This window comes from Rhipicephalus sanguineus, chromosome 1 (assembly GCF_013339695.2).
Source record: "Rhipicephalus sanguineus isolate Rsan-2018 chromosome 1, BIME_Rsan_1.4, whole genome shotgun sequence".
Lineage (NCBI taxonomy): Eukaryota > Metazoa > Arthropoda > Arachnida > Ixodida > Ixodidae > Rhipicephalus > Rhipicephalus sanguineus.
This window is the reverse complement of record NC_051176.1, coordinates 123,293,059-123,437,237: the sequence shown is the minus strand read 5'-3', so window position 1 is coordinate 123,437,237 and position 144,179 is coordinate 123,293,059. Positions and strand designations below refer to the sequence as shown.

General features: G+C 47.1%; 1 protein-coding gene and 2 non-coding genes across 3 annotated transcripts; all 3 read left to right on the top strand.

Annotated features, from left to right (window-relative positions):
* The first annotated feature begins 4,664 nt into the window (after positions 1–4,664).
* Positions 4,665–4,736, top strand: Trnae-cuc (transfer RNA glutamic acid (anticodon CUC)). Its single transcript has one exon. It is a non-coding gene; the product is annotated as a tRNA-Glu (tRNA).
* Positions 4,737–4,742: 6 nt separating this feature from the next.
* On the top strand, positions 4,743–4,814 carry Trnaq-cug (transfer RNA glutamine (anticodon CUG)). The gene has a single exon. It is a non-coding gene; the product is annotated as a tRNA-Gln (tRNA).
* Positions 4,815–23,565: 18,751 nt separating this feature from the next.
* LOC119397217 (locomotion-related protein Hikaru genki) lies at positions 23,566–80,943 on the top strand. Its single transcript, XM_037664656.2, has 9 exons — positions 23,566–23,824; positions 32,052–32,336; positions 48,221–48,478; positions 57,987–58,143; positions 59,283–59,431; positions 60,361–60,540; positions 64,652–64,825; positions 71,071–71,241; positions 76,583–80,943. Exons 1-9 carry the CDS (start codon positions 23,740–23,742, stop codon positions 76,783–76,785), a joined length of 1,662 nt encoding a protein of 553 aa, XP_037520584.1. The 5' UTR covers positions 23,566–23,739; the 3' UTR covers positions 76,786–80,943.
* The last annotated feature ends 63,236 nt before the right edge of the window (positions 80,944–144,179 follow it).

Genomic DNA, 144,179 nt, shown 5'->3' with positions numbered 1-144,179 from the left:
AAATCAACTGGACGGAAGCGCTTTCACTGTCGAGAAGATATTGGGACCATGGGGCTGCCCATCACAGTTCCGAAAGGCAACGACAGCGCTGTTGCGTTTTCTCAAGGATACCGGACTGATTCCCCGTTTGTGATGTCAAACGCGGAACTGTTACGTCGGCTGAAAGAGTGACTTTTCTCTCCTCCTCTCTAACTTTCCTTCCCCCTCCCCTCTTCCCCAGTGAAGGGTAGTCTACCGGGCTCAGTCCTGGTTGACCTCCCCGCCTTTTACAGCGAAAGCTGTTATGAGATCATTTCACCGGCCGTTTTTGGCGCCGTAGTTGTCCGCCGCCGCCGCCGGTGTCCGTAACCAGTATCGCTCGAAATAAGAAAAAAAAACTAAATAAGAAAAAAATTCCAGGATGGAACGAGGTTCGAACCTGGGCCCTCTGCGTGAGAGCCCAGTATTCAACCTCTGAGCTATGCCGGTGCTTGAAACTGCTTTGCAAAAAGGTCCTATACAGGCTTCATGTCGGGAAGGAACCACATTAGCATATGCAATATAGCGTGGTAGAAGAGTAAAATAAGCACCAAGTGTCGCACAACGCGAATTCTGTAACCAGGCGTCACACAATGCGAATTGTGCAACGAGTAGGTTGTTGAATGCTTCCAACCCATTACAAAGGACTCTGCCATAATTCTTCATCGTCATCAGGCACAGCATCAACAAAGTGCGCATAATGCTTTACATGGGTTTAGCAGGTACCAACGCTCTCCGTAGAATGACGAAAAATGGCACAGTGCCTGCTGCCCTACTTCTCAAAAATTACAATGATTTATAGCGTAGTGGGTTCCTCGCAAGTGCACTTGTATTGGTTGCCAAGGAAGCCCATAAGCGCATGATCCACTTCCTCGGGGTCTCAGTAAAATTACAATGATTTATAGCGTAGTGGGTTCCTCGCAAGTGCACTTGTATTGGTTGTCAAGGAAGCCCATAAGCGCATGATCCATTTCCTCCGGGTATCAGTAAAGTTCTTCGACCCCCCCGTCTCTCTCCCACGTCAACGTATGTTATACAGCATGACGGGAGAGGGAAATAGCGACCGGGCGTCACCCAATGCAAATTACATAACTGGTGGGCCGTTTAAAGATTCCAACCCATTACAAAGGGCTGAGCCATAATTCTTCATCGTCATCAGTCGTCGCGTCAACAAAGTGCACATAATGCCTTACAGACGTGTAGCTGGTGCTTCGCTTCTCCGCCGAATGACGAATAATGGCTTAGTAGGTGCTTCGCAACTTCACAAAAATTGTGATTTATGACGTAGTGGGTACCTTTCTAGTGTACTTGTATTGTAGCCCCAAGAGAGCTTAACGAGCTCTAGAAACGCCGCTCTTCCAGCTTTCGCTGTGACTGTGCTGCGGTTTCAGCGCAGGCCTGGCGTTTTTTCTTATTCTCTCTCTCTGTAAACGTAAAGTGTAAAGTGACGCATCTGCCACATCCGCAATCGCTTCTGAGAATAATTGGAAGGCTGCATTAACTATGATCCTGGATACATAAAAAAGCATTGAGACTACGAACGCGGAAGTTAAAAAAAACTGACGATGAAGAAAGTGATTACCTGCACCCTGAAATAACGAAGTGGAACTGGTAATCGTGTGCCCATAAACACAATTTCGCAAACATTTTTCATGCGGGATTGTTTTCATACACTTATGACATAAGTGAATTGATTAAGTTTCATCTTTAACTACAATGAACACGTGATATCTCAAAAGAGATATCACGTACGCATGGGCCACGTACGCGTGGGCCACGTGAATTACAAGAAAAAAAAAAAAAACTTTGCGCAGCTTGCACTGAGTTGAGCAAGGCTGGGGCACAGCAGTGATGGTCTGCCCTCGGCTGATCCCAGCTTGACTCGGCACACGTGCATTCACACGCCCATGCACGAAGTGTTCGCGTGATCACAATGTAAGTTACGAGTATTGGCTAGGTATCGATTGGGTTCGATTGGGTATCACTTGGCAGTTACAGCATCAAGTAGCTTAATTAATTAAAATCTCTTTTTTGTCTGCTTCGTTGTATTTCTTTCTCTCTCTCTCTTTCTCGATCTTTCTATCTTTTTTTTTCTATTTCTCGCTTCCTCTCTCTCTCTATTTCTTTCTTTCTCTCTTGATCTGTCTTTTTTCCACGTCTTTTTTGTGTCTGTTTTTCCTATCTCTCTCTCTGTCTATCTCTTTTCTCTCTATTTGTCTCTTTCTGTTTCTTTCTATTCATTTCTTTTTATCTATTTCTTTCTTTCTTTCTCTCTCTCAACCCGTTCTCTCGCCCATCCGAGTTATTGCGTCCCACACCGGACAAATCGGCGCAGCGGGAGAGCGTGCGCCGGGCGCACGTGTTCGGGGAGCGAAGCAGAACACGAAGAAGGTGACGAAGAAAGCACGCACCGGCATGATGATGATCGTTTCTTGTTTAAATCGTGAAACGGACAAACGGAGATCTTGACAGTTTTGTTGTAACAGAAATACCAGGCACCATAGACTTTAGAGCACAAATGCGTAGCAATTGAAATGGAAGCTATGAATTCGGGAAATAAAATCTATTTTCAAAGCCATTGAACTCAAACCCGCATGTTTTGTAACATGCGCGTACAAACATGCACCAGGAAGATTTGTTTCTCGTGCTTCGAATAGCCATTTTTTCAGATATCATGCCGTGTCGCGTTGGTGTCACTTCGCACGGTAAGGGACTCGTTAAACAAGACGGCGGAGGAATCTGTGAACGCACTTGTGGAGCAACGCGTTAGCAGCCTCCTCCAACGTGTACGCAGTGAACACGAAGAAACGACCAGGCTTGATTACCGCGGGCGTTCTCCTCAATGGACAATGGGCGCCAGCATACAGCGCACCCCGTAATGTGCGCCTTATAGGTTCTCAGTTGACAGGTACTGCCACATCTGCCATATCCGTTTCCAACCCAGCGACTAGTGTTCTGGACATAAGGCAAAAAAAAAAAAAAAAGCGGTGCAGAAAACCGAGCAAAGCCGAAATCAGAATCGAAACCACTTTTGCAGCTTCTCTCAGAAGCGAGCAATATCTTTTGTAATGAAGGTCCGTCCTCAGCCGCATTTTCTTATGCACGGCGCCTCAGAGTAACGGCGTCGTCCACGAGAAAACTCGCGCGCTCGGTACGCTCAAGTACGCGGAATTACTTTTAGGAGTTATCTTCGCACAATTCAAATAATTTAAATCGTGCGAGCTAATTTATGTTCTTTTGAAACAATATGAAAATGTAGCCTTTGTAATCGGAAGTTTGCTCGCAACGCGACAATTTATTTATGTCCAGTACACTGGACACTAGGATGCAATTGGCGCGCATCGTGCTAAACACGGAGGAAAAAAAAAGGAAACTAGGAAGGAGCGACACGTGGCAAACTCGAAGCCCAGCTATTAAAAATGCGAAGGGAGCATGCCAGGAATAGGCTTCCAAAGCAACGCCGAGCGGCGCCACTGCTCTTATCTCAACTAAAGTCCCTCTATAGGGACCTTAATCGCAACTGGGGGCATCCATGGCGACAACACCGCCGCCCCCGTTTCCGCGCACGCGCAGAGCTCTCGGATTCCATCTGTGGTGCGTCACAATGAAACTATTGCTGACTAGCAGTGCTCTGGGCCGAATGAGGAGCGCATGCGCGCACGTCTCTTTGGCGCCGCCGCTGGCCAATCCGGCGACAAACGCCTTCGCGGGCAGCGTCTGCCCCCAGTAACGCATAGCTCAGCCGCGCGGGCGCCGCACCCAAACTTGATAGGGAGCCTTCATGTGCGCGCCTCCGTGCCTCCATCTAAAGACGGAGGCATGGAGGCGCGCACGTGAAGGCTCCCTAACTTGAGATTGTGTTCTCTATAGTGCCAAGAGCATGGACCACGAGAAGGGAGCGGCCTCGATGGAGGTTGTCTTGTGGATGCTGGGTGCGCGCTCGCTCGTGATTTATTTTCTTCCATGAGCCCAGCAACAAAGAAATCTTTCTTTTTTCTTTTTCTTTGGTCAAAACAAACCGTTGTGTTTTCTAAGACAATTAACCTTATGACAAGACCAAAAGCAACAGTCTTTTAAGGAAAAAGAAGCGTAATGTGTGTATCCATAAGTCAAGCAAATAAATCGTAGTGTCCAGTATACTGGACATGGTTCTCCCGCAAAAACTATTGTACTTAATGTCTCCCTAATTTTTTTGCATGCTTCTCAACAGCCTCTTAACTAGACAAGAACGTCAAAATTTTTTTCTACCCTACAAAAAACTCTGGGTGGTAAGGGATATATAGTCCCGACTTCGCTCCAAGTGACTCACTTGGGGCGGTATGCTGAGACTACCACTTTCGGCAACACTGTCCCTTTTGCGAGGTTTCACAAGATCAGCGCCGTACTCGTGCAGCCACCTTTGCGTCGCAGCGGTTTTGCGCCAGTCTTGTTTAGGACTGCGGGCAGGGAACATCGCTCGTCCATGCCGACGTATCTTAGACGTATCCGGCCAGAACGGCTCAAGGAGGGGGCAAGGGAGAGCAGACGCCCCCCCCCCCCCCCAATTTTATGCTACCTCCTCCCCTTGGGAGACAATATGGCACACAGTGTGTTCCACGTGTATGAACGACGCCACTTTTAGCCCATATGTCCAAACGCCGCTCACCTCCGGCGTGGTCTAGTGGCTAGGATACCTGGCTCTCACACAGGAGGCCCGGGTTCGATTCCCGGCGTCGGAAGAGTGTGGTCTCATGGTGTAACGGTTAGCACTCTGGACTCTGAATCCAGCGATCCGAGTTCAAATCTCGGTGAGACCTGCTTTATTTTTTCTCTCATAAGCATGGCAATATAGTACGAATTATGTTTTAATGTTCGTTTTTCTTTTAATCAACAACGAGTTCATAGACACGTCCGCTTCTTTTGTTGTTTTTTTGTTTCTACGGGTGGTGCCCATCGCATATGTGAGGTTTTTACCCCAAATTCGTTTTTATGCGGCATCGCTACCAGGGTGATAACTAAATGAAGCAGCAACGGCAAATTAGAGCAAGAGATCAAAAAGCGATTGGCGACAATTTCACAATGAGGAAACTCGAATATTAACAGACGGGCGGCTATAGTCGTAGAGGGCACTCCGCGCACAGTGCTCTCCCCTTCCATTTCCGAAACTTCTGTGTACCATAGGGTGGAAAGGAAGGAATAAACTTTTTTTTTGAGAGAGAGGGAGAGAGTCGACGGCAGAGTCGTCCGAGGTGGGCGGCACCCCTAGTACAAGATGCCATGGGCCTGAGCCGACAACTTGGCCCTGTTCACAAGACATTGCAATAACTGCGTTAAAATAAACGATGCGCTACGACACCCGTACAAGTACCCGACTACGAAACCCCTCTGCTAACCTCCGCTCAGAAAAAAAAAAAATTACACCACTTGAGTGTCAATGGCATGTAGAACTTCGCTCACGCGCACTTTGCGGACATTTCGAGGTGACGTAAATATTTCTTTACCTTTCGAATAACCACTCGGTGCTGCGTATGACGTGACTGCTGTGTCTACAGCCATATACAATAAACATATACAATCGAAAAAGATTGGTTGTGCCAGCAACTCGTAAAAGCAGAAAACAGGTTTTCCTCGTGTGGCAAAGTGATGTGGCAGTAACGCGAGCTTGAGCAGACAAAACACAAGGACACACGTTTGTCCTCGCGTGTATCATTCTTCATGCGTCTGTTCTCGTTACTGTCACATGGTGGTGCAACTATCACCCCTCCCACCCCCCGCCTTCCCCCAACCCTAACACAGAGCAAACATAGCCAATACACAGCGCGTAATTTCCCCGCCTTCTTGCCCCTATCGAAAGAACTCATTTGTGGGTGCCCCCCAGTCCTGGCGCCACCACTGCATCAGTTGTCTATGTCTTGAGGTCTCGCGAATGTATCGGTGTCGGCGCCCGAAAGTTACCGTCTCAGAATAAGGCCATTGTGTGAACCTACAGAAGTGGCTCTTGGGAGGCCATGGTGTTTCAGCTTTTATTATGAGGCCAAGCAGGACGTTCGTTCTTGACTACGGTGCAGTGAATAAATATTTTTATGATACTGGCCTCTATGAACTCCGGGACAGACGTTGGGGCATGCGGAAAAGATCATTTCCACGCTTCTTAATATGCTTCGAACTAGAAGAAAGGAAATCGCTCGAGGGGCTCGTTTTTAACAGGCAAAACAGCGAAAGCGGGACCGTGCAAAAGTGGTGAATGCGTCGAAAGACCGTAAGTCCGGCGAAGAACGTCGCCGTCTGCAGTCGCTCACTGCGGAGAAACGAGCGCAGAGGCGTATACAGCAGAAAGAGGAATACAGCTTCGCTGGCATTCCGTCCTCATACGAATGTTGCGGCCCCACAAATTTTTTAATTGAGATAGCCATTATATATGGACACTCTCGGCGGGTTTTTGCCGTCGCCGTCATTTTCCGTATAAATTCCAAATCGATAACATCGCCCCACGCATCGTATCTTCTACGCGTGAGTAGAAGCACGCAAGCGCTGGGGACGAACGCGACTGATGCAGAGATGAAACGAGCCGGCCATCTCGGTCGCACGAGGGGTGCATGTGATAACATCGCCCAGCGTGGGAGGCCGGCAGTCTATGGGTCTTCAAGCAGAGAGGAAACGCCCCGGCAGCCTTAAAGGGGCCTTGCAACAGTTTTCAAGTAGTCAAGGAAGGACTTCACTAAAAGAGCTTATTCGCGAATCGACTACCGCAAAAATTTTTAGAATCCTTCCCGTGTGAGCGGAGTGACACAGGTTTGTCACACGCTGTAATTGCTTTCTCTCTTCTCTCGTCCCCACGAAAGCGCTCGAAGCTAAGCTGGGAGGGTTGGCACGACGCGCGCCTCGTGACCTCGAACACTTTTTCTTTTTTTTCTTTTCTTCGAACGCGTGGCGTACTTTTAGTGCGAACGCGCGCGGCGCGGGCAGTGACGGCCTCCCGCGGCGGCCGCAGTAACTACCAAGCGTGCCATCCAATGGCGAGGAACTTGAGTCAGTGACGCAGTGACTTTGAGTCAATAGCATCACTTGTCGAGAGGAGAGGAAGCGATTTGTAGCTGACAGCGAACTTATTGTAAATCCCAGGCCGCGTGCTGCGCTATAATGTTTGGCTCGCGTGTTCTCGGGAGCCTCGATTACCGATCGGCAGAGTTTTCTGACCATGCTGAGAAAGTGTTGCAGGGCCCCTTTAAAGTGGGGAGGGGTGCTGGCTGCGTTGCTCTAGATGAGCAACTACGAACTTTGCTCATAAGGGCGCAGTCGCGAGCGCTGACCCGCGCGCGCTTACCTCAACAGACATCAGGAGACGGCTCGTAAACTTGATCCTCAACGCTTACTTCGCGTTTAGAAGACTGGTAGCACGAAACCCGGTTCAGCCCCTGGAGCGGCCGTATTCTCTTAAACCAGCACTTTGTTGAGTTACGCGAGATCAGATCCACAAGAGTTAGGTGCTAGCCTTACTTCGTGTAACATTCCTATTTGCTGCTATCGCATTCATTGCGTCGCCCTTGCAGCGAGACTATTTTATTTCTTTGTCCACTTTCATATCGCTTCATTTTTTAGTTACTCCACTGTTATAAGACTACCAGTTATTTTTCTTATGCTTCCCTTGGTTTCTTTATCGGCTGGCTTCACGCAGTCAGCATGCTTGTTTCGTAATCCATAAAAAATCAAGTCTGAGTGTGACTAGAGCATCCTTCGTACTTCAACTATAGCTGTAATAGACACCGCGAATTAAAAACTACTGAGCGAACCGGACATTTTTAAATGTAGGAGCCTAGGAGGCAATTTTGGCATTCGTGACAACGATCGTATTGCCGACATCGCTTTTAGCACTGGGACAACATTAGTGCTGAACCGCCGCATGTGAGTGACGAGATATAATGTTGGGTTTATGCTATAGATCCTTAGACGAACGCACGGTGTCGCATGCGTGAGGCAACAGAGCCCCGATGGTGAACGAGCCGTTCGGAAATGAAGCGCGGCGCCGCGGTGTACTTGTCCGTCATCGCTAAGCATTCGAGGAGGAGAAAGCAGCTGCAGCTGTGTCGACAGTGCAGACTCTGAGCACCAATGAGAATGACGAGCGCGAACTGGTGGATGGAAACGCGAATGGCCGCTGGCGAACCATTCTGCTCGCGGATGATGCTTATCGCCCGCGAGCTAAGTTTTCGGAGAAGCGGCCCCCGAGGACCTAATCGTCGCTCATATAGACAAGGCATCGCCGGCAGAGTGGTCGCAGGTGCACGCTATCGCCGTCTTTATGTGCGTGAGCGAGCGCAAGAACCTGCCAGTTTTACTTACATTTACGTTCTTTTTTTCGCGTGCCGCCTATATAGCAATTAACCGTGCTATTGTTCAGTCTGCACCAGAACCGAAACACACGCGTCTGCTGTAAACGACTCAAATGAAAAGCAAGAGTTCCTAGAGATAGACAAAATGGTTGGAAGAGAAGTTATGCGCAATGTCGGTGTTTCTAGTTATGGACGACCAACCGGTCGTGCACTTTTGCGGCTCTCGTGTTGAATGAGTCGAGTCTCTGAGCCTCTCCCTTTAATTGAGCGTTGCCATGGCACTAACGTTACCATTAGTTCACGGTGCTCGCCAAATTCGCAGTCGTTGCCGCGACACCGGGCATATTGCAGCGCAAGTATAAATGTCGAAGCATTTGCCGAACTAAATACCGAAGTTCAGGAATAGCGCACTGCGCACCGCAAGGACGATGTTTCACGGCGCATGACCACGGCACCACTGGGAAGAAAGTATGCCACCATGGGTATCATTTGCATGTATCTACGTGCGGGTGCGTAAATTTTCAATGTCTGTACTGCTACACATGAACTGCTGTGGAGAGAATGATGTAAGGAGCACCACGGCTACTCCATTTCTCTATGCTGTGAAGCCAAAAAAAAAAAAAAAATCACAGCATATCCACGGGGTGAATGATGATGAGTGGGGCGAAGCTCCGGAGGGAATCATCGGTAAACCGTGAAACTCTTCCGTGAAATTCGCCCAGTACATCATATAAAGAGTGTGAAACACCGTGTATATATTAAACATCAAACTTTTATTGTACTGTTGGTTTACGTGGTCACTTCATTATCACCGCTTTGTGATCGGTGAAATGCAGTCCGCTCCCGAGCGAAAGAGAAAGCGCGCCAAGAGCGAGCGCCTTGTCTGCCTCCATCCGGCGACTCCGAGCGAAAGAGAAAGCGCGCCAAGAGCGAGCGCCTTTTACGATCGCAGGCATCGAATGACATGCGCCATGGATGGAAGGATGGATGAATGCTATGAGCGTCCCCTTTATAACGGGGCGGTGCCAAGTGCGCCACCAGGCTCGACAAAAAAAAGAACCCTTTACTCTTCTTTTTCTTAGTGTTGACCTAGTGTCCTTTACTTCAGTTAAAACTACCTTACTCCAGAAAAAAAAAAAAACTTTTTTCAGCTCCGTTCTCTGCCCTTTACGGCAGAATGTCCTTATTTTTTTTTCCAATATTTATTTTTGTCCCTTCTCTCTAATTTTCTGCCACCAATACTCTAACCGTCTCTTACTTATTTCAATCGCGGGTGTGTTGAGCTTTCCATTGTCTCTAAAACCCAAGGCGTCATGTAGGCTCGTGCCCAAACGTACACCTGGGTGGATGTCTCCACATTCAATCAGAACATGCTCCGCCGTTTCCTTATCTTCCCCGCAGCACGTGCATTGTTCTTCTTCTTTACTGAATCTCGCTTTATAACTACCCGTTCTAGGGCAACCCGATCTCGCTTCAAACGGTAAAGCGCTTCCCCTTGAATTATCGTAAAATGCCTCCCTCCTTATTTCATTTTTGCCCTTTCGGTAGTTACTCAAAACCGGCTTTTTTCTCCATAGCTGCCGTCCAGTAAATTCTCTCCGCCTCTGACTTTTCGCTTAACGCTCTTTGTTGACATACTGCTTACACTACCAGCCGTATATTTACTAGTGAGCCTCCTAGTTCTTTTTCTACACTCTGTGTCCACGCTCTTCCTATACAAATAACGGAACACCTTCTCTGCCCATCTACTCTCCTTCATATTCCTCAGCCTTTCTTCGAATCTTATTTTGCTCTGAGCCTCCCTCGCCTCAAAACCTGCCCATCCCATATCGCCTTTACAGCCTCATTTGTCGTCTTCCCGTGAGCACCCAACGCGAGGCGTCCCTCAGTCCTTTGATTTATATCCATTCCCGATTGCACCTCTGCCCTCATGCACACCACTGAGTTCCCAAAAGTAAGCCCCGGAACCATTACACCTTTCCACAGACCTCGAAGCACCTCGTACCTATTGTATCCCCACAACGCTCTGTGCTTCATTATTGCAGCATTCCTCTTTCCTTTTGCTGCCGAGGCTTTCTCCTGTACCTCCATGTACTTGTCACCCTCATTTATCCATACTCCGAGGTACTTGTATTCGCTCACCCTCGGTATTTCTTGGCCCTGTATTGACACCGCCTGATCACAAGGGTCATTGAATACCACCAATCCACATTTTGTTACACTAAATCCCAGTCCTAGAGCTTCCCCTTCCCTTCCGAATATATCCGCCAGCTGCTGTATATCCTCTCGACTGTCAGCAAATAAGACAATATCGTCAGCATAAAATAATCCTGGAAGCTTCTACTCAATCATCACGCCGCCCTGTTTGTGTGACAGATTAATACCAAAGTTTTATAAAACGGCATCGCGACTTCTTCTCTCACGAGAGACTGGTGTAATTAGCGAGTAGGAATGCCCAGAAAAGGATGACACATGAGCGTTCGGCGGGACGCGTTTTTGTACCGGCCGAAAGAGTTGGTGGTGCGCCGGCTGCCAGGTTGTGTCATGTCAAGCCCCGCTGTTCTCGTTGCGCTGTTTCACTGTCTCCGTGTTGCGCCTCATGAATGATGATGCTCTAAAAAAAAAAAAAAAAAAACCCGCTACTTGCTCTACAGCCTTGTACAACTGCTCGGTAACCGACTCAAGGCGAAATGCGGCACCGTACGTAGACGGGCGCAACTCCCTCTGGAATTAGCCTGGCGGCAAGCGTGCACCTTCCTATCCTCATTTGATCCTACAAAAATAACTTGACAGCTTCTCGAGGGACTTCCTGTGGGCTGTTTGGCCCTAAATTACTCTTTATTTCCAAAAACTTTCAAGCAAGGCGATCAAACTCTACAGCGCTGAATCTCTATTAAAAAGTTTTTTTAGAACAATTTCAAAACACACTTTACAACTTCAATGAATCGAACGAAACAGGGGGACGCACATCTCTTGCAAGCTCTGAAATCTTTGTTCGCGTTTTTCTCAAAATAAGAATTTGCTCCAAGTCATGTGACGCCAACTTTCATAACTTTTTTCTCAGTGTGTACTTCAAACTTGAAATTTTGTATAATAAGTTTACAACATATGTATATCTATGCAGTGAACTAGAATAAAAGAAATAGATGGAATATGTTTAATTTCACAGCTAATTTTGCAAACAAGTTCAGTGTAAATTGGCTCTTTTTCCCCGTCTTTTCGGTTTTTTTTAAAACATTACTTCCTTGATATTTGCTGCATAATATTTATCCTAGTTCACTGCATAGCTCCAACCTTTAGTTACACAAATGTCAAAACTTTACTGACCTAAGCCACCCAATAGTCACTTATCACGGCTGGCGTGACTACCACTTTTAATGCAATTTTTGACAAAGATCACCTCCGGAAAAAGTAAATAATCAGTATTTTGAACTATAAATGGCTGGGTATGTTAAATAAGACATGATTGTTTTGAAGAAAAGTTATATATATATATATATATATATATATATATATATATATATATATATATATATGTATATATATATATATAGCAAAAGGAAGGTGTTTGACGCACAAGTGAAACGAAGCTTTATTTGACGTTTCGGCCGTGGGCCCGGCCTTCGTCAGGCCCACGCCGGCCCACGGCCGAAACGTCAAATAAAGCTTCTTTTCACTTGTGCGTCAAACACCTTGACCTTGCTTTTGCTATTACTCCCGGATCCGGCTACACCTTTCCTCGAAATATATATATATATATATATATATATATATATATATATATATATATATATATTTTTTTTTCAGAACGTCTGTGCGACCCGAAGGTCGCGAGTTCGATGCCGGCCGTGGTGTCGCATTTCGATATAGGTGAAATGCTACAAGCACCTATAGTGGGCGATGTAAGTGAACGTTAAAGAACACCAGAGTGTCGAAATTTCCGGAGCCCTCCACTACGACGTACCTCAATCATAACGTGGTTTTGGCACAAACTAGACATTATTTTTACTATTATTAAGCCCAGTTCACGCGCTATAGCATACAGTGTGCTGAGATGCCGTATCACGATTTTCGCATTTTGTTCAAAGCGCTGGAGAATACGAATATATAGTGTACTTATAAGTAAATTAAAAACGTGTTGCTTATGGCAGTAGGTTACATTCCAATGGTATTTTTCATCTATGTGGACTTCCAGGATTTGTTTACCAGAGCTGTTATTCTGCGACACAATTGGAGTGATGATTTCAAAGTGCCGTATTTCGCTCGTCGGTTGCTGAGAGAAAAGAAGCGTTTTAATGTGCCCTGGTCTTCTACCAAATATAGTAATTATAACTGTTGGGGTTTAACGTCTCAAAACCAACCACGATATGACTATGAGAGACGCCGTAGTGCAGGGCTCCGGAAATTTTGATTACCTGGGGTTCTTTAAAGGGACAGTAAAGGCAAATAACAATTTATTTCAGCGTGAAAGCTCAATGTATGACAACGTTCAAAACTGAATATTATCAACAGCAGTGTCCTACTTACCGAGAAATTAAGCTAAATGTATCACACGATGAGCGCCACGAGCGGGACATTTTGGAAATGATCCCGATGACGTGAGAGAGTCTGCTTCGAGCCAGACTTCATTTGCTACGCAGTGATCACTTAGACTTTCTACAAAGAGTCTCTTATCTGAGAAAAAAAAAAGTGCTTATCTTTTTCTAAAGCTTCAGTTGTGTTTTTAATGACGCCTCATAACGTGCGGTACTTGCTAGCGTTGTGAATACCAGGATGGGAGCGTCGATTTATATTAATTGTGAAAACATCTGTTGATTATATATATATATATATATATATATATATATATATATATATATATATATATAAACTATTCGATTAGGTGCGATCTGCTTCGGACGATATTCGGTTCGTATTTGATACGGCCTCAAAAACGGCTGTTCGCACACCCCAATTTATGCGCAATTGAAATGTGAAATAGCTTATGTTGTACGTAGAACTGGACTACGCCAGACATTAAAGACGGTGGTCTGATGTTTAAGGCCATTTAAATTGGCGCCCTCGGAGCCGCGTCAGGAACCGAGCTGCGGATATCGCGTGCGGCAACGTGCTCGTGCACGGATATTCCGGTTCAAGTAAGGTAACTTAATTCCTTGAGGTTAAATTCGGAGGTAGTCGCATTCGCGGCTTCAGTATGTAATTATTCTCTGCCTCTACGTCCCTTACCAGTGCAGAAAGCTTCGTGTGTGCACTGCCGCTTTAGTGCTTTCAAATTGAAATTGAAATTGAAATTCTTAATTTGCACACGTAGCACATAGAAGTTATCGAAACTGGTTGGACCCATAGCCGAAGGCTTATTGCGTCGCCTAGCTTCCTCCAATTCCTCATATCCTTCTCTTTCTTCTCTGTCTTCCACATTTAATGACATCAAACCTCCCATCGCTTTCTAGCTCATTTTTTCTCGCCTTTCCGTTATATATATATATATATATATATATATATATATATATATATATATATATATATATATATATATATATATATATATATATATATATATATATATATAACGGTTTAGGCACATTGTACACCCAGAAGCACAAGTGACGCATGTTTGCAACGTTTTAAAGGGGAAATGACTGGTTGGCTCGGGAATTTCATATTTAGAAACACCGCCACGCTTCAAAGTCGTAAAAGGGATAAAAGGAAACTCTGCAAACGTTGGAAGACGCGGAGGCAAGCGACGCGTCCGAAAAGCCGTGCCGGTCGGCACGCCGGCGGCGTGCTTGAAATGCTACCGAGGCCGGATTCACGCAGCCGCGGGCAAAAGGCCCCGTCCCGTCACTGTCACGGCGTCCCTCATGACGCAGCGTTTTCTCGCCGCTTTCTCTTCGAAAAATAGGGCGCCCGCTGTCGACATCAAGAGCATCAGCCGACGTCAACGGTGTGCCATTTTTAGAGAAACAGAACAGGCGAGGAAACGCCATCACATGACGGTTGCCGTGTGGGCGGCTGGGTGAGGCGTTTTACGGCAGTGTGAATACGGCCGTATAGACCCCGCGATTTCAAATGAGCCTCGGCTCGAAGCTCTGTTTCCACTCCATAATGACGATTTTGATGATGATCTTTATTGGCAGACCATTTGAAACGGAGCGGAGAGAAGTAGCCACCTAGCCTGTTTTTTTTTTTTACGATCACGTGTTATTTTATTTAATGTAGTGTAATATTATGGCTATTTCTCTGAGATCTTTTTGCTTCAAAGCTTTCATTTTTATTTCTCACAGTTCCTATACTCCTGTAGTGACTCTGATTCGTCAATTTCTGCCCTGCTATTTCTTTTTTCACCGATACGAAATGCTTCTTTGTCACTTCATTTGCCGACCGGTAAATACTCACATCTTAACTGAGTTGGGCTATATATACATTTATGCCCTCTTCCCTTAATCCTGTCTTTGTCTACTGTGTCTACTTCCTCTTCCCGAAAGAGAGTGCGTTCTGGCCTTCTAGGTGGCGGCACTGCGTTAACCTGTTGCCTCACTATATATATATATATATATATATATATATATATATATATATTGCATTCACACACTTTTGGACAGCATCAAGCGCAAGTTGCCCGAGTAATGCAACGCGTAACGCGTCTGGCGGACGTCTGCAATCTGCACGACATAACTCCACCTCGCACCGGCAAGGGAAAGCTGAGAAAAGTTCATATGATCGCTTTGTTTTTAACTTCCTTCGTGTTGATACCGTTGAGGTGAAGAGAAGGCGAGGAAGAAACACATGGAAAGACCACGGAGTTAGCCAGTTCTCGGACTTGCTGGCTACCCTGTGCTGGATAATAATAATAGTGATAATATATGGGGTTTTACGTGCCAAAACCACGATGTGATTATGAGGCACGCTGTGGCGGTGGGCTTCGGAAAATTTGACCATGTAGTGTTCTTTAACGAGCACTGACATCGCACAGTACACGGGACTTTAGCATTTCGCTCCCATCGAAATGCGACCGCCGAGACCGGGATCGAACCCGCGACCTTCAGGTCAGCAGCCGAGTACCGTAACCGCTACACCACCGCGGCGGACTCTGTGCTGGAGAGAGGGGGTAAGCAGAATGAAAGAGAGGGGAAAGGAGACGCTATAGTAAAAAAAAAAAACGAAAAAAGAAACAGTTAAGTAGAGGAATGGAGAATACGACGCTGCTAAAAAGTGTGTCTCTAAGACCGGCTGTCCGTAAAAAGGGCAACAACGCTTTCTATGGTGAGGACGGTCTCAAATTCCAATATTATTTCCTCCGACAGAACGTGGTTGTCTAGTATTACGCATTCTAAAGCTGTTTTCTGGGCTTACTGAAATGGGGGCACTCACAGAGAAGGCGGGCAATCGTTTCCTTGCCGTTACAATCATCGCGTGTAGTGTTGTTGGCCATTCCAATCCTAAATGATAATAATAATATCTGGGGTTTAACGTCCCCAAAACCACGATATGATTATGAGAGACGCCGTAGTGGAGTGCTCCGGAAATTTCGACCACCTGAGGTTATTTAACGTGCACCTAAATCTAAGTACACGGGCCTCAAACATTTTCGCCTCCATCGAAAATGCAGCCGCCGCGGCCGGGATTCGATCCCGCGACCTTCGGGTCAGCAGTCGAACGCCAGAACCACTAGATCACCGTGGCGGTGCTCTGATCCGAAATGAGTAGGCATGCGTGAAAGCCATGCCAGAGTCCTTGGTCACGCCAGGCCACAGGCGGCAGAGGAGCGTCTCCTCAGCTAGCTCGGCTCCTCGGCTCGCCTGCTCGGTTGCTCGGTTGCTCGCCTGCTCTTGGGGACCAGGGACTTTCCTCTGGTCGGATTCCATTGCTCCCCAAGAGTTGCCAGTGGATCTTTTCTTGCGTAACGGCATCGCTTCTGTTCCTGTGGCTCTCGTCCCTACCAATGACGGCGTCATTCGAATGAAGAACCCGAAAGCGATCCAGACGGAATTGCGGTCGGTGACGGCCCATTTCCAGAGCATCACAGAGGTCCGTCAGTTCGGCAGAGGGGGTATAATCTGCTTTTCCCCAGACCAGTCCTGTGTGCAAGACCTTCTAAAGTGTTCGATGTTCGCATCCACTTCGGTGAGCGCATTCATTCCTCCACATTTAGCATGCACCAAAGGTCTAGTCCGTGGCGTAGACGTGAACATGACACCATCTGAAATACTAGAATTGTTCTCTCCAGCAGGTGTTATTTCGGTTTATCGGTGTGGACGTGTGGTAGACAAGAACAAAGTACCAACCGAGACTGTCATAGTAACATTTGCAGGGACAGTTCGGGCCATCAGAAATTAAGGCATGGCCTCTAATTTACAAGGTAGAACCCCTTTCCCCTCGCCCTCTCCAATGTCTAAAGTGTTGGCGTTATGGGCACACCATAAGAGGTTGTAGGTCTAATGTCAGGTGTCGAGTATGTGGGGAGGATCACAATTCTAGTGACTGTCAAGTAAGGAAGAAAAGTGTTGCCTTTGTAACGAAGCTCATGCTGCAGACTGTGCAAGCTGTGCCGCAAAGGCTCGTGAGCTGCAAATTCTCGAAATAGCAGAACGGAGACGTTGCTCTCGCAGAGAAGCAATAGCTGAATTACAGACGAGATCACAAGGTTACGCTGGTGTTACTCGCTCGCCATATGCCATCAATGGAAGGGTCTCTATCCGCTGCTATTGCTGAAGCGATCGACAAGGCAATGGAAAAAGCGATGGACACGCCTTGCTGGGAAACTTTGCGAGTCTCTGGCACAAATCATCACTAACCAGATGGCACAGATAGTTAGCACAGCAGAAAAATGTTAACTTAACACCTCAAAACAGTGACACTTCACGACCATCAAAGGAGGAGGTGTCGGTTATCTCATCTCAGGATACTCGTCTGCAGGTACATCCGCCGTTGCCAGACAGTATCAAGGTGAAGATACTTAGATGACGTGCAGGACTCAGATGAGATGGAGATGGATCCACGATCGTTAAAACGCTCAAGATCCCCTTTGACTAAAAAAGGTACTTCGCCAACCCACTCAAAGACCAAGAAGTACCAGAAGGATAGCCTGACTAAAAGCGCTTCTTAAAAGAAAGCATTTTAAGCAAGGCAGTTACAGAGTCTATTTTATCAAAACCTTAGGTTCACTCAAAATTCTTCACTGGAATTGCCGATCAATTCACTCAGCAGTAACTGATTTGGTGTACTTGGCATCGAAATTCACTCCAGATATTATTGCACTACAAGAAACCTGGCTTTCAATGCATCAGCCTTTTCAATTAAGTAGATTCAGATCTTTCCGGCTAGACCGACCATCGAAAGGCGGAGGTCTAGCGTTCTTTATCCAATAATAGAATAAGCCTCAAGGCAAAAATTGCATATAAGCATATGACACCTGACAGCGAAATTTTTGCATTAGAAATAACTTTGCCAGGCTGCCTGCCTTTCTTGTTGATAAATGCATACTTGCCTTAATTCTGGAACGCCTACTTTTATGCGTGCGCGATCCCGTTCAGCCTGGATTTTAAGCTTTGTAAGTTCGTCTCTCACTAGTTTGTCCATGGGCAGCCATGGACTGTGCCACCAACAGCGATCATTTGCCAGTAATATTTGAGATTGCTTGTCCAGTAACTTCATCCTGTTCTCAGACTCGACTATTTATAAATTACGGCAAATTTAAAAAAGATCTAGAAAATGCGTTGACCACACATTCGGATGAGCGAGACGATATAAAAGCTATGAGGCTAAGTGCATTAATTAAAAGGGACGTACAAAAAAGCAGAATTGGGTTGTTGAGTCTGCAAAGTCCATTTCCGGTAGTCCTTGGTGGAATTCAGATTGTACACGAGATTACCATCGACGACAGGCAGCTTGGAAGAAGCTTATGTATAACCAGGCCCCCCAAATGGTCCGATTACAAATTTTACGCTGCAATATTTAAACGCACAGGTTTCTTTAGCTAAAGAAGCATACGATAGGAAACACTATGATTACCTATCGAATCCTAAGAACAAAAAATCGCTGTTTAGGTTTATGAGATCAAGAAAAATTTTACCATCACCAAGTAATATAGACTGTGAAATTATGTCATCAGATGAAATTAAGAAATCTTTGGAAGGCATAGCTAAAGGCCTGGAATGTAGATTTACATCAACTAAGTTATACAATTTGCAAGTACCAGCGCTAACGGTGGATTTTACTAAAGTTTCATAGGAAGAATTAGGTCTAGTGATTCAAGATTTACCCTCGTCAGCTCCAGGTCCGGACGGAATTACGGTTGATATGATAAAGATATTATTCAAATTATCACCGTGTGACCTCATCAATACAATAAATTATTCGTTAAAAAATGCCTGGATTCCATATGATTGGAAATTAGCTAAAATAATTCCGGTACAAAAAAGACAAGGATTAGGCTATACCATAGAAAACATTCGACCTATTTCTCTTACTTCTAATATGGTAAAACTCATAGAGAGGGTGCTCCATAATAGAATTTCAATCTGGATGGCGGCATAATTTATTGTTAAATCCAAATCAAATTGGCTTCAGAGCAGACTGTTCTATATGGTGTGCACACGCCGATTTAGAAAGCCGTATTCAACTTGCTCGGAAAAGAAGGCAACACGCAGCTTTGGTGACGTTAGATGTCGCCAAAGCGTATGATAGTGTGGAGCATTCAGTTTTATTGGACCACTTACAGAGGCGTAATTTCCCTCAATATATCATTGCGTGGTTGGGCGAATTTTTGAGGGCAAGAGAATTTTATTGTTATAAGGACGGCTGTGCATCATTAAAGTTCAAACAGACTCGCGGAGTCCCCCAAGGAGCAGTGTTGTCTCCAGTATTATTTAATGTAATAATGAGCTCAATCCCCAATTGCCAGGATGTGCAGGTATATGTTTATGCCGACGATATTGCATTCTTCGCGGCTGATAGTGATATTTATTCTCTATATCAGGAATTACAGAGATATATGAGTATGCTAGAGGTATGGCTACAGACAATTTGCATGTCCTTAAATGTAAATAAAAGCGCATTGTTGATATTTCCAATCGCAGATCCAATTTCAATTTCAATATTCTATAAACAAGAGCCTATTCCGCAGGTTGAGTCGCTAAAATATTTGGGAATCATTTATAATGGGACACTAAACTGGACTCCACACATAGAGAGTATCGTACCTAAGGCACAACGTGCCTTAGGCATACTACGTAGACTGAGCAGCAGACGATATGGACTACGTAGGGACACACTTTTGATGGTCTATAAAATGTACATGCGCCCAATATTAGAATTTGGGTGTGTCTTGTTCTCGGGTGGCCCTGCGTACAAACTTAAGCCTCTGGTTATGCTGGAGCGAGAAGCCTTGCGATTGTGTCTGGGACTCCCTGGGTTTGTAGCAATCAACGTTCTGTATCAGGAAGCGCGCTTGCCAACATTGCCTTGCCGATTCCGAATCCTGACGGTGCAGACATTTTTAAAATTTTATAGCTTTCCGTTAAGACGATCCGAATATGCTTTTATAAATGAGCCAGACTCCTTTTTTCTTGCTCATTGGCCACGTTTTCGTACACCACAGATTATTTTTGTTCAGAAGCAGCTAGACGGATGAACGTGAAGATTCGAGATGTGCCTGCAGCAAATGTGTCCAATCAAAATCTTAAGATAGAATTCGATGAGATTTTCCCCTCTAAGCCTAAATTTCAATCATACAGGGTGTTAAATACTCGGCTGCAAGATTATCTCACACACGCGAAAACAAAAAATATAGTAGCCACAGATGCTTCAGTAATTGACGAAAAGGCAGGCGTAGGTATTTACTCCCCTTCGCTTGGCTGGTCATTTTCATTAAGACTGCCGGACTTCACCCCTGTGTTTGAAGCGGAACTCTCGGCAATTATACTGGCGCTGCGAAAACTAGATTTGAACGACCATTGCGCAATAATAATAACAGATTCCCTGTCAGTATGTACATCTCTAACAATGTCATCAAAATCAATTGCCTTAAAAACGCTCCTTACGCTAGTGCCTCCACAATTGAAAATTTTGAAATTATTATGGGTACCTGGCCATTGTGGATTAGAAATAAATGAAATGGCCGACACACTAGCGAGAGCGGCATTGAACGGTCCAATAATTTCGGTCCTCCCTGAAGTAGCCAGCATAACTGCGATTAGGTATAGGAAATTTTCCCTTCGAGCAGACGCCATAGAATCAATAACTTCATGGACAGAATTTAGACATCTAAAATTTCCATGGAAAATTCAGTGGTGTCAAACTAGACAATTAGAAGTATTATTAACTAGATTACGATGCCGAGTGCCCCCGTTGAATCTATATGCACACAGGGCTGGTCTGGTGATATCTCCCCTCTGTCACTTTTGTTCAGAAATCGAATCGATAGAGCATTATTTTTTATCTTGTCGCCGCTATATATTGCAAAGAAAAAGACTTCTTGAAACTCATTGTGCTAAGCTGGGGATAATTTTAACAATAGACGCTATTCTCACCTTCGGTGCTTCGGATTTGGGCGTCAGCCACAGGAATGTTTTTGATGCCGTAATTGCTTTCCTTCAGGAAACAAAACGAATGTGTTTTTAAGTTCTTAAATGCAAACCTGTTCCGATAATAGCAATGAATCAATAAGAAAAAAAATCAATAAAAAAGAAGACGTTCGGTACCACAGTAATTTCATTATTCTAATTTCTAGTTAGGATGAGAAGTCTGGGCTGAATGTAGAAATAATTATTGCACTAGTTCTTTTTTATGTGTGCTTGTCTTTTGTGTTAACTTAGTAGTTTTAAATCTTGATATCTACAATTCTTGGCCAATCCCCCAGAGTGGGTATGAGCCATGCGTAGAGGATCATCATCATCATCATCATCATCATCAGCATCCACACTGGGGAGACAAGCGTTGGTGAATTCCGTCGAGTTCAACAGCGCAAGTATGAGTTCACTATGAATGACGCCTTCTAGCTGCGGTGGTTCGGATAACGGTATAGCTGTAGAGTGGACACCATCATGGACAGATTGTGAGGCCTCATCTGTACGGTCGTTACCACAGATACCGCAGTGGCGCGGTATCCACTAATACACTATGTAGCGTTTTTTCTCGATTGCGTGGCGATGAAGAAGTCTTATGTTAGCAACTAATTCTTCATTAGGTCCATGACAAAATGGCAACGTAAGACATTGAAAAGCTGTCTTGGAGTCAGAGAAGATTTACCATGCATCTCACGGTTCTTCGACTACGTGCAGCACGGAGGGCGGCGAGTTCTGCAGCCGTGGATGATGCGAAATTGTTATGTCTCAGATTTTATGGTGAAGGACTTCGTGGGTACAGTGAAACCCACGTTCATCTAATTCGCAAAAATACGGGAATTAAGTTCGCTATATCGTATAATTCGATATAAAGATTTAAATAATTTACCGTATTATCAATGCGAATCTCGGTGCGCAAGTTTGCTTCACGGTACCGTTTCACACTATTGCAAAGAACGCGGCTTCACGGCCAGTATGCGCGAATATTTTTTTTTAAGTTTTTATATTTCTTTTTTCCACATTCGAACGGGTTGATTATCGCCAGCGGATAATCCGATTTATCTGAGTTTGAAATAGTCGGGTTTTACTGTATAACCACTTCTCCTGTTGAGCTTGCAGAGAAAACAGAACCATTGCATTTTTGTAAATTGTTTTATGTCAATGTCAACAAATTTAATCCTATTCAATTCAATTCAACCCCCCCCCCCCCCACACCTCCCCATCCCCTCTGGCTACGCCCTTGAGCAAAAATAAACGCACCTGTTGGTAGTCCTTGTAAACGTGAAGAGGTCCACTGTCTATCTCATCCAAGAACAGTAGTGTGGCTTGTTGCAAGGGCTAAATATGAGAACTGGGTTTTCGTTTCGATTCCAGGAATGGTTAGGAGGGTTTAGAGGGGATACAGGCACCAAAATGGTAACGGTGTTCTTGCTGCAGGCGTGAAGTAAAAGCTTCAACGTAGGTTACACTAGGCTTATGAGAAACCATGAGTACGTATTCCTGTGCCTTTTCCTCAGCCGCAATCTTGTTTGTATAGTAAAGTAGCCTGCATCGTCTTTTTTTTCTTTGATGCTGTCCTCGCGAAGCTGTCTATGTTGCCGGCTTCGTCAGAATTAGAATCGGATTCAAGGACTCAAGCTGGCCGCTATCCGCTTAGCCATCTACAGTTAGCATTGGAGCTCACCCACTGACGTTTCGGCCGCATAAGCGGCCCTGATATACGGATAATACAAACACGCGCCGATGTCGATTCTCATCTATGACAACGAAGTGTGTATCGCTGTTAAAAAAGTAAACAGTGTTGTTAGTAGCTTGTAAGAGAATTAAAAAAAAGTTCAGAGCCCTTCCACTACTGCGAAGATGAGAGCTAGCGAAGCCAGCGGCTGCGGCTTCACGTCGTTTTCGCGCCCATTCGCGCTTCTGTGTGAACGGCCATAGAGCTCCTTCAGTCACCTCTCTTCTTCCTCCGGGTGAACGAACCGCGCCCTCCCTTCATAGCGATTACAAATGACAACTGCTGATAACGGGGCTAGCGTGATCTCCACGTCGCGAGACAAAGGGGCACAGCGATTGGTGGAAAGAGCCACCGAGTATCGCCGCACTTGTGAATGAGGCATCGGCAGTGGCGTAGGGGCGAGGGGCACTGAAAATTGTTCTGCACGTCATTTTTCTGCGAACGTGATATCGTTCTATGCGTCGTTTTGTCCGCGGACGCGATCGGCCACCTCCTAGCCATGTAACAGCTTCGCTGAAAAAGCGCTTATGCAAGGTGAAATTAAAAATGAAAACAAAAACATGACAGCAAGAAATCCTACGTTCAACTTTTACCAACGCCAGGCGTCGAATTCAGGCCACTCGGAAGCCCGGTGCCCCACAGCGTATCAACGGGCGCGATCTAATCAAGCGATAAGCTAAATAACTGATGACGGAAGTTAATGGTGTACGTACCCTTCTCGAACGAGCCACGCTCGCACTTTCCCTTTCGCGTTTATATATACTTACTGCAACAAGTGTCGCACGCATCGAGTCTGATTAATCCTGAAACGTGAACAGTTGCGACAGGCTGGTCATATATACGCACGTGAACGTGCTGCGCACGCAGAAGAAGCGGGGGCGTGCTGGCATTAGCTGCGGCGCACGTTCGACGCCGAGGTTCGAGCCTCGATCCGTGCCCAGGGAAGAGTGCACGGCCGAGCCCGGCGGCAGCACGGAGCGCGAGCGAGCAACTATGGCCGCGCTCCACAGCGCTCGGTCGATCTGGGGATGCTGCAATCGATTCGGGCAGCGCGACGTCCGCGCCGGCGGAATGCAGAAGCGGCCGCGGTAAACAACCAAGGGCCGGCCCGAAAATGGTTCATGCGTTGCACGCCTCCGTGAGGTTCTTGGTGCTCTTTGGCGCGGCGTGTTTCCACCCGGCGCAAGTGACACCCAAGGGTAAGAAGGCAACCCCCTCGCTCCTGCGTGGCCGCTTTATTACCTCAAAACTGGGCCACTCTGGCCGCGCTCTCGCGCGGGGAAAATCAGACCTTATAGTGGACGGCTTCAATCTCGCTCTCTACTTTTTTTCCCCCGTGATATTTCTCGCTTTCGCGCGTTGGATTAGCGGATCGTTGTACGTAGAGCGGCGTAATACCACATATATTCCTGTACACCCACTTAAGTGGGGCACGCCAGCTCCGAGATTTTGGTCGATGCAGCCGGCGAAGCTCACGCACATCAAACGCTTGTCGCGCTAGCGTCGTCATTTGGAGAAGGCTGCCAACGGATGCCGAGCTTTTTGCGGCTGGTGGAACGTGGTAAACACGAAATTGGGCTTTTGCTCGAGTCTCTGTCAAGTTCGAATTTGTTTCGACTTATGGGAGACTCCTCTCCCTACACACTTACAACGTCGCTTGGGGCGTTTTCGCGTCTGGCTTCCTCGCAAGCAGACGACAGCGTGGAGAAAAGGCTGTAGGTATGTTATCAGCATGTGAATGAATGACTAAGAAGTAACACACAATCTGCCTCGAGTGCAAGTTGTACTTCTCATTCTTTCTCTCCATCCCGAGAAATTTATCTTCCTAGTTGTTGGGAAAGAAGCTTCTTGCTTTGCGTTTTCGCAAAGCAAGAAGACAATCCCGTGGCTCCCATTCATATTGTAAGAAGCATTGAGTGATTCTCAAGATAGCCGCCATAAAGCGACAGTGAACATGTAGGACTGGAGTCCAATCATGTCTTCTTCTTGTTTATTCCCTTGATTCTCAGTTTGCACCACGAATCTTTCGTTGAGCTATGATGATCTAAGGTTGCCGCTCAGTGACAATGTTTGCCAGCGAGCAGCTCTGTGAATTAGATCGCTTTTTCTTATCTTTAAATGCGTATGATCACATTAGAATGAAGTCGGATGTGTATTTCTACTCACTTGTTTTACTTTACTTCACGCTATTTATTGCCACAAGAACACAGACTCTATCTCACATACACTTTTCCTTAACATTGCCAAATAGGCGACATACAGGGCTGAGCGATACAAAAAAAAAAAAGATGGATGATCCCTCTGTCATAGGAATCGGCATAACGCCAAAGTGAAACTTGTCGTCGCAGAAGTAGTTGATTGCTTATAGTGCATTGGTATATGAGAGCTTGTACAATGTATATTATTGTTTGGCAGATATAGCACCGCTTGATGTGGACACACCCACGTTGACGCCTAGTGGCACATCTCCGTACCGACGACTAACGCCCATGATCATGATTTAACCCTTGCTGTAGCTGAAGTTCTTAGTATACACGTGTACACCGCTTGGTAAACCCGCGCAAAGATGACATCAACAAGAACATAATAAACACTGATACTCGATATATGCTCTTTCAAAGCGTCGTGAAACGCGAAGAGAAACGCTGCGCGCGTTGTGTCTTCCCTCTAGCCTGGCCGTTAATTTTCACAGGGCGAGCGGGGAACGCAGTACGACAGCCAGGCGAGCGTCGGAGAGCTATTTTTCGATATGGATGGATGTTATGAGCGAAGCTTGGGCTAAAGCCACCACCTCGCGGTGTGTTAAAGCGTTGACGAAATTACACTTCTATTGGAAACGCGCCAAAGGGAACAGTCGTAGCAAAGGCTCGTTTTTTGTTGTTTTTTTTTTCGAGCCTGGTGGCACACATGTCACCGCCCCGTTATGAAGGGGACGCTCATAGCATCGATCCATCCATCCATCCATCCATCCATCCATCCATCCATCCATCCATCCATCCATCCATCCATCCATCCATCCATCCATCCATCCATCCATCCAAGAGCACTGTGAGAGGAAAGCGTGAAAGATAAAAGGTGCGTTCATGCAGTCTCCGTTAAGGGTTTGGCGGTAGCTCAATGGGCTAAACGCCCGCCAGCCATCGTCGCGGGTCAAGAGGTCATGGGTTGGACTCCTGCAACGGAACTTTTTTTTATAGTTTTTTCTTTGCTATCTGATGGCGCTCATTTTTGCTGACGTATTTCCGTGACGGAAATACGTTATGAAAGTCTTGGTGGACCCCGGCATAAAACACTTTCGTGTTAAAAATGTTATGAATCAAGTAGGTGTTCTGCGCACCGATCTGCGTTCACATACTCTTATTGTTGATGAAGGTCTCGCTAAAGTGTTTCCTGGGGACGCGAAGCAATATTATAGGCGTCGCATATTCGTCGATAGGTTTTCTTGACCGTTCGGGGCAATCCGTGCCAAACGTTTTCTGATCGTTCCCGATATCCAAGCACAGCTTTCTCAAGCGCAGGCTACTCGGGTCCGAGCGTACTTTTATGACCCAGGAAGCCTTGCCATGGCACCGTTGAAGAACTGGAGATAGGACACATCTGTGAGGAAAGCCGAGAGAACTGCCATATCATTCTTTGCTCAGCGACTTTTGCGAGCTTACCCCGCGCGCAGGAAAACTTGCATGCGTTCACACCCTTCCCAAGAATGAGACGGTGATCTAAGCATTTGAAACTGAACATTAAAGAGCTTTCGGTGTATCCTGTCACTATAGTGTTCGGCTTCTGGGCGTCACCCTTGACAACAAGTTGCTGTCTTGACGGTGTCGCAGTTTCATCAGCGCAGAAGGTTCAAAGCACTTCGTCAAGTAGCGAGATTACGTTTGAGGAAAGCACTGTACACCCAAGCCGAAACTGGTCGTGGTAGCTTAGCGGGGGAGGTGGCGCACGGCGAAGCTCGAGGACGAGAGTTTGATACCCGGCCACGGCAGCCGCATTTCGATGCGGGCGAAATGCAAGAGCATCCGTGTGCCTAGATTTAGGTGCACGTTGCAGAAATCCAGAGGCAGGGGTTGCCAGGTTTGGCTACTTTGCGCCAATTTGGCTACTTTTTTATGCCGGCGGCGGCAGAAAAAAAAATCTTGGCGACTTGGCCACTTTTTGGCTACTTTCTTGTTACCTCGATTTGAACCAAATTATCAATATTTGGTGACGCCGCAGCCACTGGTGTATACGACTATGCGGTGCGAAAGCGTTGCGGCTAAGGGGCGTTTCCAGCTCCCAAAATGGAATTATATGCACGTGCATTGCACAAAGAAAAGGGTGGGCCTCAGGGAAAACTGTTGCATGGAGCCTCTTTTTGCAGACCACCTATTGCTGAACGAGACTTTAAATCGTAATTCGAAGTGAAGAGGACAATCGAAAGCGCTCCGCATCCTGGGCGCTCTGCCCTCATCAAATCAGAAATCGAGTGTAAGACGAACCGCTTGAGTCATTTCTTAGTATTTGGCACGAACTGCGACTCAAGAACATTAACTGCTCCGACTTCGTTATCACGCAAAAAGTGATTGCGAAAAGGACTACAGAATATGCTGCCGTTCCATTATCCCGGCAGCAACTGTAATTTTGAGCACAGTCATATCCTACTCCAGAAACGATAGCGCACTAACGAACGCTGGAAAAGAAGCCGACAGGACAAGCGCTTTTTGTCCTTCTTGCCTACTTTGTCTGCTTCTTGTCCCGTGTTCGTTAGTGCGCTATGGTTTCTGAAGTAGGATGTACTACTAACACGCCCAAACGTCCTCCATTCTGATGTCCTACTCATTTTTATTTTCGCCACGAGGCGGTTACTTTTAATCCTTTTAAGGAAAGTCACGCAAGGGGGCGTGAAGAGAGGTGGCACTAGAGAGTTTTACAGTAGTGTTTGTACCGTTTGCGTTGCTTCGGTGTGTATACGCCATGTTAGAGATATGACGTGCGTACCCAAGTTGTTATTGTATGACGTATGTGCAGTGGCACGAAACGCTAACGCAAAGCTCCGCGTACCCTATTCTAAGGCTACCTATTTCTGCAACAACGCAAGAAAATCGTTATCCGGCGCCAAATCATTGCTAAAGTCAGCAATTTATGATTGAATCTCAGCAATCCTGATTTTGAAGGATTCGTGTAGTGTGTATTCCGATTTTTGCGAAAGGGCTTTTGCATTCAGTGATATAAATAAAAACGTCGCCATCGTTTTCACACCCACGTGGCTACTTTTCGCTCTTTTTACTGCCTTTGGCCCAAGTTCGCTACTTTTTGGCTAGTTTTAGTCTTCGTGAGCTGGCAACCCTTTCCAGGGGTCCAAAAATTATTCCGCAGTACTCCACTACGCCACTACCACGATACGATTGGGCGGCACGTTGTGTCTGGGGGCTCCAGATTAATCTTGCCCACCCGGGGTTCTTTAACTAGCACTTGAATCCCTTCATACTAGAGCTGTGCGAATAGCAAAATTTTGGGTGCGAAGCGAATTCGAATATTGAAGTGTGAGTGCGAATCGAATCGAATATTTTTCGAATATTTCCCGAATATTTCTAGAATACTTTTCGAATACTTCGAAGCGAAATTGCAGAAGAAAAAAGTTAGAGAGGGTTCCTAAGCATATTCTTATGAGACAGCAACATGAAAATGTTTCTTTTCGCTAGGTTGATGAAGCGCTGGCGAGGTGGTGTTTCATAGTTGTCTTATCAAGAATGAGGCAATGTAGAGGCCGAATTGTATTTATGTACATGATTTGGTGCAACCAAAGTGTTGCCGACAACACTTTACACGTGATAGGCAAAGATGCCATTTCCTCAGCCTCTCCTCCTCTTCCAACTTCTGTGAAAGCCCGATTGATGTGACGGACAAGGGTGTGCTTCCTTCAAGTCCGGAGTTCAAATCTGCCTCGTAGACGTCGATATATGAGAACATCTGAAATTTTGGATGCTAAAAAGCTTTGGCTTCCGATAGCAAACACTATTCGAAAAATATTCGAAATTTCGAATATTAGCACACCCCTAATTTATACGGGTGGTCTTGCATTTCGCGCCCATCGAAATGCGGCTGCTGTACCAATGGGGTATAGCGTATAAAATTCATTGAGTGTAAGTGTTCACACGCAGACAGCACTCTGTCGGCGAGCGTAGATGCAGACAGAAGTGCGGGTTATATATATATATATATATATATATATATATATATATATATATATATATATATATATATATATATATATATACAGGCAAGACCTAAGTCAACACGCGCACGTCGCGGTATAGCGCTTTCTGCTCGCAACACATCTTCCGCAGCAGGTGGCATAACAAAAGGGTGCTTGAAACGTGTTCGTGTTAGGTGTGTGGCCGACTGCACTTAAGCTTATCGGTGGGCCCGCGGTAGGCTCGCTTTTACACCGCGCACAGTGGCGCACGTCGGTCGTCGCAAACAACTACGCACGAAATCGAGACGAAATAAGGACAAATGAAAAGGGCGAGGTGAGGCAGGGAGCGCGCGGGCAACTTTCTTTTTAGGCCGCCGGCGCTCTCTCGCCGAGGCTCAAGACAAAGTGCAAGAGTTCAAAAACGACCGTTACCCGACACCGAGCGCATTCGGAATCGGCTTTTCCTCGAAAATTTCCGTGCCGAGGCTGGTGAGAAATGAAATGTCAGAGTTGCTTCGCCCCCCCCCCCCCTTCTCTCGTGCTTCCGTGGCGCTCGCTAAAACGTAGCGTTGCTCTGTTGTCGCCGATGTTCCGCGATGCATGACGACGCCCATTCTCCCTTTCGGTCTCCTCGAGAACCTTCCCATCTCGTTTCTTCCCCCGCGCCGCTGCCGCGTTTCGCACTACTCGAGGAAACGAACAAAAAGAGAAAGCGAGCCGGAGCTAGAGAACGCGTTTTGTGAACGGCACTCCGTGCCCCAAAGCCGCCACATAGCAAACACCTCAGCGCGTGTTGTTCACTCGCAAGCCTCTTATCCACATGCCCGAGAAAAGTGCTCAGGTTATAAAACGGCTTGCGCCGCCGCCTGCGCTTTCCCTCGGAAGTATACAGTGCCGCCTGCTGCCTCCGCGGGTCATGCCGGCTGCTGCACGCTTTCTCCGGCTCTGACTCGGCAGTAAAAACCATGACGGCAATATGATACAGCCACTGCGACTTGAGGTAAAGCGCGTTCGCCCCGCAGAATGAAGAGCGGGCATTTCGTTCTATATGCGCGACAGCAGTATAGAACGGAAAACTGGAAGAAAATGACGGTGTCGAGTGTTGTTTTTGATGTAGGCGGTGGCAAGAAAAATGCGCTGCACGAAGGGATACGTGCACCAGTATAAAAAGAATGCTGCCTTTCCTTCGGTCAAGAAGCGCATTTAGTGCGCTGTCTTAACGAGCACCCCGTGGTTATGCGAGTTGTTTAAGTGTCCTATACCTTCCGCATAGTCTCGTCAGTTTCAGTTAAAAAAAAAGGGGGGGGGGGTTGCTGACGTCGGTGGCAGTATGCCTTGGGCGTTTGTATCGCTTGTCTTTGGCTCTATATACAATTCAGTGCGACGAGCTTTTCATAGTAGCGATTTACTCTTACTATGCGCAGCGACTGCAAAGTACGCATACTTCTAATTATTTGCAAGTTTCTTTACAGGCAGATTGTTTCATTCACATTTTGTAAAACGTTCCACACTTTCCAGTGTGTGAACATAAGCCTTGGGAGATCGAGTGGATCAGTATTGTAGAATGAATCGTCATTGAAAAGTAACAAAAGAAGTCGGTTTCGTCCGAAAGGCGAAGCACTGTTAACGATATCGATGCATATAAAGCTACACAAACGCTGGTTGTTTTTCTTGAAGTTTAGAACAAGGAAATGATGCGGGACGGCAGAAGACACCAGGAAACAGCGCTGTAGTGCTGTGGTGTCTTCTATCGTTGTGCGTCGTTTTTGCGCTTAAGTGAAGGTAGGCAGTGCCAAGCGGGCCAACAGTCTGTTTTGTTGAAGTCGTGGTTATATCGGCTCCACATATTCAAGTAAACATATCATTTTTAAAAACTAGATGTATCATAGTGTCGTGCCCACGAAGACAGGCCCGAACACATACTCATCAAGGGGCGCGCACACTGGCTTTCACAACCATTGCGGGATGAACAGCGCAAACAGGAGTGAGCAAGCACATCTTTGAGATAACACCAGTTGCAACGTTATAATAGATAAGGTCGAAGTCTGGGTCAGTTGGTACATGACGCTGAGGCCAAAACCAGTAAAGACGCCGGACAAGGGATAGAAGTGGCACAAACAACGAAGTGACACACACAACGACTTGTCGTTGTGTGTGCCACTTTGTTGTGTGTGTCACTTCTATCCCTTGTCCGGCGTCTTCTTGACTGGTTTTAGATGCGAAGTATCTCTTGCTCGGGGGTATGTCACGCGGCGTGGTAATCCGCACGCGGCGTAGTAGTCCGCACTCACACTACGCATGCGCAACTCTCCTCCTTCCCTCTCTCCAACAGCTGCGCGTTACTCTCTCCACTTCTCTATCAACACCTGCTTACGCTTCTCCTGCGTTTTCGCTTCTGCTCTCACGGCGCATACGCTACTCTCCTCCTCTAGTCTCCTCTCTTTCAAGTGGTAGAGCGCTGCGCGCGTTCAGTCCAGCGCTTGCCTCGGTTGGCTCCTCTGAAATGCGGGCTCGACACGCCGAAATACTCTCCTGCGCAGCGCCGCGATGAGGGCCAGCGCATGCGCGTCCTCTCCACCTCTCTCCTCTCCTGCGCTGCCTGTCTCTCGCGCACCTGTCGACCGCGTTCCCCGCACGTCCTGTGAGAATTAACGGCCAGGCCAGAGGGAAGACACGACGCGCGTAGTGTTCCTCTTCGCGTTCCACGACGCGAGGCCGGTAGCATGCCCAGCGAACGCCAACGGAACGCGATCGCGCAAGTGCTCCGGCTTCGCATCGCCTCATGGTCCCTTTAGCGGGAGATGGTGTAATTTTTTTGCATCAGCGTTTTAATAAATGTTGGGGTTTTACGTCCCAAAACCACGATACGATTATGAGAGACGCCGTATAGTGGAGGGCTCCGGAAATTTTGACCATCTGTTGTTCTTTAACGTGCACTGACATCACACAGAACACAGGCCCCTAGCATTTTGCCTCCATGGAAATGCGGTCGCCGCGGCCGGGATTCGATCTCGTGACCTGTGGGTCAGCTGTCAAACACCATAACCACTAGACCACCGTGCAGGTGTGCCAGTTGCAACATCGGGCGTGTGGATAGTGTCGTTACGACGCAAAGTCCTGCGTGCTGTAAAGCCAGCAGCAATGCAGCGTGTGCACAAAAGTCATCTTTTACACGCTTCAGGTACCGCGATAATTTCTTGCTTCCTGGTTTTGTACGTGTTCGCAGCTGAAGCTTATGATTTCTCGTGCAGCGGTGGGTACTCCAGCGACAGCGACCACCACGAGTGGGCCACCACCATCAACGTCATCATCAGTGCCCGTGGCGGCGTCGCGTACAAGCTGCCCCCCGCCGGAGATTGTGTTCAACGGATCGCTGTTGCAGACAGACAGCAGCACGGCGCAGCAGTTCGGCAACGTGTACGAAGTGCGCTTCATGGGCCTCTTCGGGGGCGTGACCAAGAAGCGCGCCTGCAAGATCAAGTGCGTCAATGGCGTCTGGCTCGGACCTTTGTGTGCCGTCGAGAGCGAGGCCGGAGGTAGGTGGTCAGGTGAAAAACTACTCCAAAATAAAAAAAGAAAATGGCGGCGAAATTTTCTTAAGGATAACTTTTGTAACGTGCGATTAATAGAGTGAGGCAGAGTCGTACAGAGGTCAGCGCACTTGCCTATACAGCGCTAGAACGGCACGCTCCGACACGTTCCAGCACGCTCCGGCGCCGCGTATACAGGTATCAAGTAGGTTGAGATAGCCCACTCTTGAGCATTCATCCTTAGCGGCCATGCATGCAATAATTTGGGCTCTTTCAAACCAGGTGTAATCGACAAACGTAGTCAATGCAGTGCGGTGCGTGCCGTTCCAGGATATAGACAAGTGTGTTGACCTCAGTACACATTGTTACGACGTTACCTCAGCAGCGAATGCATGGGGCTTAAAACAAGTCTATCATTGTAAAGGGCTCGGAACAGATCACGAGGCGACGCAAAAAAAAAGCAACAGAAGTTTAATGCATCGTTACTTGTGAGCGGTGCGCTCCAAGGAGTTAAACGAGAACATTGCGTGCTTGCAACGTGAAGCAAGAGCAGAGAGAGAGACGATCCGCTTCTCATCGGATCTGAGGGGTTTCGTCGACAGGGCTGCGTGACCCTCGGTCCGCGATGCCTGGCCGGATTCGCTCCAGCCATATATATACTGGGGCCCCACCCGCCCGCCGTCAAGCGACGTGTGAGCGTCCGAAGCAGGAGAGATGATGATTAATAGGTTTTCTTGGTACAGTGGGCTCCGTGCGAACTACAGCCCGCGCAAACGACACATTCGGTTGGACTTGTCTCTTCACGCCCGCGCCTTTGCTCGGAGCGTCGCCGGTGCGAAAATTGCTCTCCGCGTTTTGGCGTCGGTTTCAAAACCGCAACAAGACATCGAAAAGGCGAATGGAAACGACGCGTATCATTTTATTGCATTGTGATAGCAGAGGATAATGTAAATTGGTCTCGGTTGGTTTATAATTTGCAAGTAAATAAGGTGGGCTTTACATAAACGACACCGTTTTCTTCAAAAATAATTGATCTCGTGTACATTTTGCCTTGATTATTATAGTCTTACTGGACAGCTAGTATGTGCTTGTTTACGTTAGTGGAGATTTTTTCTGAAATTTTAGCGCGGATAACTTTTTGTTCTCACTTCAAATCTGATCAAAAAAAGTGTTCCTGAAATCCTGGTTTACTATACATAAGGTACTTATACATCAGGTACCTATACATAAGGTACTTCACAATAATTAACATCGAGTCAATCTATTGTAGTAGCTTTAGTACTGCTGGATGACAGAATAGGTTACTGAGAGCGGACGCATGCACAAGTTGAGAAAGACAAAATGTTTTGCGCAATTCGCGGAAAAGTATATATTATAGAATGGAATTACCTCGATAGGCTGCAAACAGAGCCGAGGGAGCGGATACCCCCGCATCGCAGCGCCTTTAGTTTGAACATAAATCTGTTCGGGTCGTATAAAAGAAACACATCAAGATGATTTATCTCGTTGCGGTAGATAAGGCAAAGAATTCGAGAGATATGCGTGTAAGTATGGGCGGCGGCGATGCCTTTCTTCTGCGGCGCCGCGAACGGCAGGTTCCGCTCGGTGACGCCACCTTTTAGCCGCCGCAGATGGACCTCCGCTCAGGCAGCGCTGTGCTTCCTTTGTCACTACTCTCCTCCCCCGCTTTCCTTCTCTCGCTCTTTTCGCTGCCACTTTCATTCATTCTCCGCTGCGCTCCACGTTCTCCCTCTTTCACCCTCCCCTGTGCCAATATATGTATATATATCGTTCGCTTTGTTGCGCCGACGACGCGAAATGAACGAATGACCGTTTACGATCTGCGGTTTAAAAATCTTGCATGTGGCACGGAGATGTGAAATCGGGTGACAGTTCGAGACATCAGTTTTACAGTCCTACTTACGTACAGGGTCGACCACATCTAAGCTGAACACCTCATTAGTATCCAACACCTCATTGAAGCTGTTGTTTAATACATAATTCGGAAAATCATTACTGTGTTTGTCGACACCATGATTAGACGTTCTATAACGGGCATTGCACTCGTGAAGTATAAGAAAGGTTCTAGTTTTACCGGTTTGAATACTAATGAGGTGTTCAGCTTAGATGTGGTCGACCCTGTACATGAAAAGCCTGAGCAGTTTGTGACACGTGAGGGATAGTGGAAGCATTTAAACTCTCAATAAATGTCGATGTGAACACTGGAACATACATGCTGGCATAATGGAGGAGGGGATGCCATCTAGACCACATGATAGGGATGACTTCAAGCGCTTAAGGCAATCGCTGATCAGCTTTCACTCTAACGACACAGCTCCAGATGTGTCGTTAGAGTATTAAATAAACAATAAGAATCACAAAGATATGCAGTTATTGTCGGGCCTCTCTCAATCAGCAAGAAAATTGCATCATCTTTGTTTTGTCCCAGTTCTAGTACGCAAAAATACCACCATGTGCATCTAACTTTTCATTTTCTTTTTTCGCATCAACTTTCGTTGACACATAACGGAACTAAACTGTTCAGTAATAAAGCAACCAAGCAACTCTCCGCAGTTTGATGCGCTAAATGTGTTTCCAACGACATGTTTGGGCAAAAAACAAAGCGCACACCAGCAATTACGTTCATCTATGAAACGCCATCTTCAAGGGGTTTCTCAAAGACAAGCTTTGTTATTGAATCGTTATTTGCAAGAATGATTTTAGCAAACCGATAAATTGAGCTATAGATTAATCGCCGAAATATAACATAGCTACTTTGTGCATTGTGTATTGAAAAATGTAGCATTTATAAACGGTCGAGAGAAGGTCGTTGATGAAGGTACTAAAGGGTACAATATGTGAAATTGAACCTATTAGAAATACAACTCTTAAATATGTTATGAGAATGTCATGTAAACCCAAGAAGATTGTATTTGCTTAACAGAATGTCGTGAATAACCACATGAAAAGATTTACTGATATCCAGGAATAAAGCAACGATAAACAAATTTTGTTTGAACGGGGAAAAAAAAATTTGCCCAATAAAGATTCTGGAAGCATTGTCGTACCTTGGCCAGCGACAAAACAAAACCGATAGACGGGCCAAATCGAGAACTCTTCGATGAAGTAAAGCATTATCTCTAAGCGAAAATTTTTTAACACCTGAGAAATTATAGGCAATACTCACAGGGTCCCTTATGCACTCACCTGAGACGGCTGGAAGGCGAAAGCCATCTTCTTTTGCTTCCCAGTCGATTGCACTGATCCTGCCCCGCGACACTCCGAAAGCTTTCTGCACCTAATAAGGTTTTCCACTGCCTCCAGTATCAGAGGCACCTCACCTGGTTTTGCACTGCCTCCTTCATCGGCCCACCTTTGACCAAGCTACGATGACATGTGATGAGGTCATCGTGAGACGTTACGCCACCTGACGTCACTGTGACGTCACAATGACGTCACACATTTTCGTGATCTGTAACGTCATCACGTGATGAGGATTTTTTGCATCACTCGTGTCGACGCCGCTGACGGGCGACGCCAGCGCGGGACGCCGGTCAATTTTCGCATTTGATGAGGCATCTAAGGCTTTCGCCTTAAAGGCTATAGGCCTGTAGTTTTCAGTTACATTTTTTCCTCCTCTGTGAAGCGCTTGGACAGATGAAATGTTCAGTTTCTTTAGGGATGGACGTACTGTATGAAAATCGTTCAGCATTTGTAAGTATTTGTAAGTTTGCATTTGTTTTGATGACTTATTCAAAACTTGCCTAATAGGTCATTGTATACCCTACGAGGTGTATATTGCAGAGCGCCTAATGCATCCCGTGTCGCTATCACGTATCAAATGCGAAAGAAAAAAGCTAAAGCTACCTAAACCCGTCAGTAATCAGAGAGTGAAGCCCAGATATATTTTTATCCTCCTGCGCAAGATTATTGTCTGTGTTCGCCGGTTACCTTCGGAAGTGTCTCAAGCTTACTTGTGAGATAGAATGTAGTTGACGATAAAGGGCAAATTCGTTGCCGAATTTCGCTGCGCGTACCAGACGCGGTGGTCTAGTGGTTATGGTGCTCGACTGCTGACCTGAATGTCGCGGGATCGAATCCCGGCCGCGGCGGCCGCATTTCGATGAGGGCAAAATGCGAGAGGCCCGTGTGATCAGATTTAGTCACGTTAAAGAACCCCAGGAGGTCGCAATTTCCGGAGCCGTCCACTACGGCATCTCTCATAATCATATCGTGGTTTTGGGACGTAAAAGACCAACAGTTATTATTAATATATTATATATTAATTTCTCTGAACGTCTCCCATCGCACACGTAGTGCTGTGATGCGTTTCTACAAGGATGAACACGTTATGTCCCTCGGTACGCCAATTTTAAATGCCGAATAACGCTTCCGTTTGCTCTGCGAGGTTCAACGGGGGTACTGAGGGAATACATCGCGTCTCTCATTGTACTGTAAGGCCGTGGTGCCAAAATACTTTAATCTGTAAATAAAGGGACATTCAAATTGCATACACCATTTGCTGTATACTTCGTTACAACGTTCTTCAAAACTAGGAAAGCTTCGCATTCACCAGGTATGTGCTTGGCATATTTCTTTTTCTATTGCGACAGTAATTAAACAGGTGGCAGGTTTTCGTCAGAAGAAAACACTCTCACATACTCAGGCTGTAAAGAAAGGTCTTCACTGAGGCGCACCGTGTTTCTTCGTAAAAACGAGGACAGCGTTAATTATTGTTGTGCATACAATATCGATAGAACACACAAGGTCATCTTTGGTCCACACACTTCGAAGTTCACCCACAAGTTACCGGTAACCTGTGCCCGCTCCTGATGGTGCTGAACCGACTGCACTCGTGACCGTTTTCAGAAGCCAAGGTTCTCGGACAATGGCCATGTGTGTCGACGGTGAAGAAAGCAACGAAGGCGTTGCCATAGCGCACTTATCGCAAAGTCGGCAGGTGTCGGCGACCGCCTGCACATTCGGTGTGCTGCTCCAAGTGTACGCGCGACTAGGGTTCACTCTTGCACTTCCACACTACTATTTATCTTTTCGCCCTTTTATCCCCTTCCCGCAGTGCAGGGTAGCAAACAAGGTGGTCTTAAAAGAAATGCTGAAGTGGAAGCTCTCGCAACGCCATACCGGAAAAAGTGAAGATAGCGCTTGCCCACCCTTTATCTCGGAAGCATGCTCTTTCCGGACGGTGCTCGCTTAGAGATGAAGTTGTTTTGCTATGTTAATGTAAACGCTAGGTTAATTATAAAATAAAAGATCGTTGTTCCCGACGAAAGTAACATATCGAGGGGAGTATTGATGACTTGATCTCCAATAAATGCTGCCAAGAATTTGAAGTTCCTTGTAGAAACCAGTAACACAAAGACACAGAGCAGTATGGGTCCAGAAAATTTTGTCGTATTAAACTCGCAGGACGCGGTAGGACAACGTTTCCTTTCCTTCGCTGGGCGCTGATGTGTTATCCTGCCCTGTATACTAAGATGGCGGCAGCGGCCGCCTTCTTAGGGTGGGTACGGCTTCACTCGTGAGGTGTAATTTCCACTCCAGCAAAAAATTTTAAACCTCCTTGAAAACTGGACGTGAGTCTGGTTAACTTCCCTTCCTTCCCTATCTGTGTGTGTGTGTGTGTGTGTGTGTGTGTGTGTGTGTGTGTGTGTGTGTGTGTGTGTGTGTGTGTGCGTGTGTAATTTTAAACAAATATTTTCAATGTGCCTTGCTTAGTTCGACGAGGACTCCGGGGAAGGTATATACACAAACCTAGCATATAGCACGTAAACATTTTGGAAAGCGCTAAGGTTCCGTAATTATTTGCAGGTTTCCCCTAATTACGCCATGAACAGCTGAAATTTCACCGCAAACTACACCATTTATAACCCTCATTTTCACAAAACATAAACTTGATGTAGTGTAGAGTTCTTTCGGGACATACGAAAGCGTAGTTCATAAGGGCCGTTTGACGCTTTAAGATACTTGCCGAATAATTTATTTGCGAGGTTTACATACTTCCCATTAATTTACGCTGAGTTTCATGTCTGTGGCATTTCAAGTATGCTAATGCCATGACAGAGCGCTGAATTTTGCGCCGCTTTTGAAACTCATGCGTAATGTTTTTTTTTTTTTTTAATTCTCTCTCAAGACTCAATGTTTTTAAAACTTGCTCTTAAAGGCAAGCGGACGACGGCGCAGAGACATACTGTGTGTGTGTCTTGAAATATACCTGCCTAATGACGCACATACCTGCCTACATACCTGCCTGGCATGTGCGTCATACAGGTATGACACACATACCTGCCTAATGTTTGTCATACAGTATCTATGTCATCTTCCGTTCGCGCGCGAATATGCTTTTACTGGCTCCGATAATGTAAGACAGCTCATTTAGGCTGGACCTAATACATCAGTGCCATTCAAAGGTGTCTAACCCCGGGAATGCAACCCTCGCGGCAGCTCAGTAAATGGCGTTGCGTTGCTGAGCCCGAGGTCGCAAGTTCTATTCCCGGCCGCGGCGACCGCATTCCGACGGAAGCGGATTACAAGAACGGTCGTGTGCCACGCCTTGGGTGTACCTTAGAGATCTTCAGATAGAGAAAGCTAATCCGGAGCCTCCCTCCTTCCTATGGCGTTTCTTAAAAGCCTACCGTGCAGCGATAGGTGAGTTAAACCCCACAACTTATACGCCCAAGAATGGCAAGTGTAGACAAGTGTATGTCGCAGGGGCGTAGCCAAGGGGGGGGTTGGGGGGGTTCAAACCCCCCCCCCCCGAAAGTTTTCAGTTTTGCTTGCGTATATATACACGCACACATACAAACGCACGCATGAACATACTTAAAGTATGGTTGAACCCCCCCCCCCCCCCCCCGAAAAAAATTTCTGGCTACGCCCCTGGTATGTCGGATCTCCGAGAGCGAGAATTTAAGCTGCTGACCTTTCGTTCCTCCAGGCACGGTATCTTGTGGCGTAATGTACTACCCGACGCGGGCCATTGTAGCCTAATGTCATAGTTGGGAAGTTTATTCATGTAATAACGGAACATTATCTCTGTGTATCACAGCATCGGGAGTTCGTCATGATGACGGTATATCCGCGGACACAACCTCGCAAGAGAGGTATGGGCTGTTAGTGACGCTGTGTAGAGCACATGCTTTGCATATATAGACACCCCAAAACCCCTGCTGTTTGCGTATAGGCGCGCTGCATTTGCTCGCTATTGTTTACGTAGAGCTCTGCCTACCCGTATAGCGCAAGTACTATAGCGTGAAACAATCTTGGAGGCTGAAAACGACGGCTTGCTTTCTGCAGCTCCGAGCCCCGCGAAAAGCGTATTTCCGTTCCCCGTTCAGCGTCAGTCTCGTCCCCAGTCGTTCCCTGTCGGGAACACGAGACCTACCGCAGCCGATCGGAAGCCGTGGCAGCACGAAGTGTGCGTTTCGTGTTGCCGCGTTGCCTCGTTGCCGCGCACTCGGGTGTTGACAGCTCCGCGTACTATCAAAACAACGGAACGCCCTTAACGCGCGTGAATACCCGGATGCGTTCTTGACACGCGTCGTATAGGGTGCAGGAAAAAAAAAAAAGACGATTGTCCTAAAAAAAGAAGGGGGAAGTGGAGTTGGGCGGGCTGTTGTATACGAGCCGTGTGCGTCAACTATAATTCGGAGGAACTATAACACGGTCATAATTAATTCGCAGTTGCTGCCTTGACGAAGACGAGTCCACCTGTCGAAACGTTGCATCCAGCGACCCCCCCATGTTGAAGGGTATTTTTCATCTCTTCAAGCGTTCATCATCCCCTGAACTTCGGTCTTGTTTGGATCTCACAAAGTTTAGGCATTGCAAACGAGCAGCAGTGTGAGGAACACGCATTAAATTGCGTTGACGTTCTCAGTCGATTGCATTGTTCCTCCTCCCTGAGGCTTTCGGCACCTCACGTGGAGTTGCACCGCCTCTGAAATCGGCCCACCTTTGACCGATCGACAATGTCAAAGGAGGACGCCATAATGCCGTGTCATAAAGTGAAATGTTCTGTCATGATGACTGCACATGTTCTTGCGTTCTGTGATGCCATGAAGGCGTCACATGAATGCTCGGAGAATGCTTGCTTGCTCGGAGAAGGTCACGTGGGTTTTTTTTTTTTGGCCCTTGATGAGGCCCACGTGGCCTCATCAACTTTCCACAAAACTTCCTAAAAAGTTGCCTGTCAGATACAAATCATCGCCGTGCCACGCTTTTACCGCCCACAGCACCGCAGTCGTAATGTAATAAAATCTTTGAGGACGGTCTTTCTTGGAATATTCAACTTGGCGCGAGCACCCATGACAGCAGGTGGCATGGTACAATAAAGGCTTTATCAAGCTGGTCCCGTACAAGTCTGTAAGTTTCAGTTTATCGATCGTGAACATGTAGGGTTGCACATGGAGCGAGCAGTACTGGTCAAATACTGCGGCCTCTATTATAGTGAATATCACATGTCACTCCGAGGAATGGGGGACAGGGACCCGTTTCATGATGCCTCAGCAGACAGTATAGCAGGTACAACGATGCCCAGGGCACATTTATGGGAATCACGCGCGTACCTGAAGACAGCGTGATATGTTTATGCACGTTTTTCCACCTGAAGCAAAGAAGGGGGCAGCGAATGCATAGAAAAACAGATAAGTTAAGCGGAAGTAGTTCTGGCTGGCTGCCCTTCGCGGAGATGTGGTGCGGGAATGACGAGAGGAAAACGTAAGGACATGGCTTCTCTTCTGAGAGCGCTAGGGTCGCCAGACGCGCTCAACTTGGTTCTGCCACGGAGGTGAAGTGTAGGCTCATCCGATTAGACGATCCAGCACTACAGCACTCGACAGGGGAGGAAATGTGCTGCACTGCCTTAGTCTTGGCAAATACTTGTTGATGTCATAGCAGTTACTGCGCTTCCGCGAATCTGCGCAAACTATCCTTTTGCGACACTGGCGCATCACTATGCGACACTGACGGGTCGCATAAGTTGTGGCGATAAGAACATCGTTGCTATACTGGCAGCCTTTGAATGAGGCCGCGGTGCATTGACTTCCCTCTCTGTACGTCCTGAAGAGGTGGTTGACAGTTTCCGAAAGTCAGGATGATTGCGACGTCGATAATGCACAAATAATTCACTGATCGTACTTCCCCTTTTCATCAGCTTAGCAATATTCTTCCTTCCTACTTTTTTTTTCTTGGTTAGTTGCAGTACTGCTATTCGAATGGACACTGGCTGAGTGTTAGGTGGCTGCTGAGCAGGTGTCACAGCAACAACTTGCTAATATTTGTAGAAACTTGCCCGCTAAAGTTCTGAGTTATTAATGTCAAATTCGCTAGCGGCAGGATTTCATGAAACCAGACGCAATCCTTGTAGTTTCTTGTGCTCAGGCCATATGTAAATGTCCTACAACATTGCGCAAAACTGAAGCTTATGGAAACTCACTGATTTGTTTAGGCTCGCGTCATATTCAGACCTAAATGACGATTAATCAACTGCTCGAATCCCTTGAACTGCCTATAACAGCTTCAAGAACGGCAAGGGGCCTTCACTCGCTTGCTCACACAATGTCGCAAACTTGGTTGAGCGACCTCAGGGTTTGGAACTGTCGCCTACGTAAACTAGACTCATCGAGGAAGCTGCAAGTTCCACTGCACACCTCCCACCGTGACGCAACCTTACTGTGCCGCCTGTGGTTAGGAATGGCTTTCACGAAAGCATACTAATTTCGCATATGGATCTCGCACAACTCCAGATGTGACTCTTGCAACACTGACGAAGCGATAGAACACATACAGTATTTTTGCGATCGCTTTGTGACCTAACGCAATATTCTGCGCACTGCGTTGAACAAACTACACGACATACCGTTTTCAGAAGAAAATATCCTCTGACCGCGGCCCTATAGCTAAGGCTTCGCAGACAAGCAAAGCGACGCGGGCATTCATACTGTTTTTAAAATCGGCCGGGCTAAGTGATCGCTCGTAGACGTGCAATGGGCAGGTGCAGATGTTCTAACCTGATGGCACCTTCTTTCCTCTTCTTTCTTTTAATTACTTTTTCTTGCCCCCACTGTAAGGTAGCAAACCGGACGCGCGTCTGGGTGACCTCCCTCCCTGCCTTTCCTTTATTTCCTTCTCTTCTTCTTTCTTTTAGAACATCGATATACACGTAAGAAGCATTCGAACATATTACGCGCGACGCACATTGCGTATAACAGCAAATTTCGGAGGCGGCTGGGCAACTCCTGAGAATTTCATGTTCGAAAACGCGCCGATATTTGGTTCTCGAGAGTTCCTTGACCTTCCACTATGTCTCGCTCGCGCAGATTTTAATTCCGTTGGTCTACGAAGCAAATGCTTCGCGCGAGACAATCAGAAACGGGAAGGATGATTACGATGAAGACGACTGTTCGACAAACAGAAGCAGCCAGTGCCTGCAAAAAAAAAAGAGAAAAAGAAGTGTCTTCCTAAATCCTTTGTATCATCTTGTAACCCCGCATGAGCGAGGGGTTCACCGACCCTCCTTATGCGCGGCCCTGTTCGCTCCCCGGAGCCGGGGGAACCATTGTTTGCACAGCGTTCATTTAGAGGCTACTGTTCTGATATTCGCGGTGTCTCGCGCCGCTTTCTGCGCCGCCCTTTTGCCAGTTCATGGTGTGCACACTCTCCAGAGAAAGCGTTTGCTTTTCCGATATCGTCGTTAAGTTCCGTGGCCCAGAAAAACTCCGCTACTCTGTAATCTAGATTCGGATAGATCCTATCCTGTATCACATTATGCTTAATACAGCTTCCTTTCTCGACGCACAGCCTGCGCGAGCTTAGTTATCGCGCGTGAATTTAATTCCGTGCGTCAAAAACGCGGAAAGAAATTAATATATAGATGTAACAATAATAATAAGCTGGACAGCACTTTGGACTATCTCGGGACCATTCCTTCCTAATTTCGCTCGTACTCACTCGATAGCTGTTCAGTGCGCTTCTACGTTTTTCGACGTATTTCGTCCAATTAACTCTCCCCGGTTCCTCGGGCGTTGTTCCAAGCGCCTGTTTTATTCTTTAGTTTTCATTCCGCTTCTACATCGGGGCTGCAATTTTATTCTTTATTTTTTTTCACTCGCTCCGGACTATCAGGCTAAGCTGCCAGTTCCGACGACGTCTCCGTCTCTCATTAACCTTTTTTTTAAATTTTTATTCTTTCTTCCTCGTCTGCTCTGCTTGTGCACCCTTTGTTTGCGCACGTAATTAAAAACTCCAGTTGCGGATTTGCGCTTGTCGATATTTCTTAGTCTCCTCGAGCGGATATATCGCTGCACGCTTCCCAGACTTCAGACGGCGCTCGGCTTCTGCCGGCATCTACTATATATATGTACTTGGCTCGCAGTCATCGCGGGAATGCCTAATGCCGAGCACTCTAAAGCCCGTCGGCTAACTTCCGGGCTTAATTGTGTCTCGTATACCGGGCACGGAGCAGCGTTTTCGATCTCGGCCACACGGATCTTTCCTTTTCTCTCTCTTTGACATTCTCTCGCTTCCTCTTCGTTTTCGCAATCCTCGAAATTCAGCATCGTTTGCACCGAGAGGACCATGCTCGCTGATCTCGCGTTCGTGTTTATGTTTTTCTTAATGAGTTTCCGCCCCCCCCCCCCTCCCTTCTGAAATGTCAACGCCGAGATTTCGACTTAACAGCTGCAGATCTGTGTGTGCGAGAGAGAATGAGAGAGTGAAAAGAGAGACTGAGAAATAAAGAGAGGTCTCGGGTTTTAAACTGACTCACGGACGTTCGCGCTGAGAGAAGCGGATTGAAGCACATAGCAAAAGGCAGAGGGTATAGGAACGCCAGCTGCGAGCACACGCGTAGCGGTACGCCGCGTTTGCAAATGGTCGCCGATAACTGTCGAGTTCGGCAGCATGCAGCGACGATTTCGTCGCATTCCGGGCTAGCGGTTCGAGTGGAAGTGGCCAAAAGATGTTTACTTTCGAAAGCGGTCTCGTGTCAATCCGGTTTAACGTGGTTTGGAGAGAGCAGGCGCGGGGAATGGTGACGAGGATGCGAGCCCAAAGACAAAAAGTGTTTCGTAGCAGTCCAAAGGTTGTTCAGACGCTCGCACGGCGTATAGCGAAGACATGACGACGAGCAAGCATTATTCTTTTTTTGCTCAGGAAAACGCTTGAAGCGGGTTAGAAAATTCCGGAATGCCTATAGACAATTTTACCAGCGAGCAGCAACGTAGCCGCGAATAAACACAATTCCTTCGTACATCGTTCAAGACCACCCGTGAAATAAGATGTAGCCCGTGTCTTATCGAGAGTGTTCAAGTTTGAATGACCGTCTATTTCTATCATGGCGTAGAGAGAGAGAGAAAAGAAAAGAGAAACAAAAAACAACTCCAAGCATATTCTGCTGTAGGTGATATCTAAATGATGCGCAAGCGCTGTGTTTGGTGCAATTATGGGAAACACCAAGAAAGAATCGTGAGACGGAGAAGCGCGGTTGCAGCACCGAAATATTTCTAGAGACCACGAGAAAACGAAGAGGCGACTAGTGCGTAAAATAGCGCAACCAGCTATCGGATGTGTGCCGTGCTTGGCATTAAATTTGTGCAAAGTGGGAATTTTCCTCATGGTATACATGTGGGTTTTACATCGACTTCCCTATACGAATGCACACATATATACAAGATGCAAAAAATCTGAGGGGGGAGGGGAGGTTTGAATGCCCAACCACCGTGGCTTATACTGGGAATCGAACCAGTGTCCTCTAGAGTGGGAGTGCTAAGTCGCTAAGCTAACACGAAGGGCATAGAAAAAAAAAACAGATAGAAGAGAGAAAAAGAAAGAAATAGAGGAACAAAGAAAGAGAAAATTTGCAAAACAGCAAAACAGCAGCAGCCAGCTAGGACTACCTAGGTGGCCATAAGGTCCGCTGTCTCTGTAAGAGCATTGCGTTGCGCCTCCGGTGCAGGCTACGCTATTTTTTTTTTTTGAAAACCCTAAGCATAGGCACAGGCGATTAACTGAGCCACGTAAAGAAAGATATTTCCTGCTACTGTACGCGTAATGCGTTTGAAACTTATTTGTGGGGTCTCATGAGTATTTTATGATCTTTTCAGGCCCCTACAATCCAGCAACGTACAGTGAACGGACTCAGCTTGTAGAAAAGCCACTATAAATGAGGCGTATTAGTAAATAACAAAGTGAGGAATTTTGCAGTTGCTTTTTAAGGCTAACGCGAGTGCCTTACATAAACTTGCAATGTCCACCCATTGCCATCTTGATCTATCCCGGATGCTAAAAAAAAGTAGTGTTCTACAAAACCAATTATCTCATTCTTTATGTGAATGGTCTGTTATTCGCCTGTTGTCATATTTATTGTTGTATGTGAACGCTCGAGGAGGCTCTAACAGTACGAAATGAGACACTACAAGCCAAACGTCTCGACGGATCTTGACGCGATGTTTCAGTCTTTAATGCACTAAGGGGAGGGCCTTTCGACTTCGAGTTGTCTTAACGCTAGTGTAAGAGACACTCGGAATTTTTTATGCGACGGCATTCTATCAACTATCGTGTATGTGACGACAGCACCATCTCCCATGCGGCAAACTACGCAGCTTTGCTGCTATGTGTCATCGCGTTGGAGGCAGCGCCCCAAACGCGTAGTCGAGGAGAATATGCTTTTTTTTTCGCGTATTCTTGAGAGATATCAAGTTCTTGCGATTAAGAAAGTTCTCAGCGCGTCACTGATGAGCTGCGAGCATCAAAATCGCCTCACTATCAAATGACGACACGCCCCCGAGGCGCTCCCACAGCTCTGCCCACAGCTCTGCCCATCACTTGCTCCTCCTTTCTTTTTTTTCTGCTTGCTTCCTCCTCCCCCACTGTTGGAATAACAGCACTAAGCAACACTAGCGCACACAGGAATCACAACGGGAGAGAGCGATTGCGTTTCATGACGCGCTCAAGGTGTGACGCGCGCTGACGTAGCTTCTTTTCCCCGTGCCATCCCTTCCTGTGTAGCTTGCAGCGCGCTCATCGTGACGAGAGAAGAGAGAAAGCGCTTAAAGCGTGCAACAAATACCTGTTAACTCCGCTCGTTCTTGTCAGATTCGAGAAATCCTTTTGGCAATCGATTCGTGAGGCAATAAACTCCGTTACTGAGGTCATTCGATGATTACTTGGAAAAGGGGCTCAGGACGCCTTTAAGTGATCGTCTCCAGCTGCGCTGCACTGTGCACATGTATTGTGAATCGTCTGCCCTCATGTTTTTTCTCGCTTTTTCTCTCTTTTTTTCACGTACTGATTTCCTTTCCCATGCGTAGGGTAGAAAACTGGGCAAAGTCTTCCTGACGTTAACCTCCCCGCCTCTCCTGCATCCCCAACCTCTCTCTTTTTCTCGAAGCTTCTTTCACGTGTACCTAAGATATGACGCATAAATACAACCACAATCATAAATCGACTCTAAAAAATTATAAGGCAGCTTCGCACTATTGCTGCCAGGGCCTGAAGGTACAGCGTTGCTAGGCGGCCTTTCGCTTTTTCTCTTTCTCTCATTTTTCGCTATCTTTTTTTTGTCTCTATTTCCCTCCATTTCTTTCCCTTTCTTTCTCGTCATTTCTAGCTTTTTTTATTCCCTTTTCTCGCTCTTTCTTTCTTTCTTTTTCTCTCCCTTTGTGCCTTGATCTCTCTTTTTTTTTCTATCCCTTTTTTGCGTCTGTTTATTTCTATCTCTTTCTCTCTCTGTCTCTTATTTCTCCGTCGTTCTATCTTCTTTCTTTCTTCCATTTCTTTCTCTCTATTTCCCTCTTTCTCTTTTTTTTTCTACCTATATCTTTCTCTCTCCGTTTACTCGTTCTCTAGCTCTCGTTCGTGAAAACTATCATAATGATAGTTTTCACGAACTCTATATGGGGATAAGCCTAGCATAAACAGCTACGCTGTTAAAATTTCTCAGGGCTCTGTGGCGACCTTACTGTATCAATTGCGCGATTCCTGTAATACGCAAAATTGAGGTCGCTTTATACGGCCTTGCCTGCCTGACTTTCATCGTTCGGATGTGTGCATCGCAGATACGAGGAGCACGCTGACAGACTAATAGAAATTAATGTGACCAACTTATCCCTTCTTCGACGACCCCTCAATATTTCCCATATGCCCTGAGACTGCAAGAAGCGGGCTTTTTATTATTGTATTACTGAAGTTTTCAGTGTACCATACGAGAATCTTCGATACACTTATCAACAGCAACTGCATGCACCAAGAAATGTACCGGAAGTGGGCGTTGTTTCAACCGTTGCAAATTGCTTTTTTTTGTTTTGGTTGTCAAACGCGAGGATTCGCGTTTGACTTTTGACCGAAGAAACTTCGAAGCTTAGCAAATGTCGCTGCATTGTTCTGGGGGAGGGGGGGGGGGGCTAAGAACCTGTGCAAGAGCTCTGCCACACTGCCCAGATGCCGCTTCTGTCACGTACCTAATGACCTGGGTGCACACGGCTGAGCTTTTCATAGACGAAGCTTTTGACGTAGACGACATGCGTTTCGCGCGTGAAAGCGGTGCCTGCCAACGGCGTTCTTTTCACCTGTCGCACTCGTTTAAGGCCGCTTGCTTCCTAATACGCGTCTTTCAAAAGTCAAGCAGCCGCTAAGTCTCCTCACTTTCGCAGCGCGGCCGACTTCGTGATTAGAGCCAATGAACGCATGCCGTTAAGTTAAACAGTCGTTTCGCGAGCATCATCTGCAGTGGCTGTTTGGTTTGAAACGACTTAAATTCACTACTGAGCGCACTGCTTTGCGCGCTTCTGACGACCGCACGCGGCAGACCCGAATTTTTTCGAAGCGATGCATCCTGAGCGCTGTGCGGACGAGCAAACTGTTTCTTCCCGCAGACGGCGGCCGCTTCCACTCAGTGCTGAAGCCGTGCCCCTTGCCGCCTATGAAGCCTCACCTGGTAGTGCACCACGAGGGGCGGCCCCTCACTGTCACCGGGCTCAGCCAAATGGCGCACGAGAGCGTGCTCAGCTTCCGCTGCACCCAGCTGGGCCGCTACAAGTTTGTGGGCAACGCGACTGTGCGCTGTCTCAACGGCCAGTGGTCGGCCGCTATGCCTAGCTGCCTGGAGACCTCTCAGCAGAGCAACTTATCCGGTGAGTGAGCCGCGAAACTGCCTCTACTCACTTCGAACCGAGGCTTTGGATATAAATATGGGAAACAGCACGTGCAGAAAGGGCCGCCGGTGAAAAAGGTAAATAAGAAAAACAGGCTGAGCTCACCCGCTACACATTTCACACTGCCCAGCCGTGAAGCTTCGTGCTGAACGTGCCTAGCCAATTTTCATCGTGTGGCATATAACGTGGCAAGGGCACTTACATGTTTTCCCGCCAGGCAATGATGAGCAGAAACCTGGGTCAGAATTCGCAAAGCTTTTCCTTCGCAATTGTTTGCCTTTAGCTAGCCAGCTTCACTAATGACGTGCCAGACATCAGAACTGGCTGAAACCTTCTCTTGCGACCAATTCTAGCGTCAGACGTTTTTATGAATACGTATTTTCCAGACGTTCTTGCGCAAGTGATGTTCGTAAGATAAAATTTCAGCAAATCCGGGTGTTGTACATAATTGTTAGCGAAAACGGTCAGCAAAAGGCAGAGAGCACTTATGAACGATACATTTTATGAATTCGGCCCCTGGGGATAGCTAAAAAGTGCACCGATAGGACTGGCAAAGGACTGGAGAGTTCATGCCGGTTGACCATTTTTCACAGTATGTCAAACTTACCACGCATAAACCCTCGTTCTGGCACCTTGATGCCGGAAGGGGACCATTAGTTTATAAATGACAAGCGCTAAGTGCCAAGGAAGCATTGCGCTGCAGATTTTTAAGGAAATTCAGTTCTCTTAAGGAAAACGCAGCGTACATAGTGCAAGCCGGTAAAATGTCGTAGTATTTTAACCTGAGCTAAAAGACTCCTCATCTTGCTAAAATATGGGGACCTTTTTCTGATTATTTTGCGGTGACTATAAAGGAACAGCGGGCACATTTGGCGCCAGCTATTGAGGCTTTTTTATTTCTACTAAATATAAATACGGAAAGCTCACATGGTCAAAACAGCGGGAGTAACGTGGAACCCGCCTGTTGAAGCAATTTTTATGGGGACTTTCTATTTGTAGTTAAGACTTTATCAGTTACAGCACTGTGCTGGAAAATGTGATTAATGAGCACGGTTTGAATTATATGCAGGCGTGTCTGGGAAATACACGGAGATAAATTCGCCCACCAGCAGCTATATGAATAGAGTATTTCCTTTATCAAGACAATTATTCTCATGCGGCTCATTTTGCTAATGTAATGACAAACAGAGCTCAAGAAGCGCTGCTGCCACTTGGCCCCTGAAGTGAGGAGGACGAAGTCCCAAGTCTCAAACTGGACAAGCGGCGAAAGGCGGGCTAGTTGGTACGTCAGTCGAAAGTTGAAGAAACTGCATGAATTTAGGACGAAGGAAGATAACACGAGAACGGGCGCTTACTGCCAACTTAAAAGTTTTTATTGAAGAAACCATGTATATGAATACAGGAAAGCATCTATACAAGATACAGGAAAACATCTATCCCAAGTCTCGGGGTGGCTACGCGAGGAGTTCTCAACGCTGGTCCCATCGGTGATAATAACAAATGCCGTTACATTTGGTGGAGGTGCTCGGTAGGCCTTCACCCCGGAACTCCGAAGCTATACTTTTTCCGCCACGACTACCTCCGCCATGGCAGCCGACGTTGCTGAGCGGTCGACCTCTTTGACTGACCCAATTATCTGTGGTGCCGTTCATCGTGAGCGTGATCTACCAGTATTTATTCAGTCGTAGCGCTGACACTGAAGTTGGATGATGATTGGCTTTCGTCGTGTGAACGCGTGAGTAATCACAAACGATGGCAGGATGCAACAATATTAAGGAAGGCTAATTATATTTTATTTCGCGGGTGTGGCCCACCTTTGGTTTCGCAACCATAAGGCAAGCATTGCAACTCGGGCTGATTTCAAGGCTGCTTTTTTTTTTAGTGTTTGGCCGGCTTTCCGTGCGAACGCTTCGCGTCGAACAGCGACTCCGGCAGGGAGGGCAACAGCCTGGAGAGCTAAGCGAGTTACATAGAGGACGTTGTCGATCTTTATAGTCATCTGAACCTAAAGATGACCGAAGAAGAAAAAGTCAGGCAAAGTACGAAGGGCATCGAAGACGACGCCTTTCAGATGCTCCTCGTTAGGGATCCGACCACTGACGATGCTGTCGTCAACTACTGCCACAGTTTTGATGAATAACGTCGACAACGTCAACTCGCTCGCCGAAGAGTTCCTCACGTCGAAAGATTTTCTACCCTTGCGGTTACTGTCTGCCATAATGACAGCGAGTCTGACAGGCCAAATCGAGGTCTTCATTCGTCAAGAGGGCGCCTGTCTGCTTTCACTACTTCCCCACGTCCAGGGGTCGGCTCTGTCGTCGACCACACGGCAGGCCATTCGCAGGCAAATTGCCGAAATGCTATCCTCTGGCTTCCAGCAAGCTCCGCTTGCCGCGCCGCTGACATAGGTGGAAGTTGCTTCACGCCCTAGTGCAGTGACCCTCCCATAATAGACGCACCCACGCATGGGACTGCTACCTGTACCTGAACGCTGGTTCATTCGCTGATTCCTCAGCTTTCCCGACATTTCACATTCGCACTCCTGTTACCGCCAAACAATAACGACAACGATGACGGCCTCTTCTGGTACAATATAAAATTTGGAACTGGAACGTCCAAGTGTATCTAGAAAGGTAGCACTGCAGCGCGAGTAACTAATGTCAACGAGTGACTCCACGGCTCCCAGCTGCCTGCTTTACGTAACAGATAGGGTCTCTGGTCATGCTTTATTAATTTACAAAGGAGCTGAAGTGAGCGTAATTTCAGCTTTACACATCATGCAACAGCGCTCTCTGAGGACTACGTCATTGCAAGCTGTCAAAATTTCCGTGAGTACGACGCGTGGACAGCGCTTGCTTACAGACGACTTGGGCCTGCGTCGCAGAGTTCATTAATTTTTTTCCTTTTGTCCCGCATCTGTTCTGTTCTAACTGTTTTGCTGTGGAGAGGTTGAGGTCCATATTGCCTCGGCTACTCCATATCACGAAGTTATGCAGCGAAAAAAAAAAGAATAATACTGAACGGTACCTAAACATGAACAATCCGCACACTGAAACCACTTCAAATATCATGCCAATACACAGTTTGCTTGCAGCAGTTCACACTGTCATAAACTGTTCACCCGCACACCTTCCTTTTCTACTATCAGTATATGCACTAACACATTTCATATAAATCAATCCCTGGCTGTCTATCACAGGCGCTTATCTAGTCCGGTCTCCACTAAAATATCTGTCAGGAAGATGTTCGCCTTTTTCTGAAGATGCATCTCAGGCCATGGTCCAAGTAATTTCTTTAATGTGAGGGGCCGTCTGTCCAAACTTGCTAATTTTTTCTTTAATTTTTCTCTTTCATTCGCGTATTTAACGCACTCCAAAAGAATATGGCGAACATTTTCTTCTGCTTGACCACAATGGCATTCCGGGGAGTTGGATCGATGTATCTTGTGCAGGAAGCTGTTTGTGTAGGCTACTTCCAATCGAAGTCTGTGGATTAAAGTCTCTAAGTGTCGTGGGAGATCTGTCGCTATGAAAAATTTTCTGTGTGGATCAACTTCATAAAGTACTGATTCCTTTGATTTAGGGCTATCAAACCACTTCTCCATCGAACAATGGCTAGCTCCTTGCGTTATAAAATGTCGTATATCCGCCCCAGACACAGGAATTGCGCAATCCCGTCCTTCGTTCAATGCTTTCTTCGCGAGGCTGTCAGCCTCTTCATTTCCCCTTGTTCCAATGTGACTGGGTATCCATTGGAATACGATGTTGTGACCCTGCGCTGAGGCATATTCCACCGTTTCTGCAATACATTGTGCTATTTCACCATTTTTGTAAAGTGATCTCGCATTTCTGATTAGCTGAAGGGCAGGTTTGCTATCCGTGCATATCACCCACTTTCGTGGCTCAGAATTCTCGTAGATAAGCTTAACTGCTTCAAAGATAGCCACCAATACTGCTGTCATCTGGCCGCATCTGGCGAGCGTACTGTACGGTTTTCCTATCATGTTCACTCCTTTCCAGACGATATTTCGCCGAACTCTAGACTAAATTGCGTGTGAGGCGTCCACTGTCAGCGCGGCCGTTTGTGCTGTGCTCTTATCGCAAACAGATCTCCAAGCTGCACGACTCAAGTAACCTTAGCGTGCGCGCCACTCGGCGCCTTATTACCTCTCGTTTCATGTTGCCCCGGATATCAGCATTGATGTCTGCGGTTGGTCTCGTTGAGTGTCTGCATTACTAGCGTGCGAAAAGGACGCGATACACGAAGTATTCTATTCGCCCGACTGTCGTTTTGACCACGTTCACATTAGCCGCGTTCACATAAATGCGGCCTGTGGCTCATCGCACCGCAATTCCAGAGCGTCGCCTTCATGTATAGGCCTACGGCTCTAATACGACAAGAAGGAGAATTGCATTGATGAGCCAGTATAGATTGATATGGGTAAGTGGACTCGTGCGTTGCATGTAAAGCCTGGTGTATAGCAGTGAGTGAGAGAGGGAAAGTGAACTGATTGCCGACGTGTGGCGTCCTCCACTTACCAGTGAAACGCACAGTCACCGGAAACAGGCTCCGGCTTGTTTTGAGATGATAGGGTACGCACATATTTAAAAGCTGTCGCATAGTATTACTGTGAAGCGCTAGGAAATGTTATACGCTAATGTCACATTCATGTTAACTTTGCTATATTGACGTTGTCGGTACATCGCCTTAACTAAGCGGTAAAAGCTACATCCGAAGCTGCGTGGACAGCTTTATGCACTGTAGGCGTGAAGCGTTTCCGATACGCGATACCATGGCGTCTACAGAGGCAATCATTATCGTTTCCGGGTGGACATGCCGCTTCGGTGTCACCACCGTAATCACCATAGACCGCGGCTGTCACTTTGAATCTGAGCTGTTTATAGAGCTGGCACATGCCGCGCTCATCCAACTGCCCATATAACACCCTCGAGTGGAATAGCCCAACGACTTCACCAACTGTTAAAAGGCTGCGTTCAGTGGCAACGTAACGCGCTCGAACTTGGTGGGTCAAAGACTCTCTGATTGTATTACTTAGTGTTCACTCAGCTGTCGAAGAAAACCTGGAGTACCATGCGGAAGAAATCGCTTTCGATACCACTGTTCGACTTCGCAGTGAACGTTTCCTATGTTGAACTCCACCACTCAACCACGCGCGTCGTTCACTAGGGAACGAATACCTTGCCCCCTATGCATGACCGAACGAGTTGACGACATTTTGTATGCCATAAAAAGATCACACAACACGCAGTAGCCTCTCGTAAACTCCGCACGCCTACAAAAACACTCACAGACGCACCGCCACACAATGCAGAATGCCACTATTCCGGGTGCCCTACTTGCGGTAACGGCACCACGCTTGTAAACGCCAGCTTTTATTCAAATGTGATAAGCAATAAAAAGAGCGCAATTAAGTAGTAAGTATAACGTATACGGACGCTTTCTGACAAAAAAAGAAAGCACGATCACTTGACGACAGATAAATTACGTTCTCTAATCTGTGATCGCGTATAGGGAAACCTCCATAGCCGTGGTTTTATAACAGTGTCGCCGCACATACAGGGTCGACCACACTTAATGCAAACACCTCATTAGTATTGTGCCTTACAAGCCGCCTGATAATGATGTTAATAAATGATAGGACAGTTTTCTGAATTTTAATTTCAATAAATGCTACGAATGCTTGAGTACTAACGAGGTGGTTTTTTCGCAAATATGGCCGAACCTGGGCTACTATGTTGCCTTGTGAGCTGATAAAAGATTAATCGGAATTAATCTTTAAACTCCTGACTTCATGTTCGTTTCTGTTAGTACAAAAGTAAATGTTTCTAATTTTCACTTCCACTTCCAACTGTCACGATGACTTTTAATTTGTCAACTAAGTGTCTTTGTGGATAGCTAAGCGGATAAAGCTAGGATCACAACTATTCACGCATATTTATTCATTTGCAGTATCATCAGAGTAAAAATACATCGTGGATGGGAGGGACTACATAAAGAAAGGTAAAAGTTTAATAAAAATCGGCACATTATAAATAATAATGAAACATTATGCTGCACATTATAAATATTAATGAAACATTATGCTATCTCACTAATTTACATTCCACCATAAACACTCCTGCAAGGAATAGGTAAATAATGAGAGCTGCATAGGTACGTAATTTTCAAATATCCCGCCTATATTGATAACGAAAATCACATAATGGATTATTCCCAGCAAGGCCCAATTATTAGGCCTAATAAACTAATGCACCCTGTAATCGTCAATTAAACATACGTTTAGTTCACTAATTACGTTTTTCGGGATCAGCGTTTCTGCAATGCACAAATTAAGCACGTTATTTGAATACGTACATAATTGTCAAATATCGCGCTAATACTAATACCAAAAGTGGCATGATGCATTATTAGTAACTAGGCTCTAAAATTGGGTGTAGTTAACCAAAACGGCTTTAAAGGTGTCATGAACCACCCCTCGGGCTTGGTGGAAAAACACGCTTTGCGGGTAGAAGACCCTGCTATGAACAGCTCGGCAAAATCTTTGCAGTTGTGCGCGGCAAGGAAAGTTTAGAAGCGGGGTGCGAAGTTGCCTATTTCTCGGGCACTCTCTTTTGATGCACAGGCCTGTGCTCACTCTCTTCGGAGCTGCCGGCGCCTGCTGTTTGACGTCGAGCAACAGACAGCGGGCTGTTGGCCAACAGCCGACATAAATCAAGAGTAGCGTTTGCCACCGCCTGCCGGCGCCGCGCTCCGTAATCTAACATCGCACAGTGAACCGCACTCGCGCACAGGAATCACAAAAGGAGAGAGCGATCGTGTTTCATCACGAGTGCTCAAGGTCATGACGCGCGCTGACGTAGCTTCTTTCCCCCGCGCCGTCCCTCCCTGTGTAGCTTCTTGGGTTCTCGTCGGGACGAGAGAAGAGAGAGCGTTCAACGGGCGCGACAAGTTCTTCTAACTCCGCTCGTTCATGACGAATTCGAGAAATTTTCACGGCAATCAATTCGTGCATCAAACTCCGATACTGAGGTCATTGGATGATTGCTTGGAAAAGTGGTTCAGGACCCATTTAAATAGAGCCGGATTGCTTACGCTGACAATAGATGCTTGCATACCGTTCTATTCTTTGCATGTTTTATAAAGAAAATGATTTGAATGTGTCACTGCGTTCGAGTGAGGAGCGTGTAGCTTATGTGTATGATCTCTACGAGATGAGACTGATGGTGCTGGATTAATCAATGCCGACTGAAGTGCTGCGTTCTGGTAATAAATTTTATGGATTAATTGTAAACGTGGCTGCTTCCTGCTGGCCAAGAGGGGAGGAGGATTCAGTGGATAGCCTTCATCTGTTTTACGCTTGCCGCACGATGGTAGTTAGTATAAAGCAGGCGAAGTGATTTTGAACGCTTTTAAAGCAGTTTATTAAAGGGGCATGTCGTGAGTCCCACACTGAGGATGCACACTCCAACAGTGTACGGGTATATATATCGTGTATAACAATTGTTTGAGCGTTAAAGGGGCCCTGCAACACTTTTTCAGCATGGTCAGAAAACGCTGCCGATCGGTAGTCGAGGCTCCCGAGAACATACGAGCCAAACATTATAGTGCAGCGCGCGGCCTGGTATTTACAATAAATTCTCAAAAGGGAAGGGAGGACACAACAGCGCACGTGTTGTGTCCTCCCTTCTCGTCCTTGTGTTATTTTGCGCTGCAAATTTTTCCTAAATTCTCAAAGTCAGCTAAAAATCGCTTCCTCTTCTCTCCACAAGTGGGGCTGTTGACTCAAAATCACTGCGTCACTGACACAAGTTCTACGCCATTGGCTGATTTGGGCATGGCGCGCTCGGTAGTTACTTCGGCTGCCGCAAAAAGCCGTCACTTGCCCCTGCGCGCGCGCGCGCGCGATCGCACTGAAAGTACGCCACGCGTTCTAAGAAAAAAAAAGTTCTCAAGGTCACGAGGCGCGCGTGACGTACCGTCTTCCCCCGTGCCACCCCTCCCTGCTTAGCTTCCAGCGCTTTTGTCAGGACGAGAGAAGAGAGGAAGCAGTTACAGCATGTGACAAGTCTTTGTAACTCCGCTCGTAGTGGACGGATTCTAAAAATTTTTGCGGTAGTTGATTCGTTAGGAAATAAACTTCTTTAGTGAAGCCATTCCATGGCTACTTGGGAAAGTGTTTCAGGGCCCCTTTAATTGTGGGACTCAAAATTTTCCGAGAGGTTATACAAGTGTCCGATTAACTCTGTTCATTCTAAAATCGATGTGGGGCTTTCAAGATAGCTTATGGGTTTTTACATATTTGCCAAGCAAGCAGGCAACAGTAATACTTTACTTAATATACAGGGTTATCATATGAAATCACAGTCAGGTCTAGCGCCTAGGGAGAATGCTGTGTTCACTTTGACTGCGAAATGCTATTTAAACTTAGTCTCATTCGATATAATCTTTTAGTATAAAGTAACGCTTCCACATTTTAAAAGTATATTTCAACTTCAAATTAACATTCTCTTATGCACATTTGTATTTACACATGTTACCTGTCCGTGTCAAACTCACACTGGCAAATGTTTTGGCGATAGATTCTTCCAGAATGCGCGAATTTCACTTAACTGCCTACGCCTTTGTTCCTTTCTTTTTGAAAAAGTGAAGGACCGAGAATGAGTCCAACGTAGAGGTTATTTTTTGGAATGTTTCTTTTTTTTTCACTGCCATGTAAACAAGTCTTTCTTTTTTTAGGTGCGTATAAGTTGATGCCCACGTGCTCTCATAAACAGAGCAGTCAAAATTTGCTTGGTACTTGAAGGGACATGGCTCGCGAAGGAGCTTCGCTTCTGCCAGATTAGCCATCGGCATAATTAGGCTAATAAAAGTGGAATACAACGCGCACAAATGACATTACGCACCCATTTCCTAGCTTAACATTTCGTGATTTAATTGGCTGCAACTTTTTCGCGATGTACCGTCAAAGGGGCAGATCTGAAGGTTACGACTGGACAAAAGTTTGCGTCAAAGTTCTAATGGTAGACGTGTAACGAGGCACTGCTTGAAAGCCATACAGGGGGCCCTGTCACACGCGGAGCTTGTTAGCATCCTAATCCGCGAAGCGGGCTTTCGTGCCGAGTACGCCTTCTTGACGAGAATGCACAGGCCGATATCATTATCAGTTGGCAGGCAAGAAGAGAAATAAAAACTGAAGAGTAATACTGCATGTAACTGAATTAACCGGAAATAACAAACGAAACTTTCACCCGTATCTTCGAGTTCAGCCCTGTCTCATTGCGCTGTTATCTTATTTGGCTTCCAAATGTACCATCAAGCTCTCATTTGCAGGAAAATAAAAAGCACCTGTTAGCATACTGGTTCGGTAACCGTTGTGATGGTAAATAAAAGAGAAGTAAGGGGTGGAAGAGGGGCGCCCATTTGCGGCCCCAAGAGAGCCGGGAGTCTGGCGGCCTGTGCCGTGCAGTGCAGGTGCCACCCACCATCCTGTACTCGGTGGAGAAAGGAGAGTACGGAGTGTCCGAGGAGGGTGAGCTGGTCGTTTATCCGGAGACCAACGTGTACCTCTACTGCCTGTATCAACGGTTCAGCGGCAATCCGCAATGGGCCTGGACATCACAGAGGTGCGTCATCATTTTCCCCGAAGGCCTTTTTTCTTCTTGTCATGTCTGCGCGAGTTCGTCAGTTCTCGTTGCTCCGTGTACCCGTTGCCATAAAATTGCGATTTGCACGACACTTCCGTCGAACGCCCCGCAGTCTGTGTTGCGGGATCGGCTGTAGCTTTTTTTTTTCAAGCCGTTGAACTAGGCGCACGGATTTAGAGTTGCCACAGCGTGACGGCTTTGCATATACGCACCTCCTTAACTTATGATCGCCATTCATCGTTCCCTTGCTTCCCCGTTCTCCTTCCCCAATGTAGAGTAATAGGTCAGCGTAACCTATAGCTATAGCTCAGGCAATGACGCTGCGCCGTGCTTTAGTTCACTAAAGTGTAGTAATCACAAGATATCATGTCTCGTGGTGCCATTGGGCATTGTGGTTGGCAGCGAGATTGCTATTTAATGTGTCTCCTTCATGAGTTCATAAGGCTTCGCGATTCACGAATGGCGCCAGCATGCGCAGGGGTTACAGAGAAGAGCCAGTCGCTGACATTGGTAATAGTTTTTACTTTTTAACTTTTTTTCTGTTTCAGTTTTTTAGTTCAGCAAAATTGCATTTTTCTGCGAAACGAAAAGAGTGAAAAAAAAAAAAGATGAAAATTTGTCGACGTATGCATTCTCCTCATAACTGCGCTTTATGTGGCAAAGCATGCTTTCCGTCTTGAAACTCGACAGCGCTAGGTGCTCGACCGTCTTTCGCCGTAGGCGCATCACTCCCTCCTTTCGCAACACTCTTTTCTTCTGCTGCTGCCTTCTTCTTCTTGTTTCACCGTTCTCCCCCAATCCCATCACCACGGGAGAATTTTAAGGGCGCGCTCGCTCGAATCGCCTGCTCCGAATCACAGCCGCGCGAGGAACCGCTGAATTCCAGTGCGCATATGTAAAAGGTCGGCCCTTCCTCTCTCCGCGCTGCTGCGCGCGTAATGTTTGCACCGCCGCCGCCGCCGCTGGCTCATTGAAAATTCACCCTGCGCTCCGGGTTCAGGGAACACGCGACGTGGTTCCTATTTCTTTCGCTCGCTTTCTATACATACCCGTTCACTTCCTTTCACGTCCGAACGTCAAACAGGCCGTGATGGGGAACATTTATTGGGCTCATTTAGAGACTACGCCAAGGGCTGGATCCTGTCGGCCGACGAGAAACAGTGGCGCTACGAGCTGCTCATTTACAAGGCGAAAGAGCACGATTCCGGGACGTACACTTGCACGACGCCTCGGGGACAGACCAACGAGATTCACGTCAGAGTCAGAGGTAAGGCCCGCTCTCTCTCTGCCTTCTTTTCCGTAAACAGCGAATTGATTATTCCGCCTTGAATAAAAGAAGAAGCGGAACGCCCGGCTCCCGAAAAGATTCATGCAACAGTGCCGAGGCTTTTCGTGCACGATTGAAATACGAGTAGGCTGGCCATGTTGAATGCGTCGATCAGTGGTTCGTCCCGTGTATATCTTCTTGTAAGGGGGATGAATAATGGTAGAATGTTACGACCGACCTAACTAAAGGATTCCCACGGATGTCTCCTGTCAAGAGCTGTTCAAGTCAATTTAATGACCGATTTACACGAAAAATTGCGGCGCGAGAAATGTGGCTACGAACAAGCGCACTTGGACGATCCTGAGGTGAACTTCATTGTACAGTTAATTTTAGAATGCATTAAATGTCCGAGCCAGAAGCTTTCTATTTAGTCTCGTTTTCACTTAAAGCGAACTTCAACTTACTGATGCCATGAGCTTATAATACAGGTATGGTGCCAGAATTTGCTTTGCTTCTGTTATTCAGTAGGACAACGCCTTCGAACCAACAGTAGGCCTAATTGCTCTAAGGTAACCTTGGGCCAGTACATTTCTGTGAAGGACGTAAGTGGGGGTAGTTTATTTTCATGTGTGTTGTCATGTTGTTTTTTTGAGAGAACACCTTAACTAGATCTCGAGTCCCTATCACAACTTGCGGTGCTAGGCTATCGGGGATATATATATAATATATATATATATATATATATATATATATATATATATATATATATATATATATATATATATATATATATATATATATATATATCAATTCTCATATCTACCGCAGGCGCTTTCCCAAAATTTCGATTTCATTAAAAAAAAAGTGAACGCGATACATATCTCTGCACACTTGTGTTTGTCTCGTTGTCTCATTGCGCTTTTGCGCAGATGTAACGTGCCCGCCCATTGAGGGCTATGGAGATGAGAACCGCGTGACCAGTGACCATGGCAATCAGATGCACAGCAAGGCCAAGTTCGCCTGCATGGAAGGCTACAACCTGGTCGGCTCGGAGGAGGTCGTCTGCAGCCCCTCAGGTCGCTGGTCCGACAAGGCGCCGCACTGCGTAGGTAGGCGCCGACGCAATGCTTCTCAGTCAGTATTCTGGTTCTTCGTGTCGCATTGGGTTGTACACCCTCGGCAGCATAATTCGTATGATCTTGTCATCTTGTTGCTACACCCGCAGTGGTTGGTTAGCTGCTAAGATGTAGCGCTGGTTCGCTCGAGGACGCGGGTTCTGTTCCCGGCCGTGGCGGTCGCATTTTGATTAGGCCGAAGTACGAAACGCCAGTTTACGCGCACGTTAATGAACTCCGGGTTGTCAAAATTAATTCAGAGCACCCCCTCCCCCTCACTCTAAGAAAAAAGAGAGTCAAAAGAGGGTCATGGAACCGTGACTCTCTTCGGGTGTCCATCTGACCCCTTTTGGAAGGTACAGGCAGAGAAAAAGAGTTCGCATTTGGGAAGGAGTCACTGGACCCTCCTGAAGCGCGTTTAGATTGGCTTCGGTATACGGAAGAGCCGCCGTATACGCCATACATATCGCACGATCGCCCTTTGGCGCCGTTGTGGCGCCTTGCTCGGCGACGCAGACATGACGCAGACGGGGTTAGCGCCGGGGTGGCGCGCCGCTCTCCTCTCTCAGTCTTCTCAGTTAGTCTCTTGGTCTATTGGAATGCGTTGCGTGGTTGCGTTGGTTGCGCGTCTTCGGTGGTGTTGACGCCGGCTCCGTGCACGAAGTGACGCTTGGAGGGCGGAATATTCATGGAGCTGCGGACACCGACAACGGGCGCCAGTTAACGGTGAGTGTACTGCTTTCGTAGGTACTAATTATACAGCTTTAGCTGGGCGTCTGCAGCAGCTCTGCGGAATCTGCCAGCCATTTCCAACAGTAGCCTGTATCCGCGGGGCTGTTGCGGATGCCCAACTAAAGCTGTCAGTTAAGGAGTTGCCACCGTTATGCGCGTTGCTGTACAAGCTCCCATAAAGTGAGCGATGCAAACAATAATCGAGGGTTATTTCTTGCTGATCGCACGTCGTGTCTGCACTACTGAAGGTGCAAGATGTCGTTTTGAGATGCACTTTAGTCTACTTCATAATAACATTTCCATCGACCTTGAGTGTGCAGCGTGCTTCCACGCGTGAGAACGTGAAAAAAAAGCCTGTGTACAGAACGCTCACACGCACTATATGTAATGGTTTTTGTTGGTAAAGACGGTAGTTTGAGGTGCAGATATAGTACGGTGGCTTCCAGAATGTACGCGGTAGTCATTCAAATTGGACACGCCTCGCCGGTAAAGTGAAAAAGAAAAAGCTCTAGACTTTCGACGGCGCGCGTTGTTGCGGCCGCCGGCGTGCACTCTTTTCCCTCGTTTCTGTTTGCTGTTTTCGTGGTTTGCATACACTGCGATGACGTTGGGCGCTATAACAGAATCGAGTGAGTGTACGTGATTGTGGGAGTTATGTGCGCTAATTCTAGCATATGACATGTCTGATCTCGACGTAGACGGCGTACGCACGCGCTGGGTGTTGTTCGGGCCCAAGTACTCGCATCTTTTTATCTGAGTATTTAAGGATGGGTTACGTTTGTAAAACATGCGGTCAATAACCGCTCACGGCATGCCCCTGGCTGCCGGAGGATGTGCTTTGTTGTTTTGTTGTTAGCCTTTATTATGCTGTGTGAACCACTTATTGTGTAGGTTTTGCAAACCTTTACTGCAATTTCATGTTCTCTTCATAATATCACGTTCCGCTTTTCAGATACCGTTTTTCATGGTGCTCACGCTGGACAGGAGCGACAACCTAGCAAGCCACAAGTCTGATGCCTCAAGCCGTCACCACTTTTTGATTTATTCTTAATCACAAGGAATAAATATGGAAACATGATGGCGATTTCTGCTGTTCATTTAGCACCATATGACACTGTGCACATCACAGTCACACATTTTAGTTGGCTATACTCATAGAAGCATGTAAATGAGGAATACCCAAACTTCTTAATTGGAAATCACAGACCGTCTTTTCGCACTTTCTATATAACTTTGCTGGAAAATATGTGTTGTTTTGACGAGTTTTATTAAAATAATGCTAAAACTGAACTATTATTTTTTTACAGTCGCTGGGCAGAACGGCAAGTATTATTGGACTTGCTTAAAATGAATACTCCACTATTTTCAACAGTAGTAGCGCAAAAGTAGAGCAAGGATCAAATGAGTAGCTTAAAATACTTGTGGAGTCGCTTGATGCTTCGGTGTGGGTCCCTTGACCCCCCTAGGAGCGTTACCGGCAAGAGTCGTCTGACTCCCTATAAGTGGTAACGTGATCCTCCCGATGAGAGTCTTTGCACTCTTCCTAGCGGATCAGGGGACTCTCCTAGAGCGAGCTGACCCTGACCCACCAAGAGAGTCACCGTGACTATTTAAAGAGAGTCCTATACGTGGCAAGTCAGAACTCTCCGAAAAGAGTCACGCATACTCTTTTTTTTCTTAGAGTGCTGTTCCTCGTAATGATGTCATGGTATTGACATGCCTGCCAAGAATTATTTTGTTGCTGTTGCGGGCATTTGATTACCTAAAGAGGTGGCTTCAAGCACGCGACCCCTGTGGATTTTCCTGAGTATATATTCAGCGCACGTGCTTTCCATGGTTGTACATTTTGATCTCAAGTGGTTCCGACACGTGTACATCTTTGTTCTCGGTCAGAAACTAGAGCTGAAGTCACAAAAATTCTCTTTTGTAAGCGCGTTTTCCCGTTGATCAGCCGCCTTCGCTAACGACATGTCCCGCATAATTATTGGATGAAATGCTCTCTTGCGAAACTCTTTCAGCGTAAGTCGGTTTTGTGAACCCAGTCCCTAAAGTTTAGGCTAGGCAGGAGGTTGAAAACGCCCAGAGACGCCACAAGGATTTCGCAGTTGCAACCGAATGTCTGGTGCATGCATCTGAAGTTTGAACAGTGGAATTTCGCGGATTCTATAAAAAAAAAAAGGTGCCGCATAAAGTATAGCTTCAATGTGGTCTTGGATAAACTTGGCGCAACTTGGCATTCCCTCATTCGCGCACACATTCACACGCGCATACACGCAAGGACACATACCCCTTGCGTGCATGCGTGTGGGAATATGAGCGTGAAGGAGGGAATGGCCAAGTTTCGCCAAGCTCCTTCAATATGACGAGTTACCAACTAGCGCAACAGCAAGTTCTAGTAAGCTTGAATGTGGCTGTTTAGAAATTATGTTTCGATTAGTTTTCAGAGTGGGTCTCTAAATAGACCACAGGATGGGTTTCCTTTTTACTTTACAGCAATAGCTTTTCAAAGCATAGTCACATAATATACCATACCAGCAGTGTAGGTACAGCCACACACCAAGTAACGCCTGCCAGCTTGTTAGCTGAGCGATTTCCAGCGTGCAGGTGCAAGTTTAATATAACTCTGGAGTGGTTTCGCTGTTTCAACGCTGGCCTCAGTGCCCGTTCTCCTCTGGTCCAACCTTTTTTCGCCACATTCGCTTGTAACTTTTCTCATTTATGTGGTCATTTGCGTCGTTACGCAAATTTTAAATATTAGGACTGGTAGTGAAGCTTTGGCGCACAAAAGTTGATCACGAATATACATTAACACGTAATTAACTTACACTAGGCAGTAATGCTTATTAGATATCTGAAAGCGTAAACAATTAAAATATGTTTTTATGGATCACTACTATATGAATACCCGCCGCGGTGGTCTCGTAGTTATGGTGCTCGACTGCTGACCAGAATGTCGCGGGATCGAATCCCGGCCGGCCGCGCTGGCCGCATTACGATGTAGGCGAAATGCGAGAGGCCCGTGGGCTTAGATTTAGGTGCACGCGTTAAAGAACACTGGATGGTCCAAATTTCCGGAGCCCTCCACTGCAGCGTCCCTCATAATCGTATCATGGTTTCGGGACGTAAAATCCGAACACTTATTAATATCCGAATAACACAACATTTTCGCTCAGCTCGCTTCATCGCTTGCCTATTCAGAGATTACTCGCGCGTTACAGGTATTTGAGTAGGTAAAAGTAGATACGGTGGTTCGGGTTGTATCTGTCCTTTAATGTTTCTATGGTCATCAGTGAAGTGCGCAGTGTAACAGCTTAGCGGCGGCATTCATTCGGTCACCAGGAAGGCACCGCAAAGCGATGTGCTTGCGTCGCAGTGATACAGTGTCCGGCGATCCCCACCACGGGTCATCTCAAGATGAGCACGCACAACAGGACTTACGGCATCCGCGTGCACTTCAGCTGTCCGTCTAACTACAGGCTTCTGGGGCCACCGTTCGTCACCTGTTGGAAGAACGAGTCCTGGTCGGACACACCGCCGACCTGTGAACGTAAGCAAGGCAGCCATGTGCAATTTCTATTTCTGTGCGCGCGAGTCTGATGATATACGGTCATATACGTGTTTATCCGACTTGACCACGGCTGCATCGCGCACAATATGGAATACGTCGGCCTAGGTGTGTGCGATAACTTTGTTGGGAATGCCGTTTACGTAAGAAATGTATACCGGCAACAGACCGAAATTCCTGAGTGGGCTAATGTATTTCATATAATAATTGATTCCCAGAATGAACTCAACTGTTCGCGTTTGCGCAAGACAGTGGTTATACGTGTAACGGACCAGTTACATACGCGTAACAAAAGAACCACGCGTGGCATTTTATATATATATATATATATATATATATATATATATAAGGTTCGAAACGAAGGTGAGACAGCAACCTGCCTAAACAAACTCCGTTATGCCCCTTGTACGGGATTTTTAGAAAAAAAAGGTGGTGAGATCGATGAGTGTACGCGAATGCGCGCTACGCACACTCCGCTATCATCGTCATTTGCTACGCTGTTCACTTTATGGGGTCATACGCCATTTTAGGTTTATTTTCGCGGTCCTCTTTACAAAGAAGAGAGAAAACAGAGAGTGCCCAAAGCAGAAGACATGCCTAACATCTTTCATCCTCATCTGCGACGCACTTTTCTTTGATTTTTTCGTATAAGTTTACCCGTGAGCGGCAATAAAAGAAAGTTAAAAACAAGGTAAGTGAACATCTTAGCGCATACGATACGAGGAATAAAACGTGGACGAAGGGGGCTTACACGAGGTGCTAAGAGTGAGCGAAAGGTGTGAAGAAGCGTTGCCGCTCGCACTCGCGCATTTTTTTTTTTTCTGTGGACTTGTGGGCGTGCACTAGTGCCGGTCTCACTGCTTCGTGCGCCATTATGTATAAGACCTCGTATTCATGTTTGCAGCACGGATTTGAAAGAAGAAATACAACTATCCTTGCACAAAGAAGACAAGTAAACTGGACGAGCGCTTGACATTCCGTGAGGTCGACGATCGCGCGATATTATTTTTAAAATTTATGGATGCTTCTAGATATGCAAACGGTCCTCGGAGGCAGGAGAATCAGACATATCGCTCTAAATCTTCGCACATATACTCAGCAGACGTAATGTAGAGGTGCTGATAAGATTCTCAAAGAATGCGTGGTAAAATTCCGATGGCCGCAATTTCAAACAGTTGCAGGGAACCTTCGGTTGCATCTAGAAGTCGAACGCGAGCATCGCCTTTAAGGCGCACGGATCGTAGAAAAGATGACGCGCGGTATTACCTGTGAAGTGTGTCGAGGGGAAGTCGGGACTGCCCTCAAGAACCAGATATTCCATCAGCAATATAGCTGTACGAAGTGAACACTGAAGCACGTTCTCTTTGGTCGCGTACGGGGAGCTGTTTCCCACAGAACGGAACGATTGGGAAATAGGCTGCGACATACGCCTTGTCGTGTGCTCGATACACGATATAGACTCGAAAATTTGGATTTTTTTTTTTTTTGCGGATCCGTTGGGCCATTTTTACGGCCGTCAATCCTGCGCGTAACTGCGACGACGCAGCCTTCACAAGCTTTGGGTCGGCGTGAAAGAACGCCACAGTGGTTCAAGGGGCAGCGCGCTCTATCGGCGAGTAAAGAAATATGCATGACAGTGTCTCCTTTAATAAAATTCGCCTGTTCCGCTCGCGCGGTGGAAAAATTCTAGCTCTTAAAATTCATGCGGAACGGGCGCTCTAGCTGCCTGGAAATTGATTCAGGCTGATTGATTTAAGTTCCCCCTTGCGCAGAGGTTGCGTAAAAGAAAAAAAGTTAAAGAAGTAAAATAAATAAATAAATGGACGAAAGACGCGTGATATGGCCTTTTAGCCATGCGTGTCCGTGCGTCGCATGAGACAGAATGTGAAAGTGGCTGGAGGGGTAGGATGTTGGATGGATGGGGAGGGAAAGTAATTTATCGCGGAATTCCTCATATGAGCGGCACTTTGAGATGCAACAAGCCATATATGGCGCTTACATCAAATATTTTATAGGTCTTATAAATTAATTCGCTAACCAAATACCTGCCTGGTTTATTCACAGGATGCTCACATAGTTTTTATGTCGGCACTTTTATCAGCATACTATCGCACTTTTCGAGCTATCTCGATGATACTTTCGCTCTTGAAATCTCATCAGCTTAGTCGATCAAAAAAAGTTGAGTTTCTCAGCTGTGTCACGACGGCAGTGAAACGGCATTACATAAAGGTAAATTCAATATATCTGTGTTCTTTATGAAAGGTTGGCGAAAACTGCTTCGGAAAAGGCAGGATGACGTGTGATGGCTGACACGTTGAAGGCAGTTCCAGTGAAATAATGTTTGAAAAAGTGTCGACAAATGTAATCATGATAAAGACAAGGATATCGCAAATCGCGGCTCTTTGACACCTCACGTCTGTCCGCGCAGCTGCCCAAACGCACCATGCAATATTTTTTTAACAGCGAAGATATTCAGCGCGAAGATGTTTAAGCCGGCCGTAAAAACTTTGGTGTATACAGCGTGTACAAAAAACTGTCATCATGACGGGCATGTGCGGCAGAAATTGGGCAATTCCCACTACTCACCGCTGGTCCACTAAAAATAAAAGCAACAGACGGGCGGCAGAGAGCAATTAAGATTTCTTTTTTCCTTCCTTACCTCTCTATCCCCCTTTACCCCTTCCCCAGTGCAGGGTAGGAAACCGAAAAACTTTCTTCTGATTAACCTTCCTGCCTTTCACTTGACCTTTCTCTCTTTCTCTCTAGACAGACGTAACCAGTAATTGAGAAAAAGCTTTAACAAACCATCGGGATTAACCGAGTGATAAACACCGTGGCCGAACGTTTCAGCTTCGCTGAAGCATCTGTACGGAGTGCTTCAGCGGTACGTACAACGAAGGAATAATAGGGAGCGGGAAAGACAACGACAGCTGCGAGAAGACCCCAAAGCAATGGAAGCCCCACGTGAACGACGACGTGCCCGTAGATCTATGGGAGGTGCGAACGCTCGCTTTCAGCGCGAGTTTCTGTCTCTGGAGTTTGGACATCCGTGTCGTGTCTGTGACTGTCTGTGATTTAACTCGAACCTCTTTGCGATGAGCAGCAACATAGAAATAACCTAGAATCACCTAGCTAACGCCTAGCAACAACCTAGAAGCAACCTAGAAACAACCTAGCATCACCTAGCTGAAGCCTAGCAACAACCTAGAAGCAACCAGATTAGACTTCAGAATCGTCCAGATTCGCTGTTTCAAGCCTTGTGCGACTTAGTGCAAGTTTCGCCATTTTTTACTTCCTGATGTATGAGGTTACGTTCAAGCAAGGACGGCAGGGCCAAACGCGCTTCTCTTTACGATAAGTCCACAATTCAGAGCATAAGTGGAGCATGTCACACACAACAATGCCGCACCACTGATCAACAAAAGCTCTTTCAGCGCTGTCTCTACTAAAGTTTTTCAAAAGTGTTTTTGCCTTTTGCTTGAGATTACTCGCTAACCACGGTCCAAGTAATTTTTCACCCTATTGGTGCGTTCGTTCACTCTACGTAGCTTCTCCGCTACTGTTCGGACGCTCAAAAAGCATATGGTAGACGTCCTTATCGTCACGGCTGTCGCAGTATTCAGGACCGGCGCGGGAAAATGTCTATGCATGCTGCTTCCGCTCGAATACCGTTGATCAGTGACTACGTGTCACAGGGAGGTCAGCTGAAATTTGGCATCTGAATCAACTTCATGCAACAATACCTCGCCTTGTCGGTGTCGCACCATTTCTCCCGTAGAACAGCGGAAGGACTCCAGTCGTGTGATATCGCGGATATCCAGCTTAGAGAGTGAATTCGCACACACGACTTCTTTCGTTGAGGTCCTTCGGCCTACCCATTGCCCTGTACCCCAATGCGATGTGGCTTCTACAGAAATACAACATTGTGGCCCTGCGCTGTAATACGCACGTACCTACATACATACGTACGTACATAGGCGCCTGATTAAACACGGTTGATAGGTTTGTGGGGTTTAACCTTCCAAAGCGACTCAGGCTATGAGAGACGCCGTAGTGGAGGACTCCAGATTATTTAGACCACATGGGGTTCTTTTTAACGTACACTGACATCGCACCGTACACGGGCCTCTAGCATTTCGCCTCCATTAAAACACGGTGCAGTGCGCGTGTTTCGGTGTCTTGAAAGAGAGCTGAAGGAAGGAAACAGAAAGAGAGAAGGCAGGGAGGTTAACCAGAAAAGCTTCCGGTTGGCTACCCTACACTGGGGGATTAGGAAAGTGGAATAGAAAGATGAGAGAAAGGAGGAGGAAATAGAAGAAAAAGAAATGACACGAAAAATGCGGGGAGGTTAACCGGTAAACAAACATACAATTTTTTGCCCTGCATTGGTGGAGGGGTACGGGGGGGATAATATGTTGTTGAACCCGGTTAATTGCACCGTACTGGGAAAGCAGAAAACGAAGCAATAAGACAACAAGGCAGGGGGAACAAAACTTAACAGCACGCGCGCACGTGCACAGACGCTGAAGGCTCCGTCGTGAGCGGTAGGTTGGTGAGTAATAAGAAACGTTGGACATCTTTGTTCAATCACAAACGCTAGGCCGCAAACCCGCAATGTCGCCTTCCCTGAGAAGTCCGACGTCCAATCGTCTATAAGAAGTGCGAATGGCTGAGTTCGTAATATTTGTATTACATTACAGGTGTTTGACCACCCTGTTGGTACAGTGGTTGCGGTGCTCGGCTGTTGACCCGAACGTCGCGGGTTCGATCCCTGCCGTGGCGGTCGCATTTAGATGGAGGCGAAATTTTAGAGACTCCTGTACTTGGATTTAGGTGCACGTGGTCGAAATTTCCGGAGCTCTTCACTACGGCGTGCCTCATAATCATATCATGGTTATGACACGTAAAACCCCAGAAATGATTAATTTACAGGTGTTTAATGTTTCTGTTATGTCACAGGTGTTGCTATTTGCAATGCTTGCCATTTCAAGCAGAAATAAACAGGCGTCCTTAAACAATGTGCCTAAGCGCAATCGACGCCGTAATGTTCTTTAATGTCGAGCAACGCCGGATAGAGTTTTTGTGTGTGGGTCCAAAGTGTCTTGGCATCAGTTAGTATAGCAGCGTTTGCATGCGTGCGACAAGTGGCCATGACATATGTGGTGCATCGCATTTGTCTGAACGCTGATAATGCTCTATAATGACAAATCTCATTGATGCGAGAGCAGTTCAAGACGCATTAAGTCGTCACACCCGCTGTACATGTAGACGCTGACGTGTGATATCGAGAGAGAGAGAGGGAAAGTGAGAGAGAGAAACAGCTGACCGTTCTGTGCTCTCCTACACGCACTGGCGGAACGCAAATAACCAGAAACAGGTTCCAGCTTGTTTCTGGTGGAGTGGGGTGCACCACATGTAAACGCTATCGTATAGTATTGACTGTGATGCATTAACGAATGCGTCACGCTGCTGCCCCCCCGCTTATGCAATGGCCCCCGAAAAAGGCAGTGAACTTGACTTTCTTGGCGTGGGGTTACAGCAAAGAACGCCACTATCGCACGCTGACTATGGAATTGCAGTGAACTCGGCGTCTTCGTACGCACTGTAGCTTCTGGCTTTCGTTGGGATTTCGCATTGCCGGTGATATCGCATTGTCTAAGTGCCCGCATAATTATTACGTGGTGATCTCTGTCACTTTGCCTCGTTGGTAGTGTATAGCAATATCCGACGTCATTTGTTCACGGATGTCGCGAGGCAAAGTTCAGAAAGTGAGGTAAGCACTCACGGCAGCCGTGGTCGCGGTTGTATCGATCATCAATCTTGATTAGGCAAACTAAAGCTCTGCCAGCTCTTCTTTGAATCGAAATTTTTACTCGCCCAACCGTGGGCAACGGTTTTGCTAGCAAAAATTGCCATAATTTGTGCCACGCATGCCTCACCTCATTTCCTCTTCTTCGTTTGCTTCTTTGTCCCTAACCCTTTACCCCATTTGTGGTGTAACAGGTTTGAGATAAGCTTTCCGACGGACCCCTTCACCTTTCCTATCATTAAACCTCTTCTCTCTTCCCTTATCTGTCGGACTCGGATGGCCTTGGCTTAACTGCGCAGCTTTCCTTGCTGCACTGACCGCTTAAGCCTGAACTGTACAACGATGGACTCAAGTACAGCATCGGAGTGTAGCCCTGTCGGAGTGCATGTGGCGAAGTGATTACTTTTCGTCTGCGCAGCGATTCGGTGCCGAAGTCCACTACCACCGGCGCACGGCCGTGTGTTGTACGGAGGCCGGCAGTACCCGGGAGACAGCGTTCACTACACGTGCAACGCGGGCTACGTGCTCATCGGCGAGTCTGTCAGCGTCTGCCAGGCCAACGGCACTTGGTCCAACAACTTGCCGAAATGTGAGCAACGCTTGCACGGAAAATATTGTCACTTCTCGCATACGTTATTCGCGAAGCACGTGCTTTTTTGCTCAATATGTAAATCATGGAAACTGTGAAAATGTAAAGTCATGCTCTGTGTTTATCAAAAATACCAGAGAGTCGGCCATTTTACGCATTTCTGAGACAGCCCTAGAATGGGAGCTTTTACAGGCGAGAGAGAAAAGATTAATGTTAAAAAAAAAGTAAGGCTTTGTTTTATTCTCAATCTCCGGCCGCAAGCGCGAGTTGTGCGATAGAAAAATAAAATGTGCATAGCTATTTGCACATGTTGGTTATGCATGCGTTATTATTCACACCTGCTCGTTCGTATAAATAGAACTGCGCAAATACTGTAGCAAGGAGTCTGTCTTCCTAGAGGCCTAACTGTAGCAGACGATGATCACACTGGAGAGTGCTTCGTGTCCTTGCACGTAATCTCGTAGATTTGCACGCGCCGCAAGAGACCAGAGACAAAAATAAGACGCAAACCTCACGTGGACCCTTAAATTGATATGTCAGATGGCTGAAGAGTATTGTCACTTGGTGCGTTCGTCTAGACAATTAGAGGGAGCCTGTGCTATGGATAGCGAGGCTAACCTCCTCCTATAAACGCCTCGCAATATTTCTTTCTGTACTTACTATAAGGTCACTATTCCAAGAGACAAGGAATATGCATCGTCACTATCAATATGGACAACATAGTGAAAGTAGTTGAGGAGTTTTACATACATCTGTACAGTAGCCGGGACAACCAGGAAGATAATGTGTAAGAAGTAGAGTTGAGGAACCAGACATCTCTCCAGTAACGACAGGGGAAGTAAAGAAAGCCTTGAAGGGAGTGCAAAGAGGCAAAGCCGCTGGTGAGGATAAAGTAACATGGAATCTTTTGAAATATGGCGGACAGATTGTGGTAGAAAAACTGGCCACCCTGTATACGAAGTGTCTCTTGATGGGGAGGGTGCCAGAATCTTGGAAGAATGCTAACATCATCTTAATCCATAAGAATGGGAACGTCAAGCACTTGAAAAATTACAGGCCAACTAGCTTACTGTCCATTGCCCACAAGCTATTTACAAAGGTAATAGCTAATAGAATTATGGTCGCCTTAGAATCCAATCAAAGGACCAAGCAGGATTTCGTACATGCTACTCGACAATAGACCATATTCAAACTATCAATCAGGTGATAAGGTAATGCGCGGAATATAACCATCCCCTATATATAGCCTTCATAGATTACGAGAAACTATTTGATTCGGTCACATGCAGTCACTACGGCAGCACTCATGCAGTCATGCAGTCACTACGTAATCAGGGTGTAGACGAACAATATATCAAAAAGGCGGCATATGCTCGATCAACTTGGATAAATCCAGAATCGGACACAAATTTTGTAGTTTGGAGCAACCTTGATTCCATCAAAAAAAGAAAAGAAAATAACTCTAGTCTCACCTTTTACTTCTTTTATATTTCCTTGTGGAAAGAAAAAAATATGGCTGATCCCTCCGTCATACGAATCGCTATAACACGAAAGTGAAACGTATCTTCACAGTAGTTGATTATTTATTGTGCATTGATATATGAGAGCTTGCGCGATGCCTATTGGTGTTTGGCAGCTACAGCACCGTTTGACTTGGATGCACAGACGCTGACGCCTAGTGGCACATCTCCATCCCGAAGACTAACACCCATGATCATGATTTGACCCTTGTGGTAGCGGAAGTTACTAACATATACCTCGACACAGGATATGGTGAATCCCGTGCAAACATGGCACCAACAAGCACATAATAAACACTAGTAATTGATATACACTCCTTCAAAGCGTCACTGATTGAGGGCAGAAACGGCAAGGTGTGCGCTCCCCAGTAATATGGGTAACCTACGCCTGTGCTCATGCATACACTACCACAGTAGGGTACGCTTTTGGGCTGGCTGGTTCATGATTACGAGTGAAAAACAGCGCTAAAAAGACAGGACAAGAAAGGACACAGACCACGGCGCTGAACACTACCGCACTATACAACACTATACACTACACTAACATTATACTAACTACTGTACAATAGTATGCAATATACCATACTACACTAACACAGCACCACACTTCACTTCAAGAACGCGGGAGGCAGAGACTCGTAGCTTGAGCCGTGAGCGCGCGAAGGCGTTTCGCTTCCCGCTGGCATGGGTCTCGCTCCCCCAAGGCGCGAGATTCTCCCATCGACGTCGTCGCTTTTCTGCGGCGCTTATTGCAGCAGTTTTATTTTGTCGGTGTCATCGCATTCGAAGCAGTAGGTGGCGGAGAAAAAACGTTGGCGCATGTGAAAGCTGCACTGTTCTGACAACGAACAGTCTCACGTTAACACAACGTGAAAGGCAAAACACGTAACTACGTCTAGGGCGCCTCCTTGATGCCAGCGCGGCCCTTGTTCCTTCGCTGGCGTCGAGGCGCCCTATCCATCGTCATTGGATCACTCCCTATCGGTGCTCTTTAGTGTTATGACGCAGTACTTCACTTCACCGCTCCCAGACGGTGACTACGCCCATGCTAACCGAGAGCACCGTGCGAGGAAGAATGGGTGAGAGATATACGACGCGTTTTTGAAGCCTCGTACATATGTGTCGGTAGTGCAGTGTTAGAGCGTGCAGCCCCTATCGTCGCGGAGCGAGAGGTCGTGGGTCCGACGTTCAGCTCATTCGCGTCAATGAAACTTTTTCTTCTAATTTTTCTTTGTCATCCGTTAGTGTGCAGTTTACCAACGTAATATCCGTGACGGAAATACGAGTGCGTCAGTGAAGTCTTGGTGAAACCCCGGCATAAAACATTTTCGTGTTAAAATAATGGAAGAAATCCACAGCGGCTCCACTGCCATCATAGTCCTCCACAAAGGAAAGGATAAAGTTCCAAGAAAGAAGGGTGTAAGGCAGGAAGATACCATCTCTCCAATGCTCTTCACCGCGTGCTTACAGGAGTTTTCAGACCCGCCATGGTAGTCTAGTGGTTATGGTGCTCTACTGCTAACCCGAAGGTCGCAGTATTGAAATCTGGCCGCTAGATCGAAACATGGCCGCGGCGGCCGCATTTCGGTGGAGGTGCAATGCTAGATGCCCATGTACTTAGATTTAGGTGCACGTTAAAGACCACCAGATGGTCAAAATTTTCGGAGCCCTCCACTACGGCGTCCCTCATAAGTATATCGCCGTTTTGGGACGTAAACCCCAAAGAAATATTATATTACGGGAGGTTTTCCGAGTCCTGGATTCGGAACAGTCAGGGATAAGAGTTAATGGAAAGTACCCCAGTAACCTGCGATTAGCTGATGACATTGCCTTGCTGAGTTACTCAGGGGACGAAATGCAAGCCATGATTACTGAATTTGACAGGGAAAGCCGAACGGTAGGTCTGAACAATAATATGCAGAAAAGTAAAGTAATGCTCAACAGTCTCGGAAGAGAACAACGCTTTGCTATAGTTAGCGAGACACTGGAAGTGGTTAAGGACAGGTAGTGACAGCAGATCCGAACCATGAGACTGAAGTAACTATAAGAACAGGGTTGACCACATTGGGCAGGTATTCTCAGATCATGTAAGAGAGAGAGAGAAAGAGATAGAGATAGAAATGTCATATGAGAAAGGCAGGGTGGTTAACCAGGTTTAGCCTGGTTGCCAAACCTGCACAAGGGAAGGAAGAAGGGCCCTGAAAGATGAGCAGGAGGACAGAGTGCGAAAGTACCAAATGGTGAGAGAGAACTAGCAACGTGCTAAGATACTCAGGAACATTAACACGTAAACTCTCACGACTTTTTCAAACATACGCTCTAAGTGTAGGACGTTACGTATGGCTGGTCAACACCTCCTGCTTGTCGCGTCTGTTTCAATCCGGCAGAGGAGCTTCTTCTACCCGAAGGTCGGCCAGCTGCTTTCGCGGGAAATCAATATGCTCGCAGTGAAAGCGCGCTTCGGAAGATAAATAACCATTGTGAGGAAAAAAAAGAAAAGCACTGTTCTGCCACTGCCACATATACACGAAACTGCCAGGAAACTACCACATATACGCGAAGTTCCAGCGGCGTGGCAGCGCTTCGACGCTTGGAAGCTACCGGAGAAGCAGGCTGCAGCACCAAAACCTTCCAAATCTGGGAAAGTGCTGGCTCTCCGCGGTGCCACCGATGTTCTTTTATAAAACAAGCCACTCGATTCTTTGAATTTTTCATGCGAGCGGCTTCCGTGGCTGTGAGAGCAGTGCAATATTCCTGAATTTGCACGCTCGTATCTTGATGTAAACAAATAAACCGGCTTGCCATGTTCTAATGTTTACGTTTGCAAACAGAATGAGGCTAAATGAATATAAAGCATTTACGGACGACAATTGTTATTACTCCTCGAATCTTCTATAAGCTTTCTTCTTAATTTAAGAGTTCAGCTGCCCATTTTTGTCAGGCCACTTCCTCGTTTTCTGCTCCACCACCTTCACCATAGGACGAACATAAACAAAGATATGATCCACCACCATTGCACGAGTGGCACTGCAGGCATTACAAGCAGCCACACCCCTAACCCGCCTCCGCTGAAAACAAAACGAAAAAATCGACTAGCAGGTCACGACATTTTGGTCGACAGTACAGCGTAAATGAGCGCATATCGGTTTGATGCAGTAAAACGAAAAACGTATATCATGAAGGGGTCTCTACTACATGGAACAAATAACAAAATACGTGAAGACTTCTGAGCAGAGCAAACCTGCTTTGTGTTGTTAATGACTTCCTAAAGAAACCTCTGGGATTTGAGTGCGATAGCAATTTTTCGGGCACTCTGGGCGCGTTCACGGTTCCGGTGGTGTGCATGCGTGTTGATGTTGTGCGTACACACTGCCGCTGCGGTCATACCGTCCCAGTACTGACGGCCGAGCGTTGGAGTTGGTGTGGCCGGCGTAAAGGCGATGAAGCGCCATGTGAGGGCGATAAGTTCACATGTTAATTAGGTGCGTTTAAAGGTCTTCGGAAATTCGAGCGACGTGCAGCCCCGTTTGGCGGCAAGAAACGACGCAGCCAAAAGGACGTCACCCCGTCATTTCCTGCTCTGTCTGCTTGGAAGTAGAGCCGTGCAAGCGCTTTGGCTTGTGTTGCTAGGATGAGTGTTTTGCGCATGCTCACTAGCGTTATCGCTGAGGATCTGTCAGCGAACGTTGGTCGGTCGGAGTGTACTTTACGCTAAACGACACGCTAACTCACTTTCATTGCCGAAGTGTAGCTCTTTTTTTTTTCAGCGTGGCATGTTTAAGTACGCTGGCAATACCTGGCGTCCTGTCATCTGTGTGCAGGTAAGCCGGCCTGCGAGTTCCCGGGTCAGCCGGCGCACGCGCGCGTTGTGCCGTCCAAGTTTCACTACGACATCGGCGAGCTGGTGACGGTGGCGTGCAACGCGGGCTTCCGGCTGCTGGGCTCGGCGCAGCTGCGCTGCTCGCGCGATGGCCACTGGTCGCACCCGTTGCCCCACTGCCGCCGCCTGGTGCTGCACAAGTAGTACCAGCGCGTGCAAGGGGGCATCATCATCCAGCACATGTCGCCACCGCACCGGACCTGAAACCCGAATCCTGGAGGCTGCCAGCGCCAGGCTTCGCTGTTCCTTTCTCTTCCGTTTGCTATCTCTCTCTATGCCTTCGAGAGCAAGATATGCCTTTCCTCTGACGAGGTTTACCCTTACAAAAATATATGTGGGCTACGACATAAAACTGCGATACCAAGTTTAGCCAGAGCCGATACAAACCGAAAAAAAAAAAGTTCTGTGCTGCGCTGCGTTATGAAAAACAAACAGCAACATATGTTGATCTCGTCGCAAATTCACAGGTGTAGATTTTGTCAGTTTTAGATGTGAGATCAACAATTGGCGCATTCAAGGTATCGTTCTTCTTTGACTTCGCGAGTTTTTAAGCAATGCTTATAAAGCGCGTCTTTTTTTAAACATTCAGCCGCTGTTTACCTGAGTATATATATATATATGCTGTGGGCCTTCCTTTTTTGTGTGATTATTTATCCTAAGATTTCGCCTATATTGGGTGACTAAGCACGAAGCACCGTGTTATAGTATACTGCAGTGGGCATTAGCAGATTTTGATGGCGTGGTATAAGCGAATGGTTCCAACTCAAAGCCCCCTGGGCACAATTTTGAGTGCAATAGTTGTGCTAAGGATGGCATCCGCTTCCATTCGCGCGCTAGTGATATCAGAATGAGATATCGTCACGCTTATGTCAGGTCGACCTAAGTAAGGCGCAACAACAAAACTGCTGTCTATTGCAAAGTGTCTTACCGCTCGCAAATTTCAACACTGAGGCCCCGTTCACACTAGAGCTCGAAGCAGGCGAAAGTGACAAAACTCACTAGAAATCGGCTCGCTTCGCCGCCTGAGCGAGCGGAAAGCCGGACGGCGAGCCCGATAGGTCTCGGACGAAATGTTTTAGTCACGGCGATAGCTGAAGGCCTCTCCGCACCACAGGCTGCACTGGCATATAAACCACGTGATGTAAACATCCGGCCGCAAATTCAAAAGGACGGCCAAAGAGTCGGCGGTTATTTTCATCAATGCAGTCACAAACTTCCTATGCTGTATGACAAAACTCGCAGCCTCTACGAGGCCGCGTTCCTCAAGAGCTTGATTTGGATGAAGGTTGCCGAGGAGACGGCGATTTCACACAAGGTACCAGCGGCAGTGCGTTGACCTGCCCCAACATATTTCGCTTTTTGCACAGCCGAGCAAATCCACCGCCGCCGCTACCGGGGGTGTGCGCTCATGTAGCTTCTGCTGGTACATCTCCTGAAAGCAACAGCTTGAAAGGGTCAAAAATATTTCTTCTCCGTGTTCAGCATACGTAACTAAAATTCGGTGCGGAATAAAGAAACTCAGAAAAGAGGCAAACTGGCATGCATTCACTTCATTTGCTAACAAAGAGTAGAGCGGTGAAGGCGATGGCGGCTGCGACAGAGCTAGTGTGAACATCTTAAATCATTGCGGAAAAGGATTTCCGCCCGCTTTCATGTTTTCGCTCTCCTGCTGATTCCCTAGTGTGAACGCAGCCTGAGGGTGTGAGAAAGAATGAGAGAGAGAGAATATGAGGATGAGACGCGATTCGTTTGTGTTTCGCAAAGTGTCGCATTCTGGCTCGGTACAAACGTCGCAGAGCAGTGCTACATTATCGTGCCTATTTTCTTAATTTTCCATCGTGCGAATTTCATAAGGGATGCTTAGAGATAGCAGGTACATTCTGTGCACGATTCTTTTTGCCAGCTAGCATATGTATGTGCCTTCTACGATGACGTCCGAACTTCGCTACCATGAATAGGGCAACTCTTCTTGAAAAATTTGAAACTTTGGTCCACCACGCGTGTTGTAGTTTCCCGGCGTAGGACCCATCTGATAGGTACTTAAAGTGGTACGGTTAAACTGCTTAATAAAGATGCTCTGGGATTACACAGCTCCGCCTTTTATAGTTTTTTTTTTTAATGGCTGTTGCGCCTGCAGTCTCGTGCTCGCGGCGATGACCGGATGGTGGCTCTTCTGACGAACCTTTCTAGAGTGCAGGTTGCTTTTAGAATTACTTGCCGTTGCTGCAGTAACAATATTGTTTTGGATGGGCGTCTTTAAGTATTTTATTTTGTCAGGTAGCTCCGAAACAGCAATATCGATACTCTTTCACGCACAATATTCACCGAAAATCGCGTTCATTTTTTCCCCTCAGAGTTATAAAAAAAAAGGGGCGCATTGGTATGCAAAGGCTTGCGAACCGTGTGTTTAATCTGGAGGGACGTGTTTTTTTTTTTTTTTTGACGTTGGTTATAGCGCTTAAACATTTTTGCGGACGAGTATTAAATTTCTGTCACGGGAAAAAAGGTTTTCGTCGAGTTGAGAAATTCATTATTTATCTATTTTTTTATTTCTTTTCAAGTTAAATCAAAGTGCACGAAGTGGATTTGTTTATATAAAAGACTGCACTAGGAGTATGAACTAAGCCTGTAGAACTCCCATTAACTCGGTTGTGGGGCTTCGGTCTTGTTCATATCAGCCAATGAAGAGCTCACGCCAACCTGCTGCTTGCCCGGCACCGCCAGCAGCGTATCTACGTACTCCATCGGCGCCCTTTGATGTCGAGTGAAGTACTGCAGCATCTACGTTCAAACGCCCGACTCTCCCGTTTAAAACAAAGGCGTATGAATTGAAAAACCCACGCGATGCATTCGACTGCGACATGCGTTGCAACGTTCTGTCGTTAATGAAACGAAGTGTAGCAGTCGGAGCGTGTTGAGAACGAAGAGAAAAAAAAAGAAAAGCTATCGCGACTGGCTGTAGAAACGAATATGATCCTTGCTATTCATAATAAAGGAAACATGAGAGCTATGACTACACGCGCGATTCTGCTTTTAATAAAATAAGGAAGCGAGCGTAGCAAAAGGAAGTGACAGCGAAATTTATCTTCAAACCAGGACGCTATAAAAAGAAGGCCGAACGCTATATATATATATATTTTATAGAATGCCTATCACGCAGAACGCTGCACCGGAAGGCGTCGCTCGATCGCTGGTTCACGTGAAAGGAAGCCATATACGCTATTCTTCCGCGCGGTCTCGCGGTCATTCGTCGAGCCTATCGCTAGACGTGCAACAGCATTACATAGCATTTTGTTCGGGAGGCATAAAAAATAAAATCGTGTTTTTGAAGCGACTTTCGAATGCGTGCATGACATGAAGAGATGCTCCTATTTTATGGACGATAAACCTCATGAAAATTGTTACTCTCTCTCTCTTTTTCTTTCTCTGTGGAGCGATCGTTCTAGTTCGGCAGACACCTGAACGCTTTTGAAACTTATTTTTGTATGCAACAGTTCCGGCTGACTATATCGTGAAGCAGTGATGCTACGTATATAAATTTGTCTCCAATGGCATCGCGAATGAGAAACATCGCTAAGCTCGACGCTGCTGATAAATGTAGTTTTTTTTTCCTTTTTTTTTACGATACCACTTGTTTGCCTGAAGCATGTGGGCCAGATATGCACCTGTATGAAATTTGATGTGTTTCGCGAACCACGCGATGAACGAAATCACACCCGTAATCTCGACTCGATCGAGACTTACTCGCTTTGTTTAGTCATTGAACGAATCGCTGCGAAGCCCGCTACATTTAGATAGCGCGACGGTGTCCTCAACGCTGCTGCATTATGGCACCGCAGGCAGCGGCTTATAGTATATAACGGACATTTTCGCTGCTTCTTTCGGCAATCTATCCTTCACACTTTTATTTTTCTTTTGCTGCGCATTCGCGGTCCTCCTGTCGCGATCTTCCGCAGAGCGGATTTGACTTTTGCTCTCACCTCGTCCACCCGCGCCCGCAAAAGATCTCCGCCGCGCGCAGTCGTACAGCTCCGTCTTGCCGTTCATTTTTCATCGAGTGCGTGTGGCATCAAGGACGCGTGACGTGTGCGGTGACATCCTCCCTGCCTCCTTGCAACAGGCGCCGACGCTCTGCAACCCGCTGGCTCTCCTGTGTGTCAGCCGCTCGTTCACAATTCCTTTTAACACGGGGCGAGACATTCGCCGAGGAAGATGAGAAGCGAGGTAGAGCACGTCTCGGTCGAGACGCGCCGCGCAGAAGCTTGCGGTTTGTTCCTCACGAAGGGCTATATATATTTATATATATATTATATGTGTGTGTGTGTGTGTGTGTGTGTGTGTGTGTGGGTGTGTGTGTGTGCCGGGTTGTCGTATTCCGTGCGACGAGGTATCTACGCGACACGGCGTGTGTGCGTGTGTGGTCGCGACGTAACATTTGTCACGTGTCGCATGTCTGCTTTCACCTTACTGGCCTTCCTCGTTCCCGACGTCGGTCTCCCTGACAGCCGTTCGCTCTCGTTGCCCGTGCGAGCACGACGCCAGTGGAAGAAAACCCGACAGCCGTGCTGTGGTTGGTGCTGTTGTGTGACGTTGAATCGCCTACTGGCAAATTATGTTGCTCGAATCAGGGGCCAATGTTGTGCCAAGTTATACGGGCAAACGTGTAGGTGGACGCTTCTTCGAAACCTGTTATGTATACTGCGTCTTTAAGACTGATACGAGTAGCGCCGTTTTCGGCGCGGATGTCGTGTCTGTGGTCGTTGTAACCTTTGCTTGAGCCATTCCACGTATGTGTCACAGCTTCCTGCAACATACATGGTTGATGTTCTTGCTGTCACACGGGTAGCGTTTTGAACATGTTCCTCCCACGGCTGTACATATGTGTTTTTTTCTATGCACAGTGAATTTTATATTTGCGCATGTACTGTTAAAATAAAGATTGCGCAAATAAACATGAGCGAAAAAAAAGTGATTAAAGTGCTTGTTATATCATCTGGTACGTGCTTGTTTTAATGAGATATTTAAAAGAAAAATGGTTTTCGTGTAGTGGCGCTGGCTGTCCCGGGCGCTAGAGTAATTTTGGAAGAGAGCAACGGAAAATCTCAGCGGCTCATCTCCCGTTCTCAATTATGACAAAACATTACATTACAGAGAAACGCAAGTTCTGCCCGGGATGAGTGAATATTTTAATTAAACTGCTACCGTCCCTTGTACCAACCTCTGGTAAGTATTGGTGCAATTGACTGTTCAGCTACTTCTTTATTTGTCATAGCTCATATATGTAAGCGTTGTATACAGAAATTTTGCATTGCGTTGGGCAGCACGTAGTGGGAGAGCATGCCTGTTCAGCACAGTTACGTGCAATGTATTCCGCGTGATAGCATCTTGCGACGTACTCGCACAAATTAACGACGAATCTAAGATTTCTAGAGAGAGACAGCGATAATAAAATGAAAGAAAGGCAGCCCTTACAAAAATATTTGGTAACATTAAGTTGACGGTCTAAAGACAATTGTTACTAGAACCTACCAACGATAAAAAGAGTGTCTACCAACTGTCTTTAGACGTCTGTACCAACAATCAATCAACGCTCTGGCTGCAATTGGCCACCAACTTTGAACAGACTCATGTTCATAGGTTGTTTGGTGACCTCGTAGTAACGCCCTATCAACAATGTTCAACAGACACCCTATCACTGTGAGCAAAAAAAAGCCGAGATGGGAGTAAATGGACTCGTCCTCTAGCGCACGCCCCTATGGGGGTTTTATATACTCCGTCCAGGGGAGTAAAAAATTTACCCCCTTTAAGGACGGAGGTTTTGGATGGACTGAAGGCAGTATTTGTTTACATCCATAGGGGAGCTTTCCGCTGTCGCACCATGCGCCGGAGAATCTTTAATTAAATTAGCATCGAAACACGCAAACTCGATCACACGTACACAAACATGCACACAGCATTCGCAAATACAACACTCACACTGACAGCCGCTCGCCACCCGCTCTTCACAACCAAACTTTGGTCACCGAGTATATATAGGCACCACATCTTGACCTCCAATGTAGCTCAGATGGGACACTTCTTTTCCGTGTAATTAAGCAACAAACGTTCATGGCGTACGTGTAAATTTGCGGTGGGCTTATAGATACCACTGAGGCACACCTATCTTTTATTAAAAATCCGCCTAACATTCAACGACTTTTTTTAATTAGCGAATTTTGAGGTCAGTAAGAAGGAGGCCTTCAGACGGTCTACATAAAATAGTCTTTATACAAAAGTAAGAAGGAGGTCTTTAGACGGTCTACATAAAATAGTCTTTATACAAAAGTAAGAAGGAGGTCTTTAGATGGTCTACATAAAATAGTCTTTATACAAAAGTAAGAAGCAGGCCTTCAGACGGTCTACATAAAATAGTCTTTATACAAAAGTAAGAAGGAGGTCTTTAGACGGTCTACATAAAATAGTCTTTATACAAAAGTAAGAAGCAGGTCTTTAGACGGTCTACATAAAATAGTCTTTATACAAAAGTAAGAAGCAGGTCTTTAGACGGTCTACATAAAATAGTCTTTATACAAAAGTAAGAAGGAGGTCTTTAGACGGTCTATTGACAAATGTTACTAGATCGCAAATGTTACTAGACGGTCACCAATGTCAATAGATGGTTACTAGGTGGTCTACTCAATGTTACTAGCCATTTTTGTAAGGGAGGTAGGTCAACGAGAATTCTAGCATCCGGTTTGCTACCCTACACTAAGGGGAAAGGGAAATATGGAAAGGAAAGTGGAGAAAGAGCAGGCACGCGTTAAAAAAATAAACAAAAGGAAGGCGTAGAGCGGGAGTACTATAGCCTATTCAAATAGGCCACTGCCACGCAAAAGAATCTTAGTCCGGAAATCAATTAAGGCCTTACTAAAATTTCTAGATATTGAACTACAGTGAAGGGGGTCATTTATACGGGCTAATGTTGAAGAAGTAGTTCCTTAATGTTTTTGTTTTTTTTGTAAACCCTACTGAAACGGTTCATATGTCATTTCGATAATTCCTCATATTACGTTACGGAATCCATATGGGGTCCATAAATTTCCCATATATTTTTCATACGTAACAATCTTGTGGAGAGGTATGGAAGTATTTGAATGACTTACGGGACGTTTTAGTAGGAAGCTTCCAAAAAGATTACTTTTGTAGCATTAGCTACACTTACCTAGCCGGAGCCGATTTCGCGTGGATCCTCATGAGCCGTGCTGCGCATGCGCGAGGATCAGTGATGTCACACAGCTGGCTCACCGGAGCCGGCATCTCACGCGCTCTCCGCCACCGCTGCGCGCGACTCGCTGCTGCGGGTCTGCGCATTCGAGAGGAGTGACGTCGTAGCCATGGCAGACACACTGGCGCCGGCGCGCGCGCAGCCATTCGTCTTCGCTGTGCTGTCGCCGTCTGACACTGTGCCGGAGCCGCTTGATAGCGCCTCTGACTGGCGTTTGCAGGTGGGTAACGCCATGGAGAAGGAGAGCGCAAATGCTGCTCAACGGCGCAGAAGAGCCCAGAAACTTATCCCATCGGATCCCGAAGTAGTTGCCTGGCAATTAGCGGTTCAGCGTACGAAGAATGAACAGAAGAATGCTAATAATCCTAGACAATCTGAAAAGCTAAGAATAATCAGCTGAACCTTTGCTAACGCTACGTATATCCTGGCATAGCCGAGCTAAGCCACTGCAAATTTTTTTCTCTAAGAAAGCATGAAGAGACGCACGTTTGAATGTTAGGCCTCCGATATTTTTCAGTGCTCATCTAAGTAACTGGTACTCATTTTGCGTTGTACGCCACGTCTAGCCTGCGGTTTTATCCCTCTTGCCGTCTTGCAACCACATGCCATTGCAGGACTGTCGTCTTCGCGAATACTGGATATTCAGTTCATGCACCTCGCCAGCGCCGGCAGGGTTATCCGCTCTGTGAAAGGAGATGGAAATGGAAGGGAGGTTAACCAGAAGGAGAGCTTCCGGTTTGCTACCATGTGTACTGATGAAAAGGCAAGGAAAGAAAAAAAAACGCAAAATAAGCAAAACGCCCGTGCTAAAGGAAAATGAATTGATAGTACCAAAATCACTTTAATAGAACCACTTAACACGTAGACTTTAGCAGCGCCTCGAAGGGCATCTGTTGCGACGACGGCATTCCAGGATAGTCGGCTCCGAAAGAGGCCCATAGACGGGCCAACGCGGTCCTGAGCGATACGCTGCGTTGTTGTAGCGAGGGCAATGGCAAAAAAGATGTTCGTTAGTTCCCTCACTTCCGCAGTCGTCACTAGCCGCAATGCCATTCATTCTGACGCGGATAGCAAATGACTTTTTTGAAACCTAAGCTAGGCCACTGCGCTGTTGCTTTATACGAGCACTGGTGTAGCTCCGTTACTTGTTCTTGTGTTTGCGCTTAAATGTTCAATGATGCGTTTAACATGTAGCTGTATGTTGGCGCGACTGTCGAGGCTAGACTAAGTTAGAAAACTTGCAAGAATCAGTGCTTCAACTGCCTGTAGGCATAGTTGGTCAAAATAGATGGAACTCATTCAGACTCACTCACAAAATATATTTTTTTTTTGTTGCTTCGGACTCTCTTATTCTGAGTCACACCAAAGTTCTACTAAACTGAGCAGCCTTTGATAATTCGTTTAACTTATATTTGAGGGCACTAAAAGCGCTGGGCGTTTGGCGGCAGTCACGTGGATTTTTTTTTAAATTCGCGCGCTTTAAAAATGGCCTAAAAAAATAAACAAGGGAGTTATCTAAACAAAGACTGAAAAATTCTGTGTTCCTGAACAAGCGCTACAACTTTTGTATTGAAAACTTTTCTCTAGAGTTACTATTTAAAAAGTTCGTTAAGCAATCTTTGTTAATTGCCGAGCTTGGCCGATTGGAAAAAAAATATTCTGACGTGCTCTATATGGCTGAGAACAATACTGCGCGAACTGGAGACACGTGCGCCTATGCTTAATTTTTTAATACTTGGTGCTTTTTAGCTGAAACACCCTGTAGAATATTACTGAACGTTGGTGGTGCGGTATAACGCGGACACATGAGTGCCAAAAAAGTGCTCATGAACAGTTTGCGACTGATTAGTTTCGGCTACACTATCGCTGATGGTCGGCAAAAAAACAGAACTTACTCAGCCTCACCCACAAAATTTATATCTTCAAAGGACTCACTCGTACTCACGCTCGCCAGAATTCTATTCAGTTGGGTTCACTCGGACACACACACACCAAAACCCTGTACAACCCGGCCCACTTGGACCAGGATTACAGTCAGCCGAACTCACTTGCACACAGATTCACCGAAATGATGGACAGCCGGCCTTACTCGACCTCACAGTCCCACAGAATTTTGTTCGTAGCCCGACTCACTCAGGCTGAGGCTCACGGATCGGTCTGAGTCGGAGTGAACTTAAGTGAGTCGACTCATGAGTGTGTTTGCCGACATATGCCTGTAGGTCGCGTGCCCATAAAGCACTTCATGATTTCTCAAGAAAAAAAAAAGTTGGAAATAAGAGCGCGTAAAATGGGATTATTAACGCCAGGTGGCATAACTGTTAGTTCGAAAGGAGAAGTACGTCAAAGGTCGGACTCGATTCACCATCTGCAATCGATTACGTAAGGAGTTCGTTTGGAATATATATATATATATAAATGTGTAACTTGGTAAACCAAGTAACTACCATCCATCAGAGTGTATTACCACCTCGGTAGCCACGCGGTTGTATTCCATTCGGGAGCAAGGGTATCATGGTGACTGTTCCCCAAACTTGTTCAGCTCCACGGCCCAATGCACAAACTTGAGTGCCGTGGAGAGAAGTGTAGCTGCTAGATGTGTTGTCTTGAGCGGGATTAAGACATATCTGCCGTTGCCATGCATATATCCCTCTTGAAACGTTCCGTATGCCATTCCAATAATTCCGTAAATTCCATACGGAATCCGCATGTTTTCCGTATATTTTCCATATGTTTTCGTAAGATTCTTACGGAAACATACGGAATTATTGGAATAGCCATACGGAACGTTTCATTAGGGCCATACGGAACGTTTCAACAACCATATGGTTGTTGAAATCATCAATTCGATTGTTTCCCACTGACACCGGCAGCCTCCAATTAGACCTGTGCGCCGGTCCCAAAATCACCGGCGGCGGCGCGCCGGTGTTTCCACCTCCGGCGGCGGCGCGTGAACGGCGCAGGGTTCATCGGATCGGCGGCGGGGCGGCGCGGGGGGCGGGGGGAGGAGGGGTAGATTCGAGAGTTGGTGGGGAGAGAAGTTTGGCCCTCGAATTTTCAAAAAAATCTGTTTCAACGAAAAAGCGAAGCTGTGAATGTGATAGAAACATGTCGTAATGTTATACCAACTATGGCTAGCAGCTAACATTTTTTATCCGATCTCGCGTAACCCCTAAAACGCTGACGTATTGGAATACGGCCGCTCCCGGGAGAGAAGCGATTTTCGTGCAGTCGGTCGTATCAGTGGTCACAGCACGAAGTGGTGAGATCACAGCGCGTAGAAGAGTATACGAGCCCCACCACGGTGGTCTAGTGGTTATGGCGCTCGACTGCTGACCCGAAGGTCGCGGGATCGAATCCCGGCGCCGCGGCGGCTGCATTTTCGATGGAGGCGAAAATGTTTGAGGCTCGTGTACTTAGACTTAGGTGCACGTTAAAGAACCCCAGGTGGTCGAAATTTCCGGAGCCCTCCACTACGGCGTCTTTCATAATCATATCGTGGTTTTGGGACATTAAACCCCAGATATTATTAGAAGGGTATACGAGGCGTTTGCTGATGTCTGCCAAGATAGCGCTCCCGACCGCGCCCTATTAGGAAATGTTCACACTTGCTGTTCCAACCCTGCTGCTCCCCCTCCCCCGGCGTCCCTTCATGCTTTTTGGGCCAGCGAAAGACGGGCGGTCCGTTTCCTTTCATGTTGAGAAGCAATCGGCCGCAGGCCTCGCACGCGGTTTGATGTTATCGCATGCGCCCTTCTTGCGAAGGAGATCAGCTTGTTTCATTTCTGTTTCAGCCGTGTTAGGCGCCAGCTCTCGCCAGCTTTTAGTTGCTGTTTGAACATACGATGCGCGGAGCGACGTTATCGATTTGTACTTTATACGGAACATGATGGCGACGGTGAAGACCTGTTCAGAGTGTCCATGTAATTGCTCTCGCAATAAAATATGCAGAAAAACCGTGGATGAGAGTTCGCCTTTTTTTTCTAGAGAGCTGCATTGCCTCCGCGGTAAAGAGTTTGTCCATTGAAAGAATCAAATAATCCGCGCCTTTTCCATTGGTTTCGTTCTCGCCCTCACTACCCTTCTTAGAGGAGATATCTCATCGCCACTTGTTTCTTTATAAAGCACGCGTACAGTGTCAGTACTAAGCACTGAGCCGATCAGGATTTTGCGCTTGTCGGCTACACCCTGTTATCTCCGCTTGCGCAGTCAGAAACGCACGAAATGAAGCGAAATCACTTGATTGCGCAGGATAGTGACGAGAGACAAGGAAGAACGGGTGGGTGGCTGCATGGCAAAGCAGGATGGGAGACAATTCACAAGTGACATTTCTTGTATATGAACCAATCGAGAGTATGTACCCCAATGATGTCACGTAAATGACTGTTCTGACATCACTAAGTGCGTCACAAGAAAACGAAAAACGCCATGAGAGCATAGTGCGCTCGATTTCTAACTGCGAAACTGTCCTAGCTCGGCGTAAAGTGTCTGACCGTGCCTGCAAACTATCATCATCATGAACGGGTATGTGCCACAGAACTTGGGCAAATCCCACAACGGCGGGGCCCTGATGTGTGAGAGAACGAGTACCGAGAGAGAGAGAGAGAAACAAAGAAAGAGGGGAACAAACAAGGAGGCGTAAAGAAATGTATAAAGACAGAGAAAGGGAAAAATTCTTCATGAGGCCATATTCGAACCCGCATACCCTCGATCTGAAGACGAGCGACCACCACTAGGCTAATCAGGCGCGCTAGCAGAGCAGAGCATAGCATAGCCTTCTATAGTACAGCATAGCGTAGCAAGAGGGTGGGCACGGGAAGTGAGAATGAGGAAGAGAGATGTGATGGTGAGCAGGAGGGAAAAGAGGAGGAAAAATTACACCATTTCCAGCTAAAGGGGACCATGAGGCGATGCGAAGCCGGAGCACATGCACGATCGCGTTCCGTTGGCGTTCTTTGTGCATGCTACTGACCTCGCGTCGTGGAACGCGAAGAGGAACGCTACGCGCGTCTTGTCTTCCCTTAGCCTGGCCGTTAATTCTCACAGGGCGAGCGGGGAACGCAGTCGGCAGGCGTGCGAGAGGGGGGCAGCGTAGGAGAGGAGAGAGAGGAGGGGACGCGCATGCGCTGGTGCTCATCGCGGCGTTGCGCAGGAGAGAATTTCGGCATGTCTAGCCCGCGTTTCAGAGGAAGAGTGGAAAGGGGGAGGGGAGAGGGGAAGTGGAGAGGAGGAAATGGGAGAGGGAATGGAGAGAGGGGGATGGGAGAGGGACGGTGGAGAGGGGGAAAGGGGAGACGGTATGCGCATGCGCAGTAAGGGCGGTCACGCCGCACACCACCACCACCACCACCACCGGATTGAACTCCGCCATAAGATACTTCGCATCTAAAACGGGAGGCAAGAGAGAGTAAATCGTAGCACAGAAAGAATGAGAAAGAGAGAAATTGAAAGAAATACAGAACGAGAAAGGTACACAGAGAGTACATCAACGAAAGAGAGAGAAAGAAGTAGAGAGAGAAAAAAAGAAAGAAACAGGAAGCAAGCATCGCGTCGTCTAGCGACCAGATACCGCACCACCTGGCCAAGCCGCGCACACACAGTAGCTAAGCCCAGCCTACAGTCGGAGACATCGCGCGCAACCTCCGATCTATAATGTAGCCTGGCTGCGCCCGATCGTGTCCAGAGAGTCATGGAGCGTCCGAAGAAAGTGCGTACTCTCGAGGAGGAATTGCAGAAGTATTGAAAGGCGGGTAAGTTGGTATGGGTTCATACTGAAATATTGGCAGCGCAAACTAACGGGACACAGAAGGGGAACACAAACAGGCGCAAACAGGCGAGGAGGAAGCCGCGCATCTCGAAGCTAGACGTATCGGTCGACGGGGAATACGAGCGGCGACGGGCCCGTGCTTCGCTGTTGTCAAGCTTTACGCGACTTAGTGCAAACTGCCCGCATTTTTCTTATTTTGACAGGATATATTGGGGCCATTAAAAAAAAATAGGGCGTGAAAACATGGACACAAGAGAGTAGTGAAGACACCACAAGCGCCGCTAACAATTAAAAAAGCATAGAGCGGCGGAAATGAAGGTAGACACAAATACTTATCTGTGCATTTCCAGGCAACACGCGATACCTACCAGTCAGGAGCGCGTGGCGGTCTACGTGAGAAATAACTGTTCACTCTCTTGACTTCTCTCTTGTGTCAGCGTTTGCACGTCCTGTCTTTTGAACATTACTTAAAGGCCAACTCCGGCGATTTTTTTGGCCATGTCAAAGTCATGGTGATTTTATGTTCCTGAGACGATCCTGTCACGGGCCCGATAGCAGAGATACTCGGAAAATTTTGAATGATTTTAAATATGCAAAAACGCACAACACCGAAACCGAAACCCAACCGAGCATACTGTCTTTGAGTGACGTATAAGTCGGCGAAAACCCGAAATCATGCAAGGCATGCCAGTCCCGTCAGCGCGTAGTATGAAAGCTGCGAAAGCGGTGAAGAGCGGACACTCAGGAGAAAGGTGACTCCGTCGGAAATATATCTTGTGTGTGACTGACCGTGCCACGTGCACAAGCTCATCGGAGCTGTCGGAAAATGACAGCTGCGATTCCGACGCATTTGGAGGCCAACTAAAATCGCCATTCCTCTTCATTCCTCTTCGATGAAGTGGAACACACCTGTTTAGTTCTTCGCTCGCCTGGTTGCGCATTCCACCGCCAGATGGCGCCACCTGTCCAGGCGGCTCAACTTCGTGGGGCCGCGATCGGGTAAAATGCTATCGCTGAGAAGTTTGCGGACTAACTAAAGCTTCTTAATATTGCTATGAGAACAGTGCATAGGGTTGAAAAAGCGGCGTTGGACATAGCGTTGGTAGGGCCGAAGGAATTTAATATAAGCCAAGTACGAGCCACCTTTCGCACCAACGTTACTAAGATCAGGTTACGTTGTTTCGCACGACCGTGTATATGTTACGGAAAGTGTTTCCGTACGGTAATGTTCGCGCATGTGCATGCTTTAGCCGGTACGGTACTTACCGCACTTTCCGTGCGGTAAACCGGCATTGCTAGCTAAAACACTCTAATATAAGGACGCGGGGTAATCGCGAGGTGCGAGTGTTTCGTGACGGCCAACGGGGAATCGTGTGCAGCCCACAACGCAACACCATGTGCGACCCATCGCACGCACTACCACAAGGGACTGAAATTCGCATGCCAGCCAACGAAGCGCTGGCCAAACACACGATTGTTGCCTTACGAATAGCAGACGCTCTCGTGGCCCCTCAGTTCCGTCACTTCCGCTTTGCCAAAAATGACGTCACGCACTCAATGTTGCCAATAATTCTGGGAAGCGAGGTGGGGAGAGTCGGGGCAGTCAATAAAATTCATTTGTAATGAACCTGCGTATCTCTGCTGCTTGTAATTTGGCATAAATAACGGGAACGTGAAAATAAATGTACCCAGCGAATTTTATTGAGATCCAGTGACCTCGAAAAATCGCCGGAGTTGGCCTTTAACAAGTAGCTCAGCTATCCGTTTTTTTTCTCTCCATGGTTGAAGCGCATTCCGTCCCTCTCATTTGTGTCGAGAGTTGTGAAAGCTTTGTGACGTCAAATTGACGTTGCAGAAGAAAAACGGAAACAGAGGGCGCGCTGCTGGCCGAGCTCCGGCCAATCAGCGTCGGCTGAAATGGATAGTCTATTACATAGACACATCGTGAAGAACTCCCCCGTTAAAGTGATGTGTTTCATGTCCCGATTGCCCGTTCAGTTTAAAAGACTAACGGCGGCGCGCCGCAATTATTGCGCGGCGGCGGCGGCGGCGCGAGCGGCGTGAGAGAAAACAGGCGGCGGCGCGGCGCGGTGGCGCACAGGTCTACCTCCAGTAACGTAATAGGGACTCTGTTATGTTGCTCTAATGGATGAATGTTCTACCTCTGATGCAAGTAGTTAGTGATATCCGCGGCGCACTGCACTGGTAAAATATCAGAGGACCGCGTTCCAATTTAAAAAAAAAAAAACATGGCTGATCCCTCTGTCATAGGAATCGGTATAACACAAAAGTGAGACTTGTCTTCACCGACGTAGTTGGGCGTTTGTTGTGCATTGTTGCGGCAAAAGGGCGATGGAATGAATGCTATATAGCAACAAATTTTAATACCACGCGAAGAGCTGCAAGCAGCCCGAAACTCGCAACGCGCTGCTCGAGCAGAAAGGACGCAAGCAAAGAACATACACACGATGAGCGCGAGCTAACTGTCACAGCTCGACAGTTAAAGCGCGCTGCCCAAACGCAAAGGAGAATAAACAGTTGGTAGTCTGCGCTCTTTCCTGTCACCCTTCTTCTTTCCTGCTGGTTGCGCAGTAAGTCGAGTTTACAAGTACGAAAGCACAAGTATGCACAGGATGAGCGCGAACTGTCATAGTTGTAACTTATTTGTGTGTGAGCAGCGCGCTCCTTTCGCAAAAGCGGCTGCTGCAGTGAACGAAGTGCTCTCTGTAACTTCAACGCAAAATTGCAGGGAGAGCACAAGACGTACAAAACACCTCCCATCACGAAATAAACGCGCGCGCACGAGTGACCACGCCCTATGGAGGCGCGCGTGCATCGCAAAGCGCGGGGCGACCATCTTTATAGCGCGCCCTTCCAGCCCTTCGCGCCATCTCACTAATGATAACGAAAACACGCTGAAGTGCCACATATCTCTGAGTACCGACAGTAGTAAATGTTGTATATAAATAGCTCACCGTTGGCATTCTGAGGAACGTGCCGTCTCTGGCCGTGTCGGTTCGCGGAGCGCGGGGTAGATGGTTCGACTGCCGGAGACAGACTTCTTCCTTCTATTTGTTTTTCTTTGCTCTTTTTAAGTGTATATTTTACGACGTCATATCCATGACGGAAATACGTTAGTGGAGCCGTGGTGAACCCCGGCATAAAACACCTTCGTGTTAAAAACAAATTGCTCAAGCTATAAAGTGCTCCTGAGGAATAAACTCGAGTGCTGCCGACCCCACTCCGTACCTCACTCCGTATTTTGTAAAACAAGTTCACCCCGAAAGTGAAATTAGAAAAGAATGTGACGCATGCGATGGCATCATTGAAATCAGACACATGCTGGCGGGCTGTCCCGCGACTCTCGCCAATCCCGAAGAAAAATGGCTTCACTGGCAGAAGATGATCTCCAGCTGTTCGTATCAAGGTAAACTACGGGCTGTCCAGAGGATTCACGATAGCGCCATAAGGCTCGGCCTAACGGTGCCGACGTGGACGCGGCCCGCCTCGGTCTGAAAAGACCGGGCTTCAGGACTCCTAATAAAGTTTTGTGAATGAATGAATGAATGTCGAAAGCGCAAAAAGCTCCACTGCCGTATAACTTTTCAGACAGGTTAGTCTTGATCTCGATTTCAACACTCGTCCCTAAATTGAGAAGTAAAAATACAGAACTAACAGATTTACTATGATCACCAGTGTGAGCAAGGAGCCGGGTGCTGTACGCATCGTACCTTCAACCGTAAAATAAAATGTATCAACGAGAAACTGTATTATAGGAATCAAACTCCTAAATGTACGGTAGTAGGCGTACTCGGTGACAAAGCGCAATAGCAAAAGTTCGGGTGACGTCGAGTGATACTGATCCGCATAAGACATTATGCGGAGCACGACTGAAGTTGCGTAACACGTTGTTCGCGGGTCGTTCGAATGTTATTTAAGCTGGTACGCTGGAGTATAAAGCTACGAGTTTTAGAAGCGCCAGCATAAGCCCACTTTTGCCGTCTTATTCTTCAATTTGAAGAGAAAACGTGATCGAATCAACCGCATGAAAAATACATTACTCCCCTCTTACGTGAAAAACGCATTATCCCGCAAAGCGTATTGTGCAGAATCGTATCAACAAGATTGTGCTGTGTTACTGGCTTCAGAGTAACAGTTATAACAGTTGATGTCCCGTGAGCGTTCTTCAAACAAGAGACACTACAATTCCTGTACTGTTCTTGAAAATGCTCGAGTGCTTCAGCTGGCTGCGCCTTTTATGTACCGCTGCCAAAAAATCTACGCATATCCACGAAGTGAATGATGATGGGTGGGCGAAGCACTAGGGATCGTTCGGTAACCGTGGATCTCCCGTGACATTGCTCACTCACGCATGTAAATGAGTGACAACGCGTGTGTACAGTTATATACAATGTGTTTTATTGGTCATGACTCGTATGTCGTGTTCACTTGTGGATTCCGTTTTGCCTTCATTATTACTGCTTTGGGGTGCGTGAAATGTAGAGCCAATGGTTCTTCGATAGGATCTAGCCTGGAGTTGGCAAAGATGAGGTCGCGCGGCGCCGCGCCTGAGAAACGGTGAACATATTATATTATATATATATATATATATATATATATATATATATATATATATATATATATATATATATATATATATATATATATATATATATATATATATATATATATATATATATATATATATATAAGAGGAAAGACAGGGAGGTCAGCCTGATTTATAACATCTGGTTCCCTACCCTACTACCCTACACTAGGAGAAGTTGGAAAGGGGTAAGAAAGAAATGAAAAAGAGCGGAGAAAAAGGTGCTGAGCGGGAGTGCTATAGCCTGTCCAATAGGCCACTGCCACGCAAAAAGTTCAATATGGTCGTAATTGATTTCCGGTGTGACGACAGTTCGGTCGACATTCTAGTACTGACTGTTCCGGCAGGGGCCTGTCGTAAACGCGGGCCAACACAGCCGCTAACGGCAGTTTGCGGGCGCTGTAGTGAGGACAGCGACAAATAACGTGTTCTATAGTTTATTTGCCGCCGCAGTGGTTTCAAACCGCACTGCCTTCCATGCCAATTCTTAAAGCAAGAGGTTTGGTGCAATCGACACCAAGCCACAGTCGGCAAAGCACCGCTGTCTCGAGTCGGGAGAGTCCGGATGGGGGACGAAGTCTACGAGACGGGTCCACTCGGTGCAGTCGCGTGCGCTGTAAACTTGGTGTGTTCCACAAGAATTTTATGTCTTCATTTGTAAGCTCTCAAATTTTCATTGCAGCAGTTGTTCTTGAGAATGGGATGGAATCTTATACGCTGTCTTCGTGTGCAGATCGAGCAGTTGCATCGGCATGTTCGCTTCCCTCTACACGAAGGCAGCGCTTCGGTGCTTGATATTTTTCTGGCGCTGGGGACCTCACGAATAGCTAGTGTTTGAAATTAGAAAGCTGCTCCATCTCCCCTTCGTGCAAGGAAATGACAGCACGTTTCAATGGATCTCAATTTAGTAGAGCTAATCATAGGTATACGTATAACATCTGCTGAAAAACACCCCTTTTCTTTACTTAGACAAGCACCATGAATGAAACGAGTCGTCCTTCACTGAAAACACGTCAACACCGCACCGCCTCCAATACGTTAGGTTCCAGGTTCGATTTCCAGTGCCTATCGGAAACCCATTGGTTTTTCCAAAGGGGTAGAGGAGTACACCGACCTGGTGCTCAGTTGTTCACGGGTACTCATCTCGAAACGTGACCCCATAAGGTTTCGTAAAGGCACCTGGGTGCAGCTTAACCCACCACAGCCTTGGTGAAGTAGTGGAGCATCCTCCGCTGCTGTGGGAGGCAGAGAACTGCTGCCGCCGGGTACCTACCGGTAAAGCGCACTTCCGGCCACGTGCTCGGCAGAACGAAGTGCGTAGTCGCTTGGGAGGGCACCCACCCTGTGGGAAATTGGCGGAATGGGACCGCCTGACCTAAAAATAAGGTCATCTTCTTTTTTTTACCGCCTGTTTAAATTGAGCCCTTTTAATTACGAGGCCTTTCAAATACCTTTACATCACGTACAAACACGCAAGAGCATTATGAGGCCTATTGGATAGGCTATAGTACTCCTGAAAATAGGACCTGTGAGGTGTGTGCCATTATCAAGTGGTACACACCTCACAGGTCATATTTTCGAGACAAAAACCAAACGCAAATAGAACTTCGTTTAGATTGAGATATCTTCCTCACGGCTTCGCTGGAACATCGCAGTTAAAAAGAAATTTTACAGGATTGCGACATCAGTACCCTTTATCGAGAATGGCTTCCATGACAGTCACTTCAGGAGACATCTCGGAAGAGAAGTCAGAGAATTATTGAGCGAAAATAAAGCTGGAATTAAAAGCAAACTAATGAAGCTTTCATAGTTTATGGCATCAAGTATTTTCATCCCCGCCCTACATATCAACTTTCTTAAAAGCCCGACCCCTCCTTCCCCGCAGTCCTTCTGTTAAAAAAAAAACATAATACATCAAATTGGTTATGATTCATGAGTGGCAGGATTATTAAACATTTTTCATTGTTGCCATGTACCGTCAATTAGCGCTGAACTTATCCTCCTTCGCATGAGTGCATGCTAGCTTGCCGATCGCTTTAGCTTTAGACTGTGTATCTGTCATAAGTCAGCAAAAAAAAAAAAAAAAAGAAGCAGCGCACACTTTACGAAGACGGACAGACGGAGCACGAGACACAGGCACTGCTTATGTATTTGCACTATAAAAATTGGCGCGATAATATGAAAAAATATGACTCTTACAGCTCAAGGATGTGAAATTCAACCAATTCGCATATTATTTTTTATGTCGAACATCGCCTGTAATTTCACTGATAACATTTTATTGTGTTATCCGACGATAGCACGCTTTTAAAAAAAACAGAATCACTGGGAGAACCTTCCTCGTCGTCTCGGTTCGAGAGAAGAAAAGGGTGATATGCACGTTCCGCAGATCTTTTGAAGTTTTTGACAGAGTCTTCTAGCACTTATTATTAGTGTTGCTATCAACAATTCATTTAGCGTCACATTAGCTTTGCATAGTATTGTGTGCAAGAGCCGTACGCATATTGACACGACGGGTGGTGTCCTTGTGACTTTGTTCCATAACTATTAGCGATAAAAGCGATCCTTAGAACATACTTTAACCACGAAATCTAACACTCCCCTTTTCACCCACTTTAGGGTCGGACTCATATCTGCTGAACATCTATTTCCCTATCTCTCTCGTTCAAGCAAACACGACAATTTCACGTTCATTTCTTTCAAGCGCACTTATTTTAACCCCTGCATAGCTCAATGGTGACACTGGACATTTTATTTCAGAGTCTGTTCTACGTTACGGCAGTGAGATTTCGGCTCTTAAGTGTTCAGATGGCGTGCCCAGATTAATTATTCCTGTTTTTCTCGCTTTCATACGGTACCCAAGGTTATGCTACGTTATTTTTTTGTTTTTATGTGTTTATGATTATCTCGGTATTGTTTTTTTTTATTATTGTGAAGAAATCGGGCTCCTCGCAATACAACGGTCACCTTTTGTTCGGGCTCACTGTATTACTTCCATGCTAAGTTCGTGCAATCTAGGCTGCAACCAGCGATAAAATAGGAGATAAGCTACCCAAGTTGATCACGCAAATGCAGAAAGAATCAGCCTGGAGTAAAAATGAAAGATGAGCTACACGTAATAGCATTACTCGAGCATTAACAGCATTACTCTCGAACCGCTTCTGTCATAATTGAATCATCTACCAAACCTTAAAGGGACACTAAAGGGAAATAACAATTTATGTCAGAGTGAAAGCTCAATGTATGACAACTTCTATAACGGCAATATTATCAACAACAGTGCCCTACTTACCGAGAAATTAAGCTAAATGTATCACACGATGAGCGCCACGAGTGGGACATTTTCGAAGTGATCCCGATGACGTATGAGAGTCTGCCTACAATAAATCACTAGTAATCAATCTAGCAGCAATAAAAAAGAACCTTCTGTGCATCAAGAGACGTAATAAAATGCTGTTTGTTCGTTTCCGTTTGATTCGTGTAAAAAAGAACCGCTGTGGCGTTGCCATGGGGAAGGGCGCGCGTGGTTCAAAGGTTCCGTTTTCGCAGAACTCCGCGTCTCAGTGGTAGTTTCGGGATCGCGTACTGCCGCGTGTGTTTTGCGCGCTCGTGAAAGTCGCTCTGACAGAAATTTCGACAAAATGCCGCATGCAACGACACCGGCACTACGAGCCCTCAGCAGCAAACCACGTTCATCGGGGCTCAAGTCGCTGAATTGGAGCCCAGCGTCGCGAGCCAATGTCTCGTTGTCAAGTTCTCCGTCCACATCCATTGCGGCGATTACGGCAAGCTTCGATGGCTTCGATGGCTTTGATGGCCGTTGTTGCTGCTGTGGGTCCCGCTACTTTCGCTCTGCTGCTACTAGTGTCGGCGGCCACGCAGTAAAGGCGGGCAACGTTGGGCACGGCAGCAGTGACGTATGAAAGTCGGATTTCAGGCGGGTGATTTGAAGTGCTCTAACGCGATGCGGACCACTAAAACGTGATTTTACTTCAAAATAAGCACTTCCTTGGCATAAAAGTAGCACTACGAGGTTTCTGGACCGCTATTTCAACAATCAACGTCGACTTAATATTTGCCTTTAGTGTCCCTTTAACAGTACTCGTCCTTACGCAGTGCCTGTAGAGCGTGCTTCTTTGCACAAATGGTAATCTTGAGAAGAAGTCCAACTTCCAGCATTCAACCAATTTCGAAGCGAAAGACATCCTTTGGAAATTATACCCGCAAACTGGTCTAAGCCTTGCTGTCGCGGAGGGAATTATAATTCATCTGGCACAAAACGGGACAAGGGGACGAAAGAAGGACAAAAGGAGAAAAAGATGGTGGAGTGGACCAAGGGTGGAGTCGATGAGGCGTCGGAGCCCGTTCGTATCCAGCTCATCAGGCAGCAGGTACATCAGGTACAGCAGGCAAGGAAGGCTCACTGGCTGGGAGCGATAGCTTGGGTCTGTTTAGGTGGGCCACGGAGGGAGCCCTGGATACAGGGCTCATATATTTGTGTCCAGGACATCACCTTACGCGTAGGCGCAGAGGTCTGCGGTTATAGCAGGTCAGCCACCTATAGCGCCAATATGCCCAGCCGGCTATAACAATGAACCAGAAGTTCCGGATCATGCTCGTGAAAAGGGTAGTGAATAATCAAACATTCTAAGATAGCTTCCTGGTCAGAGTCAGTGTGGATTGGAGAAGAGATCTCATGTTGCTGTGAGCGACGCTCTGCTGATCGCAAACGCTCATTGCGCATCCTACTGCCACTATTTCTAGGCCCTGCAGTAAGGCCTGCAGTATCTTACAAGTTAACAAGCAAAATATATAATTAATTATTAATAATTAATAATTAATTAATTAATTGATGAAACGTTCAAAAATGTAGTTTAAAAGGGTTGCTGTTTGGGCGAGTTGGTGTTCCATCACTGCAACATGAATTAGTGCGACACATAAAAGAAAAGAAAAACACGACACACACAGCTGAATGAATGAATGAATGAATGAATGAATGAATGAATGAATGAATGAATGAATGAATGAATGAATGAGAACATCAGTTGTATGCGTTTTTTTTTTGTCTGATGTGACCGCTGAATGAGGGCTGAACTGTAATCAGAAGCATTTGTCTTGGGAAAGTACCATGTGCGTCCCCAAAGAATTTTATTGAAGATTGTGCCAATGGGGCGCCAATGGAGCTCACTCCTTAGCAAAAGTTATGTCCGAAAGAATGCTGCATAGAATAGAAAACTTCAGACGACAGTAATTACCTTTTGCTAGTCATCACCGGCTGCTAAACATGCAATGCACGACATCAAGCTGAGCAAGGATTAAAAAAATTGTGGGCCAAGGGGGCTAGAAGCACGGTAGAATAAATAAAAAGGTCGGTCATGTTGATCGTGTTTTCCGACTGCTGTGGAATTGTGCGCCACGAATTCGCACCCGAAGATGAAGTTCTCAAGGCAGTTTGCTTACGGGGAGGTCTTGGAGCATCTGAAAGATCGTGAGCGTCGTGTGCAACCAAAGTTTTCGGAAAGGGGGCATTTTAATCTTCATCAACATACTGCCCCTGATCATACTGCATTTATAGCGCGAGATTTTTTGCAACACCTTCTCTACTCCACGATAGGCAACGAACATGCCGATAATGCTGCTCCGTTGGCTTTGCAAGGCGACAAGGAAGAGGCAATACCCCTTTCAATGTCTGCTGCTACCAAGCATCGAATGATCGCACAGGACATTACACACTCTACACTGAATACAGCGAGTAGCCAAAACTATCGGCCACACCACCTGAACGCGTTGCTAGGGTTTCAAATATCAACTGGACTCCGCCGAAGAGAGGGCACTCAGCTATGCCGTTTATGGCCAAGAGTGGCTTTCACAAAGTCGTTTTCGTTTCGTATATGGATGGCCGACAATGCTCTATGCGACGTCTGTGGCATCGACGAGACTTTGCGGCATATCTTCTTCGACTTTCTTCGCTACGCTTTGCAGAGACGATCACTCGCAATCTCTGTCGCTCGCCTTGGCCACAGACCGATGTCGCTAGCCGATATCCTCGAATGTCATCCCGAAAAGTCGTCGTGAAGTAAAGCAACGAAGGCACTGTTAAAATTAATAAGGACAACAGACTTGCACGAGTAGCTGTAGACGGATAGTGGTGCCGTATGCCGCACAACAATGCTGGACTGTCACGTTGTATGTGTGCTCCCCCCTCTTTCTCTCTTTCTTTACTTTTCTTTCAATTTCCCCTATCCCTTTCCCCTCTGCAGGGTAGCATACCGGTTATGCTAAACTGGTCAACAACTCTGCCTTTCCTCTCTCTCCTGTTTTCCTTCCTTCTCTACTTCCGAAAAGCTTCTTTATTTGCTTGATTTGGCCACCTGCGACTTTCTCATTTTTCCCATATGCAAACTGGTGCTCCTGGACGGCATTTCGGGGATATGACGAAGATTGAAAAGAAAACATCGCTGCCTAAGTGCCTAGCAGAAGAAGACTGTTAAGAATGCTTCCAGCGATGTAAGAAAGAGGAGATGGAGCCTGTGTATTGTGTCTGACACGGAGTGCTTCGAAAGGGAACGTACACTGATGTATCTAAATGATTGTGAAATGAATATATTCAAAACTAGCTGCACGAACGTCTATCACAGACCTCGCAAACAAAGTTGCAATTTCGAATATACTCAGACGTTTCCTATTCTCTACTTTCTGTGCTAATCTTGTTTTTCGAAAACACCATGTGTAATGTGCCACCCCACGAAGTGGAGGCATGAGAAACAACCGAGGGTTGAGTGACTGTTCGTCGAAAATATCGTCGCATGATTTATTGTAGAGCACTTAAATTCCAAAATTAAACCATAAAATCTGTTCATTCTTTCACAGCGTGCCACCAGAGTTACCACTTACCACTATTAACAAGTGCCAGTAGAAATGCTTCCTTTTTTATATAGGGAACACTTATCTCTTTTTTTCTAATTAGGCGAGTAACTACCTTCTGTGAGTTCAGCTTCCAAACACCGTATAATTCTGGTAGCTGCCTGCAGTTACGCAGGAATTTCCTACCAGCTCGTCGAGGCATTTCGCCCGAACGTCTTCTCGGCCTGCACATCGGAATGTTCATACCCACAGCCGCAGAGCCGTGCGCGGAGAGCAGTGGCGGCGGTTGTCGAGAGGATCGGAGAGGAGCGCCAGTGGAACGAGGGGGAAGGGACTTCGGTGGCGCCATCGGGCGGCAGAGTCACAAAGCGGCCGAGCCGGTGCGTCGGCGTCCCCTTCGGTGCGCGGTCGTGAGGCCCAAGCGGTCGCAGCAGCTAGGCCGAACAAGAGCTGCCGCCCGTCCCCGGTGCTGCGGGGTCTGCCTTGCCGGCAGCCAGCTCCGGCTGCTTTCGCGGCTCGCGTGCCAGCCGCTGGCTGTGACAGCAGCGAGAGCACCGCGCACCGCGCTCCATGTCAAGAGGAGGCCAGCGGTCGCCAGTCGGTTGAGTCGGTGGCCCAGGCCACGGCGTTGCCCGCACACTTGGCTCCCGCCGCGGCGTGGTTTCGGGCGCACTCGGCCCACAGCGCCCGATCCCTGCGACAGGCCTAACAGCGCATGGAGGCTCGCGCCCGGCCGGGCTGGGCCCTGGCCTGACTGAACAGGTGAGGAAAGGACTTTGTTGAGCGATTAGCCGGTTTTCTTTTAAATAATATTACTGAGGGGAAAGGAACGCCATAGGCTGTATGGCCGCCACCGCCACCGCCGCCGCCAACAGACGAGAACTAGTCGCTGCCGGCATGCGCTCTTTTCACTGTTCTGCACACAGAATAATGAAAAGAATGGCAGATAACAGCCGTATGCTGCGGAGATCGTTCTGGATGGCCAGCCACACAGGCAGTTGGCATTTGAGGCACTCACTCTCATGTCATTTACTTCTACTCTCCGTGTTACTAGCCCGTACCTCGCATTCACGGCAGGTCTTTTCAGTACAGACGAGTACGTCCACATCGAGGCTATGTGGTCCGTGCAAACGGGAATGTGAACGTTGTGGCAGTTCTCTTCGCGAAGATGATATTATAAGACAACTTTTAATTTTGTGTTATACGTCACAAAGCTAACAAAATAGATATTGCATTGCAGGAAGAATGCGACAACGTTAACGCAAACATGTTTTGCTGTCATTGTCAGTGCAAGTGTTCAGCTTATATCAAGCAGAACGCACGCTGGACACCGGCCTTGAAAGGAATGATCGCACCCTTTTCCTTGGGCCGTTCGCACGCTTATCGCGAGCGAGAACGGAGCCAATGTATAGGGCGAGTCGCATGCCATCAAGTTCCGATGTCCGCTCATCGGGATTCTGCTCCTCAATGCTTTCTCGCTGCCGAAGACAACGAGCGCCGTAAATCCGATGTCGCCATGTTTGGAAAACGTGTGTTGCTCCGCCGTCAAAGGGGGTTGTCATTTGGCCCTTTGTGCGCCGCCAGACAAGAAGCCCACGGGCGTGGAGAAGGAACGATAGCTGAGGGCGAGATAACAGCGCACAACGGGTGTGCGAAGCAGGCGTCGGAGAAAGTGAGCTCTGCTATCATTTTAGCCGGTGTCGTCGTCATGGTTGTCTACTTCAGTACTGCGTTCCTGCTGCGGCCTTTGCGAGGCTATCGATCCGAGACCGTGCAAGCGTGTCGATTTGCAGCGGCTGAGCGCGTGAAAGTTCTTTTCCAGGGGGAATGCGGATGAAATAAAGTCGAGAGGGGATGCCACGTTGGCGAAATACACCCGGTAAAGAAATGGCAGCGCGAATCGTTCCTTTCTTCGCGCGTAGCGCTCGCCCCTCTACGCCAGTGTGGCGGGTCCGACAGAGCGGTGCCGTCGTGCCATGTGAGCTCTCGGGGAATGCTGAGAAGTCAAGTTCGCTGGCGCGACACAGGGTTATCGCGTGGTTGCCAGGCTTTCACTACGATTAAGCTTAACTTCGGCGTATGTGTCAACATCGCATTTAACACACGCTTACGTGCGTTAAAGGCGGTATCTGACGTGAAGCGCACCTGCTGTCGTTAGTCGGCTAGCTCTTATTGTATCCTAACGAGCATGTCACGCCTTGCGCACAGTCGCTTAGGGTACCCTCGTTTGAATGTGTACACTTTTTTTACTAATAAGAGTTCGCCAAGGAGAAGAAAAGCGGAGCAGGTAAGTATGCCTCCATCGCAACAGGGCGCAGTAAAATTTTAACGCAGGTGCGCTTATTTTCGGCCAATGTGTGACAGAGCCCACAGTAGTAAAACAGTGGCTGCTATATATGAGTTGTAATATATGTTCTTGGTTCACGTACTTCTTATACACACGACAGGTTTGTGCGCTTATACCGAAATGCTTATCCTGGAAGCTCGATGACTCTAACTTTATTGATTTAGTTGCTGATACCATTTGAGCCGATTTCGCATGTCTATTTCTTAAGCTACATTGTTCTGCAGTTAAAATACAGATGATATTGTAATTGTCGCCGCGAAGGCACTGACTCCTAGGTGCTTGCAGTGCTTGCAATTCGTGGTCGGATCGGATTCTGTATAGCTGCATTTGTGCATAGCAGCACTTTAGCTCTCTAGGGAATCACACAGAATGATTCGGACCTTTCCCGACTGTTTATCGTTTCGTGCGCTGTACGAGTGACGTATGGTATAGCATGCCAAACACGACCCACGTACTACTCAACAAAATTTGCTTCTCCTAAATCTCCTAAAAGATAATAGTATTCGCTAAATTTTGAAGTTCACTTGTTGTTTACAAGACGCGTCGTTAATATCAAGGTTAGCTGTTGATTTACATTCGTTCACATATATTTGTGCTGCAATAACCAGAAACATACGTGTAGCACTTACAAAACGAGACATTTGGCTTAACGTTCGCACTGTAAAGCTTTCTTCGCCTGGCGTTGGTCTTGTATGAGGAAAAGCTTACGCAAAAGAATCGAAGGAAGATTCTTACCACGAGGCAAGCCGTAAAGGCGCACGTTCCGTTAGTTTTGACCGCCTGTAGTTCTTTAACTACACCGCCGTTTCTGCATTTCGGCCCCTCAGAATACCACCGCCAGAGCCGGGCTCCAACACACCACCTCGGAGCTCAGTAGCGCAGCGCATGCACAGAGGAATACCGCGGCGGGTTGGGGGCGAGGGACAAAGTAACAACTTGAAAATGGTACTGAATGGTGCTAGAGGAAATCGTTTCTGTCGAGAGCTCACCTCTAACGTTACGTTAGCTCACTTGCCAGGCGCGTTCGCATCATCGCCAGTATCGACAGCGGATGCGTTGCCCACGCGTGGTGGGTTAGTTCTTCCGAGACGCAAAGTACGTTTGGCCGCAAAAACGACAAAGCCGCTTGTACGCAGAGCCACACTCTGCAGTCACTGTGCGGCGGAGCTAGGACAAGGTCCTGCTCTCCGGTGCCGGCATCGTGTTAACACATATCCGGTTTTCTTCGAGGCAGCTGTGTGCGTACCACATCGTGGTGCATTATCTGGTCGGAGTGGATCGAAGAGTAGAGATCAAAATCAAACTAACTAAATTTTGTAATTGGTCGCTAACAAATGTAGATCGTTTTCCGACCGTCTAATCTCGCGAGCTATTCAGTTGTGGCACCTGCAGCGACGCTGCCGGCCTTCTATGTCAGCGTCATGAGATGCTCGGTATCTGGATGCTCAGGTGATGTCATGCTGTCGCATTCAATGCTTCACCTTCGGCCAAGAATGCCGTTTTTTATTTTTCCTCCACTTTAGCCATCAAGGCACACAATGCTTACGAAACTGTATCATAAAAAATACTCCAATTTTTGTTTCTTAAAGCATCAGGGGAGCAGCACATGTCGTATTTGTAGAAAAAAACATGGCTGATCCCTCCGACATAGGAATCGGTATAACACGAAAGTGAAACGTGTCTTCACAGAAGTAGTGCTTATTGTGTAGTGATATATGAGAGCTTGTACAATGTCTATTCGTGTTGGGCAGCTATAGCACCGTTTGACGTGGATGCACCCATGTTGACAGCATGTGTCTATCGCGACGACTAACGCCCATGATCGTGATTAAACCGTTGTGGTAGCTGACGGTGTGAACATATATTTGGACACAGCGAATCGTGAATCCCGCGTAAGGATGACATCAACAAGCTCATAATCAACACTGGTACCCGGTATGCACTTCTTCAAAGCGTCCTCAATTAAGGAGAGAAACGGCATGGCGTGCGCTTTCTAGTAATGGGTAGCCGACGCCTGTGCTCATGCATACATAACACACGTTGCGCTTCAGCAACACGGGAGGTGGAGGTTCGTAGCCTGAGCCGCAAACGCGTGCGTCCCTCTGGTTTCTGTCTCGCAGGCGCTGCTCTCGCTCCACCAAGGCACGACATTCGCCCGTCGAAATCGCATCCTTTCTGCGACGCATATTGCAGCAGATTTGTTAGTCGGTGCTCTCGCAATTGAAGCAGTCGGTGGCGGAGAAATCCCGTTGGTGCACATAGAAGCTGGACTACTCCGATGAGCCGACGCACGCTAACACGAAGCCAAAGGCAAAGAACCTAACTGCATCAAGGGTGCCTCGGCGACGCCAACGCGGCCAGTCTAGCTCTCTGGTATCGAGACGCTTTAACCATGACCTCCGATATCGCATGCAATCTCGGAGTAAGCGCTAGTAAGTGTCGATCGTGAAGCATTACTTTCTTTCACATCTCACAGACGGCGGTACCGTCCCGCTCCGCCCGCCGCGAAAGAGAATGTGTGAAAGATATAAGGCGCGTTCGCGCCGTGTCTACCATCTCCCGAGTTAGCTTAGTCGGTAGCGCGTCGGGCGCTTGCCGTCGTGGCCGCAATGTCGTGGGTTCGATTCCCAATGGAGGTATCTTTTTCTTGGTTTTTTTCTTTCTGACCCGTTGGCGTCCATTTTATCAACGTCATATCCGTGACGGATGTACTTGGTGGACCCCGGCATAAAACACTTTCGTGTTAAAATTGAAACTTAGAACGGGGGAATTAATCAATTCACCATCCTCCGTAGAGGGCTGCTTCATTTTAACTGGCCTAACAGGAGAGATATGGGCGTTTAACAGTTTATGAGGCTCCACTACTACTCAATTCAAAATGTGGAATGACGAATCGTTTGGCAAGGCACGCAACAAAGCCTACTTGCAGACGTGCCATGTCAACTGTTTAGCTTCAGTCGAATTCATGCTTGTATCAAGCTTACTTTCTTTGCCTGCGACTAGTACGGGCTTTCTATGCTATGGCTTTATCGATTATGTATTATAGCAGTCACGGCGTTTTGGTTTGATCATCTTCATCATACGCCTACATGTTCCCATTGCAGGATGAAGGCATCTCCCTATGAGCGCCAGTTTACCCTGTCCTGCGCGAGTTGACCTCTCTTTTGATGCCTGCGATTTTCTTAATTTCATCACTCCGTCTAACCCTCTGCCGGGTTAAGGGTAATTAAGTGCCCTGCAATAGAGCTGTCTTAAACGCCTCGACATATATTTCCGTGGATTACATGCGTTATTGCTTTTTTGGTCATGTGGCGTTTGTATCACAGGTGACATTTTGTCGCTTTTGGAAGGATACCGTTCTGGAAAGCAGGTTTCTAATGCACTTTCTCGGTCAAGTAAAATTTGTTGGCTTACTTTTAGGAACGCGAAAATCTTCCGCATGCTCCTTCCTTGTTTTTCTTTTCTCATTATTTCATGGCGCCATGACTGGTGGTGCTCTTTCAAAAATCCGTTTGTTTAGCAGATAACGAAAATTTTTCCGTCATTGTATTTTCTATTGTCTGTGCAGCGGTCAAATATTGTTTAGTTATTGGCCTTTGAAGTGAAGTCGCTTCCACGACGCTTCCACGTTGCTTCAGATACTGTACAAAGCTTTTTTTTTTTTCAGTTTAAAAGACGTTCGAGAAACTTACGTTTGCTGCTCTTTAAAAAATATGGTTGATCCCTCCGTCATAGGAATCGGAATAACACGAAAGTAAAGCGTGCCCTTACAGAAGTAACTGAATGTTTACTGTACATTGATATAAGAGAGTTTGCACAATGTATATTGATGTCTGGCAGCTAATGGAACCGTTTAACGTGTATGCACCTACTTTGATGATTGCTGGTACATCTCCATCCCGACGACTAACGTCCATGTTAAATGATTAAACAAACCCTTGTGGTAGCTGTAGTAGTTAACGGTGAAAGCGTAATTAGAGAACAATTAGAGCCAGGACAGCGTCGCATATTGGACGCAGAACTTGGTCGCCATCCCGCGGCATGTTAAAATGTGATTGAATACCACGGCCGGACTGGAGGAAAACGCAAAGCGCGTCGTGCCGCCCCGGTAGCCCGGCCACGATTTTTCTCGGGGCGAGCGCGTGAGCGGGGAACGCGGTGTTACAGCCAGGTGAGGCAGGCGGGCGTCGCAGAGCTATTTTTGGTTTGGATTAGCGTGATGTTATGAGCGAGGCCGACGCTTTTACGACGCTTGGGCTTAGGTCGCCACCTCGCGGTGTGTTAGGGCATTGACAAAATTGAACTTCTATTGAAAACGCGCCGAATGGAATGGACGTGTAACGCGTTGCAGGTGCCAATCGCGGAGTCCACAGTAATGACGAATTACTTTACCTTACAGCTCCCAGAGCGCAACACCACCCCGCCGACCGGGAGAGTGGTAGATATAAAGGGCGCGTTTGTAAAGCTCCTACAGTCTGTGACCGTGGCGCAGACAATAAAGGAAAAAAAAGTGACCGTGGCGCAGTGGATAGCGTGAACGGCATCTGTTGTTGCGGACCGAGCGGTCGTGGGTTAGATGCCCGTTGGCGGAACCCTTTTTTCTTTGCCATCGGATCGTGTAAATTTTTTTGACGTCATTTCCGTGACGGAAATACGTCAATGAAGTCTTGGTGGACCCCGGCATAAAACACTTTCGTGTTAAAAAAAGATTGCAGCACCCTTGGTTGACTTTGTGGTGCTTATGACAGGGTTCGGTAAAGTACTCTAATTATTTCAACTCCTAAATGGCAATTACAACCGATATACTGTACCAACAAGCCTTTTCCCATGGTGGTATGGAGAACAATGATTTCATTGGAGTGGGATCGGCGTAACACAGACTAAATACAAAATTAGCTATGCCCAAGTGGACGCTGACTTGGCAATCTTCGATGCAAGCGCATCTAGCTTCGTGTGTGCCTAGTAAAGGCATCATAAATGAGATCAGTTAATCATTTTCATCGCAGTTGTCATGGAAATAATAGCAGTACGACCTGCGTCTGGAACATACTTGTAAGCTGGTAAGCATTAAGCTCGCCGCGCTAGGAAACACCGCGCAAATTCGACGTTATCACTCGCATTTCGCATATAAGCGCATTCGCTCTAGGCCGTTTGAAAACATTTCATGAACTAACGATCCACTGCTGTAAAGGTGCCGAACAACCACTCAAGATTGTTAAAGAGTTCGATCGGGTCTGGCTTTCCTCCCGACATTCCGTATGCCTTTTGCATGCCTCGGCGCTCGACATCCCATTAGTGAGGTGTTTCACTCGACGTCCGTTGCGCTCAGATTTCCGCTTCCGAGAGTTATTGTGCGCAGCGGGTGTCCGGTTCAGGGTAATAGCGTCGGGCTCTTTGTTACCGGAGCTTCTATTGCTGGTCGAGCCTATGCAAGTTCCTCAACTCGGTCCGTGGTCGTCGGCGTATTTCTGAGCGTTTCACGTGGTGACGTTTCTGTATCCGAGTCATGGCAGATTTTCTCAAACGCTCGTGCTTTTGAAATTTTCTTTTGTTCATCATTTACTTCACTATATTTTTTATCGAATTAACTTCCGGAAGGCATTTACATCGTAGCTCTGCTCGCTATTCTCCCCCAACAATGGCATATATATATATATATATATATATATATATATATATATATATATATATATATATATATATATATATATATATATATAGATAGATAGATAGATAGATAGATAGATAGATAGATAGATAGATAGATATATAGATAGATAGATAGATGTTTCTGTAAACAACTTAACGACAACTGTAAAGATACCTTTGTGGCACAGCACGGTTGGCTTACAGAAAACCATGCTTTACAGAAGCAGGCTGCGTCAATAATTTGTAGAAGCAAGGGCTGGCATGCTGTAGAGAAGATTCATGCAGCGCTAGTCTGTTTCCACCTTCGTATTCGTGTATATATATATATATATATTTTTTTTTCCAGCCTATCGCGTCTCAGGGACGATGGCGTTTCCTTGCCGTGTGCGGCCTTCAAAAAAGCTGACGCACTGTGACGCCGATGCCTAGAACCACGGCCACTCATTTAGCCGCGGTACAAGCGCCGGGTTTTTCCGTTCAAAGCACGTTTTAGAACGCTTCAGTACGCGCACGGGGCCAGTCATGTGGTCGTGTTTCGCGGGCTTCCCTTAAACGCCGGAAAAAATCATCACACAGCATGTACTTTGTCGCAAAAAAATTGCATTGGTCATTTGAATGCCCTCTAGAACATAACGAAACGCAGTGGGCATGAAGGTAAATATGAAAAATGTTACATAATTGATCTTAGTTAATTAATCAATTAAGCGCAATATAAAAAGTACCCTAACTTGCGCCAGATGCCGGCAAACTATGTCGTTGGTTTCAATTTCGACCTTTCTGCTTTCCCCTACTCTTTTCCTGTGCTTTCTTTCATAGTTTGCGCTAAAATGTACCCCATAGATTGGTTTCAATCAGTTGAGGCTAACTAGTTCTTTTTGTGAATATTTGGCTCTAGTTACGTGAAACACCCTGTATAAACCCGATACAGGTGGCACCCTTAAAAGCTGCGACAATTGAGCATGATGTATCGTCAACTTCGATGTTAAGGTCAGACAATAGAAAACTCAGTGCCTATGGGAAGTAGCATAAAACGGCTCGTGGGGACGCTCATGAGAAAAACGGAGCACTTGGTAACATAATGTTTCCCGAATCCCCTTTGTAACATCTTTAAGATGATTTCTTATAATTCCTTTAGTATAATGCAAACTAAGTTTCGCTATTTTACTAAATAGTAAGCAGAATTTTCGTTAACTCTAGGCACGCCCAAGACTAGAGGCAAGAAATGACTGTTCCCCTCAATTGTATTGCCTTTGGAGGTGCCTGGAATGCTACAATATGACTCTACATGACCCTGTAATTGAAACTGTGTTTCACAATTTGGGCATCACAGATATGTTTGGCGACAACTAAGAAGTGCAATTATTTTTTTTTGTACTCTTTACCAAAAACCTTGAATGTTCTTAATGTGTTATTGCGCTTAGCTATCAGTGCACTGAAGATACCGGGCACGAAGTGTCCCAATAATCCCAACAAGTAAAAGAGAGAGCGAGAGAGAAATGTAATGCGGAAAGGCAGGGAGGCTAGCCGGAAGATAAATATTTCGTTTGCTACCCTGTACTGGGCAGGGGGCAAGGGGAAACAGAAAAGCCAGGAGGAGAAGAATAAAACAGGGAGGGAGACAAGTAGAACCACACAGGCACACGGGAGTGTCAATCGTTTAACAAGGCGGGCTGCTCGCAAGAACTTCAGCAGCGCCTTCGTCGCTTTCTGGTGCGAAGCTTCAGGTTTCCGGCATTCCAATATGGATTGCTCAGAAAGTGGCTGGTCGTCGAGGCGCGCAAACAGTGCTGAGAGGGACTGTCTCTGGAAGCTGTACTGAGGGCAACGACACAGGATATGTTCGATGGTTTCTTCGCTGCTGCAGTGGTCACAGGTAGCACTGTCTGCCATTCGAAACTTTGAAGGAGGAAACGTGGCCGTGAGCGGGGAGTATTGGCAAGTAACTGAATGAGACGTTGGGAGGAAGAAATCTTCTTGCTGCAATGGGCATAAACAGGATGGTGATGACGATGACGAAAAAGAAAGAGATGAATGAATAATAATTCGAAGATGTAAGCATGTTCACTGATTTTATTATTTTTATTATTTTCCGCATTTGCTAGCTCGTTTTGCTACTATAATATCCTTAAAGCTCCCCTATTCACACTTCATCCATCGAAGCATTTCATCTTGTACTTGGTTTTATGGGTTACGAGGCAACATGGTTTTGATAGTTAAGCAAGATAAACACGGTTAGTGTGACACGAGCACTTCGTTTTTTTTTTTCCGTGGCAGATGGTAGCGGACAACTTCAAGGCGCAATACAACAGCCCGACCGACTCGTGCAACCGAAGCTGAGCGAAGATTTGCTCGCCTGCATCAAGCAGATGCGCAATTACTCCGAAGGAAAGAGAACAATAGTTGGTCGTAATTCCGGAAGCGTGTTTCGGCGGTTGTGTTGTTGGGGCTACTATGGTCCCGCGGTGTCAGGTGGTCACGATGGTCTCTCTCCGGCATCGACGCTCGTTGCAGTGGCCTTGTGGTCGGCGCTTGTACGGGGGGGGGGGGGGGGGGGAAGCCTCGAGGCGCGCGCGGCATCCTCATCTGTCCGCAGAGACCTCGTTGGGGCCCAAACCTCATCGGGGCCCGACGTGCCGAGCTTTCGGCTCAGCCGGCCGATCGACGCAGTATGCTTTCTCCTAATGGAGCTCGCCGAAGGGGGCGAAAGGGAAGGTTTTTCTCGCCCGGCTTCCTCACGCAGCAAAGCTGTCTGCGCCGTCGCCAGAGTCACGTGTCCCGGGGGATACCACCGGGCGCAGTTTGGGCCCCCGAACACGCTCTTCCACCGAGAGCCTGGCTGCGCACCTTGCAGGCAACTCATCGTCACGGAACAACGGTCCGAGGAGGTTCGATTGTCGTGCCCGCGTTGTGGCGTGACGAGAGGCCCGGCACTTGGAAAGTGTGGCGCTCTTGGTCCCGATAAACAGCAAGAAAGAAGGAAAGGGAAGGAGCGTGCGCATGGTCTGACTTCCGATGACGACAATGCACTCAGTGATTACCCCTGGGGACCGGGAAGCCTTTCCGGGAAATTTGACGGCCCCAGGTAGTTATGGTAGTTACGAGGTGATGCCGAGCGAACACTTTCTCGCATCTTTTAACAGAGTTTTGATACGTTCAGGGAGCGTATTCTTTTTGTTGTCACTACAGGCGGCGGAAATATTGGTCTTAAGCTAAGAGGGCACTGGGGAAATCCCAAACGCATGAAAGTGCTTCTATTCCAGAGTGCAGTACTAAACAAACAAACAAACAAACAAACAAACAAACAAACAAACAAACAAACAAACAAACAAACAAAAAAAGACTTGATGAACATTGTGATTGCAATAAAAAGTCAGCTTCTGGCATTTCTGCAGCTGCTATTGAGGGAGAGCCAGATACTGAACTTGTCCGATACTGGACCCTGATCTTCGTCAGACCCTGATCTACGCGTACAGCCGTGAGTGTCTGATCACCCGGGAGGCAATGTGCAGAGGTGAGTTCAGTGTCATGGTGTCCGACCAATTTGCCAAAATAAAAAGATGCCGAAACAAGCCAGAAAGGCTCTGTTAATCAGTCCAACGATGTCGTTTTACTTACGCATAATGATAGTGAGGTCACTGAAGCGTCGCGTGGGAGCCCTTCTACGGCATCTCCACGATTTTAGCGCGCCACAAGGCACCGCTTGTCGCTACTTTACCGCTAAGGACGGGACTGCATTCTCATAGTTGAGAAATTCACTAACACTTACACACAGCTATAAGGGTATCGTAATCAGATATATTTAAGATTGGCCGACCACGGTGTCTGTCGTTGCCAGATTGTTGTTTAGGGACGTGAAGGCCGGGACGGTATGCCATCTTTGTATTTATTTATTTATTTATTTATTTATTTATTTATTTATTTATTTATTTATTTATTTATTTATTTATTTATTTCAGGTGATCTACTTATAATAGCAAGTTCCGCTGGTGTTTGCATCGTGAAGTCGTTTGTCTGAAGCCAACTGCGTGTCATACAGAGCGTAGACAGCTAGGCTAGTTTATTTTTGTTATACTTATGCGACATGATACTGGCGATAGCTGACATTTTACTTGCAACGACATGTTAAAGTTTGTTTCGTGTTATCTCGTTTAGTCTCTTACGTGCTATCGCACAATTATGGAGAACACGGCGACAGAAATAACTCGCAAATCTGTGCAAGGAAATCTCAGCAAACAACCGTCATACGGCTGATTGTCTGCTAAATGGCGCCTAAATCCCGCGCCGCATCGAACGCGGGGGATTCACCAAACTGCGTAGTGCATTTGCCTTGCTATTGCGCCATTGCACTTCTTGTAATCTTGTTGCTGAAGTGGTGTGTCAGCGGCACTGCGTGCCCTCAAACTTCTGTATCTTCAGTCCTTTCAGTAGCAGTTTTATCCGAAGAAAATTTATGATTACTTTTTACCCCGTGGTCATATTGTTTTTCTAGTTTCAAAATAGTAATAACCAAATGTGTGCCGCCTAATAAGGAACCATCTCTCACTTAGCGGAACCCGTAATTCAAATACCGTTCTACAAGGATACCACAAGGAGATGTCCATAAGCGCCTTTTAATATCTAGATTGCCACGTAACAATCCACTTTATAAACACATCGCGACGGCTTGGTGGCTATGACATCGTTCTGTCAAGTTTCTCACTACAGCGTTCCTCATGACTGTCCCGTTGTTTTGGCACGTACGAAACACATGATTTCAACTCCGTTTTGCGTCAGCTCGCATATGGTTGTGTCAATGGTGTCCAGACTGCGCGTCGCTTGCAACTTTTACGTTTTCTTCTTGGCTTGAAACCACCTCTTTACCACCAGCGACTTTCCTCTCCCATCTCCAAGAGACCTCAGCAGTGAGCTCTCTGAGTTTTGTAGTTTGCTCCTCGATGGCACTCGAAGGAATCCTCGTTCGAAGTGACCATTCTGATACGAGAGGAGAAAGGCAGGAAAGATCATTGTGACCAAGACTCCCATTTACGTCCCTATACACTGTGGAGTCGGGGAAACGGAGACGGAAAGCTAAGGTGCGTATGACTTCGACGAGCCGTTAACGAAAACAAGCGCCTGAAAGTTATTGACTACGCTTATAACCGCTGTTTCTCCTCCCACTGAAATCGTGGGCTGACGTGGTGACTGCCACTTCACCCTGTGGGTACTGTTATTGCGATACCGTCATTAGCAACCATTGACGCGGTGCCGTTAACCATAGACTAGTATACCATCTCCAAGGGTGGCATAACGCTCTTGTTGACAGGGACGGTGCGGTGCGCCCATCAAAAAGGTTATTGATCCGTCAAGCAGGTTATAGTGTTAAGCCCTATATTCGATATTGCCGTCGAAGAACTTCTTCAATGCTTACCACAGGCCATTCATTAATCGGTATAGGCAGACAACTGTTGCCGCTGTTGTGTTGGCGGTGATTGGACATGGTGCACGGGCAATTCTTCAGCGGGCGGTAACCATGGCAGATTCATTTCTGTAAGCACTAAGTCGCAGAATTTCTACGGAAAAGTGCAAGGTGTTTACCCGCGAGCCTAGGTTGTCGAAAGCCGGTTGAATCGACGTGCAAGCTGCGTTTTATAATTGCAGCTTCGATGGCATTGTCATTCGCCACAACCACTTGCGAGGTCATCAACGCACCTGTATGACGAAATAAGCTTACTGCCATTTCTAAACTTTCTACACATCTCTACAGAGAACCACAAGATACGTTAGTGCAATCGACGCTGCAGTTTTACAGTGCACTAGTACGAGGATTTACACGAAGGCAGTTTAGCAGTTTTGTCATTTCCGATGAAGTGACGACATCACACAATCGCGTAGAAATGCCAAAAAACCTAAAAAAAAGTGGATATTTTTTGAAGATCCATATGCTGAATGAAGACGTAATGTTCACACGTACCAGCCACGCATAAGCATGATTTTGTGCCATATTTTCGAATGACGATTATTTTAGTGGCCCTGGGGTTCCTTAGCGTGCACTTTACACGATTCTTATTGCGTACCGCTCCTATCAAACGTACCCGCCACGGTGGTCTAGTGATTATGGTGCTCGACGGCTGACCCGCAGGTCGCGGGATCACATCCCGGCCACGGCGGCAGCATTTTCGATGGAGGCGAAAATGCTTGAGGCCCGTGTACTTGGATTTAGGTGCACGTTAAAGAACCCAAGGTGGTCGAAATTTCCGGAGCCCTCCACTACGGCGTCTCTCATAACCATATCGTGGTTTTGGGACGTAAAACCCCAACAATTATTATTATCTTATCAAACGTAGCTGCCGAAAGAAAAACCACGACCTCGTTCAACATGAACACATAAGGAAACTTGTTTTTATACGTTGAAGGCAGCACGTAACTTTTGATGTTGCATCGTGATTGCAACGCGCATCGTTCCATTTGCGCAAGGTCTTTTTTTCTCATTTCTTTTTTTTCTCATATCTTTTTTTTTTCATTTTAAATGCATGCCACACTTTTGTATCGCCCATCTGCTGTTCTCGGCTGATGGCTTGTGTTGTCATATTGCTTATGTGGAGGACTCGCAGGGCTCACGTTGAAGAACGACAAAAAAAAAACTGTTCATATTCTAATACGACATCGACGTTCTCAACGATCTCTGCCGACCAGTCACAACGTATTTGTCTTTTTTCTTGTGCTTCCTATCTTTCCACTATATCGCACCGTCAATGTGTATTTGCAGGCACTGTTTCTTTACGTGACTAAATGTCAGGAGTTCAGGCTCAGGAACGCGGAACCGGACTCAAGAGCTCCTCCGTGTGAGGACCACCCTCGGGCTATCATTCATTCATCCACGATTTCACACTAAATGCCATACCGGACGGGCCTCAGACATAAGGGAGGCGAAAGGAAGCTCGGGGCAGGGGGCGGGGGGCTGCAGCTGGCTGGTTCGGTGGCACCGTAAATTGACAATAACGGGATTTTATCAGTCGCCTCGCTTTTGTGCCTCGGCACTCCTCGGCCGAAAGGGCTGCCTTACGCCACGGCCGAGGAGTGGGCGACGCTTTATTCGCACCTTCGGGGCAGTGAGCGCGGCAGCCTGCCGTGCGCGCGGACTCTTATCGCCGCAACCACCTGCGCGAAAGAGAGGAAACTTGTCCGCGCACGCACACACACAGGGAGCGGCGATAAGGGTCGGCTGGGCGCTGCTACTGTCCACGCGGGCTGTAGTGCCATGCACATGAGCCAGTGGCCGGCGGCGCTCTCGTGCCACGCTCCCGGTGGCGGCTGTGGCGCGGCGCCGTTTCGGCGGATCGCCCGGTCGAGGTTTCCACCTCAACCTCCTCCTGCCGGCTTCTGCAGAGCCCGGCTCCCCTCGCGCCGCGTACAGTATTGATTCACAGCCGCCACCCCCATACCAGTTCGGCGGCGCCCTTATCGCGTAGTGTCGTTTCGCGTTGCGTTTTTACGCCCGGAGAAACGCGACGCGTTCGGAGATAGGATTTCGGCCGACGTGTGCATGGCTTGGAGGGGAAGCTGCGAGAGGCGCTGAGAAGGGGAGGGCGAGTGCGCAGCCGGGCATATTACTCTGTTCGGCGAACTTCGACAGACGCCCAGCTGCGTTTCCGATATACGGATGTCACCGGGCTGCCAATAGCTGCGTCGCAAATAGCTTCGGCGCGCTGCTGGTTGCGAATGTTTGCTTCGTCGCCCTTCTTCCCCTGCATGGAATGAGAAAACCTTTGTGGAGCGGACGGCTTGGCGACGCATTGACGCGAAAAGACTGACCTCTCCTCCTCTTTCCCCCCTCTCCTCACCGTGTTATGGCGTCGCAGAGCCGCTGTCTCTCTCTCTCTCTCTGTCGGTGTTGAATTCGACGGCGACGTCGTATTTTCTATCTCTCGCCCTCCAAGGGTGCGTGTCACGTTGCAACTCTCCTTGACTATGTTTCGATTTGGATAGAATATTCTTATATCTATATCTTATGGCGCGTCTGCTGCTTATCTGAAAGCCGTTTCAACGGGAGATCATGCAGGGAAATGCAGCGCACAAGAGAGGAAAAAAGAGAAAGAAGTCAGAGGCCACGTCATTTCGTCCATCATTGGTGATTATGTTTCAGCGTCTCATTCTGAGCGCTATTTTTTCTTTGCATTATTCTATTTCGCACACGTATTGGACCGGAGAAAATTGGATGCCAGTGAAACTTGAGAACCCGAAACTTAGACCATAATGACAATAAGAAGAAAAGGAAGCAACTCTTCAATTTCACAGAATTCATGGCGAGAGCTTCTTTTGTTGCCGCTGGCGTCCCGATATCTCTCGGTCTTCGATTCTGCTCCACACACGCTAAGCGCACGCACGCACACACACAGCCGTGCATGTGTGGTGTTCAGGCCGAATTTCTTATTCCTTCTGTTTTTTGTTTTATTTTTCTGCAAGACCGCTTATAACGACATGGCAGCATTGTTGCCGCAGTCGTCAGGGAAAGGAATCGTTTAAGCCAGCAAGGTATGTCTGTTTCTCGAATAAATTCATTATATACGAAAATTAATTAAGCGAGGCACTAAAAAGAATATGCCAAGACCACATGCTTCTAGATCTGGGCAACTCTGATACGACAGTCCCATCCTATCAATCGAATTATCACTGGCATCGCTCTTTCGGAACAATCGCCAAGCAGAACGGTATGATGGGGAGCGTTGCGCAAGTCGGCACGCTGGTCGCTTACACGAGTAACCACCACAACGGCTTCAGCCATGAGCCTCTTGCGTCACACGACCCCAGTGCCTCCAGCTTTACTTCTCCGTCGCTGTCACTCTGCCAGTTTCTCCACCGAAAATATAACGGACTTGACTTGAAATCTGAACTTATCACATCGTTCGAACTTTTTTACAGTATCAGGGAGTTTAGCCTTCTGAAGTCTCACATTAGGATGCCACAGTTGGGTTAAGCGGAGGTCATAGCGTTTGACGCGACTTAGCGCCATCGGGCGTGCGTAGAAAAGAATGGATATTGTCGAGCTTCAGCTGTATATGATCTTGACTACCAGTTACCATGGAACACCAACCGAAGGGAATGTATGTGCCGTTTAAATAAGAGGGCAAACATAAATCGAGGCCTTGTTAATGAGGATATGTGTGGAATCTTTACAGACTTCTTCGAATCCAGGACCCTCGTGCAGGGCAAAAAGAAATGCAGTTTTTCAGTGAGTTTCGGGATCCAAGAATAATGTATTTCGGCAGCTGTGTGAATTGCAGTAGTACGGAAATCCGAGCTAGTTGGTACGAATGTATAGTGCAATAGCTCAAAAAACACAGGGACGCAGTCTAGAGAGACGATACAGGCATCTTCTGCGCTATTGCACTAAGCTGAGTGGAAACAATCACGGCAGGCTTCAGTTCACTTACACAATTGCTCGTATTGTGAATTCGGCACAAGCTATGCCATTAACCCTTCCCTGGTTTACAATGCGATTAGAATCGACGGTTTCGGTACAGTCCTTGGCTTATGAACTGTGTGCCCTCGTTTATCCAACTTTTGCTTTTGGAACAAACAAACATAGTTACAGCACCTCTGGGACTGTGCTCTCCGGGAAGTGTCACAGGTTGCATCAATGTTTTCATTTAAAGCGAAGTTTTCTATATTACTGCGGCATCGGTGGCACTTCAGTTCCATTTGTACGGGCAGCATCTGCAGTATATGCCCCACGAATGACATTTTCCGCTGGTGTAACGCGCTGTTGCAATGCGGATGATGTAATGCGGTGTACGCTTATGCGCTACAGCGTTTCGCACACTAGAGTGTCAACCTTTCACGTTACCCTCAATTCCCTCTTGAGGCAAGACCCAGATAAACTGAGAACCGTGAAACTCCTATTCCCGAGGTTTTAGCGCGATAAGGTTAAGGAGCTCGTGTCGCAGAAAATCGGGTGTCGGCGTCTCTAACGAAAAATCACGATGGATGCAAATAATAAAAGATCCTACACATCCCGCGCATTGTGGGAATCAATTGCAAGTGGAGCAGCCAGTGAATAGCAGCCTGTGAGGGATTTTTTGCTTTGGGCCAAGCGTTATGAGGTGTATCAGCGTCTTTGTGTAAATTGAGTAGTAGTGTGCATATATGGTGGGCTCACCAGGCACGCTGTGTACAGTGGCGCGTAAAGAGTAGCTCATGTTGTGACGTAACGTGGGCACTCACGTTATAAGCAGAGACGTAAGTCTCATCGCCAGGAAGTGCACACTACGGTGCAGTGATGTGCATATCAGAAGTAGCTGTCGTAGGCGTATTCGCGCAACGTTTCGCTATGCCTTGCGGAGCCATAGGTGGGCATATGTAATGTCATTAACATAAAAGCGGATAGCCCACATTGCAACCACAGTTGGCGTTGTCCTGACATGACGCTTGTATATGGTATTTTAACGAAGCAGTTTGAAGCACTGGCGTGGCTCTGTGATAGAATGCTTGACTGCCATACAGATGGCCTGGGTTCGATTCCGGCTCGAGCAGTGATATTTATTCTCTGTATCCATCAATATATTTCCCCAATCGACAGCGCCACCGACGCCGACACCGCATTTCCTGCGGCACGGGCTCCTTCGCGCTGTTGCGTTGGGATTTCTAAAGTGTGGGTTGATATAGGCTGTGAATCAGCTGTGCCGCATGCCCGAATGCTACGGGCCATGGTATGCGGGTATGTACCACACGTGACTGGTGGAAAGAATTTCATGACGTACGCGACAGGGCAGTCACGTTATTCATGTCATGACCTGCGAATTGTGTTCGTCATACACTCACATCCACCTTCGCCAATTTTGGTATATACGACGACGAGAGCGCCAAGAGGTAGGCGGCTAGATAGATAGATAGATAGATAGATAGATAGATAGATAGATAGATAGATAGATAGATAGATAGATAGATAGATAGATAGATAGATAGATAGATAGATAGATAGATAGATAGATAGATAGATAGATAGATAGATAGAAACGATCAAAGTGTATCTGGCTCGCTAAAAAATGCTTTGCGTTTAAAACAGGTCAAAACATGCTCTGATTGACACCATGTTTCTCGAGGGAGCTCCTGCAAACAAATTTAGCCGAAAATAAAACGCGTTTACGCGTGTTATGGCTATATAGCACCATCCGCCCATGATTTTGCGTTAAAGAGCTCATATTGCAGGAAACGCTGTCACTCTGAACTCTTAAAGGCGAAGCTTAAGCGTCCTGTAATTTTTCAAACGGTGCGAGCCATTGTATAGCGAACTTTTCGTGAGTCAGGCAACAATGTAGTCGTTGTAGCGTTGATGTTCAGTGCTAGAGCGAAACAACAACTTGTGCACAGTAGGTTCATTTCTCTCAGATCTTTGGCGACTGCTGAACTTTCAACAACTGCCCATAAAATGAGGCGATTCACCTGACCATGCCACGATACTTTAAGACAAGGTATCTGAAATACAGCTGCGCACACCGACTCGTAACTGTAGGCTTGCAGTTAGTTTTTATAGGCTGGTATATAGAGCAGGAAACTTTATTTTGGACTACAGATATTTTCACACATTTAGTTGTTGCAACGTACGCTTCAGTTAACGTCATAAAAACACCATGGCGGGTTTGCGTGGGACTTAGTTGGGGGCCATTCGGAACATGACACTTGAAAAGGTGTTCAGCTTACGCCGCACGTATAATGGGAATAGTATAGTTATTGTGCTAGTCACCGGAGAAGCACCTTGTTGGCGGAGGACTTTCCAAGATGTATGAGTTGCATGCGCAAGACTTGGCAAGCCAGTAGATGGAGAAGACTCAGTTTAATTTGTAGCCTTCTGGTTCGAGGTCTGCCGTGGCATTCTCATCACCAAGCGAAGTCCCTTTCTGTGTACTTACTCTGAAAAAAAAAAAACAAAAAAAAAACGCAACGGCTTTCGATGGTGATGGTCATCCTTTCGTACACAAAACGCAAGCGATACATGATACGATCGGTTTCATCAGCACTTTTCCCAAGACCAGCGGGGCTAATCACAATTACGGCAACCGCACCGTTAGGATAGGAGGCCGGTTGCGGAAGCTGTGTGATTCGAGCGCCATCACCGGACACCCACCGGTTTACACGATGGGTGCAAATCCAAACTCAAAAGATAGGTGCTCCTATTGAAACGTCAGCCGGCATGTCTGAGTCACTTTCTCCTGCTCATACTACCTATCCGCACTATGACGGGTGCAGGGCAGTCCCGGCCAGCTGTTACAAAGGGTTACAAAAGTAAGACGGGCTGTTGGCTACTTGGTTGATAGATACAGCAATTTTTTTTTACCTGCGCAAAAAAAAAATGGTCTATACGTAAACATGAACACGGACGCGCACACAAAGCGCATACTTCCAACGGACTTTATTCCGTGAAAGAAGGTCTTCAGAATAACAAACGAGCAAAACACGCGAGAGTCGCAAAGAAATCGATTGAAAATAGCGAGAACATGTGTACATGCATCAAGAACGCGGGAGTGACCTGATGTGAACATCTAAAAATTCTGTTTCTTTCCTTGATAGAAATAAAGAAGCAGCGCTGACGCAGCTCTCACCCATTTTGGCCATGTGAAATGGCTCTATCGCATCTTTTTCGGTTTTTGGATTTCCTTTAGATAAGATATTATTCCGTTCCAGATAAGGCAAACAGCATTTATTTTCGCAGCTCTTGCAGTGCAAGGCGACATTACTGCCCTTGCACCAGCGCGCATGGACAGTAATCTAAGTGCCTACGGAAGGCAAATAGGTGGATAGCGAAATGACGTCTTCTGGTTCGATGCCTAGCTCTTCGCTGTTTCAAGGTGTGTGCCGTTCAGTGTAATCGGGGAGAAAACACGTACTTTCTGTGACGCGGTTGTTACCAGTTATCTTGCCTCCTCCCTGATTACACTGAACCGCACACAACTTGAAGCAGCGAAGAGCTAAGCCTTGAAGGTTCCATGAACCGGAAGTGCTGTAGCAGACGACGCACCGTTTTGCTATCCACTTATTCACGAACCTAAAGAGAAGTGATCGAGGCGTTTCACAGGGGTGATAGCCGTGTCATCTTTCCTTCTTTATCCCTGCAAAGGAAGGAAACAGAATTCTTATATGCTTACATCATCAGGTCACTCCCGCGTTCTTAATGTACGCATGGCCAAGCTATTTTGCGTCGATTTCATTGAGATTGTCCCTTATTCCGCCGTTTTATTATCCTGACATCCCAATAAACCACCTGATTTCACGAAAGAAAGTCGGTTGGAAGTGCGTGCTTTGTGTGTGCGCCCATGTTCCTGTTTATACGTCTCGTCTTTTTTGAGTATAGTTATGAATTTGCCGAAGGGTTACAGAGACCGCTATGCATACTGCACAAGAACGAAGACAAAGCGATCGTCACTCGACTCTCAGGGCTCTCAGTCGAGCAAGCTTGCACAAGCTCACCCCGCGTGTATCTACTACGATGTTTCCTTATTCTGGACGATTACTGACCAAGCTTCATAGCAGCTGTGGACATCGTCAATAGGTATGAAATAGGCACATACAAATATCTTTGATTATTAATTTACATTATACTTAAGGACGTATCCTGCGTGTTGTAATCGCAGCCATTAAGCCATATATGAACTTCTGCTACACAGTCTGCGCCTTGTGGATTAAGAGAAACAAGTACTTAGAATATCTGTACGAAGCAGCACTGTTGTTCTAAATCAATACTTAGGATGTGGAGAAAGATAGTAGGGACGGAATCTTATCGGGGTCAGTAGTCCACTTTCTTGCACATCTTCAATCCGTTGCTTTATTTATTTATTTATTTATTTATTTATTTATTTATTTATTTATTTATTTATTTATTTATTTATTTATTTATTTATTACGAACAGAGCACTACGTAGTCTTGCCCCTGTGTGTTAGCGCGCTCTTGAAGTCCCTGTTCCATCACCTGCTGCGCTCGAGACATGTATACCGAATGAGAGCCCGGTGCGTGACAGAAGCAGATAAAGGGTCGTGAAGGGAATGGAATCGGTAGGGACACTCTGTGGGGAAAACAGCAGCAGCAGCAGCAGCAGCAGCAGCAGCAGCAGCAGCAGCAGCAGCAGCAGCAGGGAAAGCTACCGTGTCAGCGAGTAAGCGAAAACACAAAACAAAAGCAAGAATCTAAAGAGAGAGGCAGAGAAAAGAAGAGCGTGACCAGCCAAAGAGGGGACCAACAACAACAACAACGAGGGAGCCCTCCGCGCGCGACGGTGTGCCCGTCGCCGCGCGAAAGTCACGCGCGTCGCGACAACCCTCGGCGATCGCGCCGGCAGCCGCGCGGCGGGGCGTCTTTTCCCACGGCGGCAGAAAACCTGGCGGCGGGCGCCACCGCTGAGGCTTCGCGCGCTCCTCTCTCGCCCAGTTAACCAGAACATCTGTCCTCGTATGGGCAAATACAAGGCTTCCATTCGCAAACCGAATGAAGAGCCGCTACTTTTTCACATCTGCCCTCCCCTAGCTGCTTGTTGCCCGGGGACCCTCGCTGTCCTTGTGCCCTTCGTTATAGCACTCCCTGCAGCTTCCGCCCCCTTTGCTCCAGCGCAGCCAGGATCCGTGCCCGTCTCTCTTACCGCCGCGTCCGGCCGATCTTCCTTCCTTCTTTTTTTTTTTTCCTGGCCACTTCGAGAGTGGCGGCGCGTCGTCACGGCTTCCCGTCTCCCGCGAAAAGCCGAAGAGGCTTGTGTTTTATGTTCCGATCTTTTCGGCTGCTCTATGGGCGCCACCGATAAAAAGCAACAATACGTGGGGCTCGAAATGTTTCCGCCGCGACACACGAGCGTATAGTGCGCTCCCTTTGAGGAGGAGCCAAAAAAAAGAAGAGTGCCCTAGACAGGGGGCGCGTGGGGGGCAAGGGCTTGCAAGAAGGGAGGAGGAGGGTGGCCTCGGGGCAAGGAAACAAAATCTAAGGATGAAAGCATTCGCGCCAAACGACATCGTAAAAATGGTGCTTCGCTTCTTGTTTTTCCGTAATAGTCCTCTCTCTGTCCGAGTTTTGCTTCGTGTCCTTTTATTTTTTCATTTCCTTTTGCTTCTCGAAAAAAAAAATGAAAGCAGTAAAAACAAGGGGAAAAAATGGAAGTGACGCACGCCGCTCAGATCGATGTGAAACGCTTCTTCTTCGATCAAAAATTCGCGTGTTGCCTGCTAGCGCTCCATCTTCACTTCGCCACGCATTTATCTCATTTACTTGGCAATAGGCAACAATATTTTCATCCCCCAATAACCGATAAGCCGACCGGTGCGCGTCTAGACTTCGAACTGAAAAGAAAAATCGCAATAAATAAAAAAGTACCCATTCATTTTTTCTTATTACGTTTTCTCCCGTCACGCAAGATTATTTTATGTTTTGTTTCCGTGTTTTTTGAGTGTTTGTTTTACCGTTCTAAAGCATATCAGTGTATCGTTTCTGAATACCGCACAAACCCCGTTTTTTATCTGTGGAATTCCCGCCCGGCTGCCGGAGAAAAGCTGAAGACTGCTGGTTATTGGTGAAGGGCAGTGCGTAAAGACACAGGGACATTCGGAACGACATGACAGACGAGCACAACGTTTTAAATCTCTCGGTGCCTTTACGCACTGCAATTTGCCATTATGTCGTACCAGCGAGCCCGAACAGCCACATCACTGACACTGCTAGGCTGCGTAGCTGCGTGGAGCCGCAGCTACTGACGATAACGTCATCCAGTGACGTTATCTGGCGACCCACTTAATGGTAGGAAAAAAGTATCACAGGTAAACACAAGAAAGCAGGACGAATTAAGGGCCCCTTATAATAAGGTGTGCAATTTTAATGGGCAGAGCAATGTGATTTTTGGGCTATTGTTTTTGTGACACTTCTTCGTAAGTATGATCGACGAATAGACTCTCCTTTTCAACGCGAGAGAGACGCGCCGCAGCATGCAGTCAATGATAATGCAACGAGAAGAGACTTTCTGCCTAACTTACCGGAATTGTTGTGATCCTGAAAAAATAACTAGCATCAAGGATTGTTTCGCGCTTGAGGTGAGTGAGTGAGTGAGTGAGTGAGTGAGTGAGTGAGTGAGTGAGTGAGTGAGTGAGTGAGTGAGTGAGTGAGTGAGTGAGTGAGTGAGTGAGTGAGTGAGTGAGTGAGTGAGTGAGTGAGTGAGTGAGTGAGTGAGTGAGTGAGTGAGTGAGTGAGTGAGTGAGTGAGTGAGTGAGTGAGTGAGTGAGTGAGTGAGTGAGTGAGTGAGTGAGTGAGTGAGTGAGTGAGTGAGTGAGTGAGTGAGTGAGTGAGTGAGTGAGTGAGTGAGACAACTTTATTGAAGAAACCAGCGGATTGAGGCCTAGGTCCATAGGCCGCGCCAGGGGCGGTGGAGAGACCCCGTCTCCCAGCCGCATCACAGGCTCGCTGGATGACCCATAGTTGTTCTTGCAGATCTGAGCCGATCAGCGCGGCTTTCCTCCACGCCCCAAGCTGTTCTGAGGAGGCTGCATTTCCATACTGTGCATGTGCGCATGATCCCATAGAATGTGTTCTAGGGTGGCATGTATTGTCCCACATAGTTTGCACGAGTCATCTGGGTATAGTTCGTTGTAGAGGCGATAAATCACTTGATGTAGTTCAAATACATTCAGGAGGGTTACACCCCGTCATTGTCTTAAATATTCTTTCGCAGTAAAATGGTTACGAGAGTGCGTGGCCAATTAGTGGAACCGTGCAGGCTATGAATTCCAACGCCGTCAACAAACCGAGAAGAGCTCTAGAATAAAGAGAGTTACATGCAAAGATGGCACGAACTCTCGTTTAAGCGCGCTTGCAGCAGTTCTTTATATTCATTTTTAGGCGCTATGCTGATGGTGCGAGGTATGCCCTTGGTCATGTATCTCCATAGGCCGGGTCTCTTAGCTCTGTCGCTTTGCGCCAGCGGTCATGGTTGTCCAGCTTTTCAGTTGTGCTGCTCGACATAAGGACGCACAATCGATGTTAGACATGAGACCGTGTCGGTGCGTACGTAGAATCATCTATAAACTTCGAAACGCGCCTTGAAGAAAACCCAGGTTGGGATGGTTAATTGAAATAGCCTCTGGTGCAGCTTTCCTCGCAGCCTTGTGTGCGAATGACTCGTAATATTAACCGAAGCATCGTCTTATATTGTTTGCTGTCTCGGAAGCCTTACTTCGGCTCTCGTCATGGCAATCTTTCGGGACGATGCGGGGGAGGCAAGTGTGCAATACACCCACGCGTTCCCAAACTGCTGCGTGATTTCTGCGAGTTTTCCTCATCTTTTTCACCAGGGCACTGGTAAATGCCGACTGGCTTCTTTCCATTGTATAGCAGGAAGCCTACAATGGTAGCTTTCATCTTCATTGAATGAATGGGAGTTCAGCCTAATTGGTAAAAGATGGAGAAGTATCGAAACACCGCGGAGGGGGGAAGCCTGCCAAGGACGCTTCCGGGCTGCTTTATTTTATTGATTTTTAGTGTGTGTGTGTGTGCGTGTGTGTGTGTGTGTGTGTGGTTTGTGTGTTTGTGTGTGGTGTGTGTGTGTGTGTGTGTGTGTGTGTGTGTGTGTGTGTGTGTGTGTGTGTGTGTGTGTGTGTGTGTGTGTGTGTGCGCGTGTGTGTGTGTGTGTGTGTGTGTGTGTGAGCGCAAGGGGGAGGGGGAGGGCAGAGCACAGGTCCGTTTCATCAACGTGGTACAGCAGCAAGGATTGAAATTATGTGATGGGACGTACGAAAGCCTTTTCTCTGATTTTCTGTGCGCTCTGAAAAAAAAAAAAAAGCAATCATGTAGCTGATTACTCACAGCTACCCTCTGCAATACTGTTTTTTTTTATTTTGTGGACATACTCGAAATCGCTTCTCTCTCTATCATCTACATGATGCACCCGCTTGTAGTTTCAAAGCCTGCTCCGACTTTAAGAAAATACGAACTTGAGTGCCTTAGTCTAGATATTCTCCTTAATTTTAGCTCTTTTCCGATGGCGAGTAGCGTCTACCGCTGAGCGTTCACTAGCGGTAGTATTTATTATTATTATTATTATTATTATTATTATTATTATTATTATTATTATTATTATTATTATTATTATTATTATTATTATTATTATTATTATCATTATTATTATTATTAACTAGGAGGCATTCAAGTCGCGCTGCCATGCTTTTCGAGCGTGTGGACGCTGTTAGATGCGTATACGGCGCAAGTTGAGCTTGCAGAATGCATCCCATCCAATCAGTCAAGGCTGCTTGGAAAACTTACCTGGCTCCTCGTATGCGGAGCGGCGTCTCAGCAGTCACAATGCTATGCGGGTAAAAACATACGGCTTTCAATTAAAAATTTGTTGTTTTTTTTCACCTTTCTGCAGCGGTGGTAATGACGTTTCAAGAGGATGCGGGTCCTTTTCCCAGCCGTGGCGGCAGCATTTTGACGGAGAAGAAATTTGAAATTTGTTCCTTTACTCAGGTGCACGTGCAAGTCAAAAAAAAAAAAAAAAACAGGACACTGAAGTTATTCTGTAGCTCTGCACTACAACATCTGTCATAACGCACTGTGCTGTTTGAGTTTGTGATGACGGTGGCGGCGGCGGCGGCGGCGGTGGTTGTGGTGGTGGTGGCGGTGATGATGATGACGGGTATGATGATAATTGCCACTATGCATGAGGATCAATGGCGCAAGGGCCAGATGTGTCGGAAGTGCGCCAAACAGGTGATCACGAATTTTCAATGTAACAATGAATGACGAAGGACAGGTGTAACATGGCCGTACAGTAGCCTGTAAATACGCGAACTATGAAGTACGTAAAATAAACGTATAAGCACGAACATTATGACCATGACGCGTGGTATGTAGAAGGACATGAAAAGGTACGCTACAAAAGTACAATATATGAAAGGATACTGTCGCAGCAGCATCCTCTGGTGAGAGGATTTTGCTACGAAGGTCGAGCGCATATCACTTGCAGTGTATCAACATCAAGACCGATTGCATACTAATAAAAAAAAAGTATTTGAACCTATACCATTGCCGGATGATAATCAATGCACTATCTGGATGCAACAGGACAGTACTTTTTTTAGGTTTTGCTTATTGACATTGACATCGTATCGAGAGAAAAAGCGTAGTCAGCGTATCCACATATATGTGCCCCGGGTTGGGTGGCGTTTAACCACCTGTCAACGAGTGATTGTGTGTGCTGTGCGTGCTGGCTCATACTCTGAGTCAACAGAAGGTGGTCCTATGCTTGAATTACTGATGAACATTTCCGAAGTTTGGATTAATGACGGGAAGATTATTGAGGGTTTAAATCTCTCAGATGCGATGTCAATAGCTCTACTATTTCTTGCGCATGAGAAGCTTCGAATGCAGGGACAACCATGAAAGAATTGCTCTTTTGTAGTTAGCTGCGTGGCGATGCGGGTCAGCAACCACATTATCCCAGATGCCCCAGTGGCCAGCCATCATATCCACTCTTGTTTCTGCGGAGGTCAAGCGAAGCGCGCTGTTTTTTCGTCGTAAAAGCCAGATGCTTTTGTGTCCCGTTACTTTTGGCCTTGCCTCAAGTGACGTGTTGCCGGTTTCGTAAAAAGGCGTCTGATGTCGGCGAGTGTAGACCTCGACTATCACGAGCAGCTGGCTTCGGCGGAGAATCAGCGTGCGGGATTAATCGGCGCTCACGTTCTCGTGAACAAATTATGACTAGATTCAGGGATTATTTGGTAACAAGAGTGTCATAAGTTGACGTAATTATAAAGACGTGGCGTGCTCTGACCTTTTGTTTGGCTATGAGGACGCAACGCTGACAGCGAAAGCTTGCCCACTCGTTATATAAGCTTGCATGAATTCTTCTTCTTTTTTTTTGCGCACATCCCAACATGGCGAACCAGGCTGCGCAGAGGGTCCCCCACCTCACGTAGACCGAGTAAATGAACAGCCAATAAGGCGTTGTCCGAGACATTCCTTGTTGTGAGGTATGAAAAGAATGTCCGAGACAGTACGCATAGTGGTGATACAATCGAGGGTTTGACGAAAACTTGTTCGGCGAGGAAGGAACATGGTTGAAGAAAATGGGCACTTGCCGACCAAAAAAGGAACGCGAAACTACTGCAAGAATGTTTTCACGTTTCGACGCCCATTACGGGTGCTTTGTCCACAAGGAAAGAGGTGCATGGTGGTCCTTGTTATGCCCATGCGGAGTTACGTAATGCGCTTACGTCATTCGTCCCGTGAGTAATAAAGAGCGCCATGCCCCTCGTCCATTGTGAAGAAGGCACCCGTAGTGGGGGCCGAAACGTTCAAGCATTTGTTGTTGTTGTTGTTGTTGTTGTTGTCGTCGTCGTCGTCGTTGTTGTTGTAGTTGCGCGCGCGCGCGCGTGTCTGTGTGTGTGTGTGTGTGTGTGTGTGTGTGTGTGTGTGTGTGTGTGTGTGTGTGTGTGTGTGTGTGTCACACACACACAACTGCCGAAACAGAAACAGGTCCTTGGTGGTGGTGGTGAAACTTTATTGCCCAAAAAGGGGTCCTGAAGGACACTCGGCTAGGTGCCAGGTGCAGAAGGCATCTCCCACGTTGGGACAGAGAGCCCGAAGCTCAGACTTGAACCATATGCTATGTGGTTGTGCATCGAGTCACACTTACGCGACGAACAGGTCCTTCTTTAGCCCGGTTAGGACCCATTCATCATCAAGCTGCACTGCCGCCCCGCGCAGTGCGTATGGCCTTCCGCCCGTCTCTCATTGTTATAATAGAGTCTTTTACAACATATTGAGTTTCGTGCCGTCGGGAAAGACGTGAATCAGCAGTATGCCGATTTTTTTTTCGTTTTATTTTATATAATAAGGCAACAAGTCAGCCCTCCGAAATCTGATATTGACACCAGTGACTTCTTGATTCTTCTAATATTCAGTTACCGCGAAGAGCAACTACACGAGATTGAAACTAAACTGTACGTTTAGAGTCTTCCTTACTGTGGTTATGAGAAGCGCCCGCTGTGTCCCTGGGAAACTACTGAAAGAAGTTTAGTGAAATGAGAAGAGCTCCTGGAAACACTTCATGCGATACTCTCTCCCGCATTCTGAAGCAGCATGTAGTTTGTGTGGAGCAGCGTCAACGGCTTTCAGTTCATAACGTCATCCATTTATTTGCAAGCAGAGAGACACGTCGTCATATTAGTTCGAGGTGGCATTTCACTGATTTCTGTATTATGTTTACTCAACTTCCATTAGGCGGTATGCTTCCTTTTTTTTTTTTTTTTTTTTGAAGACCAATACCAAGTTAAATCAGTTTACTGCGTCTTAATCAAGGATCTGTGTCTCGCCGAGCCACTGTGATGCAGTGTACTAGCAGAACCCTACAGAAAAACATCGGTATTTGTTCACTCATCTATCCTTTATATCGGTTCGCTTGCATGAAGTGTCCCAGCTGGCGAAAAAAAAAGTGTTGCTTCCGCATTGGACGTTTTCGAAAGCCTACTTATATTCTGCGTCGCGTAAATAACTTTGCAAGTACTTAAAGGGACTGTCTGATTTTCTGATTGTGGTAAAAATGAGAACATTTGTTTGTCACATCGGTGGCAACGAGCATGCTTTTGTCCAATAAAAAAGAAATTATATCTTTAATTTGGCTCTGAAAGTCATGAAAGCATGACCGCTAGCGTCATCCAACAGCGATGTGGTTCAACCTATAGGTAGAAGCAAAAAACTCTCGCAGGTAGACTTATTTTGCTTGAAAACAAATATGTATAACTTATAATTCTATTTTATGCACTTTTGGCAGCTTCCCTTCGCGCCAGAGAGTAATTATTGCTTATTCTTCTCACGCATTCAAAGGGGCGCCGGTGGCGCGGCCGGCACCGCGTTCGCCTGCCTGCCTACGGCGGAGAAGCGTGAGCCACGCGAGCACGGTGTCCGACGCCACCCAAAATACTTCACGGAATTTTCGAACCATACCCGTGAGTTTTCTTTCGTAAAAGTGCTAGCAGTAGGCGATACATGGCTGGTGTTTACTTTGATGAAGTACATCTTAACGTCCCTTAACCCAATTGGACTCATAGTTTTTCAGATATACAATCAAATCCTGGAGTTTTACGTGCCAAAACCGCATTATTATGGGGCACGCAATAGGGGGGGGGGGGGCCTCTGGGTTAATTCACCGACGCTGAAGTCACTTAGCAACGTTGCTTGTTGGGCGAGTTGGAACGAGTCAGTCATAACGTAATTCAGCGCAAAAAACAGGCAACAGACGAGTGAGAGGACAAGGACACAGCGCATTCTTCCAACTAAAGTTTATTGGATTGGGACGCATGTATATATACACACAGGGAAAGCAAGAAAAGAAAAAAGAAAAAACCAGGAAGTAAAAACCGAAAGGTGAAAAGAAAAAAAGTGCCGATAAGTCACACACGTGTGCCAACACCGCCCCCCTTTCCATGACTCGCCAAAAACAAAAGCTCTTTGTCAGAAAGATGCAAGGAAGGCATGCTTACGCATGCGTCCCCAGACCTACTACAGCGTCCAAACGACAATATCGGGGCACCTCGGCATCCACGTGCGGGATTGTGAGTGTAGGCCCCTCTTTGAAAACACTGCGGTCCTTGCACGCAGTCGGGACCAAAGGGTGAGGGAAATCATCGAGGCTGAGGAAATTAAACGGTCTGGGGACGCATGAGTAAGCATGCCTTCCTTGCATCTTTCTGACAAAGAGCTTTTGTTTTTGGCGAGTCATGGGAAGGGGGGCGGTGTTGGCACACGTGTGTGACTTATCGGCACTTTTCTTCTTTTCACCTTTCGGTTTTTACTTCCTGGTTTTTTTTTTCTTTTTTCTTTTTTCTTTTCTTGCTTTCCCTGTGTGTATATATACATGCGTCCCAATCCAATAAACTTTAGTTGGAAGAATGCGCTGTGTCCTTGTCCTCTCACTCGTCTGTTGCCTGTTTTTTGCGCTGAATTACGTTATGACTGAAGTCACTTCACGAGAAGGTCAACCCCATGGATTGTGGAAGATTTTGCCTTCAGATTCCGCTTCACCAAGGCATCCGTGTTGGCTACCATTTTGCCTATGCAACTCAGAGCACCTAAACTGAAAAACAGGAAGGACCTTCTATTCTTATGTGAAGCACGTCTCATGTTCATTTCAGTCGCACGTTTGGTATAAGTGGAACCCCTACAGTTCGTATCAGTGTTGCTGGAACACACCAAGTTTTCCGCTCAACTGTGGTGGTTTTTCAGGCTGACTAAACAAAGCTTTAATCTGGTAATACTACTGTGGTAATCATTTGTGGTAATAATGTGGTAATAATTTGCGAGCTCTGAACGACCATTACGGTGACCGTTTTATTATTAAACAAAACCTAATTAAGCCTGCAAGAACTGCATGTGATTCCAGTTTTCGACTTTCACCGACACAACGATTGTCATCGCGTGCAGTTACCGGTGTTGCGGGCGTCCCCACACATTTTGAAGGTGACAGAACGTAGATCGAAAAATTCTGTTCTAAAAATTTGTACTCGCTTTCCAGAGAAACAGCTGCAAGGTTGGACACTTCAGGCGGTATGCTTTCTATTGCGACACAAAACAGAAAAACAATAAAGCATGGTAGACAGTCTTTTTAACGTCGATCCTGTTCCCGCCGGTGTTTTACTGTTCAGTATCTATGAAGCTACCAGAACATACGGTATTTGAAAGATCTAAGAAATCTGGTTTCTTCTTCCACAAAGACTTTGCAGGTGGCGCACTGAAACTTTGCCTGTTGCAACATGGCTTCACTAAGCTTATTAATACTGAAACAAAATGATTTTCCTCTTTATGCTAGCCCCTCCCCTCACCTCACCTCCACCCCCCACCCCCCAACCCCTACCAAAATAAAATTAGTCTGGGTTCTAGCAGTAGGTGACACATGGCTGGTTTTACCTTGATTTTTACATCCTAACGTCCTTTAACCAAAAGGAACTCATAACTTTTAAGATACACAATGCAACTCTGGAGTTTTACGTGCCAAAAGCGCATTATTGTAGGGCACGCAACAGTGGGGGTTCTGGGTTAATTCTGACCACCTCGAGTTATTTAACGTGCGCCTAAATATGAATTTACCGGTGCTTTTGCTTTTCGGCCCCATCGAAATGCCGTTGCCGGAAAACGAATCCACGTTCACGAGTTTAGCAGAACAACACCCCCACAGCCTCTAAGCTACCACGGCAGTTTGCATATATATCCGTCAGAAAACTCGTACTTAACGTAGACCGAAATTCCAAAGCAATCGTATCTTAAAAAGCTGCTGAATTTTAGCCAGGTCTTTGAAAGAGAACTGTGACCAAGATGGTTTTTTTATCAGCTTCCGGTGCCATGACCGCTCACTCCTTGCGTCGTAGGTTTTTTTATCAGAAAAAAAAGAAACCTTAGCGGGCTCTTAAGCTTCGCCTGAAAGAGTGGAGCGCGATAGCGTTATCTGGGCCCCGTCTGCATCGCCTTCTCACACGCTTGCCATGCGAAACGAAGACCTCTCTCAACGATCTCCAATTTAAATAGCTGCTAACGAGACTCTTCAACCGACATCACGCCTGTGCAGGATGACGCCTGTGCAGAGTGCTGTGCAGCACACCGGTTTTCCTGAACTGGTTAACCTCCCTGCTTTCCTTCTCTTATATTTCTTCTCTCTCTCTGGGGCCGAATTCACACAACTTCACTTTCGTAAGTGCGTTTCCCCGCTGTGCAGCCGGCTTTGCTAATGATATGTCCTGCATCGTGATAGGGTGAAATATTCTCTTACTCAAATTTTTAGCGTAAGACGTTTTTTTTGTGTGTGTGTGTGTGAATACAGGCCCTGATGTTCACAATTTCTGTGAGCACACACTTATTTCACGATTTAACTAAATGCCGAGAAAGAAAATAAAATAACGAATCATAGATCAGCAAGCAGTAGTAGGACGGAAAACGTTTAAGCGCATTTTTCGAACCCAGGTCGGATATCTTTTACGTAATGCATGATAGACGACGACGAAGTGTTCTAATAACTGATCGCTTCTCTCGGTGCTCTCTGCGTTTTCGGTAAAATCTACGGTTTTTTCTGGTGCCTCGGCTCCCCGTCTTGCAGCCATGGACGCGGAGCCCTCCCGAGGCCCATCTAGCCAGAAGTCATCACTGCTGTCAACCGCAAGGAAACGAGGAAGCTTCCTCAGTGACACCGAGGACACCGAACTGTACTCAGTCTCGGGAGATGACACATCAGACGACGACTTTATCCCCGTCCAGAGCAAAAGGGCGAAGAGAAAGATCTTCAACGCGACTCCGTCAAGTCCTGCGAGTACAGCGACTATGAAGCGAAGGCTTGAACGTTGGCCGCACGTCATCATCTTCGTGCCGGAAGAATCGGGCAACCTACGATTGCTGAACAGTCAAGCCCTCTCCGCTTATGTAGAATGTGCGGTGCCCAATGAGATTAAAGACATTAGAGTCAATACACGGAAAAGATCCTTGCTATAGACGTGATCCATGTGAGTGCGCTCGGAAAACTTCAGCAAATCACGGAGCTAGGCGGCATCAAAGTGCGTCCTTTTATCCCGATCAAAATCATCGTTTATGTTCGGCGTGAACTCACTTATTTGCTACAGCCAACTGCGCCTGATGACGACAATCAGTATGTGTGTTTGACTGTTAAAAAGAACAAACTCCTGCTTACTTTAATAGGCGTTTATATATCGCCATCAAGTACTTTTAATTCATGAAGATTAGAACATATATTGACTGTATGCCCTGCTCCATGGGTCATTATAGGAGATTTTAATGCGCATCATCTGACATGGGGAAGCACAAGGACAAACGCAAGAGGACGACGATTGGCAAGTTTCGCCTCGAATCAAGGCCTTTCTCTCCTGAATGATGGCAGCCCAACGTTTCTTCGAGGTGTGACGTACGGTAGCTGCCTTGAACTTACTTTCGTCTCCAGCTCCTTCACCAGATGTGTTAAATGGTTCTCGGACATTGAGACACACGGAAGTGATCACATTCCTACCTATCTTCACATCAAAGGGCTCTCCAAGTCTTGTCTACAGAAGACCATCAGAATGACTAACTGGACCACTTTCCAGTCTGATATGGAAAATGTTTGCCAAGCGGGCCTGCCCACTGGGCTAGAGCAAGCAATCAAGAGCACAATACAAGACGCAACGCGCCCGATCGTGATTCCTTCTAAGCAAAACGATTTCGATACAGAATTGGAACGACTTCGAGCGCTTCGCCGTCGTGCGGAACGACGATATCGGCGTACCAAGTCCATACATGACCTCAGGACAGCCGGGTGAATGCAAAAGAAAATCCAGCGTCGTATGGACAGATTGGCCTCTCAACGGTGGACAACGTTTTGCCAGACATTAGACCCTCGCAATCCCCTTTCTCAAATCTGGAGGACGGTGCGTGGTTTGCGCTGTCATCCTGAACAGCGCTTTCCCTTCAAGGCGCTGGCACTCTTTCAAAAGCGACAAGACGTCGAAGTTGCAGAAGATTATTGCGCGAGGATCGCTGACCAAGCGGTTCGTCCAGATCCCGTTGCCGGATGTGCCATCCCTTGTTCCCGTGATAGCCGAATGGACCTTCCTTTTACAATGGAGGAACTCGAGGCAGCACTGGCTTCATGCAGGCGTTCTTCATCTCCGGGGCCAGATGGCATATCGTACCGAGCCTTGTGCAATCTTGGTGAGGCCGCGCGGGGAGAACTACTGCGACTCTACAACAACTCGTGGCAAGAGGGCAACGTTCCCGACGAATGGAAGACAAGCCGATTAGTACCACTTCTGAAGCAAGGCAAGTCCCCACTTGACCTTGCCTCGTATCGCCCTATTGCATTGGCCAGCTGCGTGGGGAAGATAATGGAACGAATGATATATGGCCGCCTGGAGTGGTATCTCGAACACTACAAGATCTATCCAAACTCTATGGCTGGCTTCCGACGTGACCGTTCATGCATAGACAATGTTCTTGATCTCGTTACGTACGTTCAACAGCAGAGATCACGTAAGCGACTATCTGCAGCGTTGTTTTTGGATGTGAAAGGCGCCTATGATAATGTTCTACACGAGGCTATTATCGATGCGCTTGAAGTGGTTGGCCTTGGTGGTCGAGTTCTTCGATGGATTGGTAGCTACCTGTCTGCAAGGTCATTCTTTGTGTCCACCGAAGACGGCCCCACCACACTACGCTATACCTGCCGAGGCGTTCCTCAAGGCGGAGTACTCAGTCCCATACTATTCAATCTCGCACTCATTCAACTTGTCGAATCCCTGCCAAGTACGATCAAGATCTCTATATACGCAGACGACATATGTGTCTGGACCTCAGCCGTTACACGACTTCAAATACGTGCGATACTTCAAAAGGCTGCAACATTGACAGCCCACTACCTTAGCAAACAAGGCCTCAGAATATCCCCGGAGAAATGTGCATTGGGGGCGTTCACGCGCAAACCAATGACACCATATGCCATTTCTGTTGACGGGCAGTCGATTTCGCATGCCAGAACTTATAAATTTCTCGGCATAATTATTGACAGAAACCTCAATTGGAGCCCACACGTGGCCTATTTGAAGAAGCGCCTGACGGCCATTGCCCAGCTGCTCAAGTTCCTGGGAGGGAAAAACTGGTGCATGTCAGTAGATGCAATGTTGGAATTATACAGAGCACTCTTGGGTTTCTAAGATATAGTCTGCCTGTACTAACCAACACCTGCAAGACAAATCTTCGCGTTCTTCAGGCTGCACAAGCTCAGGCACTCAGAGTTTGCCTAGGTCTGCCCAAATGTGCGCCAACAGAGGCGACTATTGCCATCGCCAAGGATATACCAATACAAACGCACATTGCGTTAGAAGCCTTGAGGGCTCACATAAGACACCTCATTCATGCGTCATTCGAGAAGGTTGGTTGCCAAGTCACTGCGGCGTGCTTGGCAACGAACATGCCGATAATGCTGCTCGGTCAGCTTTGCAAGGAGGAGACAAGGAAGAGGCTATACCGCTTTCAAGGTCTGATGCTGCTGCCATGCTCCAAAGGATCGCAAAGAATATTTCGCACTCAACACTGAATACGTCAAGAAGCCAAAACTACCGGCAACACCACCTAAACGAGTTGCGGCGACTTCAAATACCATCTGGACTCCGCCGAAGAGAGGCCACTCTGCTATGCCGCTTATGGCTAAGAGTGGCTTTCACGAAGTCATATTCGTTTCGAATAGGGATGGCCGACAACGCTCTTTGCGACGCCTGCGGCACCGAGGAGACCTTGCAACATATCTTCTGCGACTGTCCTCGCTACGCTGCGCAGAGACGATCCCTAGTATTCGCTCTCGCTCATCTTCACAACAGACCGTTGACACTAGACACGATTCTCCAATGTCATCCTGATAAGTCATCGAGAGTTCAAGCAACCAAGGCAAATTCCTAAGGACAACAGACTTACACGAGCGGCTGTAGACTCTTAGTGATGCCGCATACCGCACAAGACTGCCGCTCTGCGCTGTGACGTTATGTGTGTGCGTGTGTGTTCCCCTCTCTTTCTCTCTTTCTTTACTCTTCTTTCGATCTTCCCCATCCCTTCCCCCTGTACAATGTAGCATACCGGTTATGCCAAACTGGTTAACATCCCTGTCTTTCCTCTCTCCCGTTTTCCTTCTATGCTGCCATATGCATGAAATTTATATGGGACGAAGTAACAAGCGCCCCATTTCCTAGCTTATATCTGCAATACAATAAATAATGGTGAGAAACGGTACCCATTACTGACTGGACGTCGCTTGTGGTCCCTTGAGGGTTCGGCGGCGGCTATGGGAACAAGAGAGCAGTGGACGATGAGATTGATAACTGCATTTCCATGTATTACTCCGCCGCGCCTCTTCGTCTTAGGTAACATCAGTACACAGAAAATGTGTCCACGGCGACAAACTTCAGACAATGAGACGCTCGAAAAAGACCCTGGGCCCGTAGTCATCTTATGATATAATTTTTCGGGAGAGAATCACAATGCTGACCATATCGTTAGTGAAGCCGGCTGGCCAAGGACAAAAAGCACTTAACCTTGCAAAGTTTAGTAAAATTTGGCCCCGGGTGTACGATCCATAGAAAGCACCGATAACTGATGGCGGCGTTGGCGTTTCCCGGGGCGTTGTCGACGAGTGAATGCTATATACTGCGTATTTAAGCACCGGAGAGGCAAACGGAACTCGCCGCCACCGTCGGAGGAGGCAGCATTGCTGGGGCAGTGGGGACGGGATTGTTCGATGAGAGGAGGGACGCATATTCGCAGCCTCCGAGTTGTACATCAGCCACCGCGGGGAAATGCGAAGAGAAACGGAGCTCGCCAAGGAGCGTGCTTTGCCCTCACGAGGTTCGAGGTACTGTTATAACGATCGTCGTTACCGGAGAAGAGAGAGCTTGAAGCGGTGCCCAAAGGGTGCGCGCGCATTATGCGGACCGCCCGAATGCGGTTTGGCTCCCCGACATGGGGTGCGCTCATCCGAGTAATCGTCCGTTTTCACACGCAGATTCACACATTTTAGCGCCGCGGCCACCCTCGCGTCTCTTTCTTCTCCCGCCCGACAAGGGACTTCGTTTCGTTCTGCTCCTTTGTTCTTTTCTGTACCGGTGTGTGCCCCGTGGGCCACCTTTGACTCGCCTAATGACGTCCTCTCGTGCAGCGGTCGGGCCATTAGGCCTCCTTTTGTGCCTGCGCGCGCGCGCTGTCGCCGAGCCTCAATATACCATATACGCGGCGATAGAGCTCCTCGTGCTCCCGCCCGCAGGCCTTTCCTTCCCAGCGAACCAACGACGTACACCGCTCGAGAAGATCGTCGTTTGTTTGGTTTCTTTTTTTTTTCTTCTTTTCGTTCGCTCTCTTTGAGACTGCGCCCGCGACGGCGGCAGCTACCTACCCTGCCCGACGCACCGTGCCTCATGCGCTCATTCAAGTTGTTGCAAACGCCGTGCTGCGCGCCCCTCCTTTCCTTTCACGCCGCGGAGTCCGCGATGACAACGTGATGCATTCCTAATGGAGCCTCTGAAAACAGCAGCTCTGCTCCGCCCACAGTTGCGGAGGGGGCAGCAAAGTTGGTTGAAGCTGTACTGCACGCGCGCAAAGAGGTCCCCTTTTAAAAACGGCGAATAAAAAAATTGAACACTCGCTGGAGGTAAAAGCCTTTTGCGCACACATCGTCAACGTCGTTAAAAAGGGCCCGAGAGAGAGAGAGAGAAAGACGCGTCTGGAGTTTTTCTACAATGGCTGTCTTGTTATAGCTCTTCTGTTGCACTTTAACTTGGCGATTATAACCGAAATCATGTATTTTTCTCTATTATATAGACCTGCTTCCGTTTTTTGTGTCGTGGCTTCCTCATGCATGGTGTACCACGCTTCAGCTCTCTCGCGTCCCACCAGCGCTTGCTACAACGAATTGGCGTGCCGAAAATGACACCAGACTAAACGGTCTTTTTTATGTTACTTCTCAATCTTTTGCGTATTTGTATTGCCAAAGTAATGCGGAAAATAATAACCACCTTGCAATATCATCGATAGTATATCACCCCTCTAGTCACCATTCTACGTCTCGTAGAATGAATGAGGTAGGACTTGTCTGTCATTAACAAACTATTCAAAAATGCGTTTTAACTCAATTTAAACGTATTTTGGAAAATTAGTGGTTCTTATGCATGTCTTGGTGACAGTCCTTTTTCTCAATGGAGATACTGTAAAAACAAACATACTTTTGGCGAAGGCTCTGATAACGAAGCGCTGCAAAAAAAAAAAAAAAAGAAGAGGAAGAAGAAGAAGCTCCCAACAGACCTTCTTGTAACGATGGCTGCAGACCACGCATGTTGACAGCAAGGCCTCGGCCGGGTCAATCCAGCCAGCGATTCTATTCCGCTTATCTTAGTTTCCGCGCTTCGTCATTGGCCTGGGCAACGTTCCGCTTATGTTATCGCAACGATCGGCATGTCGTGACCAGTGGGTGATAGGAAAGGCAAAGAATAGAGCGAAAGGAATCGTAGCATCATGTCACCCCTGATCGCGTCTGGAAGATTTATACGTGGAAACATTGGTGGACGGGGTTTGTGTGCTGGAGCCGACGTTTCGACAAGTGAACTTGTCTTCTTCAAGGCTGCAACTGAGATGCAGCCTTGAAGAAGACAAGTCCGCTGGTCGAAATGTCGGCTCCAGCACACAATTTTGCTCCGCAAGCTTCCGTCTTCCCCTGACTCCTGTCTTTTTTTTCTTTTTTTTATACGTAGAAACAGTATTCTAAAGAAAGTCCTAGCACTGAATTCAATTTTATACTTCATTAGTACAGCACGTTGTTCATTGCTAGTAAAAAAAAAATAGAGGTAAAGGCCGAGGAACAATGAAGAAAATCGAACTCGCACTGTTAATAAGTTGGTGTACAGAACGAGTTGATGTGGTTCCACATGCTGTCGCTTTTTTGTTTTTTAGTTGTATTGTTGCGCTACGCAACGCTTTAAGCGCACCTAAAGACGCTTCATACCGAGTAGCTTTCTATCCCACTGACGACAAACGGGGAGCGCTCACATAGGAGTACTCGTCCCGTACGACGCTGCGCCCACCCACTCTTCCGAGACATGCTGTACTACGGCTGTGCTTGAACGCCAGCACTGTTGCAGCGCTGTTGCTGCGCATGACAGCCACGGCCACCACGGATGTACTCACCTTGACCCTCAGTTCTCTCGTCATAGCGCGTTCTGATTGGCTTGAGACAAGTGACACTTTCTTGCTCGGCGAAGAAATTCCGTCTCGGACCGACCACTATGGGGGCTCTTTTTTCTGCCCTGCGAGATGTCGCTGGTGGTAGTGGTGGTGGTGGTGGTGGTGGTGGTGGTGGTGGTGGTGGTGGTGGTGGTGGTGATGTTGCAGCAAGCGGGGTTAGCCTGGCCTGCATGGCCGGCAATTGTTCCGCCTGAGCATCTCCTGAATTGTAGGTGCCTGTCACCACGTGTTGGACAGCCCAGTCTTCCGCAGGAAGGCCAGGCTGGGCGATACGCTTCCCCGTTTTGTGCCTTCTGCGGCGACATCGGGGGCATTGAACATTTTCTTTGGTTTTGCCCGCAGTTTGATGTGGAAAGAGCAGCGACGGTCCGCAGCTTGCAAAAAGGTTGTCATAGGCATCGGACATTTGAAGACGTCATTTTTCCTGAAGGGCCCGCGGCAACGAGGAGGAGATGTCATTGATCTCATCGCTGACCTAGAGTTACTGTATATGCTACCTTTAGGTAGCAGCGTTGCGCGTAGGTCTATCTAGCAATGACAGCTGTGCGACGAAGCCACACGCCGTTTTTGCAGGCGACATGCCTGGCGTGCCGCCGACCCGCGAAGACCATTACTGGAAATTACTAGCGTTAATTCAGTTCACTGCAGCCGCGGCGGCGAAAAATACAGAAATTGCCCTGAGCGCTAGCTTCTCCGCAATGCATGGTTCCTAGCGGTGTTTGGAAAAGAGGCACGCAACTCTGCTACCTAAAGGTAGTATATACAGTAACTCTACGCCGACCGGACGTATTTTAGTGTCAACGGGGCAGAACTGCTGTAGACTACCACCTTGTATCATCTGATATATTGCGATCTGAAAAGAGAATTTAGTCTGTAACTGGGCAATCAATGCTTCCATAATGCTAGCGAACACGCACAAAGGACGACATAGAAAGAGACAGGACAACCGCTAGACTTCAACTGATTTTTTAATCCACATGAAGGGCACAATACATTTCTTTGCGCACACGCAGGTGCCACGTCACAGACAAAGTTTATCCACCAAAAGAAAAAGAAAAATTCTCCGCCGCCTATCGATACCGCCACTTCGCACGTGGTTTCTTCTTACACAGATAGTCCAGTTCTCTTTTCGAGAACGCGATGGACGGAGTGCTGACACATGTGTCACCCGCCTTGTGAATTTCGAGAGCCTGTGCTAGTTCCCTCTATCTCTGTTCCCCGCCAACGTACATCACAGAAGTGGCGTCATATGCTGGGGTGCAACCCTCGCACTTCTTGCAGTGCATCGCCAATAAACCACCCCCGGCAAGCGATCGAACAGCCGTGCGATGCTCCCTGAGCCTTTCATTGACGCATCTGCCCGTCTGGCCAATATACACCTTGCCACAAGCAAGTGGAAGTGTGTAGACGACTCCTGTCTTACAAGCTGTGAACTTTGATTGGTGTTTCTTAGCACACCGCGGCTGGTTCCGTCACAGCAGAACAGAGCCCAGCCAGCTTGTGAGGAGCCGTGAACAAGACACCAAGACCGCAATTTCGCGCCACTTTTTTGAGCCGGTGGGAAACGACCGGTCGTCGATAGTCTGATCGCCGGTGAAACATGCCGGCTTTTATACACGTGTTCTCGTACGTTCCAGCGTCATCGCTGCTGCTTTCGTTAGCTATAGAATTAACTACATCCCACACGTCGTGCATGCAATCTGATGGGAGAGAGAGAGAGAGAGAGAAATAGATGAAAAGGAAACGCAGGGAGGTTAACCTGGCGCGAGTGACCGGTTTGCTACCCTGCACAGGGGTGGGGATATAGGGGTCGGAAAGAGGACAGAGAGAGAGTGAGATAAAATGAAAACGAAAAAAAAAACGCACACATGCACACACACGCAAGACGTTCCAGTCAGAGCCGTTCTGAGAGACCAGTTGAACGCAGAAAGCGCAGTAGCGCTTGCACAGCCTTTTTCTGTGACGTTTGGTCCGGTCGATGGCGCAGGATTCTTTCTTCCGACAGAGTGAGGTCGTCCAACTTATCGAGCGCGTTGCAAAGTGACTGTCTCTGTGAACAGTACTGTGGGCAGTCGCACAGAATATGTTGAATTGTTTCATCACTGCCGCAGTGGTCACATGATGCGGTGTCGTCCATTCCTATGCGGCACGCGTATGCGCGCGTAAATGGGACACCCAACCATAACCTGCACAGGAGGGTAGCGTCACGTCGGCGAAGGCCTGGAGGAATTTGAAGGCTGAGAGTTGGGTCCAGGGAATATAGTCGCGCATGCTTGAAGTGCGGCTCGTTCCATTGCGACGTGGTGCATTGACGAGCAAGCACGCGGAGCTTCCATGCAGCGTCAGTCCTAGAGAGCGGTATTATTATTTGACTGCTTTCTGTATGGGCTGAACGGGCAGCTTGATCGGCCCGTTCATTGCCGATAATTCCACAGTGACTTGGAAGCCATTGAAAAGTTATTTCATGGCCTTTCTCAATTAAATGGTGAGTCTCTTCTGCAATCTGAAATACCAGTTGCTCGTGCGGGCCGCGGCGTAAAGGTGACAGAAGGGATTGCAGTGCCGCCTTTGAGTCACTGAAGATCGTCCATTTTTGTGTCCGTTCATCAGTAATGAAACGTAATGCGGCAAGAAGCGCTGCGAGCTCTGCTGCTGTCGATGTCGTAAGGTGAGAGGTCTTAAATTTGATTGTCGTGGCTTTCAGAGGTATTACGACAGCTGCGGTTGAGCTGTTCGTCATAACGGAGCCGTCGGTGTATACGTGCATTGAGCCTCGGTACTTCTCATATAACAGGAGCAAAGCGAGCTGTTTAAGAGCCGGTGACGACATATCTGCCTTTTTACGGATGCCGGGTATCGCCAGGCTGATGATAGGCTGAGTCAGGCACCACGGAGGAACTGAAGGTCTCGCAGCGGGCGTGAAGCCTGTTGGCAAAGACTCGCGATATGCGGCTACCGTTCGGCAAAAAGAGGTGCATGGTCGGTCTACTGGTAAAGAGGCTAGGTGGTGGCGGGGAGTCCGAGCAAGATGCCTTATATGTGTCCTGAGTGCTTCGACGTCAATATGTGTCTTGATGAGGTGGTCTCTGGCGATCGCTATAGAAGCCACCGTCGACGCGCTAAGAGGCAAGCCTAGGCAAATTCGGAGCGCTTGGGCCTGAACACTTTGTAGTATTCGTAGGCTTGTTTTGCTTGCGTTGGTTAACGCGGGCAAGCTGTAGCGCAGGAAGCCGAGGAAGAGTACCCTGTACAGCTGTAGCATAGCACTTGGTGACATTCCCCAAGTCTATCTGATGGGACAAT

Coding starts and splice junctions, on each gene's coding strand:
- LOC119397217 (XM_037664656.2), top strand. CDS start 23,740: ATGGTTCATGCGTTGCACGCCTCCGTGAGGTTCTTGGTGCTCTTTGGC. Junction 48,479..57,986: donor TCAGCAGAGCAACTTATCCG/GTGAGTGAGCCG, acceptor TGTGCCGTGCAG/TGCAGGTGCCACCCACCATC. Junction 59,432..60,360: donor GATTCACGTCAGAGTCAGAG/GTAAGGCCCGCT, acceptor GCTTTTGCGCAG/ATGTAACGTGCCCGCCCATT.